Below are 144,179 nucleotides of genomic sequence, written 5' to 3'. Positions count from 1 at the left end.
CTTAGTTTTCATTATGAAGAACCTCCTGAGAATTCTCAACAAATAGAAGAGTATATAAGAATAAATATATTGAAGAAATAAGTATATTGAATAAGTAATTGATTGAAATAAGTATATTGAAGAGTATATAAGACAAAAGAGGAATACTGGATTGTCGCCGAGAAGAAAGAACAGACTTCATTACTAATATAACTTTATCTATGGATGTTTGACTTTTATAATCGTAACCCTGTTCTGAGCCTCTTGTCGTTCAACAAGCACAACTTGTGTTGTTTACAGTGACTTGAACATTTTGTCACAATGAAAATATTGAGTTAACTCGTAGATATTTTCGTACGATGATTTTTATGGCTTTCGACTAGGTTTATCGAGACAGAAGCGCATCGATCTTTGGTCACTTCGGTTTTGGCTACTGTGAATCGCTATGAACGAGATTTATTCATCCTTGGCCATTAGTATGAGCTTGATGAAAACTCAAAAAGATATTCGCGTAAATTGGTGCAGAAAAATGGTCAAGCAATACATTCGCATATGGAATTCTATATAACATCAACATAGATAACAAATCTTGAATCGCTGCATATGAGCCTCAAGCAAAATAACAATCCACGATTTGCATTTTCCAAGACGAGCTAAATCTGACAAAAGTCATTCAAGCACGAAGCACTTCAAAGCAAATTATTGCCTGTAATTTAGGAATAACTGGACATGTAGTAACAGTGCTGATAGAAAGGTAAATTTTGAATAGTATATAACCATTTGTTTATCAGAACAGAATATTTCATCATGATATTGCAAAGCTCTTAAACATTAGCTAAAACAACCACGTGCTTGGCTGGCCAAAACGTCCAACTGAGGGGTCATCCTTACAGCATACAGAATTTAGATTCAGTTAACCAACATTTTCGGGTGCTTGAAACCGTTGATGCATTTAAAAACCATGTTTTGAAGATACCTCAAAAACAGAGAAAAAGTGTTACAAAAATTGACCAAAGAGCATGCAAATTGCATTTATTAACTGTCTTTTCATTATTATGTTTAAAATATAAATAGCAACCCTCGTATCCAAGTTATTATATCACATAAAGGTACAAAAAATAACCATAACGTTCAAATAGAGACGGATCTATGTAGCAGATTCCTTGGAAATTTAACTTTTTTGAACTTCTCATATTCCATACATGAGAGCATATATGGGCATTTCAATTTAAATTAATTCGTTAGTACTGAAAAACAGAAACAACATAAAGCAACACGAAAAAAAAACAACAAACGATTATTTTATTCATTATTCATTCTCTCAAAGTAACCACGAAAAAAAAACTCCCCATTCTGATAATAATAGCTTTCATTCATAAACTTTGTTTCGGTGAAAACGGAATCTCCGTTTTTATGGCATGACAGTCCATAAAAAGAAAACGATACAATCTCGGCCCGTACCATCATCATCGTCGTCCTCGCCGCCGTCGTCGTCGAAAAGTTCTCGTCGTTCCATCGATTACAAATCTATTAAAGGCAGTCACGGTCCGCAGACCGATTGACTGATGGACAAACGTGTCGAGCCGAAGGGGAGGTCATAAACAGCTCGTAATGGGCGGTGATTTGACCTGCCCGATACGGACGGACCCTCGAGATTCCGAGGAATCGAATGAGAAAGATCGGCGGACGGGGATAAACGGGTGCTTTACGACGAGAAATATTATCCAGTTAAGAGGATCAGGTGGATATAACGAATGACATTTAATGGTCTATTATTTTTTTATCGGGTTAAAAAGTCGTCGTCCTCAGTTATAATACAAAATCCAATTTATATATTATTCTTCTTATCTCTCTCTCTCTCTTTCTCTCTCTCTCTATCTCTCTCAGCGTCCACAATTTATGGAAAAAAACTGGAGAAAGTATCGAAAAAAACTGAACAATTTATATTTTTCTCTACTAATAATAACGGATAAAGCCTGAATAGTTATGCTACAAAACAAAAGTAGATACATAAATAACACATAACAGGTCAATTGAAAAGTCTCCGGCCTACAACAGTAAAACATTTTTTTGGCAAAATTAGTTTTTTTTATTCAACATAATTCTCTTCAATGGTGATACACTGATTATAGTGACCATCCAACTTTTCGATATCATTTTTGTAGTATAATTTGTCCTTTGCTTCAAAATAGGGCTCAGTTTCGGCGACCACCTATTTATTCGACGAAAATTTCTTCCCGGAGAGCATTCTTTTGAGATCTGAGAACAGGAAACATCGTTTTCACTGACTTGTGATACATTATCTTGCATGATGCATTATCTTGGTGAAACAGCACTTTCTTTTTCTTCAAATGCGGCCATTTTTCAGCGATTTCGTTCTTCAAATGGTCCAATAACGCTATGTAATAGTCGCTGTTGATGGTTCTTCCTTTTTTAAGGTCTTCAATAAAAATTATTCCATTCGCATCTCAAAATACAGACGCCATAACCTTGCCAGCCGACTGTTGCGTTTTCCCACGCTTTGGAGCGGGTTCATCGTGTGCGGATTCACCCGAGTCGAGGATCACTGTCGATTACACTTTGGAGTGAAATGTTGGAGCCATGTTTCATCCACTGTCACAAATCGACGTAAAAACTCGGGTTTATTACGCTTAATCATCTTCAAACACTGCTTCGAATGATCAACTCGCCATTGTTTTTGGTCAAAAGTGAGTTCGCGCGGCACCCACTTTGCACAGGGCTTTCTAATACCCAAATATTCGAAAATGATATGATGTGCACGTTCAGTTCATATCTTTAGAGTGTCTATTAGAGTATAGAGTTAGAGTATATACAAACTTGTGGTTGGCGGTATACAAACTGTTGAACACCACAGACATGCGATGAAAAATGGGGATGATGGAAATTTAAATTGACAAAAAATATATATCAGCTAATCTAGATCCTATCTATATCTATCCACAATATTAAATGATAATAAAAAAGCAATGATTTTTTTAAACAATTGTGCGTTTAGGCCAAAAAATTAACAATTATTAAAAAACCGAATAACAAGAAATCAGCAACTAATATAAATAACATTAGATACAGACCACAAAATGCAAGAAAGAATAACATCTTTTTTTATGGTAATTATTTTCTAACCACAACACAAAACATTATCATTATAGATAAAGAGGGCAGAGAACATGTGTTGTGGCTAATATCTATAGTTATATGATAAACATTTCCACTTCACATATCAAGTAATTATATTATATTCCAAGAACGTTCAGTTATTATATTTACCATAAGAATAGAACTATCAGTTGGTTATGTTAACACAAATAAACAAGAAGGCCTATGTATCGCTGTAGATATTGTTTGAACCACAATTTCAGTCACTTTAATTATATTTTTCGGAATTATGTTAAATTAGTTTTAATGTTGATTAATTCAAAAACAGCGCATTGATGTATTTAATATTTATTTGGCTATAAAGGAGGTCTTTTACAAATCAGAAACTAGTGACTTAGTATTCAAGTATTCAAAACTTCGATTAAATGACCAATATAGTCCCAATTTCGTTTTTGATTTTCAGAAACTTATATTAAAATAAACGAGGGTCACCATTTATATTTCGGAAATTGGCAACACTGTTGTCTTGTGTTTGACATTTTTGACGATATACGTATTCAGAACATTTTGTCGCACGGACGCTATTTGTTTATTTTATATTTAGTTGAAAGTTTTGTCTCGGCAAAAAATTGAACTGAATCGTGAACATTTTCGTGCGATGATTTTTACGTGGATTATCACAACAAGAGTGCATCAATTAACCTGATTTGACTGTTGGCGATGAAGCTCCATCAAAAACCATCGGGTATCGCTGGTTTAGTGAATTCAATAGTGGTCGTAGTTCGCTGCCCAACGTGTTTCGTGAAGGTCATCCAAAATCGGCTGTTGTGCCAGAAAACATAGATGCTGTGTGTGAAATGATTAAGCAAGATCGTCATGTCACCTATTGTGAGATTGAGGCATCCCTACGCATTAGTTCCACCGGCATATATGCGATTTTACATGAACACTTTACATGAAAATTATGTTCGCGTTGGATCCCACACAATTTGACAATCGCTCCAAAAACGCTTGTGTTCATTAGTGCAAAGAAATGCTTAATTCAGTCGCGGTACTTCGAAAGACGTCTATAAAATCGTGACAGGTGACGAATCATGGATATATTCATATGAGCCCGAAAGTAAGCAGCAGTATGGGTGTTCAGAGATGAAGTAAAACCAACAAAAGTGGTTCGCGCATGAAACACTTTAAAGGAAAGGTATCCTGTTTCTTCGGGAAAACTGGTCATATTGCAACAGTGCCTCTAGAGGATCGTAGAACAGTAAATTCTGATTGGTACACAACCATTTGTTTGCCAGAAGTCTTCGGTGAAATAAGGAAAGCAAACAAGAGACTATTTGAGCACTCAAAACATCGAATTGATGGGTCATCCGCAGTACAGCCCTGATTTGGCCCCCAATGACTTCTTTTTGTTCCCATCCGTGGAGAATAAACTGCGTGGTCAACGATTTTCATCACCCGAAAAAGCTATTGAAGCGTTCAAAAATCATGTTTTGAAGATACCTCATTCGGAATGAAGTAAATGCTTTGAAAATTGGTTTAAGCGTATGCAAAAATGTATCGATCGTTGTGGCGAGTACTTTGAAAAACAATAAAAATATATTCGCAGCTTAACTATTTGTATTTTATTTCCTATTACCGAAATATAAATAGTGACCCTCGTAAAAGGCAACCCTTATTCAAAATTAATAATTTACAATAACTAACATATTAAGTTTACTTAACCCTTTATATATTCATTATATTTATATTTATGTTATTAGTTATGTTTTCTTCATTTTTTTTATGTATTTTTATACTGTAATATCAAAACGGCATTTTTAATGTCATTTTCTTATCTATTTCATCCACTAATTTAATATTGTAATATTACTTTATTTAATTGTATTTGAGAATCCGATATTCACCTTTAAGATGATTTCATTTATTTTGTTTGGGCTAATATTTTACTTAAATCACAAATCAACATTGATATAGATATAAATTTATTTTTTCTTTAGTTTAAAAACATATTTATTGACCAATACATCAAATAACTATGGATCGCAACACGAATGTGAAATAATATCTTAAATTTTATTTTTGTATTCAGTTTATAACCACAACAACGCAATAAAAACGCAATTAAAGATCAATGGACTTTTAAAATGCAACATAATCCAAATAAAATGGACTCACGCTTTCTGTAACAATTTCATTTTTACACCTCACCACAAAAATACCGTAAAAAATAACGAAATCGTGATACAGCAATAATATTAGTAGTGTTATTGATCAGATCCAGAAATACACATCCATTAAAAATATCGATACATTTTTGCTATTATATCATTTATATTTTGTTTATACTTCCTAGTTTTTAAATTAAATACTACTAAAAATAACACGTTAAAAAATAAATTAACTGTTAAACAGAAAATTAAGTGGGCCACATTATGTTAAATCAACATATAGTCTAAAAGTAACAAATATAAGGTAGTCTGAAACAATATAAGTTTACACAAGAATGTTTTTACTAGAACTTTATCTGAACTAGAGAAATATCGATTTCAATAATTAAACTACTATTTCCACAATTACGAAACACTTTCAAATGAAATTATCACAACATGCCAGATGATTTATTTTGGACAAATTTTATTCTTGAACTTATTACCAAAATATGAGATAAAATCAGTACCAGTATTCAGAAAAATCATCTCCATCGTCAATTATTTGAGACTAAATAAGATAATTTCTTCAAATTTTGTCTTAGCTGATCAATGATGATGATATAAAGATATTCATGTATAAAAAAGTTGATTCTTATTAAGATATATCATAATAATATTTGCAATAAAAAATGAAAGGAACAGAGACATTTTAATATGAGTAAATAAGTAAAAACCACCAGCGGATTTTATTAATATAAATCTATAATAAATATAAATATTGCAGGAATAAGATCTTATTTGCTCTTTTGCCTTGCTATTTAGTTTATAGCTTATCTGCTAGATGAAGTCACCTGTGCTTTTTCTGGCTTTTTAAAAAGTATCTAGAGATAGCTGGCTTCCATTGTTCTAGCATCTTCATATGCTTTTACCCATGCTTTTAAAAGAGTTTTGTTAAATCTACTAACCTGAGTTTTCAAATAAAGAGATAACTCATCTGAAAAATATTATCTCTTTTATTTGCTCTTCAATTCGGTTGAACCACTTTACAATTATCACTCAAGAAACAAAAATTCAACTAATACATTTTGTTGGAACTGTCCGATGCCGCAGAAATACATAATTCATGCTACTTTTTTTTGTTTAAGGTATTTGATCAGACAATTTGGGTCTTCAAAGACCACTTTCAATCTTTCTTGAATTTTGGGAAACCTATTCGACGACGTCCATTAATTTGTTGATCTCATAGTTCGTTTATACAGTTATTGGGTAGTGATACCTTTAATAGTTAAATTTGGCTGCTAGAGCAGTATATGTGATAAGCAATGTTATGATGAATAAAAAGATCGCTAGATCAACATTTCCATAATCAACAAACAATTCTGAATTATATTTAAATGAAGAGATCATAAATTCAGAGGTTCCATTATGAAAAACACTTACTTCAAGATTACTCATAGCAAATATTAATAGAATCCATATTAGAAAAACAAGCATTCTAAAGTTGCAGGAAGGAATAAATTTAAAGTATATCTAAAGTATAGTAGGTCTCTATACCAGTTACGAAACTGTTCTGACCTGTGAATGACCCATGAATAAGATGGACAAAGATCCTCTTAGAGAAGATGTATAGTAAAAATTGTACTGATTTAAGTGTTCCCCATGTGCTTCATTTTCAATACAAGTCAACACTCAATATAAATATCTGCTTCCCAACCATTGGCCCTCGAATACCTTTCATTGATTTTTAACTCTGTTGGCAACAAGCCGTAAGCGTTTTGGCTTAGGACAACATTAGTATCTTATTTTTTAGATCATTCTCTGCAATCTTGATCCATGTATTTTTTGAAGGTGCTCTTTAGGTCTTGAATTCCAAAAGGTTGATATCGACACAGAAGTATGTGAGAAATTTGTCTTGTGTGGGGAGCTTACACGTCTAAACCATTACCAGTAGTGGTTGTCGTATCTTAATGTGATAACTTTTTTCATAATACATCCAAATAATATAACAGGTCTTAACAGGTCAATTGAAAAGTCCCCGTCCTACCATAGTAAAACACATTTTTTGCCAAATTAGTTTTTTTATTCAACATAATTCCCTTCAAGGGTGATACACTGATTATAGCGACCCACCAACTTTTCGATACCATTTTTGTAGTATGATTTGTCTTTGTTTCAAAATAGGGCTCATCTTGTCTTCCCAGCGAGCATTATTTTGAGATCTGAGAACAGGAAATAGTCCCTGGCGGCCAGATCTGGAGAATAGGGTGGATGAGGAAGCAATTCGAAGCCCTATTCATGGATTTTTGTCATTGTTTTCACTGACTTGTGACACGGTGCATTGTCTTGGTGAAGCAGCACATTCTTTTTCTTCAAATGCGGCCGTTTTTCGGCGATTTCGTCCTTCAAATGGCCCAATAACGATATGTAATAGTCGCTGTTGATGGTTCTTAACATTTCAAGGTAGTTATTCCATGCGCATCTAAAAATACAGACGCCATAATCTTGCCAGCCGACTTTTGCTTTTTCCCACGCTTTGGAGCGGGTTCATCGTGTGCAGTCCACTCGATTGACTGTCGATTAGACTTCGGAGTGAAATCATGGAGCCATGTTTCATCCATTGTCATATATAGACGCAAAAACTCAGGTTTATTACGATTGATCATCTTCAAACATTGCTCCGAATCATCAACCCGTCGTTGTTTCATCAACCCCCCAAAAGTGAGCTCGCGCAGCACCCACTTTGCACAGAGCTCTCTCATACCCAAATATTCGTGACTGATATGATGTACATATTCAGTTGATATATTTAGAGTGTCTGCTATTTCATTCAATTTCATTTTACGGTCATTAAAAATCATTTTGTGGATTTTTTTAATGTTTTCGTCGGTAACAACCTCTTTTGGCCGTCCACTGCGTTCACCGTCTTCGGTGCTCATTACACAACGTCTAAACTTAGCATACCAATCCTTGATGTTTGATTTTCCTAGGGCAGTGACCGGAAACTCGACACAAGCCAAGTTTTTACTTCAACTGTATGTTTTCCCTTCAAAAAGCAAAATTTTATTTTATTTTTTATCACGCGAAATTCCTTTTTATCCATTTTTTTCACAATAACAAAAATTCAATTGACCTGTTGCAGTTATCAAACTGTGCAAGAGTCTCGATCTGCAGCTCTGCAGCCTTACGGATTGGCAAAATAAGGGTTCGAAAGGGAATCTCCTCTTGCAATACACAGTGTCTTCGATTTTGTTACAATTATGTGACCTTATCTAATTTCCAATGGCCATCTTTAATCTATTTATTGTAGCTGTTGGTCAAAAATACTATACGTTCCATATAATTGTGACATCTACACCACATATAGTTATTCTATCGAGATTCTTTTTTTGCATATTGTTTTATTTACTAATATTTCAGTTAGTATTTAATTTAGAGCATTTGACATAACGCATTTTTGTAGTTCAATTATAAATACCGTAAGTATCTGTCGTTTAAATTTGATTCTAAACATACTTTGATTTCTTTCGAATAACAATATCTCACGAATATTATTTTTATATTAATAAATAATTGAAAATTCTTAATTTGACAACCGTTTCTTGTTAAAATTTGATCAGTATTTAATAGTGCTATAATTAGCTTAAGCAACAAACAAATTTACGCGAAAATACATCGACCACGTGTAACACGACACAAATAAAATGGATGCTTCCATTCGTTCTCACCTGCCCGTCTTCGAAAGCAACAAACTTTCGAGACGACGACACACCGCAAGCAGCGAGGCGAAGTAATTTGTTGGTTTCCTTGGTTACGCACCCCCGATTCTCACCCCTTGCGACTTGTTTCTATCGAGCACTTTCGTCCCCTCGGGTTCGATTTTATTTACTGTGTGCGTCTGGAGGATAGGGCTTTTGTCTCGCCAACTGAAAGTTAGAAAGTTGGACGATCGTAATGATTCAACTGTCTTTTTATCTGTGCAAGCAACTCACTGCAACGTAAAACATCAACACATCTTTACGTTATTTAGAATAAATCATATAATCTTTAGGTTAAATGAAATCAAAAAGTTTTATTTAATCGTACAGAAAAAATAGAATAGTGGTATAGAAATAGATAGGTGTACAAATAATCAACCACTCTATTATTTGTTACATTTACCAACATTTCTAAGGCCAACTATTCCAATCAAACGATATAGAATCTACAACAGATATAAATCCTGTTCATTAACCCGATTTAGCTCTAAATCTGATTTTTCCAATAGAAGTTGCCACAGAAATTGACAACAACCTCAATCCTAAAAAGGATCCTGGAATTGATGTTATCTCACTCGGTTATTGAAAGAGGTGTCACGAAAAGCAATAATTATATTGACATACATATTCAATGCCTGTCTGAAACTGAAGTTCTGGAATATCTTAAGCAGTTGTTGAAAAGGCATTCGAAGAAAAGAAATACTGCGTTGCAATATTCATGAACGTCTCACAAACTTTTGACCAGGTATGGCAGTTGGGATTGATCTACTAGATGAGCAAATTGCTACCGCAGAATTACTGTCAAGTACTGAAATCACATATTTTGTATAGAAAATTTAGAGTCTCGCATAAAGAGGAGTTCTCAATACTTAAACCTATTACGGCTGAAGCTCCACAGGGTAGTGTCTTGCTCATATTTAAACAAAAAAAAAGAAACAGTACTTGGAACATTTGCCGACAACACAGTTATCATGGCAGAATATGTATCTCTGGCTAAGACTGATTAGAATAATGTGGGATATAATTTCAGTCTCTTATTCAACTTCTAATTTCTATAAAAGCTAACATGAAAGCCGATAGGAATAATAACGTTATATTCTATCACGACAACGCAAGACCACATACGTTTTAGTAACTGAAATTGAGAGAGATTATCTGAACATGTTTAATGCATCCGCCGTATAACACGAACCTTGCACCGTCCAACTTTCATTTCTTCAAATCTTTGCAAACCCGTCTTCTTAATGTTTTAAAGCTGACTTCAAAAGAGACCTGTAACAAACTTAGAAATCTCATAAGTCCTATAGTGACGGAATTAGGGCTTTACCAGAAAAATGCTAAAAGTTAATTGATCGAAACGGCCTACAACAGGTCACTTGAAAAGTCTCCGGTCTGACACGTAGATGGCGCTACTAGAATTAAATACACATGTCTTTTAGTTAGCCCAAATCCTCAAGAGATGCGTGTATAAATTTAACAGCTGTCGGATCATTAGTTTGTGAATTATAGTACTTTGAGTGAAGCAACTTTTGTTATTGTGAATAAAATGGCTAAAAGGAATTTCGTGTGTTCATAAAATATTGCTTTTTGAAGGAAAAATAGTATTTTTTTGCAAGGATTGGTATGCAAAGTTTAGATGTGGTGAAATGAGCACCGAAGACGGTGAACGCAGTGGACGCCCAAAAGAGGTTGTTACCGAAGAAAAGATTTAAATATTCCACAAAATGATTTTGAATGACCGTAAATTGAAATTGAATGAAATAGCCAACATTCTAAAGATATCAACTGAACATACTCTAGAGATATCAATTGAATGTGTACATCATATCATTCACGAATATTTGGGTATGAGAAAGCTCTGTGCAATGCAAAAACCACGACGAGTTGATGATTCGGAGCAGTGTTTGAAGATGATCAAGCGTAATAAACCCGAGTTTTTGCGTCGATATGTGACAATGGATGAAACATGGCTCCATCATTTTCTGAAGTTCAATCGAGTCATCCGAGTGGATTACTAACGATGAACCCGCTCCAAAGCGTGGAAAAGCCCAATAGCCGGCTGAGAAGGTTATAACTTCTGTATTTAGCGATGCGCATTGAATAATTTTCATTGACTACCTTGAAAAAGGAATAACCATTAACAGTGACTATTACATAGCGTTATTGGGCCGTTTGAAGGACGAAATCGCCGAAAAATGGCCGTATTTGACGAAAAAGAAAGTGCCGCTTCACCAAGACAATGGACCGTGTCATAAGTCAGTGAAAACGATGGCAAAAATCTATGAATTGGGCTTCGAATTGCTTCCTCATCCACCGTATTCTCCAGATCTGCCCCCAGCGACTATTTCTTGTTCTCAGATCTCAAAAGAATGCTCGCTCGCCGAAACTGAGGCCTATTTTAATATAAAATTAATATTTTAATATAATATTTAAAAAAATGCCAAAAAAATGTGTTTTACTATGGTAGGCCGAGAACTTTTCAATTGATCTTTTATTTTGCTTTATATCATTGATTAACGTTTGAAATTTATGTAAATATATTTGCTTTAACATTTATATCTAATGAAAGGTAAAATAATACTTTCTAACGATATTGTTATCCCTATTCAATTAACATTTAACTTTTCCACGAACTGAGAAACTTCTTCTTTAACACAATAAAAAAACGGACATATTAGAAACGAAAACGAAGAGGAAAACGATGATCTAAGCCGTTTGACCAAGTAAGTCGTCACCTTAATTACCAACCGAGGCCCAAGTGGCCATCAGGCCATATGGGAACCGCAACAAATGGGCTGAGCGTGCCGTAATATCCATATTTAATTGACGAACACTGTGCAAATGACGGCCAGGTATTTTTATTGATCGCAGACACGCCACGTCCTGCCCTGCAAATAGGCCTCAAGCACAGACCCCGGACTGTGTGGGCTCCTTTTTCCGTCGTGAAAATCCATTTTTAATCACCTCCATGGCTTTCGCGGCCGATTAAAGATCAATCTAACTTGGATTTTTCACTATTGCGTATTGCGCTGTGAAAATTGTTTATATTGAAGAAAGGAAAAATATAATTTATTTAAATTGTTCAATAAATGCGTAGAATCATTTCAAAACCCAAAATTATATATATATATATTCATATAAAAATTCATAAAAAGAGCCTACATTACTCTAGAAAAAAAAATCATCAAGACCACACAATTATTTACAAAGCTCATTCGTTAAAATAAAAATTATTTTAAAATCTCCGTCGCCTAAAAAATCATATGAAGAGATAATAGTTGCTGAAGAGGGTTATTTTGACACATTTCTGGAAAACTGCTACAATGATGAGACTCTTAAATTGAAATATCGTTAGATATCGAAGATGAGTTGATGAAAATTGTACTGAAAAATATGTTTTTCCATTTTTAATTTCCACAACTAAATAAATCCATTTTTAAATTCTACGTACTTAAAGACTAATAATAAAATTAACAATGAACAAATATTTAATACAAAACCAAACAGTAAAATATAAATTGAAGTTTCAGTATCGGCAAAATTTTTCATGTAAAGAAGCAGAAATACCAGAGAATAGTAATCCTAACAGACGAGAGTAAAACATAATATTGAGAATTTTTTTTTATTCTTCGTGAGTCCACAATCTGCCCTATTGGCAATAAGTATTTCTTCTGTCTATATTATATATACATGGCATGTAGAAAATCACTTCATTAAGCAATCTTCTGTATAAAAAATTATCTTAATTAATTAGTCTTATTCTAAAGCTTATTCTAAAGTCTACATATGTCCAGTAATCAGATCAGGTGGTGTTAAACGTTTTAGTCTACGCACTTCACTATCACGCCGCATATTTAGCTGATTAGCGAGTACATTGGGATGCACTGACACTCTTTCGAAGTACTTCGCACAAACACGTTGAATTACACTCGTTATAGGTTCTAGAGGAATATCGCGTTGTATCACTTTATTTGAAATATAGTACGGAGCATCAACAATGGCACGCAACACCTTATTTTGGAACCGTTGAATGATGGATATATTAGATTTGCTAGCGGTACCCCATAGTTGAATCCCATATGTCCAAATAGCAATACCTTGTTATCTAATGATAACTTGGATTTGCGCCCAATGAGCCAATACATTTGATATAATTTTAGTCCTAGTTGTTTCCGTTTAGAGAGTATGTGCTTCTTCCAGGTTAGGCGTCGATCTAAATGCATACCAAGATATTTAACATGCTCTGCTTGGGGGAGTTGACGATGATTGATATTCACTGGTGGACATGTTCTTCTACGCAAGGTAAACGTTATATGCGTGGATTTTGATTCATTGGCTTTAATGCGCCATGTCTTCAACCGTAATTGTATTTGCTCCAAGTGGGTTTGTAGGTTTATTGATGCTGTGACTGGATCTTCATGGGATGCTAAGATTGCTGTATCGTCTGCATATGTTACCACAGTAGTTATTTTTGTGGTGGGCAGATATTGATAAACAATTATATCAACAATTATAAACCTAAATAATGGTAACAGTTCTTCATAAGTTTCATAATAATGAATAATATTTATAATAGAGCCATCATGCCAGCAATTATATCCGAAATGGCAGAAAGAGCCAAAGTTTCTAAAGACAAAGTCCTAAACAAAAAGGTATCCGCCGAAATATATTAAGCATATTTATACAACGCTAAAAGCATGACCGGTGTAAAATCTTATAGATTACTTGAGGATTTTAAAAATAATTGAAAATCAGAAAATGGTGTGATTTTGATTGCATCAGCTTGAGGAAAAGATAGCATAATTCAATTAGGTATATGAGTTATGGATAATAAACTTACTAGAAAAGAGACGAAGACCATACGAAGATAAACATTACTTTCAGTAAAACCTCAGTATTAACTGAGGAATAAATGAATTTGGGAGAGTATCACAAATATAAATTATCCTAAATAAATGAAAACAACAACCATATACTATAATCTTGTGAAAGTCAAGGTTAAAAAAGCGATAGGGAAATGGATAGCTAGGATACAAGGTTTCCATGAAACCCATATATACGGACATGGACCCATATGGACTTTCATATAGACTACATTACACCATCACTTATTCCAAAAAGTATATGTTCTTAATTCATCAGTTCCTTAGATAATACACTTAGTCATCCCAGAACGGATGGATACAACTCAAATGATATAAATAAAAAACCCTACTACATGAGGAACAAGATCCGATGCTCACATGTTACAGAAAGGGGAATAGAAAACAATAAGGCCGAAGAAATTTTCCTAGAAGTACTTTCTTTCTTCAAGGAACAATAAACCGCGTTGACAGGATACTCAAGAAACATCAACGTCATCTTTAAACTCCAAAGGATCCCAAGATTTCAAGCGCTCCTTAGCCACATAAGGTATCTACTGAGGATATTACAAACTTACAAAGATCACTGCAAATGTGGAAAAACATGTATAGGAGAAACTAGGAGGATGATACTTATCCGTGTACTTACACGGATCGAAGAACGTCAACGATGTGTGAGATATGGACATACAGCCCAGTCAATCTTGGATGAATGTTGGGTGATTGATGAACTAATTTTAAAAACAATCTCAACAAAAACAAGAGCCACAACAGCAACGCTATCTTTCAAATGATCCAATAGGTTGATCAAAGTTGATCTAAGTTGTTGTTAAGTTTGGTATGTTCAAATAAAAATTGCTATATTAAAATGTTGTCGAACTTTTAGTTTTACTATTGATAATTATAGAGCACTCACGAATTTATTTAATATCCTAGTATTATTTAAAACTAGCGACCCGCCCCGGCTTCGCACGGGTGCAATGCTGATACTAAATTAAATACACTACAGAAAAAATATGAACGTTGTATATAAAAACATAGCGGCCCGCTCCGACTTTGCACGGGCATAAAATATATATACCTATGTCACTCAATGAAAACATGATTAAAATCGATCCAGTATTTTTGGTTCATTCATTACTGCCCTTGGCCTGCGCGCATTAAATTTGGAGTAAAACAATTCCTCTTCCCCTATACTTACTATGAAGATTTCCTGCTATCTTTGGAATATCTAAATTCATACAATTTTTATTACATTACACATTTTTAAACGCAAATTTTAAATTTGTAATATCTCCGAAAATATTTGTTTAATTTACATGCTGTAAGGAACCATATTGATCTATATTAATTGCACACTGTATTTAAGGTACTTAATTCGATAAGGATTAATGCCGTATTGCTTAAAGTAGCTTCGTAAATAAGCCATTTTCTCACGTAAAAAATAAACAATAAAAATGGTTAATGTGGGTTATCCCTAAAAGATAAACATATACCATCGCAGACTTTTTTGTAGACCTTTTTATGGTGTACAATACTGTAGTACATTAATTTGATCTAACTCGTAGGGTTAGGCAGCGTTTTTGCTAATTGCTAAATAAGCCTAAAAAAATAGGTTAATTTACGACATCACGTTAGAAACCTCTAAAATTAGCAATGTTGCCTTAGTATATTATGCATGTATTATACATATAAACCTTCCTCTTGAATCACTCTATCTATTGAAAAAAAACCGCATCAAAATCCGTTGAGTAGTTTTAAAGATTTAAGCGAACATAGGGATATAGGGACAGAAAAGGCGACTTTGTTTTATACTATGTAGTGATGACTTCAAACTGACATCGACAATCTTTTAATTAATTACAAGTAAATACATGTATCACTGATAGTGAGACAAACCTAATTACAATCTTTAAACTTTAATACTTACATTAATATTATATCAAAGATATTAGTTCAACGCTTGTTAGCACAAGTAATTAAATACAATAATATCTAGTGTTTAAATCTGAATATGCTTGAATGCTGACAAAGAAATAATACGCTTATTGGCGTCTAAAGTGCGTCCGCCCAAGTATCTCCATAAAAGATTAACAACAATGGGGTCATTCAAAGGCCGGGGTAGCGAACAAGAGGTGGAGCAGAGTGATAGGTCGAGTACCTGAGTTTCGGTTTAAATTCGGCATAAATTTTTTTTATACTTTGTGCAATTATTTTTTACGGTTAAGTGAATTTTTTGGGTTCATAATATGTTTTATTGTAATATTACTAGCTAACCTCCTCTTAAACATCGACAACTTTTCATCTTTTGCCGTCATAAGTGTATGCAAGCTGAATTTATACATAAAAATAACGACTATTTATTAAATTTAAATTCTAATATTAAATATATCTTCCATAAGTATAGTTGATATAAATAATATGAAATCATATAAATTATATAATATATGAACATTTATAAGTCAACCCAAAACGCAGATAATGTCCGGTTTTGATAGTAAAAAGCAATGTTGTGTAAAGATTTCAAATCAATTCATCGACTAATTTCTTGATGCAAACCCTAGAACACCAATTTTTTGTATATATAACGGTTTTATAAAATAATTATACATTCAATTTAATTAAATATATAATAGTGCATTAAATTAAATGTTTTTTGCTAACTTACACAAAAAGATTTATGGAAAATAATGAAGAAAAATGCATTCACTTTGATTTTTTCAAAGCAATTTTTATAATAATCATTAAATACATGTTTATATATTTTAAACACATATACAGTAAAATATTATTACAATTTTTGTAATATCTCGCTTTTTACCAGCTAGACTGAAGTTACTACTTAGACTAACAGGGACTCCGAATCCAGGTCTTCTGCATTACCTGACCCAGTAAATCTTATCTTCAAATGACACTATAGTCTATATTTATCCCACAGTGACTAGTGACTATTTACAGACCACCAAATAATGTTCACGTGAAAGAGGTTTGGCTCAAATGCAGAGGTGTTTGCTGAAGCTGAATCTTATTTTGAAAGACAAAGAAAAGTAATTCTAAATAAATTGTATACACTCAGAGTTATCCTCTTGCATGACAATTTTCGTAAACACGTTGCCAGATTTGTGATGCACTGTTGCAGTTCGAATGAGAAGTTCTGTCCTATGCAGTGTACTCATTAAAAATGGCGCCTTCTGATTACCATTTCTACAGATCGATGCAACATGAATCGTGTTTAGTTGAAACACGATTTCGATATGGTGAAGAAAATGCGCTGGAAAATGGATTAATGATGGGATCGCTGCCAAACCAACATAATTCTTTCGACACAGTATCGCCATGTTGGCAAAAAGATGGGAAAAATCCGACATCATCGACAGAAAAACATTATTGTTTTATTTTATTATTAACATAACTTAATGTTTTGTTATATATCTTATGTTTAGCAAAATTGGTGGTGTATATAATATAATATCCTAATATTGTTAACTAATTCCGAAAAATCATTTACTTAGAATTGAGATTAATTTAATTTAATATACAATATAATTCCGTTACATAAATAACAGTTTTATTATATAAATAAATACCATAGTTCACCCTTCATAAGTCCGTCTCAAGGAGACTCATTCAACCGAACTAAAATAATTAAAATTCAATTACCCGAAGAAACTATCGGGTATATTGTTGTCTACAATGACACATAAATTAAAAAGTAAAAAGAAAAATAAATAATTTATAAATGTTATAGATTGTAATTGTTATATTTTTAATAGATGTGACGAACTAAAAGTTGTGTAAAAGTTCAAATAATTCAAAATTCTTCATAATTTAAACATAATATCATTATTTTTAATTCCTCTATTATCTAATCTATAGTTATTTCAGACAAAATGGCAGATAAAGATATATCTCGTATACTTTAAGCTCTATATCTGAGAAAGTAAAAGTATTATAAAATTTATTATACTACCAGTAGGTTCAATGTAAAATTCTCCATAATTTCTATAGTTTTCATTAATATGCAAATATTTGGGATTAAAATTACAGAAAAGAAATATAGTAAAATGGTAAAAAACACAAATTTTCACGTCTCCATATAATCTCTATAATTTTCATTAACCTGGAAAATTTTTAGAAAAAAACATTAAATTTTATGCAATACATTTTTTTTTAATACGGAAATGATAGAAACACATTTTCACGACTATATATGCTGGATTAAAATAAAACTCTCAGAATATATGTATTTTGGGACGAGAGAAACGAAAATCCATGTTCCAAGTTACTTTACAATTTATAATTATTAAGATAAGTGACATAAACAAATATCCATTAATTTTTTAATAATACAAGTATTACTGTATATCTTTAAAACTAAACTAAGATTTGTAAGAATTATTATACTACCAATAGATACAGCCTATTTTTTTCATAATTTATATAGTTTTCATTCATATACAAATATATGAGAAAAAATTACAACAAAAGAAAATTAGAATGTATAATGATAAATTAAATTAATATATTGATAATACATTACCTTAAAATGTTAAGGTAAATGTCATAAACAATATACACTTTTCACTGTGTATGTTATATAGCAAAAAGATTATAACATTATAACAGGTAAAATCTTCATAATTGCTATAGATTTCATTAATCTGCAAGTATTTCAGAAAAATCAGGTTCAAATTGACCAGCTAGAATTTTTGCTGTTTTGTTGAACAATTGGAGTAGTGCTAGTTATCTCTAAGAGACTACTTGTCTCACAGTACTTGACCACACCTGTGTTCGCTTTCTTCGGGATAGGACGCTGACCATTTAAACCTGCGGTCGAATTGGAGACCGAGGTATGACACTTTCTGGAGCCTGTGGATAGGAACTATGTGTAAAAAGACGCAAATGTTCATGACTATATGCTGGATAAAGATCAAAAATTTTTTATTTAGTCATATAAAATTGTTTTAAAATTTGTAATTTTTAAGATACTAGCGACCCGCCCCGGCTTCGCACGGGTGCAATGCTGATACTAAATTAAATACACTACAGAAAAAATATGAACGTTATATATAAAAACATAGCGGCCCGTTCCGACTTTGCACGGGCATAAAATATATATGCCTATGTCACTCAATGAAAACATGATTAAAATCGATCCAGTATTTTTGGTTCATTCATTACTGCCCTTGGCCTGCACGCATTAAATTTAGAGTAAAACAATTCCTCTTCCCCTATACTTACTATGAAGATTTCCTGCTATTTTTGGAATATCTAAATTCATACAATTTTTATTACATTACACATTTTTAAACGCAAATTTTAAATTTGTAATATCTCCGAAAATATTTGTTTAATTTACATGCTGTAAGGAACCATATTGATCTATATTAATTGCGCACTGTATTTAAGGTACTTAATTCGAGAAGGATTAATGCCGTATTGCTTAAAATAGCTTCGTAAATAAGCCATTTACTCACGTAAAAAGTAAACAATAAAAATGGTTAATGTGGGTTATCCCTAAAAGATAAACATATACCATCGCAGACTTTTTTGTAGACCTTTTTATGGTGTACAATACTGTAGTACATTAATTTGATCTAACTCGTAGGGTTAGGCAGCGTTTTTGCTAATTGCTAAATAAGCCTAAAAAATAGGTTAATTTACGACATCACGTTAGAAACCTCTAAAATTAGCAATGTTGCCTTAGTATATTATGCATGTATTATACATATAAACCTTCCTCTTGAATTACTCTATCTATTGAAAAAAACCGCATCAAAATCCGTTGCGTAGTTTTAAAGATTTAAGCGCACATAGGGATATAGGGACAGAAAAGGCGACTTTGTTTTATACTATGTAGTGATGTGCCATAAATAGAGAACCGCCAATTTTGTAAATATAAATGTTTCACTGTATATCTTAAGAACCAAAAGTTTTATACAAATGTACCCTCACCTTTATACAATATTACTATTAGGTTCAGCATAATTTTAACTGAGACTTTTTTGGAGAGTTTAAAATATAAAAAAAATTGTTTTTAGTTTATCAATTGATACAGAAAGACGAGTGTATAGTATAACTTCAAATATTGGTAACTACACATTACTTTTTAAAATATGAGAATCTTTATTTGAATAATTAACATAATACCGTGCGAAACAGGCCAAAATAAACGGACTATTGTTCTACGCCAATGACAGAATACGTTTTACGTTTCGAACCTTCTACGAAATTAGCATGAACTTTTAGCTTATAGCCGTGAAACTAACGATTTTGTAACTGCAAATTTATTCGGTTTATTATCGAAAACGACAATATATCGAATTAGTTGAATTGTTTGGTTGTTTGATTCAAGGATATCACGTCGAGGCGCCGTGCAGCTCAGTCGCCGACCAGCATCACCAAACCGTTTGTTCGTTCATAATACCAATCCAAAATACGTTTTAAATGAAAATAGAAGCGGCAAGCCGACTTTCATTTTAAAAATTGTGACTGCATGTTTCACTTGGATTATTTATAAACGTTTATATTTGTTAAAAATATCAGTCGCCACATTATTTTATTCGGGTATACTAAAATAAAATGCCAGTTTCACATTGTTTTAATAATTAGTTAACTATATATTGGTTTAAAAATTGTTTTTCGTCATATTTCAGATCAGACTCAAAATAAAAGAATAGTACTGGTTAGTCGTAATATACTCTCAAATTTACTTAGAATCAACAAGTTGATCTATCAGTCTATTATGAAGTTTATTTGGACTTATGGGGTTGCACGAAACTATAAAATCAATTAGTAAAACGACGCTGTCAGAATAAAGTTCTTCGATGAATGACCTTGAAATCAATGTAAAGATGAAATGAAATTTATGATTCGTTATCTAAAATTTCGCTCTAAAATTTAAAATAAATTTGCTAATTCACAGTATCGTGGAAGCAACATAGCTGCTGGACAACATGCAGGAAATCAGAAGATTCAAGCAAAACGCAAGAACTTGTATAGTGTATAAGTTCTTAGTCGTAACTTTATAAATAATCTAATTTAATTTTAATTAGGGAAACACACTCTGATGTATCTATCTGGTACTCGTGTTGTTTATTTATTGGTGAAGTACAACGGATTCCAAATTACTAAATTCCGTTCTCTGTATCATTTTTTTCTGCTAACACTATCTAGTTTTCATATCCGAAGACAAAAGTTAGTTACGTAATTGAAAAAAAGTGGTCGGAAAACAAAAAAATTTTCAAGGTGCTTCAATTGATATGAAACGAGAGGAAATAAATCAGGTTATAATATGTGTTTTTTGAGTATATATTTAATAAATTAAGTAAATTACGTGGATCCAAAACAGTCCCCGCGATGATATTTAGAGAACTTCACCTTATTTTATGTAACTGTTTTCCATATTTAATATTTTTCTCTATTCTTTAGATGCCAAAGAGGAAACTGGGGAATCCTAAAGCGATAAATAGACCTCTTAAAGCTGTAAAAATAAAATAAATAGATTATAAAAAAGCAGTAAAGTTATATCAGATCCCAAGAGCTAACGAAAAGATAACGTGAAAAATATGTAGAAAGTGTAATTTCTGGAAAAATGGGAAGGTATCCAGTTCTTGTTAGAAAATGATCTGGTAAACTATTACTTACAAATAGATAAACATTACTACGACATCGCCACTTCTAATTTGAAATGAATAACTTTTCAACTGGCAGGAATACTATATCACATCCATTTTGTCTCTGACCAAGAAAATGACGGACAAAATAGATGAAGATATTTACGGTTCGTCGTCTTGATTTACCATTTCGTAAACCAAAATCATTACTATGAGCTCATGTACAAGTGCAGAAAACATTAAGACTTTTTGACATGTTAAAAGCTGAACTGCAAAATATTTACTTCAATTATAATACGTTCAAGACTGAACTACTCGATGGAGCACCATTGGTCGATGCCACCAGTCGAGCCTTAACTTAAATTTCTGAAAGAGTTCGTGTTCATATTAATACCATCTAAAGAATATCCCATTGTGCTGGTATTAGATGGTAATTGCGGTCATACAAGATATTGAGATGAAGCTGACATTGCATGTAATATTAGGATATCTATAATCTGAGTCTCATTCAACTGATCATATGCAGCCTTTGGATGTCTCATTTATATTTTGTTTAAAGAAATACTACTATGAAGTCCCAATATTTATCTACTATTACTATCCCACTTCTCCATCTACTACTACTACTATCCCAATATCTAGAATTGGTTGACACTCCATCCAGGGTGAGCTGTTACCCACTACCAAATTGAAAAAATATTTGGAAAAGCTTAATAGCAGTACATGGATATCGGAAATATTATCTCTTAATGAACACATTTTATCTCTCCACCTGCTCTGCCTTCAACCGATGTAAGCAATAGAATATATTTCGTAAAAGATATTTCATCATCTTCAGATTCTGCAAACAGGGCCAACTAAATCTACTCTATTACCGTGAATCGAAAACTCTTCATTCTAGTACCAACATACGTACAGCCTATTTTAATTATTGAACCATCTACGGTTTCAAATAGACGAGTTAAAGTAGTGATAAACAAGAAATCCAGTAAAAGAACCAGCAGTGAAAAGGGCAAGAGCTTAAAAAACTATAACAGCGGAAAACAACAAAAATCAAAGCAAGCCACAAAATAAACTCTTCTGACGAGGAAATATCTGAAGACGACTTACTTTTGGTCTCTACTGACGAAGAGATATCAAAAATGACGAATGAATGCCCAATTTTTCATAAAAGCTTTTCCCAAAACAATAGGCAGTAAAATGGATAAAAAAATAAGATGCATTAAATATTTCCAATGGATTAACGAATACTGGGTAAAAAATCCAGGACTTAGATTTATCTGTACAACTTGCCTGGAAAATTAGAATTACTTAATCCGTACTACTAAGTGACAAAGGTCTAATAAGATTATTATAACATAATTATTAAATACTAATTTTACATAATTTATATGAATACAGTTTATGTTATATATTTAAATAAAATCTGTTAAAATTATAGTTAGGAATTTGTAAATGTAAATGATTGTTTTTAAAAACAAAGAAGTAATGTACTGAATGTACTGAAGTTTTATGTATCATTTTAATTAATTATATTAATTTAAGTAATATTTTTCTACAATTATTTTTATAAAAAAATTACGATATTTATTTACGTACCTTAATAATGTAATTTTATAAATTAACATTGTACTAAGAATATGTAATATAAGATGCAATAAAAAAAAGATATAGTTATGTTGCCATAGGTGAAGAAATTTCTGTGGTTTTATTTCAATTATTATCATATACATTTTATTGATAATCGAAAAAAGACAATAAGATAATAAAACTTATTTAGGAAAAATGTAACACTATATAAGACGCTGAGACCATTTTTGATTTTCGCGCCCAATTAATGTCAGTCTTTACGCACTGTCGTTGTCGAAAGAGCGGCAGGAGGACATGGGGTGGTGTTTCCAGAGTCGCTAATATGTCTACAATAGTCTGAATTTACAAGTTCAAAATAGCTTCGAGGGTGTGTAACGTAAACGAGACGTTGATTCGTTCTGCTATATTTGCAGTGAATTTATTAAAGTAAGAGAAAGAAAGTACGATTTATATAAAAATTTAAAGACTTGCGAAGACTATCAAGTTCTGGAGAGTGAATTTATTAAAAAAAGACCAATGAAGTTTGCAGTGCCAATAATTTGAAGGGAACCAAGTGACCATCAAGCAGATTATTATGTTGGCATTGTAAATCCACTTAAAAGTAAAAATTCAAAATAAAACATTTTATCTTGATCTATTATCGCCGCCTGCTTCAATACCCCATTCAGAAAAAAATCCTGTATCTGATGCTCCTGTATTGTGAAATCAACTACTCTCCCAAGGTAACCATCCATCACGGAGTTCATTCCGTACATTCCGATTTCATTATTGAATCTGAACCAGACATCTGAATACGACACCTCGCCAACTCTGAAGATCTCAATAACATAAAAATAGACTTATATCTTTCAAAAAATAAAGCACAGTTACCGGCATCGCGGTTAAAACAAAGGAATATACTTGATTCTGATTTTTGACTATCCAGTACACTGGAAGAACTCCTGAGGAACTTTCTGTCGTTTCATTTGAATTATTATCATATATATTTTATTAATAATCGAGAAAAAGACAATAAAATAAGGAAACTTAGTTAAGAAAAATATAACACAATTTAAAAAGCTGAAACATATATCACTAGGAGATTACTTAACTCTGTTAAACTTGATGGTTACATTTCTCGTAAACAGGCACTAATTATGAAACCATCAAAATTGAATTTTCGCTGGTCATGTTTTATATAATTTGAATATTGATTAAATGTTAATGACAAAAAATGGCTTGGAGGATCAAGGAAGTTTGAAGACCATGATTTGTAAGATTTATTGAACGAAAGTCCAGCTTAAATTTTTAGAGAGCTTGGGAGTTTATGAATAAAATGTTTTCGGATATGTACATGATAGCAAAATCTAGAAACGAAGAGAAATGTTTGAAACATGAATTGGCTGTAAGTGCTCTTTTGAACCGCTTCAGCATCGCGGTTTCATTAAGTGCCACGCATAGAAGCATAGAAAAGTATTCTTTGTCGTGTTGTGACTGTGTTACAGTGATCAAGAACATGTATATATATATATATATATATATATATATATATATATATATATATATATATATATATATATATATATATATATATCGACACCTAAGTTGAATATGCAAGGCGATAAAGTCTTGCTGTGCATATTCTGGAACCAGCAAGGTATAGTAACTATATTATGAGTTGCTAAAACCGAATGAAACCGTTAATGTAGATGTTTACCGATGGCAATTGAACAAATCATCCTCTTGCATGACAACTCACAGCTACACGCTGAAGGAGTTGTGAATTATACATTTTTACAGCTCGAATGAGATGTTCTGCTACACCCAGCGTATTCATCAAGCGAAACGTTGACACTTGCGCAATTCAATACAGCGTGGACTAATTGGGACATGATTTAAAAATGCTGGAAAAATTCAAAAATGGATCCATGATCAACCTCGTTTTTTTTTCAACACGGCACTTTTTCAGTCATATTTCCAGAATTTTAATACTACTATAGTACTAATATAGCCAACAACGACAGCCATTTTAATAAAATTATTGTTCATTGATAGTCGTAAGCTGCACTGTAAAATTAGTAGTGAATTATATTAGTGTTCAATAACAAAATCAATGTAAAACCAACCGATCATCCAATAACAGATGCTGTGACAACAATTGAAGACAATGGTTATGCTAGGTCGCGAAAAAGTTAGTCCCGCTAGACTCGCTAGAACGGTGATCTTTCAAATGTTATCTATTGGGTCGCTTATTTTTCTCATCGCAGCGTTATGCCTCAGAAATTGTATAGAAAAACACTAATTTTTATGCCACTAAATTTTATTATAAATAAAAAACAATATGTATTTTTTAAGTGAGATTGAATTTGAGTATATGAATGTTGACGTTTGCCTTGGTTATTAGAACGGCTTTCAAAACTGTATGAATCAATTGTCTCTATCAATAAAAAAAGATAAATGATGAAAAACTACAAAATGTACTCAACTATTATATAAAAGTTGGTACGGTTGAGAAAATTATCAGGCAAGTATTTGAATAACTCCAGTCAACAGCCAGCATTCCAGCTAGTGATATTTCTCTTCTATAATGCGATTACAAATAAGCGAAAACTCACCAAACAACATTTCTTTTTTCTGTATATTTACTGATGATAAGAAATCCTCCCGTAGTTAGTAAATCCATAACGTGGAATTCGTCCTATATATGCGTTTTATCACATATACATATCAAACATTGCTATTTCCGTGGTGACTAGCTGATATCACTCGTCCACGTGTAATTTATGTTACTTGTTTTATAGCATGCAGCTGCAAGTTTTTATATTCTGCGAACTATCACCAGAAACAGTTTAACAAAAAATACAGACTGTATGAACAAAACAAATTATCTGGGAGACAATAAATCTCCTGTGAAGACTCTATTGCAGACATGTTTTCTTCCTCAAATTTTGGCACAATTTAAAAAGTGTAAAGCTTGTATAGGCTTAAAATATAACCAGCATAACATTTCTATGTTGGCATATATCGATGCTCAAAAAATATTAGTTTCAACACTCCCAAAGCTCTAACATTAACGAAAATCACCTTGTTTTAACATGACCTAATGGTCTCTAATACTCAGTGTCATTCCTAAAGAAATGTCCCGGGTCTAACACGGAGATGGCGCTAGTTTTATTATATTCGCCGCTTTTTCAGTTACTAGTTTTTCAGTACTAGACTTCGAAAGACATTTATTAAAATTGCATGGTATTCTACTCATAAACCCGTAAGTTATTGTGCTAAGAGTGATATTCCATTTGTTATTTTCAAAACAATGGATTAAAAAAAATGTCGTGTTTTAATTTTAAAGTGCTTCTCGATGGGATTGCGAGGTAATGGTTTGAAAAGTGTTATAAAGACTACTCTCTATCAAAAACAACAATAAAACGTTGGTTCGCTGACTTTAAACGTGGTCGTAGAAACACCGATGATGCAAAACGTAGTGGACGTCCAAATGAGGTGGTAACACCAGAAAACATCAAAAAAATCCTCAGAATCGTTTTAAATGATCGAAAAAAGTTGCGTGAGTTAGCTAACATCGTAAAGATATCAAAAGAACGTTTTGGTTTTATATTGTATGACTAGTGTGTATATGTATGTGGTACGTTTGATCACTGTTGACCAAAAACAAGAACGTGTTAATGATTCTAAGCAGTGTTTCGCCATGTTTAAACGTAACAAACAGGAATTTGTGCTTCGATATATTACAATGGATGAAACATAGATCCATCACTTCACGCCGAAGTAAAAACGATCATCATTTAAGTGAACAGCAACTGACTGGCTTATTTTGAGGCAGAAAATTGTTCTACAAAAGTGGTATTGAAATGTTAGAACGGCGCTGAAATGATTGTGTGGCTCTTGATGGAGATTACGTTAATGAATAAAGCTAATTTTAAACAAAAAAACACGTTTCCTTTATTACGACTAGGACTTTTTAGCCCATATGTTATATTTATAATGCTGCATTCAATGTTCGAAAGAAGACAATCTGCTATTTTTTTATGAGTTGTAAACAATAAAAACTCAATGTTAATCCCAATGAATCTTCCGAGTGACCGTTTGACATATACTTTATTACTTCTTTTTTTATTTTCTTTACAAAATCGCAGTTCGTATTTTTCCCATAAAATGTTACAAAATTCTAATTTTGAGATTTATTGATTTCTTTATAAAGGCATTTCCACTTTATACATACATTCAGACATAGTTCAGGCATAGCACCTTCTGACTGTTTCGTGTCCCGACTTCTGCAGGACTATCTAAATGGAATTAAACTTCTTTTATGTTGAACTGGAGCAAGTCTTTCATCGATACCATCATCGCCTTCATCACTAACAATGAAGACGTAATGACAAAAACATACTGAGTATAAATAATTTTTTTCACTCAAATTTAGTATTTTATATAACCCTACAACCAAAAACTAATTTTGCCAAAAAAATGTATTTTACTATGGTAGGCCGGGGACTTTTCAATTGACCTATTATTTAGTATAAATACATTAATCTTCACTCCAATTTAGTATTTTATAAAAGCCTACAATAAACAAAAGAACGACCATATGAACTATCTTCCGAGTGATAGTTTGTAAATCACTATATAGATAGTTATAAAATCACAATTCGTATTTTCTCACAAAATGCTACAAAATTATGATTAATTTTCAATGTCCAATTACCAATCATATAAATTATATTTTAAGATTTATTAATCTACTAGCGACCCGCCCCGGCTTCGCACGGGTGCAATGCTGATACTAAATTAAATACACTACAGAAAAAATATGAACGTTGTATATAAAAACATAGCGGCCCGCTCCGACTTTGCACGGGCATAAAATATATATGCCTATGTCACTCAATGAAAACATGATTAAAATCGATCCAGTATTTTTGGTTCATTCATTACTGCCCTTGGCCTGCACGCATTAAATTTGGAGTAAAACAATTCCTCTTCCCCTATACTTACTATGAAGATTTCCTGCTATCTTTGGAATATCTAAATTCATACAATTTTTATTACATTACACATTTTTAAACGCAAATTTTAATTTTATAATATCTCCGAAAATATTTGTTTAATTTACATGCTGTAAGGAACCATATTGATCTATATTAATTGCATACTGTATTTAAGGTACTTAATTCGATAAGGATTAATGCCGTATTGCTTAAAATAGCTTCGTAAATAAGCCATTTTCTCACGTAAAAAGTAAACAATAAAAATGGTTAATGTGGGTTATCCCTAAAAGATAAACATATACCATCGCGAACTTTTTTGTAGACCTTTTTATGGTGTACAATAATTTGATCTAACTCGTAGGGTCAGGCAGCGTTTTTGCTAATTGCTAAATAAGCCTAAAAAATAGGTTAATTTACGACATCACGTTAGAAACCTCTAAAATTAGCAATGTTGCCTTAGTATATTATGCATGTATTATACATATAAACCTTCCTCTTGAATCACTCTATCTATTGAAAAAAACCGCATCAAAATCCATTGCGTAGTTTTAAAGATTTAAGCGCACATAGGGATATAGGGACAGAAAAGGCGACTTTGTTTTATACTATGTAGTGATTTAAAGTAATCCATCAGATATAGTCCAGATATAGCACCTTGTGAATATTACGTTTTTCGATTTCTGAAGAACTATCTGAATGGAATTAAATTTCTTTCAAGTGGACTAGAGAAAATCCTTCATGACTAACAATGGTAATAATAATAATGGAGACAAACGATAGAGCATATTTAGTGTAAATACATTAATTTTCACACCAACTCAATATTTTATAAAAACCTTCAATCAAAAAAAGGACGGCAATGGCAAACATAATTAAGTTAATAAAAAACGAATTAATGTAAGTTACTACTGGTAATGTTCAAACAATTCCAGTAGCAGCTTGAATTTGACAAAAAAATTGTCTACATCAGAAAATATTTGACGTTACGAGAACGACCTTAGACTTTGTTTTCGTGTAAGCGGAATGTTAATCAATGTATTTCGGTATTGGAGAGGCCGACATATTTGCCAAAACATTAAACGGCCCAAATATTTGGTTAGCTGGCCGCCGCGCACTATAAATCCGACCGAGAAAACGCGAAAAAAAAAGAGCAATCGGCAACGGATGACGTTGATCGTCCGTCGACGTTTGTTTTTATGTCGGGACGAGTTTCGCGTCTATATTTTCGTTGTTGAATTCAGTCGGCCGCTCACCAGTTATTTATCGGCGGTTGCCGGGGCCATGAAACTCGTACACAAACAAATATCCGTTTTTTTCATTCGTTTTATTTGTTATTCTCCATGATTCTAACTCATCAGGTCTTGGTTTTCTTCTTGTTCTTCTATTGCTCCCGGTACATTTTATGGTCGGTTTTATATTGGACTTTTTATACTCGACAAAACGAGTCTTCGAACATTTTTTTCTCTATTGAGATATATTTTGCGCTATTTTTAGTTGCACCAACACCAACATTCACCAAAACATCAAAATTACAAAGTATATCAGACAATTCGAGCTTACCAAGCGTCAGAATATTTTGCTTCTTTAGAGGGTGTGAACGAAAAAAAATACAACTAATTGGCCTCTTTCAAACACTATCACAGCATGACATTTGCAAACTTGAGGCCTTTCAAAACCGATTCTTAAGACGTATCATAATCGGACCGTATTAGAAATTGAGAAATTCATTTAGAACGCGACAACCACTACCGTGTTGAATGATCAAATAAAAAGTGAACGAATTCTTCAGATACATCTATGGCGAAATCGGCCTTTTATGCCAGCTTGGTGAGGCCGGCTATTATTGCGACAGTCGCGCGCTCGGATCCTGCTGGGGCATGATCGTAAATGTATGTTTGTGATTGTTCTAGGCAAGAGTGTAAAATCCGACAAGGAAAATGATCCCAGTCACGCCAGTAACCAGGCTGGGTATTTATAATATATGGGGGATTTATAAGTTGGTCACTCGCCAGTCGGTAGGCTTGATGCCCAAGATCGTGGTTCGGAGCCCACGTTAAGCTGTAAGTCCAGTCACTAGAGAATACAAGTGGTTGACGTGACTAAAATCAGAACTTAAACACCAACACCAGTCTACAAAAAAAATATATTGCGTATATGTTTTACTTAATATATACTGATATAATAAGCAAAGCTATATAAAAAGTGCGATTAGACACCGAAAATATTTGCTTTCAGAAAATTTATAAGGATTTGACGGTTTTTGATTTTCGCGCCTAGGTCCTTGCGCGCCGTCGTTGTCGAAAGAGACGTAAGAGGGCATGGGGGCGGTGATTCTAGCGTCGCTAATATGTGTACAATAGTCCTGCTATATTTGCAGCGAATTTATTAAAGCAAGACAAAAAAAAACGATTTAAGTACAAATTTAAAGATTTGCGAAGCCTATTAAGCTTACTTCGATCTCCCGATAAAAGTCAAGACAAAAAATGAGCTCCACCTGTGCCATGTAAATCTTGCAAATATGTAGAGTGAGTTTATTTCCTTTCTTTTTTATTGTATGGAACCATTTATTAAGTTATGTGTTATGTTTAGTTGTAGGCTGGTGCAGAGGTGAAAAAGAGTTTGCAGTGCCAATTATTTCGAGGGAACCATCGCACAGATTATTATTTTTGCATTATAAATCTACTTAAATGTAAACATTATCGATGCCTGCTCCAATACCCCATACAGAAAAAAATCCTGTACCTGATTGGAATTGCTATATTGGAAAATCAACTACTCTCTCAGGGTACACCACGGAGTATCCATCACGGAATTCATTCGGTACATTCCGATTTCGTTATTGAATCTGAACCAAAAATACCACAGCTCGTCAACTCCGAAGGTCTCAAAATCTTAGAGAAATAAGCCATAAATGGAAATATATTTTAATAAATAATGGTTATGTACAAATTTTATATATTTTGATTGAGTTGGATTTTAGCATTTGTTCACACATAAAATCAAATGCAGAACTATTGCCTGTTCTTATTTCTTTTATTTCTAGGCATAAAAGCAAAAACAATTAGGTACACATATCCCATGTGCATAAATGCTATAGACCGGTGTAACTAATAAAGGTGATATAACAAATGGCGATAAAACATACAGCGGAAATTAATCAATAAGAAAGATGTTGTCCATCATGAGAACGCTAAATCACACACATATTCAGTGGTTCCGTAAAAATTAGGAGATTTTTGCTGGAAACTTTTGTAAAAAAATGCTTTTGGAAAGAAATGTATTTAATGTATAGCTCTAAGCCTTGCCCTGTTGAACCGCCGGTGATATTCCAGTCCCTGCAAGACGTTCCAGATTATGTAAAGCTGATTTCAAAAGAGTTTTGTGAATGAGTGAATCATTTGGTATAATTTTTCGTCCAGAAATCCAAGTCTTCAACCATAATTGTATTTGCTCCAGGTGGGTTTGTAGGTTTATTGATGCTGTGACTGGATCTTCATGGGATGCTAAGATTGCTGTATCGTCTGCATATGTTGCCACAGTAGTTATTTTTGTGGTGGGCAGATCAGCCGTATACAGAAGATACAGTACTGGACCCAGTACACTACCTTGCGGAACTCCTGAATATATGGGATTTAATTCGGTATGTTCATCGCCTTGATTTACAATAAAATGTCTGTCAGTGAGATACGATTTTAGTAGCTGATAGTCCGGATGAGGGAGAAGTTTCTTTAGTTTAACCTGCAAGCCCGTATGCCATACTTTGTCAAAAGCCTGAGATATGTCTAGGAAAGCAGCCGAACAATATCTTTAGCATTTAGGTCAGCTTTTATTTTGTTTACAAGTCTATGCACTTGTTCTATAGTCCCATGCTTATTGCGAAAGCCAAACTGATGTTCTGGAATAATTTTTCTTTTTTCTATTATTTAGTTTAGCTTTTTTATGTATAATTTCTCGAAAACTTTCGAGATTATTGATAATAAACTTATAGGTCGGTAGGAGGTCACATCTTCTGGTATTTTTCCTGGTTTAAGTATCATTAATATTTTAGCTACTTTCCAGATACTAGGGAAGTAATTAATTCGTAGCATAGCATTAAATATAAATGTTAATAGTTTTATAGCCTTTCATGTATATATAATATAGAGAGAAGAAATACTTATTGCCAATAGGGCAGATTGCGGACTCACGAAGAGTAATAAAAAAAAAGAAATCCAAGTGATGAAAAGGCCATCGTGTTGAAATTTACCCGACTAAATTCGCTTCAAAACCATGAAAAAAAAATACGCCTTCCTTACGAAATTACGTTTTCCTAAACCCATTATATTGTCAAACTGTTTTAAATATATCGGGTACATTTCAACATATTTATCAGGCATCAACTCTTTCGGTATAATATATGTATGGATATAAATTTGCGTAAATATGTTGAATTAATACATCAACGGTTATTAATTATAATTTGAAATCAGGTCTCCTTATTATTACACATTCAAGCAACTCAAGGTTACGACTCGAACGTATTTAGCATACTGTTTGACACATGATACGCGTAGTAACTTAATATTTATCGTTGAAAAGCGTCAGGCCTCCGCAGAACTGGTACTTATTGGTAATAATAGTACGCCAGCTTCTTACTATAGTATTTTGTAACGCAAGGACGTGTGAGAAATTAATGAGGTTGCAATTTTGTCGTGATCGCTATCACGACTATCAGATAGTTTAAATTGTGTCGCGTGTTTTTTGGTAAGGTCGGAATTCGTATCGCATTAGTAATTTTTATTGTTTTTTTTTTTCATTTTTTGATCAAATCATACGACATATAACCAACATCAAACTAGATTTTGTTTCTTGAAATGACTGTTCAAGTATATGATATAAGAAATAACTTTGAAAAATAATTGGGAATCTAGCTATCAAGTTTTGCACGTATGCATGAAGTCGGGATATATTCCTGCTGTTTGATACCGACAAAGTCAGAAGCAAATGAGCTTCTTTTACCCTAAAAAACATGTTCTCTATATTAGTTTAAATACAAAAGTCCTAAAATATGTGATGTCTTGTCGAACAAATTGTTTTATGAGTTATATTTTACCAAACAATGAAGTAACTGACCCCTACTATTTGGTTGAATCATCTGTATGATAGTTGATCGCGGATTCAAATATTTTAGGCAACACGCATGACAGTATACAACTTGTACAACACCCAAATGTGGTCCCTAAAGCCGAGTGAAGTAAAATAAACTAATCAGATAACTAGCTTAAAAATTGTGCTAAACCACTGGATCCTCTGTAGATAGTACGGGACTATTTTCTTGTCAAGTACAATATTTTATTAGATATATTCCAACCGATTTGATAATTCCTAGTCAAGGTAATAATATGGTCCTCTTCCTCTTGCAAACGTGATGGCATACAAACAAAATTCGACAGAAACAACTGTTTTCGAATCACGCAAGCAATCAGGAGAGATTACGACCGAATTTCTTCTTAAATCCAATCAATAAACCATAATTAGCATAAAGCAAACCTTAATTTACCCAAATATATATATAGTATAAAGGAATATAACAAATCATAAATAACAGGTCAATGGAAAAGTCTCCGGCCTACCATAGTAAAATACATTTTTTTGGCAAAATTATTTTTTTTTTTCAACATAATTCCCTTCAAGGGTGATACACTGATTATAGCGACCATCCAACTTTTCGTCACCATTTTTGTAGTACGATTTGTCCTTTGCTTCAAAATAGAATTCAGTTTCGGCGATCTGAAGAGGTCATTTCTACGAAAATGTATTCCCAGTGAGCATTTTTTGAGATCTGAGGAATAGGAAATAGTCGCTGGTCACCAGATCTAGAGAATACGGTGGATGAGGAAGGAATTCAAAGCCCAAGTCATGGATTTTTGCCATCGATTTCACTGATTTGTGACACGATGAAGTCTTGGTGAAGCACCAGTTTCTTTTTCTTCAAATGCGGCCGTTTTTCGCAATTTCATCCTTCAAACGGCCCAATAACGTTATGTAATAGTCGCTGTTGATGTCTTCCATTTTCAAGTTAGTCGATGAAAATTATTCCATGTCCAAAATACAGATGCCATAACCTTGTCAGCCAACTGTTACGTTTTTCCACGCTTTGGAGCGGGTTCATCGTGTACAGTCCACTCGGATGACTGTCGATTGAACTACGGAGTGAAATTATGGAGCCATGTTTCATACATTATCACATATCGACGCAAAAACTCGGGTTTATTACGCTTGATCATCTTCAAACACTGTTCCGTATCATCAACTAGTCGTTGTTTTTGGTGAAAAGAGACTTCGCGCCGCACCCACTTTGCACAGAGCTTTCTAATATTCAAATAGTCATGAATGATATGATGTACACGTTCAGTTCATATCTTTAGAGTGTCTGCTATTTCATTCAATTTCAATTTACAGTCATTCAAAATCATTTTATGGATTTTTTAAATGTTTTCGTCGGTAACAACCTCTTTTGGGCATTCACTACGTTCGCCGTCCTCGGTGCTCATTTCACCACCTCTAAACTTAGCATACCAATCCTTGATGGTTGATTTGCCTGGGGCCGTGTCCGGAAACTCGGCATCAAGCCAAGTTTTTGCTTCAACTGCATTTTTTCCCTTCAAAAAGCCGTATTTAACCAACACGCGAAATTCCTTTTTATCTAGACTCCCTCCAATATTCCAACCATGAAGGGGACACGGTATGTACTAATAAAGTACAAGAAACGTACAAGAGGAGAATACAAAGAAAGATGCTATAATCATAATACTCAATAATATACTAATACAAAAGAGGTTCGTCCATCGATCGATGGACGAACCTCAAAAGATACTAATACTCAATACTAAACAAACTAATCTATAAAACTAATATACAACTAAAAAATTATATTCATAATCTCAATTAAACTATTAGAATACTAGACTGAAATACACAGACCTGAAAAATCAGTATGTCTTATTATGAAATATCCTGAAAATATATCCCAACTTGAAACCCTGTAGACAAATGGTGTTGTCACTCCACTTACCAGAAAGAAAAGAATAGGCTTACTAACACTGAGGGTTTCACGGCTTCAAGGGACCGTCCTCCGCGAGACCACTCTCCCTTCGGGTGAATGTCACAAATCGACACTGGGCGTGTGTTCCAGACCAAGTCTCCGCAGGAAGTGAAGCCAAACGCTCCACAATGCACCTTTTCGGATCTGATGGTTCGAATTCAGATAAGGTTCTTTACATATTGTCAATTTCGCTATTTACTGGGCATAGTGAAAAACGAGAACTCTACAAAATGCTACCCCTCCCACGCATTCTTCAGATCTTGATCCTTCTGGTTTGTAATTATTCCGACATATGAGTCGTGACCTATCTGAGCAAAGCTTCAATTTTTATGAAGATACCAAAAAATTGGTCATTTCGTGGATAGCCTCAAAGGATACATCGTTCTTGTGAGAATACTTAACTATATTCTTTAAATAAAATAGATTCTACCGATTTTTCGAATATATAAAATATTTAAATATATAATTTAAAAGAAATTTAAGTTGTTTTCACTTCAGGAAAGTAACTCATAATAAAAAGAGATGCCTAATAACAGAGCTTTCACAAAAATGTAGCTACAAAAGTCCAGTATACTAAAGATAACAGTAAATAAAACATATTTCTTTCAAGATGTAATCCGTAAGTTGCTTTTCACAATATAGCTTTAAATTAAAAAAATCCTTTACATCTAATTTATAAGTCCAACAAATGTAAACGAATGTAAATATGATTATTTATATATTGAATTGGACATTTTCTAATTAAAAAATATAAGTAAAAAAGATTCCAACGAAAGAATTGTTAATATTCTTTAAACATAATTTATATTTTTATTAACTAAGAATAATAAAATGCTTAAAATATATGAAAAAATTAATTAATCTCCAAGCAACACCTCAAAACTGAAATGGAAATATATTCCTAACTTTTTTATTAATTTAAGAAGAAGTTGGTAAATTAACGGATGAAACTGTCAAGCAAAGACGTAAATCTACCCTAAAAACTTTCTCGTTTTCTTTGTCCGAAATAAGGGCAAAAGGAAAATGGAGAGTCAATTATTTAAGCCTAAACCCAAGGAAAAAAGTTTTAGCAAAATTACGTCCTGTAGGAAACAATTCTTGCGTGTAGATTTTGTTTGATTACTAAATTCGTGATAATTCAGCTGAAATTTTATCGTGAAAATTTGTTTCATTAGTACAGTGTAAATGATTATTGATAAAAATTAAATCAAAACACGTTACAACTGGATCAATTTTGATATTCTATTGCAATGGTAAAATATATTGCTCGATCTGATGAAACTATTACAGTCAATATTATAACTAACGTTAGGAAGTTGGAGAAATTATGTTGAATATTATTTGTTATATAATGAAGATGTATTTTCAATCTTAAATGTTTTCTCTTCATCAACGACCAAACGTTTTAATGACAAAACTATAATATATAATTAAAAAACATTTTTTATTTATTATTAATAAAAGTTGCAAGTTGTTTTTTAGATAGCGTTATCGTTATCTAGATAGATACATTACGATGTAATAATGGATTATATAAAAAGCTTAGCTTAGATTAAAACATTTATGCTAGAAAAAATCTATCTACCAAAATTTAAAAGGAATAACATAAAGATATTGATTAAAACATTTTAAAAATTCTTGTTTTGCATTGACAAAAACTATGAAACACATTGGAACTGTTTGAAAGAGCTTTTGAGCTGCACAGTCTGAACAAAATGGCCGTTTTACAAGCAGAAAGATGACAAAACGACAAAAGGACAAAGGACAACATGACAATGTTCGCTAGCCTACCTAGAAACGGTCACACCAGAAATATTCGGATTCGGAGTTTCGGATTACCATATGTTTCTTTCATGGTCTGACTGAGCAACACTTGCGAAAAATTGGTTTATCACTAAAAATAAGGAACATTAAAAATAAAAGTTTTATTAGTAAAACATTTATTTATGTTGGACAATCGAAAAAAAACTGTATCAAACTTTATAAACCCTTCCTACTATAGAAAATAGTAACAGTATATGATTCTTTTTTATCTAAAGCAATATAACAGTATATTGGATGTTCTAATAAATTAAAAACAAAGTAGAAACCCTATAAATCATTCCTAGTATAGAAAATAGTAACAGTAAATGATTGTTTTTCTCTAAAACAATGTAACAGTATATTAACTAGATGTTCTAAAAATTTACAAACAAAGCAAACTCTCGCTTAAAATCCTAAGGTATGTTTTTCTTCATTATAAATAGTACCGATATTTAATGATATTAAGATAACTTAGATCGAAAAATGAAATTCAACAGAATATTTTATACGGAAGAATATTATATTTAATTAAAAATAATTATAAAATAATTTTTTGTGATATAATAATATTTGCGAGTTTGAAGAAATCGGCTTTGTTTAAGTAAGTGTCCACTCCAGTTATATTTTTTAAAAAACAGGCCTTGCTTCATCGATTGAGCTAGGTCTAATGTCTGCTGATTAGAAACCAATAAGCCACTTTTAAAGTAACATACTTGAATTTAAATTATGAGAAGAGGAAAAATAAAGAATGTTGTTATCTCATAAGTCGAAATCTTTTTGAAAAACTAAAAATTTATGTTGTTTACACATCAGGAAAGTAAGACATAACAAAAGGAAAAGCCTAATAACAGAGTTTTGACAAAAATGTAGCTACAAAGTGCCGTAGAGGATAGAAAATAAAAAACTGAAATAATATATGGTTCAATTATTGGGAATAGGAAAATATAGCAAATACGACGAAGTAAAGCAAATATTGTTAATTTTTGCTATTATTTTAAAAAGATTTCAATTATAAGCATGTAGATGCAAGAACATGAAAAGAGTTTTAAATTTTTTTCACTTATTTTCGAAAGTTAGTACAAAGTTTAGGCCCGCATATCAATAATAAAAAATGTGATCTTCCAAGTCGCCAATATTATTTATACATACTAAGCGATTTTACATATCCCACCAAAAATAATATAGCCAATTCGCAAACCCAGCATGTGACACTATGTTTTCACCAAAGAGTTTCCTTCAATAGTAGTTTTGATTTTTAGACATTTTGAGTGATTTGAACGTTTTGATTAGACATAGCCGTTGAACCAAAAACGGGCTTCATTGTTAAACCATTTTTTTACAGAAATCGCGAACAAGAGTAATATCATTTCGGGTCCGTTCAGCAAATATATGTGTATATTTCTGATCAAACAATTGTAAATATCGTTAATTTAAGATTTAATTAAGATTTTAAGCTCCTGACAAAGGTATTTCCGCAAGATAGAACTTATGCCTTTTCTATCTAGAGCATCAATAACTACTTCGATACGCACTAAACGACGATTCTTAGAATATATGTTATATTTTAAAAAATACTCTGATAGGTGATTAAACATGTGACATATCGATCATAAAATGCATGATATGTTTCTCGAATAAAGCTAGATTTTGGTAATAAATCTATGCAATTTGCAAGTGCTGTTCAGGCTTCAGCCTATTTGTAATGAAATGCGGAACCAAACTGAAAATAAAACAATATTAAAAAATCACCAAATTTTTAAAAACACTCTTTATGTCTTACATTTGTATGCTAGTTAAAGAAAGCTAGTTCTGAAGTGAAATGAAATCGCTAAAGAGGACAACCAAGTTGTTGTTGGACAACCAACCAAGCCATGACAGATTTCAAATATTTAAATTTGGAAAAGGTTTTAAACAAGTTTATACCCAAGTAAAAGTATATTATTTCAGATTAAAATTTTAAAAATTTGTGTCAGCCATTATATAATCAATAATATTACTACTAAATTACTATAAGTATCTGCTCTTGTATTGGATCTTAAATTCCCGCTATTCACATGATATCTAACGCTTACTGTGGATTTGAAAAGCATTCATTCATTATTTAACAAGATTGATTTCTCTATTCTTTCTAGAAGCACTAAAAGAATCATTGGAGAATAAAAGTTCAAGATTTAAAAGTGATCCATTGTTATCTCCTTGAAAATTGACCTTATAACATAGATAAAATTATAATTATAATACAAATCAATTTTCAAACAATGATGGCTAATTTTAATTTCCAAATTCTTTTGATTCATGAAGAATTTTGAATGTTTCTCGAAATAATTTAACTCGTATCTTTGATATAAAAAGAATGTAATTTTGTGTTTTGTTTGGTTATAAAATTATAACTTTTTTGCAATTTTTTATTGCAATAAGTATAGATAATTTTGTCATTTTTGTCATTTTGTTATACTTCGATATTCATTTTATCCTTATACATATGTTTACCATAATTTAAAATATTTTTCTATTTTGAGTTTAATTTTAAATAAAAAGTATTCATCAATTGCTTTTATCGCTCAACTGCTAACAACATGTCATTCATTTTTTTTAGTGCTCGATTTTGTCAGTTCATCTCAAATATGTTTTACCTAAGAATTTTGAACAAAGAATTTGTCTTTAAAATTAAAGTGCCGGGTCGCCTAAAATAATGAACACTGAAACTTATTGGAAACCCATTTTATTAAAAAAAAAAACATGATAAGCTCCCTGAACGTCACTAGCTCCCGTGACTCTTGAAACGCATCATCTCACAAAGTTATCAATTGAATTTCCATCTAAAAATCAAACAAATACCACCAAACAAACGCAATATATGTGTAATATGATTCTAGTGAACTTCTTTACGTTTCCAAAATTCGAAGAACAACAACAAGACATTCGTTTACAGTTCACGTGAGATATAGAAAAGAATTGGCGCCGATATGAAAATGAGCACATACGATGTCTTATTTATGTAGATATTACGGCGTCCTTGTAATTTTTAGTAGATTTGCTCTGTAAAACCGTAGATAATTAATAAGAGATGGAGTAACTCAAACTAAATAATAAACATAATAAAGCATGTTTATATATCATTATTAACATTTAGTGCACAGAGTAACTTCGGCTATTGAAAAAGCGTTTGAGGAAAATAAATATTGCCCTGCAATATTCCTGGATGTCTCACAATCTTTTGATCGGGTTTGGCATTTGGTAGTAATCTGTAAGATGAGCAAATTGTTACCGCGTTCCTATTGTCTATAGTGGCAAACAACATATCTCTGCCTAGGGTAATAGAAAAAGTACAAGTGGCAGTCAACAAAATATACAAAGGGACGAAAGATTGGAAAATTCAAGTTAATGGCTCCAAATCTGTCCACATTAACTTTGCATTGCGGCGAAATAATAAAAACTTAATTATATCACTCAATGGATGCCCGATTCCTCAAGCAGAATCAGCTAAATACCTTAGAATCCATCTTGACGGTAGATTAAATTGGAACATCACGATAGACAAAAAGCAAAACACATTAGAACCAAAATAAAACAACTATACTGGTTAGTCGGAAGATACTCTCGGCTTGATCTAAAATCAAAGAGGTTGATCTATAAGACAATTATAAAGCCAATTTGGACCTATGTGGTCCAAATATGGGGTTGCACTAAAAATTCAAATCAACTAGTCATACAACGCTGTCAAAACAAGGTTCTTCGATTGATTACCAATGCCTATCCCTACGTAACCAACGAAGAACTGCATGATGATCTTGGAAATCAAATAGATTTGTGAAGTTATCCAAGATTTCGCCTTGAAACGCAAAAGAATATTACTAAATCATACTAACGTGGAAGCTATACAACTGCTAGGCAACGCGTAGGATGTCAGGAGATTGAAGCGAACCAAACCATACGAACTTATCTAAAGTGTATACCTTATATCGGTTTCGATACTGCAAGAACGCTTCGTCCCAGCACTTTTAATCGTTACACTTTTATTAACATTTAATATGTTAACTTTAAGAGATATTTGGCTTTTGTGTCATTTCTTCCTAATAATAGAACTTGTTGATATATGTGAAATGTTTTTTTTTATATAGTTTAAAGAGTATTTTTCATTTTTATCTATAAAAAATTTAAATATCACAAGTTTTTTATCATTAAGAGACTATAGTATCCTAGATTATGATGATAAAGGATAACAAGTCAATGTAAAAACCATTTATTATAAAATATTACTTATAACTAATTAACAGTTTCATAGACAGAAGGTATTTGATTCTTAGACTATAGTAAGACTACTTTTTTTACATATTACACGTCTGTTCACAATGGTCGACAAAAACCACTTATAACAAATATTTCCTTGTTCCGATAAGAACACAAAATAAATTTTCCCTTTAAATGAATAATTCCAAAATAGGTATTTTTTACTACGAAGTGTAAAAACAATGAATCTCTTCAAATAATATAACAAAAAGGGCGTTCATTTGTTGATTTTATGGTTGTTCGATGGAGTAAGTCGTCCGCCGGCGCTCGTCAATTGAAACGTTCCGCAACCACGAAATAAAAGCGGCTGTCAAGCCGTTTATGATTTATAGCCGAGGTAAGTCCCCAGCATCCTGCTCAAAGAAATAATTGCATGGGGGACCCTCCATCATTTCGGCCGAAACCGGTTCCTCTCGCTACCATTGCGCGTCGCTCTTATTCTGCCATTGATACATTTTATGTTGATTTTATTGCTGCCCGTAAATCCGCACTGAATTTGTTGTTAAACAGATAGACAAGTTGGGTAATAAATGTTGATCGTTCATGGATTTTTAATTGAAGTTTTACGGATTTATTGATTTGGTTTTTATTACATTTTTTTTCATTTATTGATAGAACTTATTTTGGCAATATTTACTATACAGCAACCAGAATTATACTTTTCTCTATACAATAAATGGATTGAAAAATCCACATATTATATAGAGTGTGAAAAGCCTAACATATAGATGACGCTAGTTTCATTGCATTCACCGCTTTTCCAGTTAGTACTAACCTTCAAAGAGAGCTGTTAAAATTCCATGATATTCTACTCTAAATTTGTGAGTAATTGTGCTAATAGTGACACTACTTTTGTTATTTTCAAAACAATGGACCAAAAATAATTTCGTGTTTTAATTGTACACTATTTCTTGATGAGAAAAAATATCGTTCAAGCAAAGCAATGGCTTGGAAAGTGTTCTAAAGATTCCGCTCTATCAGAAAGAACAATGAAACGTTGGTGTGCTCACTTCAAACGTGGTATTAGAAACACCGATGAACGCAATAGGTGTCCAAATGAGATAGTAACACCAGAAAAGATCAAAAAAATCCACAAAATCGTTTTGAATGATCGAAATATACAGTTGGGTAAGTTAGCTAACATTGTAAAAATATCAAAAAAACGTGTTGGTTTTATATTGCCTGACCATTTGCTTATGAGGATCTCTTGATCAAAAACAAAAACGTGTTAATGATTCTGAGCAGCCTTTGGCTATGTTTAAACGTAACAGGAATTCTTGCGTGGATATGTAACAATGGATGAGACATGGAACCATCACTTCATTCCGAAATCAAAATGATGGTGAACTGGTGAACCTCGTACAAACTGCCAGAAAGCACAACAAGGAAAGGTTATGGCCTCGGTATTTTGGAATGTACGTGGTTTAATATTCGTCGACTATCTTGAGAAAGGAAATTGAACTTCGAATTACTCTCACATCCAACGTATTCGCCAGATTTGGCCTCCAGCTTTACTGGATTACTGGTTGTTCGCAGACCTCAAAAAATGCTCAGCGGTAAGAAATTTTGTCTGAGGCCTATTTTAATGCAAAAGATAAATCGGTCTTCAAAAGTAGTATTGAAATGTTAGAGCGACGTTGGAATGATTGTGTGGCTCTTGATGGAGATTAAGTTGATGAATAATACCAATTTGACTTTTCAGCCCATGTGTTAAATAGAACTAAGCAAATAGTTAATAAACATGCACATACTAATGTTCGTTTCCTATATTTTTAAGATTCATGGAGTTTTTCAGTTCTCTCATCCAATTATATATTTTTTCCTGCGTACTTTAAACTTTTTCGTGAATTGGCTATTCTTGCTCTTGTTTCTTACATTCTCCGCTTGTCACCGGCTTCCTCCAACAACCTTATCTGCTTGCTAAGTTCATCCGAAAACAAATTCTTCAAGATTTTATATATAAGTGCATTATTTTCTGTTTTGAACAAAAGTTTAGGGTCTACAGAATATCCTTTATTCTTATCTACGCAATACAGATCTAATGGTCTAGTCTTGTACCTTCTGTATATTATCTAATTGTAATTTCCCCATATTAATCAACACTGTGGCAAAATACTCAAAATGAGGTTAGCACCTCATTGGTTTAAAAACCAAACATCGTGAGTATAATATTATATACTACTCAAGCCGCAAAAAAGCTGTTTTTTTTCAACTTTCATAAAAATGTATGAGTGGTGAGCCTTAAATTACAATTTATCTTTTATTAAATCTAATACTATATGGCCCGGTGAACTTCGTATCACCTACAACTATTTTGTTTACCAAGTTTTCTGTTACTATAACAAGAATCCCTTCATCGGTTGTCAGTGGATTAAACCTACTCACATTCTGACCGGCAGTTGCTTTATCATGTCTGATGACGATATAATGGCTGTTAGATGGCACACAATCCAATGCTATTTTGAATATTTTAACTAAATCTTTATTCAGATTAAGAAATATTTGTAGTTGATGGACAATAGTTAGCTTCACTGTTAAATTGTGAGATAGTGAGATTCACTGATAGCACCTATCAGTGTACACATCCTGATCGTCCATAGAATAAATTTTTAAGAATTGATGATCTACATTTGTAATGATAACGGCTCTCCAAGTAAATGAACAACCTGTCTTTGTATCTGCAATTGTTTAAGACTTTGTTAACTTGTTCGTTCCAGGACCACAAAAGCACTGCGTCTGTGGAATCGCTCAATTTCATTGTGTCATGCTCGCTGTTGATGTAGATGAACTAGTTTATCGCACCGCAATTTTTATATCACATTTTACATATATTCTCTTAATAATCACGTTATCATATTTATGTATATAATAAAATACCAACTTTTGTATGAAATATAAATCGAGGTATTAAAGTATTAAGCGGTCACTGGTAGTTGTAACCAGTATACAATATTTTTAGTGATAACATACATTTCCGAACGCATCCATATATATTTGATAACCAACAAAAATGTCGATCGTTTGTAATAATGAAACTATAGACAGTTTCTATAGGAAATGTTGTTTTTACTATTTTCTTCACCGTTGTTTTTTTTTTATTTTTTACTTATTTTATTAATTCGTCAAATGAACGTTGGACCCACAAAACCATACACTTCACAAATCACTTAAACTGAAACGAATGGGATTCAGCGAAACTAAAGAATAATTTCTTTAGCGACTAAAATCAATTGCAAGCTCAAGATAATTTTCTTTCTTATAACTTACCCCAAAGAGAAATAGATCTTTATGAAAACGGTGATCCCGCAAGAACCTAACAAGTACAACTGAATTTATTATTTTCCTTCTTTCTTCATCAAATATGTAATTATTTCCTCTCGTATTGAGCTGCGCGTTAAAAGTTTAAAGACATTGTTGTTTTTGCGCTCTTATTGCCTCATTCATGCAAATAATGAATGAATTTCATACCAGAACAGATAAAGAATTGCACTGAGACATTTATTTATGAAAACAGAACTAATAAATCTCTATTCATGGGCATGAGAATAACAAACACGTAATCTTTTACTTCTATTTTATTTAAGACTACTATTGCTCAATGTACGAACATAGATTGTACGAACTTGTTGATGATTGTTTGAATATTGATCTCAAGGTTTTGAGGCATTAATAGTAATATGTTAAATATTTTTAACCTTTTATATTTTATTTATTTTTATTTACTCCTCTAAAATCTTGTACCTAACCACTAAAGTTATTATGTATATTAATTTTCGATACTTAATGTGTAAAAGAATATCGTTTATGTAAAACGAAATATAAAGAAATAATTATTAAAAATAATATTGAAAGCTATTAAACATACAAATTCTGAGTCTAACAAAATTCTCATCTTTAGATACAATCCATGGACTGAACCACCATAAAATGCTCATAACAAACAAGCTAAACGGGGTAAGTGCTACTATTCAAAACAAAAAAATGCCGATTTTCCTTCAATGATGGTTAATCCAATAGTCCTATAATTACAGTAAAGGTTTTATAAAATCAAATGGTACAAATTGCAACGTTATTAAGGACGATTGGTTCATATAAGTTCAATATTCAAATTATATTGAAGAAAACTATTTTAGTCGTCTCACATTTATTTACTTAGTAGTTATTTTTATTTGCTACTTTCAAAAATGCATGGCAGATAACGAGCAAGCGTGAACACCTTCAATCAAATGTATTCCAATATGCATTCGAGACTAATACGAAAATGGACACTATGTGTATTGTATGAGATGGTAAATATAGTTATAATAAACTTTTACATTATTTACTCTTACAATATTCGAAAAAAAAACGGTATTTCTAAACACTGACATATAATTGATTTCAGTTGATCTCTTGCTAAATTATGGATATTACATAAACATAACAGTACAGTACTAAACCAGAAATTATAAATAAAATTTTAAAATTAACAGCTTTAATTGACATAAGTACTATTAGACAATATTCAAAAAATTCATTTATTATACATTACCAACCATATGCAATCTAAATGTATACATTTTAACCAAAGATAACGAAATGTTTATTAATTTATAATAAAATATTTTAATAAAGTAGATAAAATTTCAATTTTAGAACAAATATTTATACAATTCTCATTGTATACGGATTCGTCTAATAAAATAACCGCAGACTGATTTGCTTCTGTCCAGTATATTCTAAATTATCTAAAATACTAAGAAATGAATCATTACACAAAATTTATAATTTAAGAGAAAATAAGTGAGTCAGAAATAACGAAACGTTTTGGTAACAAATAAATAATGTTAAAACACAATACATTTTTTAAAAGTGACTAAGGTAGTATAAATATATTTAAGTTTATTCTTTTTCTTTATATCAATATAACAGAGTCGCTTATCTAATATTGTGGTTTCTCCAACAATCAAATCTTTTGTCTTCAGCATCCTGGGAGCTTCTATTTAGCTTGTGAACAGCGAAATCTCTATGGCAAAAATCCTCATATAATTTTAAAAAATTCTGAAATATTTGGGTTTTCTATCATAGGTATGGTTTGTTCTGTCGTTATTTTTTTTGTATATTTTTTATTTTAGTCCATTTATTTACGTACAACTTTGTTTATTAAGGGTTATCTTAAAACATTTATTTAAAAATAACAAATGAAAACAGTACTTCCTACTAGATTATTATTTGTACTAAACCGATTATTTATATTTAATCAAGTTAGTTATAGTTAATTATTAGTTAAAATTTAATTGAAACTTCTCATATTTGACGGGACATAAAAATAATCCTCGTTCAGATTTGTGCAGACAAGACACTTCATTCCATCATTTTCAAAAAGTGCATACCACTATAACGCTAATGTGAATCGGTAGAAAAACATTTCGTTATTTCTGACTCACTCAATTTCTGTTAAATTGCTGATAAATAGTGATTCATCTCTCAGTAATAATCAGAATATACGGGACCGAGCCATAAAGCAAATACAATTATTTGAAGTCATTCGACTGTTGTCAATAAAATAAATAAAAATATCCAGCTGTACCTGGCATGTGTTGCATTATTACGTAAAACAAAAAGTGTTTGGTTCTATAACCTGTTTATTGAAATTAGTTAGGCTACAGGTTATTGTTGCATTATGCATAACTAAATATAATTGTTACAAATACAACAATAACAACAAATACAGAGAAGCGGAAAGAGAAGGCATTACGATAACTATGTCCAACAGATGTTCAGAAGGATTAGACAAAAAGCCCTTCTATGAACAGTTTCAACTCATAGAACGTCAACAATCTGCCCGTGGCCAATAAGTATTATTATATGATTTCAGTTATATAATATAACTATCCTGACATGTAGTGAACCATCAGTAAGTGATATATTGTACAACATATAGTCTAAATCTTATTATTGATACTATTCTAACTTATATTAAATTCTATCGTAACTTATTCTAACAACTATTCTAGCTTATTCTAGAGATTATTAAATCTCACTCTATGTGTCTATTAATCAGTTCGTATGGCAGTTTGCGTTTGAACCTACGCACTTCACTGTCACCGGGCACATTTAACTCTTTGGCGACTGCATTGAGATGCACTAATAGTCTTTCAGAGTAGTTCGCACTAACACTCCGAATCACACTCGTTATTGGTTCTTTGGGGATATCACGCTGAATCAGTTTGTTGGACACGTAATATGGGGCATCGACGATGGCTCGCAACACTTTATTCTGGAACCTCTGGAGGATATCAATGTTAGATTTGCTAGTAGTACCCCACAGTTCAATACCATAGATCCAGTTTTGTAAAAATGAAATAATGTTAAGATTTCAACTCAATATCTAATGTAAACAATTAATAAATCAATGACATTAAAAGAAAGGAAATAATTTAGTCAAAATGACCAATATCAAATTATTTACAAGAAAAAGTTTAAAAACACGGTTAACATGGAGACAATGACACCAGTGGCTTAATAGAGAAGGAGAGAGAGACCGGAAGACGTCGTCTCTCCACTTCTTTTCAACATAATAGTATGTGTATATTTTGTTCTTGCATTTATGCTGTTTCTGGTTAAAGTTCACTCTAGGTAAGTTTTCCCTTAACGAACAACATAAAAATTGGATACCAAAAATTTCCAGCTGTATGAAAACCAGTTAACGTCGAAGAAATGATGAGTTGTCTCCAATACCTCCAAAAAGTTACAAAATGATGGGAAATTAAAATTATTTTCATCTACAAACTCAACAAATCAATAAGACGGTATGATGCGAAATGGAGAGAAAGAATTCTTGTTGACTTATAGATCGATTAACTGCTAAACTTCAATCGATAATATGAAAAGAAATAAATAACAAAATAGCTATAATTTACTGAAAACAGTAGTAACACACGTGATTAATATCCTTCTCATTTTATTCTATTTAAAAAGAGATAGAATGCTGTTAGAGTTGTTCATTTGTCAACGTCTGCAAAATTCTTCAAAATATTATAATTACAGGTTATAAACTGGCAAAGGTTGTTTTAGCCCTTTGTTTTAATAAATTGCAAATCGCCGTGGTTTTTATTGAAAATATTCTTTTACGCGTTGAAGCTGCACTGAATATTCGTACGGGCACAGTCACTAATATATCTCAAAAAATAAAAAACAATATAACAAAAGATACCGTGTTTATGCGAAACAGATCACAAATCAAGATCAGCTTGATGTTAGCTGTATCAAAGATCAAATATACGAAATGTACAAAAACAATAAGTAGTTTTTTTAATCGAAACATAATTTAATACAATTATTTCAGAGAAAATTGTTAGTCTGTAGTTATTTTGTATATGTTAGTGTTGGAAAGTATCCATAAAAAACCAAAACATATACAGCTATTTGAGAGATGTAGAACATCCCTTCATACACTGTTGGGTAATTTAGGATTTAAGTGGTGTAAAGATAATCCACGAGAAGTTCTAACGGAACTTCCAGAGATTGCTTTTAAAAGAATATAATTTTTAAAAACATGCAACAAAATTAAGGAAGAATTATTATATCAATTTATATATTTAAATGAGACATAAATATTTCAGAATGGTACATTGGGTAACTCATGGCAAGATGATAATAAATATAGTGTAAAGACAACAAAAGTTGATGGAAAAAGGTAAACGTTGGAATAACTGTCGATTAGGTTTTGTTAATCATAACATTATTAATAATTCATTGCAGATATATAGTTCTTCACGCTGTGAACAGGAATGGTTTTATTCCTGGTGCAGAATTAGTGTTTTCCTCTAAGTTCAAGGATGACTACCATGGAGAAATGGATCATAAATTGTTTTTGAAGTAATTTCAAAATCAGCTTTTAAAAAACTTGAAGGAACCTTTAATTGTAGGAAATTATATTACAGAGTGAGAAAGCTTTATGAGCATGTATGTTATTGTTCAGAATATACATGAACGTTTTGTTAAAATGTATGAGGAGATAAATAAGACTAACTGTTTTGCAGATATGGAGTATGCATTAAGGAGAATGCAGTAAATGATTAAATGTAATTTTATCAAGAAAGTTATAGACAGGTAGTAACAGGAGAAATTAAAGAGAAATATAGTAATACCATAATGACTTTATAGCGAAACATTGCATCGAAAGAAACAAGAACTAAGCGTAAAACATAAATATGCTCTCTAATGGAAGTAAAATAACATACATTACTCAGATATAAAATTGTTAGTTAGGTGGATTAGGCCTTCGGGGGTACCACTACATAAAAAAAACGCCTAGAACTCCACCTATACTAATGCGGAAAAAAATTTCAATGTATATATAATAAAACAACTCTAACCTATAAATTATTATGGTTGTATAATTAATTGTAATTTTAGGTTCTTCGATAATAATAGCATTAGATGTACTATAATATTAAAATAAATTATAATACATAACATTTTTATTTCATTATTTAATTTAGGTTAGAATTTTGTCAGAGCCAAAATGTACTAAAACTCAGAGTTGCTGCGCCAACATTGCGAAGTTTTGACAGGTCACGTGTGTTACTACTGTCTTGAATAGACAATTAAATGTGTGACATATATTATAAGTGATTAAAACTTGTAAATAAAACTAGCATTCTATTTAAAGAAATATGTATTTTTTCTTGCTATGTTCAAAGACATTGAATCGAATGTTATTTATTCATTTTTATAGGGAAAAAGACATATTTTGAGACTAGTATTTGACGCAGTCAGTTACGTATAATTTGAATAAGATGAAATGAAACAGTAATGCCTGGTAAACATTAACCTACACAATATTTCACTATAACTCATGTATTCTAATCTTGAAATTACAATAAAATAAATAAGTACATTGAGAATATATAAAGAAAATCAGTAGCTAACAGCACTAAAACCTTTCCAAAAAAATTCAATAATTATTTTCATGTAAGCTGAACTTAATCAAAGATAAATACCGGTAATAAACCGATAAAAATTTTATTAACTATACACTACTGTAATAGTAAAATTATTACATTATATGATAGCATATAAGTACAAACAGAGATAAAGAATATAATAAAATAAAAAATATGAATCAGAAATTGTACTTTTGCAAATGATTTTTAAATATTTAGAAAATGATAGCAATTTTTTAGACAGAAAGAATACTACTGTTAGAACCAGAGCAAGTTTTCGGTATTTGGTACAGTCTAATATAGAATTCATATGGTTATATTTTATATTTGAGGGTGTATTTATAGAGAAATATAATCATTTAAACGATTTAAAATTGACGCTAATATATGTCGGAATGCATGATGGTGTTTGGGTCGCAAACTCATACAGCAGTTTGTTGGCATGATATGTTGAACAGCGGAGCTTTATGTCTTTGTTCTTGAGTAGTTTTAGAGATTTTTAAAGATCGTACTTCAATTATTGACTGAAATTTCTTTGTTATTTTAGACACCAAACTTTTTTTGAGACTTCAAACAACTTTATTTTTGGCAAGAAGGACTAGCATGACTGGCTGTGTGTTATTAAAAAAAATCATGTTTGCCAACGACGCATTGATACCGCAAGTGTGAGAACGGCTTTACTGCAAGACCTGCAAGTTCTTCTTGATGGCACCGTGTAATATTAGAAATATCAGATGGCTCTTAACATTTTCATGTAAGCAGATATATCAGTAAATTAGTGTTAGGGCCGTACTTTTTGAAGGCTCGGTAATATTAGTAACTTCCTATATTTCCACTTAGTAAGGCATTGACAACAAAGAGCTTTGTTAAACTCGTTATGGTTTGATCAATTTTGTGCGAAATATCACGCGACACAACTAAAAATACATATTATACACCAATTTCCTCCCAGAAAGTGATTTCTTCTTATGTCTGCATTATATGACCTTTCACCAACACTAAAGTTCTGAGCATGTGAATTTTTGTGATCGTTTACAATATAAAATGTACGAAGGCAACTCGGCACCTCACAGTACAAAAGCTTATGAAGACTATGAATTATATCAAGCGATATGACGTCAGTTTCAATTATTGATAAAAAATATTTCTTGTTGAAACAACTTGACACTAGGTCTATAACTTATAAATATAATATTTTTCTAGATATGTTGGTGAATATACTTAGGAAATGATACATTTTGATTGATGATCTGATGATTTTGGGTCCACATACAGTGAACAATTATATCCTCTGATACTCCATGGAGTCAATGATGAAATAGTTGCGTAATAAAATGTCTCTAATAATAGTCTCTAAAAAACAAACGACGTCTGTCACTGTGAGCATTTATTAAATCTTTTACCGATAACAATTATTAATAAAAATTAAGGACCACCATTTTATCAGTTCCACTCGGTAATGGTAAAATGGAGGGTACCACAATACAGCGGCTATAAAACCCATATAACCCCAACCGAAACACCATCACCTATAATAACCGTTTTACAGTCGTCGTAAAAATCAGGATCCAACTGCCTTCATTCATCAACGCCTCCCCTCTCCGGCGTGTCGCCCCCTCGCTCCCAGACCGATCGCCGACGGACAAATTCAAAAAATAAAATCCCAAAAAGCCAAATACGCTGGCACAAAGCCCACACAACAAAATGGTATGCGATATCTCTGCACGCCGAAGCCAGCGTCGGCCTCGTTCGGGTGTTCTCGCGTGACGTCGATACCGAACCGACGAATCCATTGGTCAGGGGCGGGGTTACCGTCAGGCGGGTCGAAGCCGTCGGTTGTTTCTCGACTACATCTAGTATAGTACGAATGTTTTAAAGGTGAACACGTTGCCGATCGTTTCGCGATTCACACCGTTTCTTTTGCAAATTACTTAATTTTCTTTACGGTGTCGCACAGGTGGTCATCTGCTGGACCTACCGTGCAATTTTCGTGAAAATCCGACGCCGATAACCTGGTGAAATCGCGAGGTGAATCTCCGAATATTTTAACATTATAACGCTGTGTGTATGTAGGCGAGCGGTGTTGCCGGTTCGCGTTACGTGGAACGTTGCCGATGAAATTTTTTAATTTTACATGCGGCAAGTGAGCTGCCGAGACAGTCGAATGCGCAACTTGGAGGTAATGTGATTTTTTGTGTCAATGCACTGTTTTTACCTTGTTAAAGCGTGGCATGGAATAGTTTTAACTGCTATCACTAACTGTAGTTAGACTTTCGCCTAACGTCATTATCATAATTAATTATTATTTACCATTTAAATGTCAATTTCGTAGATGTAGTGCATGATATCCTTCCTTCCAGTGCCTACCTGCATGAATTGTTTTTAAATTGTTCGTTGTACGTATATTTTTAAAGACGAACCTAACCTAACTGCCCCACAAACAAAACCATAGCATCCAGCTGTTCCGTAAGACCTTTTTTTTAACAAGGATTTCGGAAAAATGGTCACCTTGAATGCATACCCATTATTCGCTATTGACACTTCCAAGTGAAATGTGTTTCGGATTTCGGCGGAGGGTCGAAAGAGAAACTTAGCGGGACTTTTTAGGATACGTCGTAATTGGCCGTTGAGAAACAATCGAATTTTTCGGTCGTCGTTGTTTATTGCTTACAATATAACCGATCCCGTACTGTTTGGATTGAAAAATGCCGAGTTATTTGACGTTGATCATGGGTCACTACGATTAAGTAATCGAACCATCGTTTTTGATTGTTATTAAGTAATTTAGTTAAATTGGGCGGATAATATCAATTTACCATTACTTAACCAATACCGACCAAACCAAACAAACTTAAGAAAACACCGAATGTTGAGTGAGACATTAACCAAATGATTGTCGTATCGGTCGGTGGTGGTGTACCACAAATAAATCTCGTTCTAATCTCGACGGAGAATCGGTTCGAAGCGAAGCTGATGGGGATTCGAGCGGCATCGAAGGAATCAGACCACCCGTCATCACTACCAGACGCTGGAACCGCGATATATCATGCCAGCTCGCCCGATACGTATCATCAGCTTCGCCGGTTTCGGTCCCTATAAACAATTGCCAGCGTCGCCGCCGTCACACGAAATAACAACCGACGATCGCAATAAATACGTCCTCTACGTACTTCTTCCGTCTCCGTTACGCCGCGTATCCCGGCAATACCTCCGTCTCTCTTCAAGTGCTAGTCACGGGCATCGCCGCAGCGTTCTTCTTTTTGGTCTTTTATTTATTTTTTTCTTTTCGTTGTTCGGCAGACGTAATCACTATCTCATTCGCCGTCTCGCTCTCGCAAATTACTGGTCTCGTTCTCGGGGGCTCGTTCTTCGTGTCGCGGCGTTGCCGGATCGCCGACGACGATGGCGCGCTCTCTGTCGCGCGCACCGCGTGCTCCCATCGCTCCGTCCCTCTCGTCGTTTTCATTAAATTTCGGGCCTTCGAGCCGGAATGTTTCCGTTCGAGAGGGCTTCGGGGATCTCTCCACGAGATTATGTCGGTAACGGGCTGTACGACCCTTTTCTGGAACGGCGGTATGCGTTTGTTGCTCGCCCGAGGGGTGCAAAACGTAAAAAATAATACCGTCGAGGGAGCCGGGAGGGTCGAATTCGTCATAATGCACTTTAGTCCGGGTATTCGGTTTTTTTTTGTTATCGTCATTGATAAAACGATATTAATTTTTATTTGTTTTTTTACGTAGCATGGACCAGTTATGTATACTCCGTTTTAATTCTAATGAATATCAATAATCAATTATTTATGTTTAACATTTTAAAAATTGCCAATTGTTAAATTAATAACAAATAACCAAATAATAATCACATTTATGGCACATTAATAATTATATTTTAAAATCAGTAATATCCATTTTTACATATCAGCAATATCAGTTTTCATTTAAAAATTAATTACTGTTAATACTGTTTATTAATTACTTAATTAAACAAAAGTGAATAATAGCTGATTATCTACTTGTAATTAACTTTTTCAAATATAATAATATTGATTAGTAATTATTCATTTTTAATTTGTTTATTAATTTCCAGACATTGATTATTAATTAATTCTTCATTTTGTATAAAAACTTTTTTATGAGAGACTAATTATTAACTACTTAATTCCTAAGACACCTGACTAATTCTAATTTGTTTCTTATTAATTATTTTGGTGGAAACACAAGTCTATTTAAAAAAAATGGTAATTAATTATTGCTGCCAACGTCTATAGAATATATTAACGCATTGGTTACCTCTAAACATTATTAATTTATAATCCAATCACTTATTTTTAAAAGCATTGATTATTGACAACAGTGATTATTGACTTACTCTTATTTTTTATATTTCGTTAACATAAAAAATATAGATAATTAATATCGTTTCTACTACATCAATAATTAATTTACCAGTGTTATGATGTTTTTATAAAAATTTGTTAATTTTATATATTAATGAGCATCTTTTCATTCTAAAAATATCAGACTTAGTAATTATTTTACCTAACCAAATAATAAGCACATTAGTAATTACAGTATCTATTTTCATTAATAATTAATTAATATGCTGTTGACCAATTATTTAATTAAATAAATGATTGATAACTGATTATCTACTTATAATTAACATTTTGAAATGCTACAATATTAATCAGCAATTTTTAATTTATTTTTTTTACGATATACATTGTTAATTAATTCTTAATTTTGTATAAAAACACTTATATGACATAAATTAACCAATTTATTGGAACTTAGATATTAATGAGGGACTAGTTATTTACAACTTAATTCCAAAAACATCTAAGTAATTCTAATTCGTTTCGTATTAATTAATTTGGTGGATATTCTTACTTATTCAAAAAAATTGTTATTAATCCTTTCTGTCAAAGCCTATAGAATATACCAAAGCATTGGCTACCTTTATATATTATTGATTATAATTACTTATTTTACAGACCCTTACTTTAATTTTTTTGTACTCGCTTCTGCGGTACATATACTAAAATTGGTACGATACAGAGAAGATTAAAATGGTCCACTACGCAAGAATAACAACAAAATCGTGAGGCGTGTCACATTTTTTAACATACTCTTCTGGTATAAAGATCTTAATGTACGCACAGCAGAACTCTATAGAATACTAGACCAACTATAATGAGACCTGCTACTAAAAATAAATTGTGGGAAATGAAAAGTGTATACTATCAACATCAAAAAATAATGGATATAGAATAACTAAATTATCTACACTCTCCCGGCTGAAGATAGTCCAAGTCTAAAAAGTCCAAGAGTCTGACAAGTTTTTAATTAATAATAATTAATAACTTTACTTTTATTTTTTATATATTGATTTTGAATATGTCATAATTATAAGATAAAACTGAGCTTATTTATTACAAATTATAATTTTTAAATAATAATTAAAATGCAATATAACAAATTATGAGTGGTGCCAGTTTATTTTATTATTATTGTTATAACACTATACATCTCTTATATTCATAATTCATATGAATAATTTTGTACTGAACTTAAAAACAGAAAAACCATATCTGGACAAAAATTAATTGGAACTAACAGTTATTTCCTATTTTTGTGCCATGCGGTACATAGGCGCCCGTACTATAAAATCGTTCCTCTCTAATTAGTAAGAAGCGAAGTCGGCAAGTGTTTTCGATAAATAATGTTTGATGTTTGTTTTTGCTGGGTCCTGACTGTTATTAATTTTGTTTGGTTTAGTAATACAATGATAGACTGTTTATTTAAGTCTTTAGCGTACGGTTGTGGCCGTGTCCTTGAATTATTCTCAAAAAATCGACTCGCATCTATGATCTGTCAACTCAAGGAAACAAAACATAAAGAAAAATCTGCAGATTTGACGATATATTGACAAGCAAAAATGTATTTTTTGATGATTTTTCTCAATTTTGTTTATAATCAACGATATATTAAATGATAAAATATTTGTATATGGTCTAAGGTAAGTTATGCACTTATGTCCGGTTATTATCAAGGTAATATGCATACCAAGAAGCATATTTTCGTGGGGTTCCCATCGTTGACGCGGTCCTAATTAAAATTTGAGGCACTCCCGCCGATTACCATACAAATTTTTCACATTTCCTCTTCAGAACGAACAAAAAGCCATCATCGAACAACCGTAGGTAACAAAGCGATAATCGTTCGCCATAATCATCATCATCTAGACCCTTTTTCTCGTCCTCAGTCGGATGGCCGGACGGCAAGTGAATACTCAAACACAAAAACCGGACGTTCGCTTGTCAACAAAACCGTAAGACGTGGCTTCTTTTGGCGTTAACGCATTATCCCAGTAGGAAACGGGTTATTCCAGATATTTGTGTGATTTTGGGACTGTCAAGATTTCGCTTTTTGGCTGGATTTTGTTTTACCAAGCAGGTACAGTTTTCAAAATTGATTGTTGCTGAAACAATTCGTACTTTCTTAGCAACCAAAGTATATAAACGTACAAACTTTAAAGGAAACCAAAACTCTCATGAATGTTTTATGAAGTAGTATTAATTTTATTATTAAACCAATTTAGAGAAACTTAAAATGTTAAAAAATGTTCAAAATGTTCTTCTAAGTTAATTATTACCAAGTATTACTATGTTAAAACTACGCTAGTTTCTTATGAATTACAGAATAGAATAGTCATCTTCTCAATTGTCATATCCCATTTATTTTCTTTATATTTTAATATTAACTGAGTCATGTGTACATATTAATATTAGAAGCAACATTTAAGCTAAATTTCCAATAAATAATAATCCATGAGACTTTTACAACACCTTATACAGAATATTGGCTAATATTGATATAAATATTTTCAGATACTAGCTTTTATTCAGCGCATTTCAATATTGTTTCAGTTTTATGTAGGCTTCCAGATTATATAATTTACATAACGAATGAAACTTTGATAAATGTTAATTAATAATTAAGCTAAGACATTTGGATTTGGAAAAGACTAAAGTCACAAATAACAAGATAATTGAAGCATGTAAGAAATATTAGCAAGAGTAAAAGAGAGAAAGAAGGACTAAAAGAAATGAATAGATACGAAAATTGCTCATCAGACTCAACCACAAAATAATGAAATAATACACAAAACCATTTTAAGTCAATTTAAAGTAGCATTCAAATGTGTTTTGTACCATTTTTCTGTTTTAAAATCACCAACCTTTCTACAAGTTTCAGACAAAATATCGAATAATAAATCTAATAGCGCCATCTCTTATCCAATACAAAATCTATTGAAACAAAAAACAAATTTAATCCCCATAGAAAACAATAAAAAAGGCACTACGTCCAATACAAATAACAATCATAAATCGGCTGTTCCCTTTCTTTTTATTGTTTCCAATATTCGGAGATGCATAATCGTCGAGAGCAACGTCTTCATCATCGTCGCTCCTCCCAGTTTATCTCCGCCTATGCTTCGTAATTAAAAATTCAGTCCTATTTATATGCAGAAGGAACACAAGAAAGATCGAAACCGTGAGTCGCGAAGCTTGGTCCCTTGTCCAGGGCCTGTTTGATGTCGTTTTTTGTTAGGTTTCTGCTTGATCGCTTAAGCTTAAGCTGGTATCTTTCGCTCGTGTTTTTTATTGCAGTCGTCGTGTACCACCGAAGGCACTTGAGTGTTAAATTAGGCAGGATATCCCTGTTCACGTTTTTTTTGTCTAATTCGGTAAAAAACCATTCATTGGAACTTTTTCTTTGTTGTGATTTGATTTTTTTTGTTATTGGCGATTTTTTACTTGTAATTTTATTAGATAGATATAATGATTATTTTGTTTTTTGATAAATATCGCTCTAAGCAATGTTAATCTTCAATTTGTTATAGATCTTACTTTACTTTCTTCATTCCCTCTTAAACATACAAGAACACACCAGAGTCTAACAACAAAAAAACTTAAAACAGACGTAAGACCTCTTGATAAAAGATGATTGAACAATAATTTCAATTCACTGTTCAATGTTTTGACAAACTCTCCTTTATCTTATCGTAAATCATATAGTTATAATTATTATTTGTCAAGAAATTAGTACAAAATGAGGAATCAGCCTTAAGAATTTCACTAATGATGTATTATGTGGTTTACTTGCTCCAGGATATACAGATCAAACTATAGAGAAATTTAATTCAACAAAATGAAGCTACATCTCATACTGCCACCTAAACAGTCAATTTGAACAATTTAGTAAAACATTTATGGAGGTCTTCGTGTAATTTATTGAATGAAACTATGTTTCCCTTAACACTTTATTAATAACACTAATTATTATACATTTAATTAATTAATGAAAATGTATGAATGGATGATTGTTGATTGAATATAAGATGCTTGAACGTCGAAAGATAAATGCCTCTGCTGTCTATTTTTCTGCGTGCCTTTGATCGTTTGTTGTCAATCTTATTCTGTGGCCAGTTCGCGATAAGAAGAAGAGGCCTGACGTCACCACACATTCTAAAATAAAATATTCGATATTATTGAGCAAAAAATCTATTCCCTAAATATCACTTCAATTAAAAGACAACAATAACAGTCTCTATCAAAATCATCCTAGCTCCCATAAATGTTCAATCCCCAATTCTGTCAATTTTTTTCATAAAATTGATTCATATTTATTACAATAAAATTATCTTATTTGACATTAAACATCCACATTAACAGTATATCTCCATCTTAAGGTGTAAACACTAAAGAAAATCAGGGACCCCTTTAGAACAAATCTGGGTGAAAAAATTCGGATTTAAAAAACCTATTTTCGGATCAAGAGTCACTTGATAGATTTATGTCACGATTTTAGTTGGTGTCCCCTTAAAACCAAACGACGTTCAGCTATTTTCGCAGCTGTCTCTTCTCCCATATTTAAAATTTATTGAGCGCACAGAGACGGCCGATAGGGAAATAACCCTGCACTGTAATTTGTTTTTTTCGGGCAGTTCATATTTATAGGTTTCGTGTCTTTGAACATACAGGACATTAGTATTTTGGTTTTTTTTTTCTAATAATAATTATTAAAACCATTAATATATCTTCTTAATGTTAGATATATGAAAAATAGCCCACATTTTTGATTTTATATCATACTAGCGACCCGCCCCGGCTTCGCACGGGTGCAATGCTGATACTAAATTAAATACACTACAGAAAAAATATGAACGTTGTATATAAAAACATAGCGGCCCGCTCCGACTTTGCACGGGCATAAAATATATATGCCTATGTCACTCAATGAAAACATGATTAAAATCGATCCAGTATTTTTGGTTCATTCATTACTGCCCTTGGCCTGCACGAATTAAATTTGGAGTAAAACAATTCCTCTTCCCCTATACTTACTATGAAGATTTCCTGCTATCTTTGGAATATCTAAATTCATACAATTTTTATTACATTACACATTTTTAAACGCACATTTTAAATTTGTAATATCTCCGAAAATATTTGTTTAATTTACATGCTGTAAGGAACCATATTGATCTATATTAATTGCTCACTGTATTTAAGGTACAGTTAATTCGATAAGGATTAATGCCGTATTGCTTAAAATAGCTTCGTAAATAAGCCATTTTCTCACGTAAAAAGTAAACAATAAAAATGGTTAATGTGGGTTATCCCTAAAAGATAAACATATACCATCGCGGACTTTTTTGTAAACCTTTTTATGGTGTACAATACTGTAGTACATTAATTTGATCTAACTCGTAGGGTTAGGCAGCGTTTTTGCTAATTGCTAAATAAGCCTAAAAAAATAGGTTAATTTACGACATCACGTTAGAAACCTCTAAAATTAGCAATATTGCCTTAGTATATTATGCATGTATTATACATACAAACCTTCCTCTTGAATCACTCTATCTATTGAAAAAAACCGCATCAAAATCCGTTGCGTAGTTTTAAAGATTTAAGCGCACATAGGGATATAGGGACAGAAAAGGCGACTTTGTTTTATACTATGTAGTGATATAAACCATCTTAAATTTCTTCAAAATGATTTTATTTATTTTTGGGTAGTCAACCTTTTAGTTCTTTTGAATAATAATACCTTCTACTTCTCATTGCTTGCAACAACATTGTTTTGTTTTCTTCAATTAATTGATATGACGTATAGCGGCGTAGAGCAATTTATTATTTTGAAATTTTTTTTTCTTGATGTCAGAATTTAATATAATTGCAAAAGATTCAATTCAAAACATACAATTACAAGACAATTGCTGAAGAAGTTAACGAAACTGTAAGGTTTTCAGGACGAATTATATTAAAACTACAACATATAACTCATCTTCCGTATAATATATGGTGTTTAATGGTTTTCTTCTAAAGAGATTAAATGATCTCTTATAGATCGTAGTTGATATTTAAAACAAACTCTATTGTATACCCAATAGGTGGCTAATCTTCAAAGCTTTCGATACCACTTTTAAGGGTTCATCAGCATTAAGTTGCTGTCCATTTCAATGTCTACTTCTTTTTCTTTGAACAAACATGTGGTTTATGGAGGAATTTAAGGAAGTTAAGGAGTTAAAATATAATATAACGTAAACAACAGAGCAATAGATTCACAACAATTTAATGGTTCCTCAGTCATAATTGTGAAGGAAATGTGTAAAAAATTACAGTGTGCAGTATTGATCAGGAGAAAACTGAATTTTTTATAGAATTAAAAGTTTTGAACTAAAAAGAAGGAAAAATATACTTGATTGTCCTATTCAATAAATATCAACTGAAATTATCTTAAAACCATTCATTAAAATAATCCTGCATATGATGGGTTACTGAACAATAAATCTTATTAGATATCGCCGTAACTACGAAAAAAGAACGATCCTCATTCATGTGACTTAATTAGTCAATATTTTCAAATTTAAATTCAGCATAATCATTATCAAGCCACTATTAAAACCATTGTATCTACTAAATGAATAGTCAGAATAATACGAAATGCTTGCTATTCAAAAACTGCAGATAAGCTTTTCCGCAAAATTATATCCTATCTGGTAATAACTTCAAGTCAATGATGCATGGGTTTAGGCTTCTATTTTTACGTAAGTACTCCAAATATGTGTCAGTTATGATATAGAATCCGGAATGAGTTATAAAAGTAAACCAACAAAAAATATTTGTAAATGAGGTTTGCGCGATGGAATCGTATTTCATATCACCTGGTGGCATCTGGTATCGCTTCATCGTCTCTTTTAGATTCGGATAAAATTCCCCTCATCACTTAAGTTTTTTAGGAAAGAAATCAAAATGGTCATTGAACAAGGATCATCAGAGAACCAAAAGATCTGAGCTTGTCTATCATGTCTAACTCCGAATCATCAACTCGTCGTTGTTTTTGGTCAAAAGTGAGCTCGCGCGGCACCCGCTTTGCGCAGAGCTTTCTTATACCCAAATATTCGTGAATGATACGATGTACACGTTCAGTTGATATCTTTAGAGTGTCTGCTATTTCATTCAATTTCAATTTACGGTCATCCAAAATCATTTTGTGGATTTTAACGTTTTCATCGGTAACAATCTCTTTTGCGCGTGCCGTTCACCGTCTTCAGTGCTCATTTCACCACGTCTAAATTTGGCATACCAATCCTTGATAGTTGACTTTCCTGGGGCAGTGTCCAGAAACTCAGCATCAAACCAAGTTTTTGCTTCAACTGTATTTTTCCCTTCAAAATCAATAATTTATCAACACGCGAAATTCCTTTTTATCCATTTCTTTCACAATAACAAAAGTTGCTTCACTCAAAATGCTATAATTCACAAACTGTCAAATTTATACACGCATCTTTTGAGGGTTAAGGTTAACTGAAAAACATATGGAGGTAATTCTAGTAGCGCCATCTATGTGTCAGGCCGGGGACTTTTCAATTGACCTGTTTGCTAATAATACAAGTTAAAAGTAAAAGACACACAGGAACACTTTCTTTAAATGATACTCAGATCTCTTTTTTTCTTGCTTCCTTCGAATTCTCAAATATTGAATTTTCAGATATTTTGAAACCTTTTTACTGTTTTCGTATTCAACGCACCAAATAACACACGAATTATTGAAAAGATATCCCCACCTAGATTGTTGAGTTAGTTTCACCCAAACAAGCTTTGATAACTTATTCCCTTCAAAATCCTAATTTAAATTTAAGTAAAATATAACTAAAATCACCCCATATTAATTTTGAATATTTACTATGTGACGCCCCTGCTTACCCCGAGCCCCGTTTTGAATAGGGTAATGAAATATGCAGCAGTTAGTCGAATATACATCAATTACATTGATAATTTATAACCAGTGATTTTATATATGAAGTAAATGGAAAGTAGGCTATATTTCGTTGCACGATATTTTCATTCGGTGACAGAACTGTGCCGACCAACGATTTGTCTCGACTTTTACTTGGGTTCGGTTTGAGTTCAGATACCATTTTGGTCGAACCAGACGATTTCATGCTCGCAATATCGCTTTATTGATAGCCTTTTATACGTGTCATTTTTTTTTCACTTAACATATTCCAGTCATGTGCAATTTGTATCAGATAATTGCAGTAGAAGCCATAAGTTGGTTGTTTAAGTTATTACTTCAAGGAAATAATAAATTGTTTCAAGTCTCCGACTCTCTATTTTTGCTATCAGATAATTTTTGGATATAACAGTTTGCTGAATTTGATTTGTTGTGTATATATTATTCAGACTTATCCTTGAACATTCTGAAAATCAAAATAATTTAAAGCACATTATTTATATATAGAAGTATCTTTTCTTATAATTATCTATTGCATATTGAAGTAATATTTCCAATGATATAAATTTGACCCACATATTACAACTAGTTATTAACTACAAGTATCTAATAATTTTCCTTCATGTTGTTCTTAAAGTCTATATTTAAGATTTCAGAGCTAAACTCCAAAACCTAAAAGCAAACCTCTAAGACCTAAAAAGCAATTATCTAACATCTATCACTACTAGTTTACATTATTTTACATTATCCTTCTTTTATTTATCATTTTTAACACTTCATTATCTATTCATGCAATTTATTCCAAGTATAATTTATAGTAAAAGTTAATACACTTATTATTTGTAATTCAAACTCTTTTTAACATTAATGTATAAGTTTTTTCTACTTATAACCCATATTTTGTCTATTTCCAAAACGTCCGGATGTCGTAGAGGGCTGCAAATACACATCGTTCCTCTTCAGGCTTCGTTCTAAAAATATTCTAATGTGTTTTGACGAAATGCGACCCATCTAATCATCGGTTTCCTCAAAAACGAACCATCTGTTTCTTTGAAGTAACTTATCGTCACCATCATTATTAAACCATTTTCTTGTATAATTATCCTTATTAACAGTGTAGGGGAATTTTAAAAGGTACGAAAATAATATACAAGTTATTTTATTCCTAACATTTTTGTAGTCAGATTATAAATATATCTATTGGTGCAATCACCAAAAACCAAAAGGACATTAAGAAATCTAACATCACCATAAAATGCTTTTTAATTCCCAGTCCAATTTATTGTTTGTTTTTCGCGATTCATTTCAATTTGCGTTAAATTCGTTGTAATCATCTGTTTTCATAATGCAGAAAATATCTCGTTTTAAAAGTTCTCACTCTTAATCCCAACTGTATGGATTGTTAGGAATATTTGTAGATAATAAAAATATATCCAAAGCAATGGGTTTCATATAAAAATACTCTGAAATGATCCAATATTGTAGAACTAACACTAACAGAAACACTATTCAAATTTTCTATGAGTAGGTTTTATGAATCATTATCAAATCATTTTAGAAGTATCAATATTTAAAGGGACCTCTGAGGATTATATTTTGAACTATCAAAATAACTTCTATAGCTAACATCGTCGATATTTGGTGTGGTATCTATGAAGAAGAACTGAAATTACTAGACAAAGAGGAAAACAATTTTAGATAACTTATGGTGAAGGTACCATGGTAAATAATTACGCTATTTGTAGCATATATATACACTTCTTCCCGATATAGAATTTAACAATGCAAATCTGATACTTCTCCATGTGAGCAATGTTCTTAATAATGAACTGGAGGTTTTCGAGGCATTGTATTTAATAAGTTTCATTCAAGAGAAATAGAAAATATCAAATGTTTAACGTGGTTATCTCACGAGGAACAATGTAATGTTAATATATAAGTGTTTGATCAATATACTATCAGCTTTGTTGCTACGATCACTTTCATTTTGATCGAAATAAAGTCGGAACTCGTCCAAACAAATCTCAGATCTATTACGGTTATTATGATTAATTATAGCGATAGGAAATATTAAGTGGTCTGACCAGGTAGAACGTCGATCGGATATCAATTGACTGTACTCGAACGCGATGCTTTTTGACGATAAGCTTCCGAATATATTTCACAATTAAAAAACATTATTCGCATAATACTCGCAAAAGAAAAACAACTGCTCACGTAAATGAGATGGGAATTAAAACATAATCCAATGAAGTGGATTTGAATCCAATTTATCCGCTCACCCCTCCGATTTGATGCAATTATCTCGCCTCAGTTTGTCGAGCGTCACATCGGTCGGACCCCACACCACTATGTCTCTACCACCCAGCCGATGCCGTTGGAAAAGGGGGTGAACGTGAAGCGGTTTCTTGACGAGTCACAGTCGAGTATCGAGTAAAGGGCTCCTCCCACCTCTTGTTATATTCTGTCGTCCTGTTTACGAGCCCTACGTCACCACGTGGCAAGGGTAGAGGCCGGTAGAGGGTCTAATTCGATTTGGATGAATAATAATGTAAAAGTTAATAATAAATTACTTTCTTTATTTTGTAACAATTATTATTAATTTAAACCATTTTTTTTAAATATAAAAACTAAACAGCATATGTATATGTATAACATATTGTAAATATTGTCTGAAAAATTAACTTTATTATATTTGTTAGATAATAATAATAAAATATTAATATATATATAATATATATAGTAAATATCAATAAACAAAAGCAAAGAATACAAAGGAAATACAAATGAAAGTTATAGATATATTTTTCTGAAAACATAATATTTCGTAACAATAAAAGTAGTACATTAACAATGATTCCAAGTATGTTACAAACAAATCATTGCACAATAAAACACTATTTTGTTTCACTTGATAGAGCAAATTATAGTAGCTTTTGGTCGATAAAAATTAATATAAAACAAAAATACACTTATTAGCTCTAGTATAATCTAGGTACCATTAGATATAATAATTTTGATTTAACATATTGTACATATAAATAAATAAAATGTAACAAATTAAAGGTATTTTCGTATTCATATACAATTAAATTATAAATATTTTCGATATGGAGAGAAAAATATCTGTCATCAAGCCTGAAAGTATCATGTGTCAGCTTCATGGAAATGTTATTATATTTTGTTAGTTCGTTATATTGTTATAGAATTGTTGCAATATATTGCGACAAAATTAAAACTAATTAACGTACAAGATAGCTTTGATGTCATATTTTATATTTTATCTACTCTCGCCAAGATAATAGCAGCATCAAATTTATTAGAGCTCGTTTTTTCTTCTTCAGTAAAGAAATTCGTCAAAAAGAAACTGTCTGATATAAACAGGAGTTATCTTCATGATGATTATTGTTATAAATAGATATATATTTAGTGAAAAAACTATTTTTAAACATTTTCATTGTTACACTATTTTAGTAAATCATAAGAAATGGGTTATAAAATATATATGATTCGATTAGACAGACAGCTATGTAAATGAGTAAACTTGAATTTTAATTTTGATTATTAAGTTTAAATAAAATGAATTAAAATAATTTGGTTTCAGCTCCCAACGTTTCATTGGAAATGTTATTTCTTGATTTTTTAAATATTATATTGTTTGAGATGAGTCGTCTATTTACATTAGTTGTACATATTACACTAGTGTTGTACATATTACGCTAGTGTTGTACATAAGATTTAAAATATTCTTATTAAACAGATAATAAATATATGGCATAATCATCTGTTTTGTATCTTTTGCAGTATTTTGCAAATACTCTCATAAGAAAATATCATCGATCTTAAAAAATATACTGTATATTTTCTTCATAAATTATTTGGAAATAAATTTAAGAATATTTCTGTTTCGGAGCGTTTATCAATTGGCGATATTTGATATCACTGAAGCTGATAATACTAGCAGTACCATATAATCGGAAAAAACAAATTGATTCGTATAGGAGTACTACCCGGAATGAAGGCAACAATAAAACATGGCCCCAGGATGTTAAAATATACATTAAACGCTCAATTTGATGAATCAAACTGTGGAAGAAAGTTTTCAATAGATCACGAAATGTTAAACGTATCGTATTGATTAATTCAACAAATATAAAAATACGACTATTAAGTGAAATCCCACTTATATAGTTAATAATTTATAAATATATAACAATCTCCAATATTCCAAATCATCCAATATCATCCAAATTTCCTTATCTAAATTTAAACGATGATAACTGTTAACTAATATGTTTACAATTGATTAAAAATATTGTCTCATGGATATTCATTATTCAATTAATACCAATATTGGAATACCCTGTTTTGTAAATTTATATAACGTAATTAACGTAATTATTGTTGCAAAAATATTATAATAAATCGACAAATGCATATGTAGTTAAGTGAAAACAACAAATATTTTAATTATAAACAATCATTAAATTATTTGTGGTTATATCATGGTAAAACATGTAATGAAATGTTCACCATCTTTTATGTTTGTTGGGAAGAATTTGTATATTTCACGGAATATATAAGGAAAAGCAATGAATATCAAACAGATATATTCTATTCTTATGCAGTCATGGGGAACCTATTTTTCACTCACTTTTTATGAGAGGTTTTGCTCATCAATATACAAAAAGAAATATTCGTTTTTAATAAATTTATATTAATAAACACACAAAGGATTCACTATACATAAACCGGTACTATATATAGATGAAATAATGGTGAAACATTCGTTTATTGTATCTTTGAACTTCGAACTACGTAAGATATAGATTGACTTCTTTCTTCATCGAAATTAATACCTTCATATTACATTTTCTTTGAAGGTATATTTGTTATGATCAATTGCTTCTCCATAGTAACATTTGCTGTTACTCTACAGTTTTTATTACTCTTTTATATGTAATTCTTTTATAGTATAAATGTAATAATACTAAGAAAATATTGTAACTAATATTAGTTTTCCAAAAATAATATGAAACAAAAACTTTATCTCAGTTTTGTTTTATTATTTTTCAAATCACTGACGAGTTTTATCACAAATCGGTAAGGGTTACTATCGAAAAGATTACTAAATGGTTATACAACGATCGATACACTTCCCCTCCCCACTCATTCCAATCAGAAGGGAATTTCGAACACCCCGAACCCCCTATAACGCTCGACGAATTCGGGGGTTGAGCCTCGACGCTCCACCTACCTCTTGCGCCCCTCTAGTCTCCTGTTCGAAGACCCTTCGCCACCACGTGGCAAGGACAAGTCGCAAGGTCGATGTAAGGACACGCGGCACCGGAGACACGCACGTACGTATCGTAGAGGTCGCCGCGTCGTCACCCGACCACCCATTCTTGTACGGCACAATATGTCGTCCGTCTTCGTCATCGCCGTTGGTCGGACAGTGATGGGACGACATTTTGTCCGCTCGAAGCCGGGGGCGGGGGTTAAGAAGGGTCGGCGGCGAAATTGACGAGGGTTGAGGCCGAAGGGGATCGTGAATTCGAATTGGGGTGAGTTACGTCTGGGGGATGCTATTAACGGAATAAGTTTTTTCGGTCCCTCTCGACTCCCTAACGAATTTGTTTATAAATAAATGAATAATTTCTTCAGTTAACTATTCAGAACACAGAATAGTTAACTGAAGAAGTTCTTTAATTCTTTAATTAATAATATTGGTATATATTTCGATATATTTCACAACATTATTATAATATATTATTATATTATGCAATAACATATTACCAATCATAACAGTTTTATGCAATTTTTATCCAATTGGGTAAATAATCAAATTATCAACATATATATGTCTGTTTTCAAAATTTGATTTCAATGGTTTTATTGTTATTTTGGTTAAAATTTGTTTTAACAAAAAATGTTATTTAATTATTGTTAAAACAGAATTATAATGTTAATTATTAATTTTTTACAATTGATATGGGTAATATATATGAAATATTATATATAAAAATAAATTATAAAAGTAAAATATATAAAATGCATGTTAAAAAGTTTGCCAGATTGGTGGATATAACAAAGTTACCTAAATTGTTGTTAAAATTACATATATATGTAAATCATCAGTTACTCATAACTGCATAATAAAAAATTTTCTCCATAACTTAGTTCTATTTAACTAATAATAGTTGATACTATTTTTGCATAATTTATTCACATTATATGATTAATAATATATGTGGAGTTTAGTGACTTCGACAACGTTATACAACTATAATGTTACAATTAGATCATTTTATCTCTAATTTATTAAAAATAGTCAATAAATAACAACTTTTAATATTAAAAATGTCTTAAAATTGCTGTTAAATTTTGCTTTTAATGTTTGTAAAGTGTGTGTTGGTTAGTTGAATCATTGCTTTTCAATTGTCCAAAGGCCCTATCCTCTCTGTTTTACTTATCTTTTTAACTATTCTGTTCACCTGATAAAAGTATATTTTAGATATAAAAGATCTAGAGAAAGAAAGTTGGTTAACATTTCAGAATTTACCCAGAACATTTTCAGTGTTTTGATTTTTAATTTATAATATATAATTGCATGATTATAACTAATAACACAGACCTATAATGGAATCATTTTTTTCAGTAGTTTTAACAGATTGTCGTGTTGTTTGGCATGCTGATTTTTAAAATAATAATAAAAGTCGTAATGAATATCGTATTCACATTAATATTCCACATATTAAAAGAAAAATTAAAATACTATGATTTATATTAAAGAAATATTTACGTGTTGTTACTAGTTGCTCATTGAATTCATTTGAATGAAACTTATAAAAACAGCCATTTTCCTTAGTCAACCAAAGGAACTTTCTTTAGAATTTCAAAATTTGTTATAATTGGTATAAAAGTAAGAAAACCTATTATACTCTGCGAGAAAAACTTGCATTAGACTTTAGTAGGCTTCTACCTTCAATGTACAAACATTTATTTTTACATACAACAATTTGCAAAAGCTTTGCCTAATGATTGTTTAAAATACTTTGTAGAAAAGTTTCAAATTGCCAAAAGGTAAACTGGAAGGAGAGGAAAAGAGGCCCGATATCATTTAAAGAAGTTATTATTACTAAGTTTTTAATATAATGGATCTTATTAATTGAATTTCGGACATAATAGCATAATTCTGTCCATCTTCTGGCGTATAGAGTTTTTTGTTGGTTTTCATGATAAATAATGTGCTCTTCTGCGAACATTGATAAAATAAAACGAAAACCATCAATCATATGAAACAGTCCCCCGCGTCAGGCCGTCCACAAATCGGCGATCTAATTTGAGCTCAAGCCGTTCTTGTTCCTCTTCACTTCACATCTTCTTCTTCTTCACCGTCGTCTTCTCGGCCGTGCAGGGGTCAGTAGGAAGTGGGCGTAAAGCTGGGAGGGGCCGTTGTGCCGACCTGGCCAGGCATGACATACTGCACGCGACTCTTATAACCGCCAACGGTTGACGATGGTAATTATGTGTATAACAGTTTATATATATACATATATATATATATATATATATATATATATATATATATATATATATATGTATATATATATATATATATATATATATATATATGTATATATATATATATATATATATATATATATATATTTAAAGAAATATTTTATATATTTGGATCTTCTTATTTGTCCCTATTGAGCTCTCTCATTTTGCTGTTCTTCTTAATACCTTTATCATGACTATTAAGTACTTCTCTTTCAGTATGTAGTTTAGTTAGCCCACAATACATCTTTACTCCGACTCACCTTAAGGGTTTATTTAAGTTTTAGAACTTCTAATATATAAATCATAACCTATTTATCTATTTTTTTTTTAAATTCCCTTAAATAAAATCGTCTGATCTAAAATAACGTAAGATTAAACGCCTCTTAACATTCTTCTATTTAAGTTTTGCGTCAGCTGTTTGTCATTTTCTATTCATGTCTTTTTCGGAGCTGCGCGTCTTCCATCTAAAATAGGTTTCTCTTCAGAAATCTATGAGTGATTAATTCACCTTTCATTCGATAGAATTGGCTAAATCATTAGTCAAAACTAATATCAAATATTGTTGAGATAACAAGATCGAAGATCGAGAACTTCAGTTCATTCAGCTTCGCAAAATTAGTGTTACTGTTTAGCACAATCCCGAAATATAAAAGACATCCCTTTCGTGTCTGGTTATTGGTGAAATCTACGGCCAAGACTTCTTGATTGTTTTTAGAATCATATGATAAAAACTTAAGTAGTACCAGTGATAGCCAGTGGTACTACTTAAGTTTTTATGGTAGAAATATCTCACAGTTACAAAAAGAAAACTAAGAACTTATTTATTAAATAACTAGCGACCCGCCCCGGCTTCGCACGGGTGCAATGCTGATACTAAATTAAATACACTACAGAAAAAATATGAACGTTGTATATATAAACATAGCGGCCCGCTCCGACTTTGCACGGGCATAAAATATATATGCCTATGTCACTCAATGAAAACATGATTAAAATCGATCCAGTATTTTTGGTTCATTCATTACTGCCCTTGGCCTGCACGCATTAAATTTGGAGTAAAACAATTCCTCTTCCCCTATACTTACTATGAAGATTTCCTGCTATCTTTGGAATATCTAAATTCATACAATTTTTATTACATTACACATTTTTAAACGCAAATTTTAAATTTGTAATATCTCCGAAAATATTTGTTTAATTTACATGCTGTAAGGAACCATATTGATCTATATTAATTGCTCACTGTATTTAAGGTACTTAATTCGATAAGGATTAATGCTGTATTGCTTAAAATAGCTTCGTAAATAAGCCATTTTCTCACGTAAAAAGTAAACAATAAAAATGGTTAATGTGGGTTATCCCTAAAAGATAAACATATACCATCGCGGACTTTTTTCTAGACCTTTTTATGGTGTACATAATACAATACTGTAGTAAATTAATTTGATCTAACTCGTAGGGTTAGGCAGCGTTTTTGCTAATTGCTAAATAAGCCTAAAAAATAGGTTAATTTACGACATCACGTTAGAAACCTCTAAAATTAGCAATGTTGCCTTAGTATATTATGCATGTATTATACATATAAACCTTCCTCTTGAATCACTCTATCTATTGAAAAAAACCGCATCAAAATCCGTTGCGTAGTTTTAAAGATTTAAGCGCACATAGGGATATAGGGACAGAAAAGGCGACTTTGTTTTATACTATGTAGTGATATATAGTGACACCAATAGTAACAATTTTAGTTATAGTCAATATTAGTTTGATTTTCTTAATTTTAATGCAATAATTGATATTTTTCTTTAATAAGACTTCTTTTTTTTCAGTTTAAACTTGTTACAATGGAGAACCAAAAAAAGTTAGTTAGAGATCTGAATGTTGTGCTGACCTGTCGTTTGTGTGAAGGGTACTTCATTGATGCAACTGCGCTCGTCGATTGTTTGCATACATGTAAGTTGACCACAAGAAAGACAAAGAACAACACTTAATATATATTGTTGATATTTATAGTTTGTCGAGGTTGTATACTTCGATATTTCGAGAGCAACAAGACACAATGTCCAGTTTGTCCGACGGTGTACAAGAAAAAGTCTCCTTGTTTTCGGTAAGTATTCTGTTGGTTGATCAAGAAATATTCTCTAGCTGGTCATATGGTTTTAAGGTCCGACACTCAAATGCAAGCTCTGGTCTATAAAATAGTGCCCTCCTTGTGCGCTAAAGAGAATCAAAGACGGGAGGAATTCTACCGTAGTACGGGAGTACGAGCTGGCAGTTCTTGCAGCGATGACAGCGTCATCGACAGGGAGCGAGATATGCTCAATGAGACAGATGAAATGGTATGATTTGTGTATTTTTTCGCATACGGTCTTATCAGAAAAACATATTTTGTCCCTTAGATCTCGCAATACGTCGGAGATAGGAATCAGTATTTCAGCGCCGAGGATTTGATATCGCTCTCGATTGAGTACTATCAAAGTCATCTGGACAATTCCGATGTAGAATCCAAAACCAAGCCGGTATTCGGTGAATTAATGGTACAAAAAACGGACGTTAAAAGTGATGATAACGTGTCTACCTCAGTGAGAAACGAAGACAATGGCTGTACGACAAAGAACGCTGGTTTGGATGACAACGAGCAGTCTAACGTGAACAGCAATGGCCAAATCACAAACGACGTGATCGGCGATAAACGGTACCTGCAATGTCCTGCCGGAGTGAACATGAAGCATTTACAAAAGTTCATGAGAAAGAAGCACGGACTTACTGATGATCACAGGGTAGGCGAGACTCTTAAAAGACACGTTTAACAATATTCTACATTTGTATGTTTTGCTTATAGGTCGACATTATCTACAAAGGAGAGGTTCTTCAAAACGATTTAAGTCTAATGGATGTAGCTTACATCTTCAAATGGGAGAAGGTAAGAAATTTTGTTAAAACTTACTAATATTATTTTAATTACGAGGGTTGCCTTTTTTATTTCGGGATTTTAATGATATTTTTGCATTTGTTTAAACCAGTTTTCGAAAAACTTTTGTTTACGAAATTCTTTCTTAAAAATAAGATTAAAATGGACAAATTACCGATTATTCAACTATATGCTTTCTTGTCAAAAGTTCATCATAATCATTCCATCACCACAGTTGACAATTAGCCGAGCCTTTCTGACCTGAGACCATATTAGACTCCTATTTTTCAGATCGTTCTGTTTCGATGTCTTTTTCACAGCTATTCGTTTCGTAAGGTATATTTCTCTTCAGGAGTCTGCCAGAAATTCGTTCAACTCTCATTCGATAGACATGTACAAACCATTAGTTAAGAGTTGAATAAGTTTAACGATATAATATCAAATATTGTTGAGATAATAAGATCGAAAATAATTTAATGTCATTTTTGGTCAAATTATTTTCTCAAAGCTTCAATTTAAAATCGCAAAATTACAGTTACTCAGAAAAGCACAATTCCGAAATATAAAAGACATTACTTTCGTATGTGTTTATTAGCGTTTATGATAAGTTTATTAATATTTCAACAAATGAATAGAGCTAAAATTGCTTTAGTTCATTTTAGAAAACTAAAGAAACATTTCCAAGTTCAATTATCCATGCTTTTTGTAGCAGTAATTAACTATCATGAATATTTGTCAATTAAAGTTAATAATCTGATCTTGAAGAACACTTCTGGCGTGCAATCTCGACTCCTAACGTATCTAATAAAGCAGTCAGATAATATCGTGGCATTCTTATATACTTAATAAATTCTAATGAGCGCAAGAACTGAATGGAAAAATGATGGGGCAGTTACGTTTAATTATCTTCGTTTACCAGTCAATTTTATGTTCTACATGTCGTTAAGCAATAAACGTCGAAGACGTTTGTAATTTAGTTATGTTCAATGAACGTGGGTGATTTTTATATGGTAGGAATGAAGTGCGTTTCGCTCTCAAACATCGAAAAAAATTATGAAGTTAATTATATTACAGTGCTCCATCATTGTTGTTATTTATAACAATATATTAATTTACTTTTGAAGCTTTTGAGATCGCTATTTTTTAAGAATAACTTAGGGCTAAAGTGAGACTTCACTGCACCATATTGGCATGAACAATGTATTTGATCCATCTAATAATGATTTTTTTATTATTACTCTCAATACTCAATGGACAATAAGTATTTTTTATGATTATATTATATACATGACATGTAGAAAATCACTTCATTAAGTGATTTCCTGTATAAAATATTATCTTAATTATATTGTACATGTTATTTTTCACTACATAGTATAAAACAAAGTCGCCTTTTCTGTCCCTATATCCCTATGTGCGCTTAAATCTTTAAAACTACGCAACAGATTTTGATGCGGTTTTTTTCAATAGATAGAGTGATTCAAGAGGAAGGTTTATATGTATAATACATGCATAATATGCTAAGGCAACATTGCTAATTTTAGAGGTTTCTAACGTGATGTCGTAAATTAACCTATTTTTTTAGGCTTATTTAGCAATTAGCAAAAACGCTGCCTAACCCTACGAGTTAGATCAAATTAATGTACTACAGTATTGTACACCATAAAAAGGTCTACAAAAAAGTCCGCGATGGTATATGTTTATCTTTTAGGGATAACCCACATTAACCATTTTTATTGTTTACTTTTTACGTGAGAAAATGGCTTATTTACGAATCTATTTTAAGCAATACGGCATTAATCCTTATCGAATTAAGTACCTTAAATACAGTGTGAATTAATATAGATCAATATGGTTCCTTACAGCATGTAAATTAAACAAATATTTTCGGAGATATTACAAATTTAAAATTTGCGTTTAAAAATGTGTAATGTAATAAAAATTGTATGAATTTAGATATTCCAAAGATAGCAGGAAATCTTCATAGTAAGTATAGGAGAAGAGGAATTGTTTTACTCCAAATTTAATGCGTGCAGACCAAGAGCAGTAGTGAATGAACCAAAAATACTGGATCGATTTTAATCATGTTTTCATTGAGTGACATAGGCATATATATTTTATGCCCGTGCAAAGTCGGAGCGGGCCGCTATGTTTTTATATGCGACGTTCATATTTTTTCTGTAGTGTATTTAATTTAGTATCAGCATTGCACCCGTGCGAAGCTGGGGCGGGTCGCTAGTAAGTCTATATATGTCCTATAACCATATCAGATAGTATTGAACTTTTTAGTCAACACATTTCACTATTACGTCGCACATTTAGCTGATTAGCTAGCACATTGGGGTGCACTAACATTATTTTAAAGTACTTAATACAAACATTCTACTAAATATTTGCTAGCAATACTCCATAGTTAGATTCCATATGACCACATAGGCTTAAATGTCGATTCTTATAGCAACATCTTGGTAATGATAACAATGATAACTTGGATTTGTGCCCGATAAAGGACATGGTGGGCAAGTTCTTCTGCGCAGAGTGTATGCCACATGGGTAGAATTTGTTTCATTTGATTTAATACGTTTTGTCCCCAACTACAGCTATATTTTATCAAAATGTTTTTTGAGGTTCTTGGAAGCTGTTGTTAGATCGAAATGAAAATAATTTCAATTTTGTATTTCTCGTAAAAATCGCACTTAAAATAAAAACAATTTTTAATGCTCTCTAAAGTCGTTTCAAGGGTTTTAAATTTTACGAAATCATCCTTCCTCTACGGTAACGTATTTTCTGGTAAATACAGGCTTATACGAAGAAAACCGTACGGTTGTCTCTGTTCGTAACAACTAGACTGGAAAACATCGACTATAACAAGCGATACACACGCATTTCCTCTAGATGGATAAAAAAGGAAAACAGTCGCCGTCAATTTCATTGTTTTGCTAGATGGTCTTTTGAGATTTATAACCACATAAATGTTGCTAGTTGTATTTTCTATAATAACTTATATCTACTGCGTACTTGGTAATACTCTGACGTGTTATATTAATTAGTTTTTAAATTTTAAGTTTTGTTTTTAATTTTTTTACTGTTTAGTTTTATACAGGGTTTTTCGAATGAAGCAATTTTCGTAATTTTTCACTTTGATTCACTGATTTTGAAATGTATGATTTACTTGGTTACAGAAATTTCGACAAAAGCTACCTGAAGCTATTTGAAGGTTATAAACGATATACCATTGTTGTTAAGAATGCCCACTGTCATTATTCTAATATGAAGGTGGAAATCATCTTCACATATATGTTGCAACTCATTATATTACGATAATAACTGAGAGGTAAGAAATGATCACTGGTATTTACTGTACCTATGGTTTGGCTCACCATAGATCACTGCCATTTTTGATGAATTCCACTAATAACAGCAGCATTTCTATTCAACCTGTTCCACTTTCAGGCATCTTTAAGAGTTGAAAGTAGTAAATGAGGACATTGGCCATTATCTTTAAGACGAAAAAAATTAGAGAGAGATTAGAGTCATAAAAACTAGAGCTGAAAAAAACTTGTCTTTGTCATGTTGGCTTGTCTGAACCCAAAATGAATAAAAATTGACTGACGAAATGAAAGAACCATTAAAATTTCTTGTAATATCGGGCATAAACAATTGTTTTCCGACTAAAACCAATTATTGTTTTAGCAAAATGTTAGAAATTTAAAACGATTTCGTAATAAACCTGAAAACCAATTAAAATATATCAAATATTCGTTCTCAGTTTGTGATTTTTTCTGTTAGCAAAATTAACGAACAACAACAACCGTCTATTTCACCGTAACACAAAACAATCGTTCAAACTTAAACGCTGTCTAAATTTATCGCGACAAAACCTTATTATTATCGATTTCACGCCGTCGTTTATATTATAATTCGCTCTTTCTCGCCGGCAACAGCAAAAAAAAACGACAATTCCGAAAATCATTCGGCGTTTCTAAACCCGCTTTTCACTTCCTAGTAAAGCGAAACTTTCACGTATCGTCAAACGTAAAAAATACAATGCGAAAATGTTCGCCGAACCAAAAAATTAAATGAAAAAAACCACGGTCGTCTTCTCGTAGACGGGATCGAGAGTAGCAAAGTGTCAAAAGGCATCACGCGCCTTGTAGGGTCGACCGAATCTCGCTCGGAACGCGTCGCCGACGAGGGACGGGGTGGGGGAAAGGGGGCGGAAACGAGATCCCGCGACGGAGATGGAAAATGGGGTAGGTTTCGCGATCGAATGGGTAAATTATCGAACGCGATGATCGCCCGTCTCTGTGAGTGGTCGGGATTATACAAATTGCACGGACGGGTTTCGTTTCCAGCTGTCGAGGGGGCAAGGAAAGTTTGCCTTACGCGGTGTTTTTGTTTTTTACAATTGTTTATTATTATAATATTTATATTTATAGTTAAATATTTTTGTATGTTTGTCACAATATGAGGTCAGTTAACACTATACTTGAGGTTGGCAAAAATAGTTTCGGTTTTAAAATCACATAACTGTAGTAACCAAGTAATATTGCTGTTTTTCTATTAAAAGCACCTCACTACACTACACTAAACAAAATCAAATAGTTAGATTTTTTTAAGCCTGTATCCTGTTCTTATGTTATCCAATTGTTGTATTACTGCGATATTGACATAAGAATAGGATCTATCCACATATCTCCTTGTAATTCTTATGATTTCCTGCGTGACAGTCAATATCTGAATGTCTCAATGTAAGTAATCAGTCAAAATTGATCACAAATCTATTTGGAGCGCTTCATTAAGAAAATGATCTCACCCCTTACTATTTGTCTTACTTTTTGATAACCTCTCTGTATAAGCGATCGAAAATCGGTAAAAGATTTTTTTTTAAGGAAGAGGCAGAAATATCAGACTGTCACACTACAGTGATAGAAAAAATAGCAAGATTTTTCCCAGATAATTTAGAATTTATTTTGTCTCCTTTTCATCGAAAAAAAAAAATTAGTTCGATTTATGGCATGTTTCCCTAAAGCCTTCGATTTAGGTTTGATCTCTTCTATAGACTTGAAACGATATCCTCGAAATAATTTTTAGTTAAGGTCAGAAGTTCAACACGGAAAAATTAGTCGGATAGTCGGAATGATGTGAAAATATCGATGCCATAATATTCAAATAATATTCCTTGTTGACAATTTGGCTTGACGGCAGTCATTCATATTGAATAATACTACGTTTTTAGGTTCTAACATTAGTTTAATCACACAAATATTATTATAGATAATTAAATTTATCCTTAAAATTTAAAAAAGTAAATACACTTTCAATTTATAATAAATTTAAACAGTAACATATCAGCTGTATGTAATCACTGATAACGTTATCGACTAATTATTCTTATATAATCAATCATTATTCATTTGTTTATAGCGCTAGGTATATAACTGATATGTCAAAGTCTCCAAAAAATTGGATTTACGAGAGAGACATACTCTGATTCATTCTCTCTACAACATTTAAATCAGCCACTGTTACTGCATACACACCACTGCATATTTGTTCGATAAAAGGTCAAAATTGAAATTCAAATTATAATCATAATGAAACTAACAAACCGCCGTCCATCGATATCAAACCCAGTAGTATTGTGACACCAAATAATTAGCAATTATTCGCTGTTCGCACTTGACATTTTCCATGTACGACATTTCCAAAGGTTGCAATTTGAATATTAATCCCATTTCTATTCGTATTCGTTAATAAATTATTAATTTCTCGGTATATCGGACTTTTTAGTTTGTTTTAAAATAAATCCTAGATAAGGAATTAAATCAAATTAACTGGAAAAAAAATTAGATAAGGTATTTAAATTTAAATGATTTTTTTAATATACCAATTTCAGTAATAAATCCATCAATTAATGTTTGTAGTATTTAATTAAGCTCTATTAGCAAATTACAGATGTTACGATAAAAACATTGCAAAACATATTTCAAAATAATTCAATTTTTAACAAACAGCCCTGTTTTGAATTGAGAATCACTTTTAAGTTGTTCTTCCTGTTTGGCTGGTTGTAGTCTTCCACACTGAAATCATCATTCTTTAACCTTCTAAACCTATGTTCATCTGTTCTAAAATTAATAGCTTACTAGAAAAACGTTACTCTATGTTACCAAGATTTTCTGCAACACTTTTCCCCAAGTATTCTAGTCTTGCAGTCTTAATATGCAAAGCTAGTCATATTGAAAGTTTTTTTTTCCAGTACAAAGATATTTTCCTTTATTACAATGTTGTGTTTAGTGATTTGAAACTATATTATACAGAATATTAATTTTCTGTCTCTATTGTTTAATTATTACAACTCAAGGGGCCATTTAGAAAAAAATGTATTATTATTTTAAATTTATTATGTTACTACCTCATGTACCACTATTTTAAATAAAATTTCACTACAATAAATGCAAATACATAGATATCAACTCCAATTTATTTATACTCTCATCAACTTAAAGGCCTTTTTCGCGATATCTTGTCGCTAAGTCTCTCTCCTAGCCATTGAGTCAAAGCAAATATTTAATTCGGTGCCAATTTCGGAAGCGCCGCAGCTGCCTCTGTAAAGTTTCCGTCCTAACTTGAAGGTTTACTCAGTAGGTAGAACTTTGACAACATTTAAACCGTACCGTTCCTTTCCCTGTCTTTTTTGTATGCTGGCGTACGGTTTCGATAACAATGGAGCGATTTTGCCGTAATTTCCTCGTAGTTTTCACATCGGCTGATTTATTTTTAGTTCGTACGCGTGGGCACACAATAACATTAATACTTGTGATAAATAAAACAAATATGTGCTTAAAAATACGCGCTCCACTATCAGGCTTTCAAGTAGCTGTAGGAAAGTGTTTTTTAACAATAGATTTGTTGTTCGTTACAACAAATTATTGCTAAACATTACGTCAGTATTGCAATCGTTACCAATTGTTTAGTTTAATAATTAATCATCAATATGATACAAGAAACAAGAAGGTTTTTTATTTTTCCAAATTATGTTACTTCATCAATTATCATTCTTAAAACCTTCTTTGATTCAGTTTTAATATCCTCCATCTGACATTAAATGGTGCTCACGAAACGATTAATGGGATTTATGATATGACCAAAAATCCAGTGAAGCTAAATCAAGCGAATATGTAAGAAGACGTATTCTAGAGCTATCGGCCCATAATTTTGGCATGTTGAGATGAATATATTCACTCAAACGGCTCATAACATTTCAGTAATATTTGTTGTTGACAGTTTAACTTGTTTAAATTCACTTGAAAAATCGTCTAATACAGAAATTCTGAAAACATTGACAACTATTCTCTCGGTGTTTTTTTTCTATGACACTCAAACACTTTTCCTTACAATTTGAAGTACAAGTTACATAATATTTCGATGCTATGTTACCACAAGCTTCTTCAGTAGTTGGTTAAATCCTTAAAAATGAATTCACCAACATTAGTTAGGTATTGTCCTTCTACCCATTTCCACAGGATGGTTTAATAAATACAACTAATAAGTCTACAATAAATTTACGAAAATTAAACTGCCTTATATTATAAAATGTACAAATGTATACTGTACAGGACGAAAAAGTCAAATATGGTTCTGTATAACTAACTGAAATAAAAATATTGTAATCGAATATAAAAAGGGTTGCTTTTTCTTTGGACATTATCTAGGTGGATCCTCGTTCTGTGTTTCTGTAACATTGTTCTCGGACGTGCAGGCCAGCCATTGTGAATAATAAAAGTTCAGAGTACTACACAAAGAAATTCTATTGACGTTAGATACCTTTGTATGCTAATTTCTAGGTATAGAGAGAGCAGACAAACTGAAAATAGTTATTCTATTGTAATGTTTGGTCAACCATAAGAGACATTTCACCAATTATTTTCAACTTTTTTATTATATATAAGTTTACAGAAAAATTACAGTTTTTATCAATGGTTTGGTTTTGGAGAACTTTCTTGTTCTTCTGTTGAGTTAGGGAAATTTTGTTGGTATTGTTCACTTCGCTTTGTATTATGCAAATATGTTTAGTAATTAAGAGATTATTAAAATTAATTAAAAAAGACGTTTGCCAAAATGATTTGATCGCATATAAAAATTTCGTTCAATTTATAAAAAAACATTCAAATGAGACTGAACTAAAAATCATCTAATATCTTCTGAACAAAACATTTAATTTAAATATATGCAAAATTCGCTAGATATGAACTATTTGAATTAACGTGTAGCACAAGCATAGCAGTTCGGGTTGTAAGACCACCAAAGGCGAATTGAAGTTGCTATGAACTAAGTTTATCTACTGAAATTTGGGCGGAAGCTTGCGCTTGAGAGTGTGTGATCACCAAACACAAATATCAGTAGCTCAATTGTTCTACCGTGGACGATTTAGCCGTGGAAATTTGGCGAAAAAAGTGCTATTGAGAAGATTATCAAAGTTAAACTGGTGGACGAATGTACTGGTGATCCTCATAAGTGTTTACAATTTAGAGTTTCAAGGCAATATCGATTTTACAGTGGATTCAACGAGACGCCATTTATTTCTGTTAAAACAAAATAGTTTTGTAGTTAATTAAAAGGTTTTGCTTTAAACCCTACACGTTTCGTAACTTCTATAGGACCATTTAAACACAAAAAACAGTTTCATTGATTCATAATACTTCTAATTAATCAAAAAAATGTTAAAACCGGCTTAATTTATCTGACAGTTGCGATTAAAAAACCAGAACCACTAACGCAGACATAAAACTCGAACAAGTACGCTTACGTGCATAGTTATCGGGATTTCTCGGATGCTTCACGTTTCGAGTCTGTTAAAGGACCTAAACTGCTACCGAGTTAAATAAAACTCGGGTAAATCTCATCCGGTAAAGGCAGCGGAGTGGTCTATTGAAATGCAAACGAGATCGCGTCGACAATTATCGCCTCTACAAATGATCTGTGCGGCAGCAAGGCGCCCGGCTCTCGCGAGGGAGACGGAACTAGGGACGGGAGTTTGGTGGAAGCGAGAGGAAATCGGCGGTCCGAAAGAATTCGGGCGACGGGTCGACGGATTGGAAGAAACATCGCGGCTAGAATGTTGGCGCGTATCGGGTATTATCGCTTTTAGAAACTGGAGAATAATAATAGATGAGATGTATGTTTGTACTGCACACGTTGTTTTTTACCACTCATCGGAAGAAAATCAGTTAAATAAGTCATTTGAAATTGAGTACTTCCTGATATGATCGGGACTTGTTAAAATATTAAAATTGGGTTTACCAATTTCAAATACGTAAATAAATATATTATAAAATAGACTCCACAACAATAAAAACGTTTCCAAAATAATCACAAACATTTTTTTACCAAATATGTATCCAATGATTCAAATCAAATAACCTCTTATTTATAACAGTCGGTTGTTTCTTGAAGGAGTTCTCTTTAGAGACAACATTAACAGGTTAATTGAAAAGTTTCCGGCCTAACACATAGATGGCGCTACTAGAATTAACTCCATATGCTTTTTAGGTAGCCCTAAAAATGCGCGTATAAATTTGACAGCTATCGGATGACAGATTCGTTTGAGAATTATAGCATTCTGAGTGAAGCAACTTGTGTTATTGTTGTTGTGTGCGCTTGTTGATAAATATTGCTTTTTGAAGCGAAAAAATACAGTTGAAGCAAAAACTTGGCTTGATGCCGAGTTTCCGGACACTGCCCTAGGAAAATCAATGATCAAGAATTGGTTTGCTAAGTTTAGACGTGGTGAAATGAGCACCGAAGACGGTTAACGCAGTGGACGCACAAGAGAGGTTGTTACCGACGAAAACATTTAAAAATATTCCACAAAATGATTTTGAATGACCGTAAATTGAAATTGAATGAAATAGCAGACACTCTAAAGATATCAACTGAACGTGTACCTCATTTCATTCACGAATATTTGGGTATGAGAAAGCTCTGTGCAAAGTCGGTGCCGTGCGTACTCACTTTTAACCAAAAACAACAACGAGTTGATGATTCGGAGCAGTGTTTGATGAGATATGTGACAATGGATGAAACATGGCTCCATTATTTCACTCCGAAGTCCAATCGACAGTTATCCGAGTGGACTGCACACGATGAACCCACTCCAAAGCGCGGGAAAACGCAACAGTAAGCTGGCAAGGTTATGGCGTCTATATTTTGGGATGCGCATGGAATAATTTTCATTGACTACCTTGAAAAAGAAAGGACCATTAACAGCGACTATTACATAGCGTTATTGGGTCGTTTGAAGCACGAAATGGGCAAAAAACGGCCGCATTTGAAGAAAAAGAAAGTACTGCTTCCCCAAGATAATGCACCGTGTCACAAGTCAGTGAAAATGATGACAAAAATCCATTCTTCCACCGTATTCTCCATATCTAGATCCCAGCGTCTATTTTCTGTTCTTAGATCTCAAAAGAATGCTCACTGGGAAGAAATGTTCGTTAGATGAAGAGGTGATCGCCGAAACTGAGACCTATTTTGAAGCAAAGGACAAATCGTACTACAAAAATGGTATCGAAAAGTTGGAGCGTCGCTATAATCAGTGTATCACCCTTGAAGGGAATTATGTTGAATAAAAAAAAAATTTGCCAAAACAATGTGCTTTATTATGGTAGGCCGAGTACTTTTCAATTGACCTGTTGATTTGCATGTTGTTTCACAACGTAAATGTCACAGTTAAAGTAAATTGAAATTCATTTACAAACGTACGCTTCTAGGTTGCCAAAAATGTATAGCCATGTGTCTGTACCTGTCGCGTGTGTATGTCTAGGGCTAATATTTTTTATAGTCAATTTTGTCAATCTAAAATTAATATAATTGGCTCTATTAACTGAAGAATGAACACATATAATGAATTACATATACTCTCGTTGATCAGAATCATTCAGGTCCCACAAAGTGGTCAATAGAAATCGTTTTCCCTGTCGAAACTTACAATGTCAATTTCAACATGTCAATACTGGTTTGAGAGGCCTGGAATTACAATTTTAGTGTAGGCAATATAAATTATCTGTGATCGGTTTGAAGAGGCTCTAAATCCTAAACAAGAACGACAAAAAGCGCATGGAAAAAGATAAAAATAAAAATAAAAAGCATTAAGCATAAAAAGAAAAACTATTAGTAAACTCTTAAATTGAAGTTATTGGGGTCTAACAGTAAAAAAAATATTCAAAAACATATCGATAACACCTAATCTAACATTTAACATAACCATAATTTCGAGATAAATTGAAAACACATGTAGATACAATTTACGATACAAGATAAGAAACGATACAAACGAATTGGTCAATGGAAGTCATAATAAACTGGATATGTTGAAATAATTAATTTCCTGACTTCAGAATCTACATTAAAGAATCCCTAATTTTTCAACCCCCAGGAAAACTGCAGATTTCCAACATTTAAAATACAAACAATTAAAGCATGTATTTCTAATATTATAGAAAAATAATTAAAATGTATTTTACACTGCAAAGTTGTTTATTGAAATCGTTATATATTAAGCGCAAAAAGAAACGAAAAATTAAAAATGCCGAATCCGTCTCTGTATAAAACTATCACAACCTGATGCGCTCGCAAGTCTGGGAAAAATGCGGATCGTGAGCATAAAATAATGGCAAAGAAAAGCCAAACTAAGCAAAACTATGCTCCGGCAATAGTGAGGCAACTTTTAGTTCAACAACCTACAACTGACGATCTCTTCTTCTCTGTTTACAATCTGTCGACGGTACGCTCTTGAGGTTGACGCTATTGTAACGCTTTATTCGTTTTTGTGTTCGTGTTCTTGTCGGCTTTTTACGAGCGGAATAAAAAAGCAACAAATTCGGTGAACACTTCCGTAAATAACAAAAAAATAGCGAAGTTTAATTGTGCGTTTTTTTTGTGGGGATATCACGACCAGTTCTTATCAATGCCCCCATATATCGTCTATTGTCTTTATCCTGTTTATGGTTATGAGTGCTTAAGTGAACGCCAATGTCAGAATTGGATTGGTTGTTTTCGTTTCGAATAGTTTGATGGAAAAGTTGATGAACTGATGATATCTTAAACATATCGAAGTAGAATGACATCATTATCACATGAACGGTGATGGAAAGTGAATTACATTCGACAATAATTAACCAGGAACTTCCCAGGAAAGGCGCAATCTTCCCTCACCACATCGCTTTACATATTTTTAGTGGCTTTAGTGGCAAAAAATTGAGATAGTCCGGACCTTGCCCTATGCTACTACCATTTGTTCCGGTTTCTCTAAAACCCTCTTAATCATGATAAACTGGTTTCGAAAGAGGCTTTGAGCATCCATCAAACTATACATATATCACTGATTATTTCTTGAAATGTATGTTTATAAACTAGATTGAGAAAGTGAAAAAAGACAAATATTATCTTTACCTTTATCCATTATTATTATTATTATCCAGATCATTACAATTGCAAAACGCTGTAGAAGCGCCCATCCCATCGGTCTATGCATAGACCAGTTTCACGGTATGTACCGTACGAGTGCGAACTATTCTAAAAATAGTACGAAAAATGTCCGCAAGTCGCGCACTTGTGAGGTCATAACGTCCTATTTCCAGTGGCAGTCGATGAAAAAATAAATCGATGTATATATATTATATATGTTGTTAATCTATACGTTGTAATTCACGTATCTTTCAGCAGAACTCATAAAATACTTATTTAATATGATGTTGCAAACCGTAATGATTTTCAATCCTTATAAAAAAACCAAACGATCCAAAGTTCTTTAGAAGATATAATAACTGAACCTAATAATAAAACATTAAAACTATTACAGAGCATTTTCTTTTCAAACCAAGTAAGCAAAACAAAAGTAGCAGATAACGGAAACTAATCATAATATAAGATGTCTGCTATCAAAAATATTAGTTAAAGATGATGATGGCTTCCTCATATCTAACCATCGAATATATGCGATATATTTTTCATTTGAAGTGTTTTTCAAACGATTCATTAACATTTTTTATCTAATTACTTATAATCAATTATAATTTTACTAAAATAACTGACTTTCTTCTGTTTGTTTCAGAAAAAGCCAATGCGATTTTTCTACCGCATCTTCATCCCAATGAAAGTCAAGCCGATCAAGATCATCAACACCACGCTATCCAGTGGCGACAAGCAATTACAAATCGTCCCAGTCACAACCACGATCACACAGCCTATTACCGAGACTGTATCGATCGAGACCCAATCTCAGGTCAAATTGGAAACTCAACAAGAACAAGCATCACCCGCTTATCCGCATAGGGAGACAGAAAGCGAACAAGAAGATAAGGAACGGCTGTTGGCCAACTTGCAGTTGCAAAGCAAGTCGAAGGCTCTGCAGGACGCGGAGGCCAAGAAAGCGCAGGCCGCCGATAAGGCACTTAGGGAGTGCGTGTTCGAATATGAGGAACCCGACAAAGAAGAAATCAAGAGATTCGCCGAGAAGCGCGACCAAGAATGGGCGCTGCAGAAGAAGATGGAAGAGGAGAGTAGACAAGAGTCGGAGAATTACGCGAAGGATTACTATACAAGCAAGAAGAGGAAAAAAAGCAAGCACTCGAAGAGCGAGTCAAACGGACACAAAGAGAAGAAGAGAAAAGTGCACATGGATAAATTCCATGCGGAAATCACCAACAACGACAAGACCGATCTGAAGTTGAAGGTGAAGATTACGACGAACGGTCACAAGCATAAACATCACAAGATAGAGAGCAGCAACGACAAGTCGCAAGCCAGTAAAGAGAGACTGTTGAAGATGAGACAAGTCAGACACAAAAACGTGTCGGGATCATCTGGAGACGAGAGACCTCAACCCACTGTACCTGCTATTAAAATACCTAAAATATATAGTACAGAAACTAGGGATATCCCCAGTGAGAGTGTGATGTACACGATCAACGAACCAGAGCCGAAGAAGAAAAAGGAGAGTCCCAAGACGAGCAACGCTCCGAAAGGACAGAAGACGGGAGAAAATAACAACAACAGAGAATCTCAAGCCAAGCCTAGAATAGAACCTATGATCATCAAGCCAGTACCTAACACCTCTGACGTGACCAACGCCAGACAAACTCTGACCATATCTCGACCAACGCCCCGACCAGAAACGCTACCTCCCAAAGTGGTTAAGAAGGATTCGATCTCAAAGACCTTTTCGGTACAAACGGATAAAGCTCAAATGCAGAAGACTGTGGTTAAACCAGCACCAACTGAATCCAATAAACACGTAAAAGAACACAAATTTGGACCGAGCAAAATGGAGATTACCAAACCGACGGCCACCACGGCTGTGTCGAGCAATAACGTACTTCCTATCGGAAGCATCAGCACCAATGACAGAAATCTGGACAGACAAATTGCCAGTTTACAAGAACGGTGCACCATAGAAACCAAGTCTCCCGGCACTGTCCGCACTGATAATGGTAAAATCGATAAGAAGCCCTTTAGTAGCGACAAGTCTAAGATGTTGTCCCCTAAATATCCACCAAGTTTCACGGTGAAGAAGCTGGAAGGGGGCATAAAGAGGAAGGCGGAGGAGAACGACGTTTCCGATAAACGTCCCAGCTTGGAAATCACTCTGATAACTCCGACAACGACAGCGTCTCCAACTAAGCCACCAGAGTCGAAGCCGATATCGAAAAGACCAATTCCAGGCACCATACCGCTGGAGAAAATAAAGAATTTAAAATCGGGCGTCAGTATTATTCCGAAAATGCCGGAACGCCATGACAGTATCGGGGTGCTCGATCTGTCCAAGTCTAATAGATCGCCCGATCAATCTCCGCGAGCCTCTCCAAAAACTGAGCCCATGAACGGTCTCAACAGACAGATACCGATTTCCAGGCCTAGTAGCTCGCCAGGACTTGGTACCCCAGAAACGAAAAATATGGCTCTATCGAACTTGCAAATGTTATCTAAGGTGGCTACGGAACAATCAACCATCAACAAGGTGATCTCGACGGTATCCAAGTCTAGATCTCAATTGCCGAATTTGCAAACGATCGGCAAAATGCAACACCCGGCCACCGGCTTGAAAACCCCCGGGCTTCAACGCTTGCCTCCCAAGCTCAATGAAATCCCCAAATTCCGACCAACCAACGCACAAATTCGAAACATGAGGCCCAATCCCAACCAAAGCATCAGAAACATACCCAATCCGAGTTTCCTCATAAACAGACAACAACAAATCAACAGCAGACTGTCGGCTAACGTCACCTCCACCTCCAATCCTACCGAGAAAAAGGAGGAATCCCTAAAATCTTCAACGCCAACTGTACAAAACCCAAATCTCGTTAATCCTGTGCCAAAAGATATTAAATCAGCAATATTAGAACACAAACTACCTGAGAAAAAGGAAATATCAGTCTAAGTTGGCGATTTGTTCCCTGACACCCAGTGAGACTCGTTTTGTTTTTGTTTTTTTCTCCTATTTCACGATGCAAATATATCCAAAAAAAATGTGATACTTTAAAACAAAATTGAATATATATTTTTAGATGTATAGTTGAAAACAGAGCTGTAAATAGTTTTTTAACAGTGTCCGTGACTGATGTACATTAACTATTTAATATTTTACGAATTCATTTGTTTCTCCCGTACGTAATGTTTTTTGTTCATATCATATTATGTAATTGTTCGAGCCTTGATCAAGGCACTAGGGATTTATTTTCTAGAAATCATTTTCAAGTTCCTGTCTAACTTTTAAAAAGACTTATATTTTGCTTTTTTATTCGCGTGTTTCCTTCGTATGTTTATTGTTACTGTTAATTTTAATTTTATATGTAAAGTACTGGTTGTAATTTTGTTAAATTTTATGTTAGTATAACTAAGTTTTCAATCCATACCTCACTTTGTACATATAATAATTAGGGAATGAGTATATTATGTAAATATATATAGATATATCACTGCACATAGATGTGATGGTATACAATAGGTTTTTAGTAATAAAATGTAACTAGTTTTATCTACATATATAAGCATTACTTTGTAATGACAAATTGTAGAGCCGTGCTGTACTTATCAGATGGATAGCAAGAGTACTCTGTTACTCTTGAAAGCTACAATAATATGGAGCAGTGTAATGTGTAGATTATATGTACAATAAATAGGTGGTTTTAATTTATGTTCGTGTTTGATTTACTAGATCCCAATCATCATTCAAATACGTCTTGTTTTTTGCTTATTTTAAAGCTTTTAAACCAAAAACATTTATTAAAACAGGTTTACGGTTTTATTTTATAGTATGTTGGTCTTATGAATTTATTCATAGAAATTTCAACAATAGTCAAAGACATATCTGCCCATTCGACCAATGACTTTTTTGTTCACCACTGTACCAACTCTGAGATTTATGGGGTTAATTACTACTAAACACCAACTGGTTTTCACAAGCATATTAAGAGGGTACTGCAGAGATCGGAATCAACAGTAATCAAAGGAGACAAGATAAAAACGTGTGAGAATAGTCAAAAATCAGTGGAAGTCACAATAAACTTGATATATTGAAACAATTCATATTTTTGTTCTTTGATTTTAACTATTTTTGAATTGTTAACTATTTTTAAAGTACCTAAAAGAAACATACAGTAATTCACCGATTCCATATTCTTGCGCATTCTCAAATATGTTCTTTATTCCTATCTCATGTTATTTTAATGTTTACATTATTCCTGGACAATACGCGTGTAAAGTATGAATTATAGGTAAAATGTTATAATTTAGTAACACTAATTTTGTACATTGTTAAGGAATAAATTTATTTACGTTAAATAATATGAAAACACTTAGCAATATGATGTAATTTCGGTAAATGCGATATACGAAAAGAAGTTAGAACCGTACCCTACTGCTGCATATGAAAAATAAGTTTATATAATTACCAATGCATTGAAACTAATATCAAAGGTATAGTGTTAAAACACATTCATGTTTTCTGTTTTTTTACAACTATAACAACAAAAAATGTAAATGGAATTGGTGAAGATTACTCTTATATACTATTAAAAGGTCTTGCTTATTGAAAACTTTGACGGAAAATATTATGCTTTGTTCTAATCAGATGTCTAGAATGTTTACAAAATATGCCTTGGCAAATTAATTATTTTCCAAACCTATATCTTGTACTTTTGCTCCAATATCTGATTTTTGAACAACAAACAGTGTCAAAACAGCTCATTTACAAACCATTATTTTTCGTACTACACAATTCACGATGAGCTTTTAGCAATCTGGTATATTATTCTGGACTACAATTACTTTCACCATATTTGAAAAAAAAGTCTTTTTAAATTAATTGTAGCTTAAGCCTCGTATGTAAAGATACAACATTATTAAGCTCGATAAAATTAATTACGGTGAAATAATTGATAAAAAACCAACCAACATTCTAAAGGAATCGAGATACCAACAATTTTACGTGCTTCAGGCTTATTTATACTAAACAATTCCCGATACCGCAAAGATACCATCTACAAACAATTAGTTACCATTCAATAGCTCATTAACAACGATACTTAATGACTAAAATCGATGTACCGTTAATGTGTTTTTTTTTTCATCGGGTTAACATTGAATGACGTCAAATCGCCATTCGTCAAATAACTAATCAACTAACTATTCACGTTGGTTCGAATTAGTCGTCGTAATAAAAAGTTGATGTTCTGATAATGCGAAGATATTATTGCTAGTAGTTTTCGTTTAAAATGATGTTTTCGTATTCTTATTTCGTTCGTACGGAATCAAGATTAAAAATACATAACGAAACTCGTTAAGTTTCCGGTCTATTGAATGATTTATTGTTACATAATGGAAATACTTACGCTTCATTTACTATTTTTCGTTCAATTAATATCAAGCAACTAATGAATAGATGCCATGCCAAGATGATCCATAGCACTATACTCCTGTCAACTAAAGGAATTTACAATGTTTCCATGTTTTATATATGAGTGGGATAGCAGAGCAATGATCAACATTGTTTCTAAGAAAAACTTTGACTCCCGACCAGGACATTTTACATAAGACCTTACCACATGCTAAATATATTCCTCTACCATCAATACTCATAAAATGAGCTTAATTAAATAATTTGTAAGACTTTTAGATGTTTTGTTTTGCGTAATGTGATTGTTTTAATTTAAATTTATTAATAATTATTGATTATTATAATAGTTAACATGTGAAAGCTCTAACTATAAATTAATCGTAGTATTCCGAAAAACTTGGGTAATGTAAAGAAAGATCAAGGAAAACGTTCCATCAAGAACATAAAGAAGACGAAGAAACGATGGCATATCAACATAAAGTGATTACTATTTGCCACTTCATAGAAAAAAACAAAATGCATCACAGCGATTAGGTAAATTGGTAAACAACTATCATAGGAACATCAGAGACCGAACGATGTTTCTCGACACTAACTAAAATAATTAAAACCCTCATATATTCAGTTAGCGATAATCGTTCAACAGTTGTATCCATTATATCTATTGAAATAGTCCATTATAATGACAATCACAAGCCTGCAAACAGAAAAGTTAGTTAGTTATAATACCACCAGGAGCCGCCACTGGCTAATCCACTTCTGAAAGAAATATTTTTTATAATAAATAACATTGAGAGGGATTAAAAAAATAATTCTCAAATGAGTGCTGCAGAAATTTCTTCGTAGAACTCAAAACAAGTCACAAGCTGCGACAAATTCGTTAAAAGGGAAGGAAAAGTGTTGAAGGCAAATGACTAAACCTCGTTATTACACTATATTTTCTGATGATGTTTCGTTTATTAACCAGTTCAATTAGTCCGGTAGATTCGAACGGATTTTGCTTCAAGTAAGGCGATAATATTTGAGAGAGAATAGACCTTTAGAATATGTTATTTACAGCCTCATTGTACCAGAACTCATTTATGTTTGGGAAATTACGTGAATCCGTGAATTAGTGCCGCCATGGTATCCTGGAAAAGTTGCTAATTCAGTTTTTGGAAAAGAAACACATTAAACTCCTATTATCCCCATTCCATAAATAATCAAAACTAAGTTTCTTACGAATGTTAACTTACTTTTGCTGAGTGGCGTTAGAAGTCCGCAATTTTTCTGCCAATTCAATGCCAGTTGCAAAACAATTGATCATTATTCACAAAAAAACCTACACAATAATTTACATAAAAATCCTTAATATTAATTCGCAATACTTATTCATTATAATCCATCGTATATATTAATAAAACACGTTCTGACGCAGAAATATATTATGGCTGTGACGAATAAATATATTAATATTAATAAATACATAAAATGACCTCACTAAAAACCCCAATTTATGAACTAATAAAAAAAAATTGGAATAAATACTCAAGTTCAACACAATATAGTGCTTATATTTTAATACAAACACAAAATACATTTGCTTTTATTCAGATGGTTATCTTATACTTTTCATACGAATCTAGAAGTAGATAACACACTGTTTACGTATACATATATGCAAAGATAAAAACCGAAAAAGTGAAGGTCAGCCCGATAAATGGTAAATTTATATTCTCCATATTATAATTCGACTTTACGACGGTTTAAATGTTGAAAATGTTTTTTAAAGCGTTAAAAGATTTTTATTGTTATTATTTTTGATTTGCTTTTGCTTATATTTGCTTATTGATTATTTCAACAACTTGATTTAATCACCTGCGTACACATTATATCTCATGATTCAAAATCTCTTCTAGGTAATAGAAAGAATTAAAGAACATAGAAAGTAACAATAAAATATATAATAATAATAAATATTTATAGACGGAAATATAGATGAGACATAGATACATAAACAATTTGTAAGAAAGTTTGTTACAAACAATAATAAAATGATAGCCATAACTAGTTGTGACGACCTTTTAGGCCACCACGAATTCACCAACAACAAGTACAAAGGTTGGCAACGCCGGTGGATTGGTACCATGCAGTTCTAGGCTATAAAAGACTATCACGACGACGTCTCGCTTTCTTTTCTTTTCTCCATCCCCTTGTAATAGTACCACTTCCACAGCGCTACCGTACTTCCTCTACCTAACCTAATATCCTTTCAATTCTCCCGTCGACCACATGTATCATTTAACATTGAAATAAACAGTATTTCTTCAACCAGTGTTTTCAGTTCTCGTGCAAATTCCTTCCAAAAATAGTAGTGAGTGTTCTGACAAATAATCGCAGCGGCAGCCACACATTTCGACCGACTGACCGACCCGACGAACATTCCTACAATTGGTGACCCCGACGTGATCAAAGTGACCAACAGGTAAATCAACTCAACATAAGCCACTTGACAGGTGCTTGACACGTGCATGGAAGGATAGCACGAGGAACGGAACCCATCAACATCACATGGTCGACGACATCCCACGAGACTAGCCTGATGGACGAAAACCACAGAAGCCCATCATGTATACCATCAACACATGAACACCCTCGCATCACGAAACGGGACACGTAACACACTTATAGGTACCCTCAAACAAAGCTAAACGCCCCAAGACGAACGACGTCCTGCTACAACTCCGATGGCAGCTGATCCCGTAAAACTCCTCGCTCAGATCGGGATCCCCATCTCATCAGCAGTCCCTGGGCATTTGTTTGCGTGATTGCGGGTGCACTCAGGAACCTGCACCACATAGAGGTACGTTCCACGGCTGTTCCACTAGGAGGGGAGTTATGTGGTGACCGCCACGACTCTTTAGGCCACCACGAATTCACCAACAAGAAGTACAAAGGTTGACAACGCCGGTGGATTGGTACCATGCAGTTCTAGGCTATAAAAGACCATCACGACGACGTCTCGCTCTCTTTTCTTTTCTCCATCCCCTTGTAATAGTACCACTTCCACAGCGCTACCGTACTTCCTCTACCTAACCTAATATCCTTTCAATTCTCCCGTCGACCACATGTATCATTTAACATTGAAATAAACAGTATTTTTTCAACCAGGGTTTTCAGTTCTCGTGCAAATTCCTTCCAAAAATAGTAGTGAGTGTTCTGACAAATAATCGCAGCGGCAGCCACACATTTCGACCGACTGACCGACCCGACGAACATTCCTACATAGTAATATATAGTAAGTTATAACCAGTATACATTTTACTGGCTGGCTTTAAAGTCACATGACTCCAGTTATTCAACGAAGCTATACTCGTAGTATAAGGCGTGAAAGATACTATTGCTGTCCACTAGAATATTATTACTCACTGAAAAGATATATTTATTTGAAAACGGAGATGCTAGGACATCGTTTTCATCGTATTTTGCTTGATTAACTTCCTAAAAGAACAAAATGCAATGCAGAGTCTTAGGAAATGATATCTGTGAAAAGAAACCCAGTGACAAAGGTCATTTTTGAATAGAAAAATTTGATGTTAAAGATGAATCCTGCCATGGCCAAGCACAAGTTAAAAAAACAATGAAATCTTGAAACCTAACGAGGTAGACTGACATATTTACGTCTATACACGACTCCATACCAAAAGGAACTAAATATTTTGGTTCCACAAGTATTAACAGTAAATTTAATAGGTTAATTGAAAAGTCCCCGGCCTGACACATTGGTGGCGCTACTAGAATTAAATCCATATATTTTTTAGTTAGCCCTAACCCTCAAAAGATGCGTGTATAAATTTGACAGCTGTCGGATCATTAGTTTGTGAATTATAGCATTTTGAGTGAAGCAACTTTTATTAACGTGAAAAAAATGGATAAAAAGGAATTTCGCCTGTTGATAAAATATTACTTTTGAAGTTAAAAAATACAGCTGAAGCAAAAACTTGGCTTGATGCCGAGTTTCCGGATACTGCCCCAGGAAAATCAACCATCAAATCAAGGATTGGTGTGCTAAGTTTAGACGTAGTGAAATGAGCACCGAAGACAGTGAACGCAGTGGACGCCCAAAAGAGGTTGTTACCGACGAAAACATAAAAAAAATCCACAAAATGATTTTGAATGACCGTAATATTTGGGTGTGAGAAAGCTCTATGTAAAGTGACTGCCGCGCGAGCTCATTTTTGACCAAAAACAACGACCAGTTGATGATTCGGAGCAGTGTGTAAATATGATATGATGAAACATGGCTCTATCATTTCACTCTGAAGTCTAATCGACAGTCATCCGAGTGGTCTGCACACGATGAACCTGCTCCAAAGCGTAATAAAACGCAACAGTCGTCTGGCAAGGTTATGGCATCTGTATTTTGGAATGCGCATGGAATTATTTTCATTGACTACCTTGAAAAAGGAAGGACTATAAACAGACATTATTACATAGGGTTATTGGACTGTTTGAAGAACGAAAGCGCCGAAAAACGGCCGCATTTGAAGAAAAAGAAAGTACTGCTTCACCAAGACAATACACCGTGTCACAAGTCAGTGAAAACGATGGCAAAAATCCATCCATCCACCGTATTCTCCATATGTGGTTCCCAGCGACTATTTTCTGTTCTCAGATCTCAAAAGAATGCTGGCTGATAAAAATCACTTACGATATTAGTGTGAAAGAAAGATCGTAATCGAAACCCGAAGAAACATTACAAACATGCAAACAGAAGTATTTTGTTTCTGCAGTAAATTGTTTGCCACAAGATACCATAAACCTTTAGCTATTATATGCGTAAAAGAATTAAAGCTGAAAAGAAAGCATTTCATTAAAATGAAGGATTTGCTTTTCGATACCCGTTTAAATTGGCTAAAATTATGCTCACCACTACTGCAGTACTTCAAAATACAGTTATTGTGAGAAAACCCTTGGAGTAATGATTATTTCAATACATTTAAATATTCAATCATGCATTACGACGGATAGATTGTGAAGTCAAGCATCAGTTCCTCTGTGGATTAGAATGAAATCATGTTAAGCTGTTCTAATCTAGAACGATTTTGCATCTAGTAAATTAAGAACGATTACAATTAAGCGAAGAGAAAAGGCTTAATGATTCAACAAATATTGAACAGTAACTGAATTTTATATATTTATTAGCCTTTTAGGTTTGAATATATGACTAATAACTTAACGAACATATTAACTAATAATATTAACAAAATAAAAGAGCGTTAAAGCTAAAATTTTAGCAAGGATCCAAAAATATCTTTAAAAATAGTTGTAACGAGAAAGTTTAAAATGACTGCAGCTGAATGAGATTCAAAGATTAGGAACTACCGCAGAGAATAAAGAAAGCCAAATTTAATATTTTCTGATGCAGTCAAAACCAAAAAGCGAATTGGCTAATCACAATACTCTTGAGTTGGCCGAAGAAGTAGACATATATTGAATATGATTTACGCTAATGTCCTAATGTTCCCTATTGAAAATAAGGAAATTTAACAATTAAGTACTTAAAAACAATCTTCAGTTTTTAATATGACTTAATTTTTCTGTTTGGGCAAGTTCAGTCCAGTATAGGCCAGTAAAAATATGATTATATTTATTTAAAATGCGCATTTGTAAAGATTTTCATAAAAACTTTGAAAGACATATTCTTGATCGAATGAACAACAATCGCAACTACGTAACAACTGAACTAGTGAGACATTCTATCTTAAAGTTAGTTAATACCGCTTGCCCTATCTTCTATTTCTGACCTGGCGTACCTACCTATTCAGAAACACTTCTCTACCATCAATTCTTTTCGCACTTTCTGCAACATAGCAAATCATTAGTTTGCTTTTTTCTGTTAGATTTTTTCCTCTAACTCACATATGGTTTATCATATTTATCAGCACCCTTTTACTCGATCTAGATTTTAAAAATTGATCTCATAGTCATAGGCATTTTATAGACAAAACCAATAGTCTAAGAAACTGACTCCTAATTCTCCACAAAATGTAGTCCAAATGGGAAGCACCTCTTTTAACAAGTCAGTTGAAAAGTCCCCGGCCTACCATAGTAAAACACTTTTTTTTGGCAAAATTAGTTTTTTTATTCAACATAATTCCCTTCAAGGGTGATACACTGATTATAGCGACCCTCCAACTTTTCGATACCATTTTTGTAGTACGATTTGTCCTTTGCTTCAAAATTGGCCTCAGTTTCGTCGATCACCTCTTCACTTGACGAAAATATTTTCCCAGCGATCATTCTTTTGAGATCTGCGAACAGAAAATAGTCGCTGGGGGCCAGATTTGGAGAATACGGTGGATGAGGAAGTAATTCAAAGCCCAATTCATGGATTTTTGGCACGGCGCATTGTTTTGGTGAAGCAGCACTTTCTTTTTCTTCTTTTTCTTCAAGTGCGGCCCTTTTCGGCGATTTTGTCCTTCAAACGGTGCAATAACGCTATGTAATAGTCGCTGTTGATGGTCCTTCCTTTTTCAAGGTAGTGAAATGAAATTGAAGTTTCAATCAATGAAAATTATTCCATGCGCATTCCAAAATACATTGCCAACCAATTGTTGCGTTTTTTCCACGCTTTGGAATGGGTTCATCGTGTGCAGTCCACTCGAATGACTGTCGATTGGACTTCGGAGTGAAATGATGGAGCCATGTTTCATCTATTGTCACATATCGACGCAAAAACTCGGGTTTACGCTTGATCATCTTCAACACTGCTCCGAATCATCAACTCGTTGTTTTTGATCAAAAGTAAGCTCGCGCTGCACCCACTTTGCACAGAGCTTTCTCATACCCAAATATTCGGAAATGATATAATGTACACGTTCAGTTGATATCCTTAGAGTGTCTGCTGTTTCATTCAATTTCAATTTACGGTCATTCAAAATAATTTTGTGGATTTTTTAATGTTTTCGTCGGTAACAACCTCTTTTGGGCGTCCACCGCGTGCACCATCATCGATGCTCATTTCACCACGTCTAAACTTAGCATACCAATACAAACATGCGAAATTCCTTTTTATCCATTTTTTTCACAAAACAAAAATTGCTTCACTTGAAATGTTATAATTCACAAACTAATGATACTACGGCTGTTAAATTTATACACGCATCTTTTGGGGGTTAGGGCTAACTAAAAAACATATGGATTTCATTGTAATTTTTCAATTGACCTGTTATACTCAATGATTCCTACAAATAATCAGTACTGAACTTATATCTCCGTCGTGTATATTATTCTGTTTATTTATGTAATTTAACATATTTTTTATAATTGACTTTTACCCTCTGTATTACATTTATTTTATACATACACATTACTTATTGTTTCCATCTTGTTATTATTACAATCAAACATCCTCAAAAAAATAATATGTACTGTTAAGTATTAGGTTAGTTACTATATTAGTACTAAATCAAAAACTAGGCAGTGAAAATACGTTAAAATCATTCATAAACTTATTCATAAACAAAAAATTTGAACGACGTTTTTCACATTTTTTTGCAGAGTTATTTTTGTAAGACGCACTTAGTTATCTTTATCTTACTTTACCACTTAGCTACAACTTTGCTTTCTCTCAGATAGTACGTGTATGAAAGGAGAAATATTTCAGTCTAGAGTAAAATCTAATTCTATATAGCTTCGAATCTTTAGGCTCGAAATATTCCAAACGCGTTGCTATTGGTTAGGCTATTACGATCGATGCTATTAAGTTATTGGTATTCTTAAATAAGATCGCATTACAAAAGAAATAAACCCATTAGGATAAGATACTTAACATACAACATGCACAAGGTACAACTAGTTTTAACAGGTTTAAGATCATAGTACTCTGAAGTTAACAATGTCCGAGGAATAGCTACGATAATTAGTGCAAGAAAATTGAAATCCCCACAAAAACGTATTTGTTGGAAGAAGAAATACATATTCTACAAACGCTATTTTATGGATTGAAAATGATGATGATGAATATATGTATATTGTTCTATAAAAAATGCATAGAGATGCAACCGTACATTCATTATATTGATAAAACACTATGTATAATCTAAAGAAATGTTTTTAGTTTATATTGGTAGCCATTTTATAATTAATTTTGCTCTTATTATTATAACTAGCATTAAATCTGACTCTATCATCAGCATTATTGTAGTACAACATAATCTATTAACAATAATATACTTAAAAATCTAAGCAGGCATCATTCATAAATTTACGTTCTACTAAACCTACTAAAACACCGTACCTATTAAATATGAAATAGTATTTATATTTAAGCAAAAAATTAGACATTTTAAATAAACAGTATTGGAAATTCTGTAAGAAAATTAGTTCATAGATTCTCTAGTTATTATATCATCTGGATATCTTCAAGATCTAGATAACTTTCATCTTTTTTTCATAGCTATTTCATAGTTTAAAAACAATAAGGATACAAATGTGAACGAGGTTTATCACATTTTTTATAGATTTATTTTTGTATAAGACGCACTTAGTTTATTTTCATTATTTTTTATTTCTGAGAATGATTCTCATTTTTATGCTACAACCTTGGCTTCTCTAAGATGGTACCTATGGTAAAGCATCCTTTTGGCCATTGTCTAGTTTGTTTTCAATTTTTTTCGCGGTAATAAGATGTTATCCTCATCTTTATCTTACCTCATAAACTACATAATCTTATTTCATATAACCATATATTGATTATATTGATAAAACACTATGCATTTATCTAAAAAAAGGTTTATTTTAGTTTTTATTGGTAGCCATTTTATAATTAATTTTGCTTCTATTATCAGGACTTGCTTAAAATCTGACCCAATCATCAGCATTTTTGTTGTAAAACATCATCTATTAACAATAATGTACTTAAATATCTAAACAAGCATCAATTAAACATCGATCTATTTATAAAAAAACACATCAAGTGCTTTTTTACTAAAATTCTGACGCAATAACGTATAGCAATAGAGTATACAAAAATACATTTTATTCATAAACCAACGAACGTTCATCGGTACCCTAAGCGTCGTTATTCAACGTAATAATCCAACATTTTCAACAAATATCCCGTTCCCAGTTGGCTATGTAATTCTCGTCAGCAAACCAGCGACAGCATGACTTCGAACCGAAGGGAGCGCGGGGACTAGCGGGACGTCGGGCCGTTTCACACAGGCCAAGTAGATGAAAAATCCATAACGGCAATGCCCGAAATACGACGACTGCGAACGTTGAAAGCTGAAGCTACGCCGATGACGCCATCGTAATATGTAACGGCAGCATCAAATATTTTGGATTTGTTTACCGTGTGGGATAACAATCACACAGACGATTGATGTTCGTTTAATATCGTGGCGATATCGATCGAAATGTTAATCAGAGGAATGTTTTTCTATTACATTAAATAACAATTCTTGCTGGTTCAAAGGGAGTTAATAAAGGTCGACAAAAATATTCACTATATTGTTATTCTCTGCAATCTTTGCAAATATTATATATAATTCTCTACTAATTATTATGTAAATACATATTTTTATTTTAAAACATAAAATCTGAGGAACGTGAATTAATTATAAAGGAATTAGTATATTGAGTTACTATATTATATTATTGCTATATGCTATACCTTTAACTTTTGCACTGTGATAAAATCACAAAGGCAATTGTTCTGAATCTAATATCAAAGCAATATCCATCAACATTTTAATTATCAAAGTGTTTTTTCTATAACAATTTAATATTAATTGTTGTTAGTTCAAAGGGAGTTAATAATGATCAATAAAAACATTTATTATATTGTTATTCTCTGTAAAATTACGTAAATACATATTTTAATTTTAAAACATAAAATCAGAGGGACGTGAATTAATTATGAAGGAATTAGTATACAGGGTTGCTATATTATATTATTGCTATATGCTATACCTTTAAATTTTGCTCTGTGATAAAATTACAAAGGCAATTGTTCTGTATCTAATATCAAAGCAATATCCATCAACATTTTAATTATCAAAGTGTTTTTTCTATAACAATTTAATAATAATTGTTGTTAGTTCAAAGGGAGTTAATAATGATCAATAAAAACATTTATTATATTGTTATTCTCTGCAAAATTAGGTAAATACATATTTTAATTTTGAAACATAAAATCTGAGGGATGTGAATTAATTATGAAGGAATTAGTATACTGGGTTTCTGTATTATATTGTTGATATATGCTATACCTTTAACTTTTGCTCTGTGATAAAATCATAGAGGCAATTATTCTGCGTGTAGTAGGAAAGCGATAACCATCAAAATGTTGACTCAAAGGGTGTTGATAATGATCCATAGATATAGTTAAAATAACAGTGAACACACATTATCATAATTTCGAATGTATTGCCCATCGCAATTTGTAAATTCGTTTTAAATTAAGATAATATTTTCCTTCTTATTTTATTCTAGTTAAAAAAAGATACAATACGTTCTGACACGTTCGAACACGTAACCAAATTAGCCTACCAAATTTGCATGCTTGCTCAAGCCATATTGGTGAAAATAATTACAGGTTATACACCGGCAAACTTTGTTTTGGCACATTACTTGTTTTAAACTGTAAAGTTAAAATACACTATATTTTGTAACATTATTCTTATTTCATTATTTTATTAAACTAAATGTTGTTATCATGCCAAAATAAACTAAAACTCAAAATTGATGCGCCAACATTGCAACGTTTTGGCGTCATAAGTTTAGATGACGTGAATTCACTTTTTACTGAACGGGCTAAATGTTTATAAAGGATTTATAATAATTGATGTAATTTATACCATATTACGTTGGACAATTATTTAACTATTCTGAAATTCATAAAATCTTAAGTATTCCAGATATCTTGGTGTTTTAGGTTAGGTTTATTTAAAAAAATTATATTCTGCTGTTGTGTTTTCAAAGTTGTAGAAAGAGAGAAGCATTAAAAAACTTTGTGGCCTCCATTTCTTATATATTTATTGTTTAGTTTACTAAATAGTGGAGTAGGAAATACAATGTAACACAGAGCATAATTATATGCATAATTATTTAGAGCATAATTATAAAAATTACAAAAGTTATACTGACGGGGCTGCATGCTGCTGATTATGATGTGCATGATTTAGATATCTAGTTCAAATACCGTTTTGTTTTAACGTATGTAAAGAAAGCTTCATTAATTCCCTATATTTATAAATGAAATATTTTGCACATTTTAAATTTCTAAAAATAATTATGTGGAAATGCTTATTTAATGAAGAACAATATTCTAGAACTAAACAAGCTTTCTTTCAGTGATATTATTGTTTTATTTTTAGCGATATCAAGAAACCAACGTTCTGGGTAACAACTGCATTAATTGAATGTAAATGTTATGTGTCATAATGTTATGTGTCAGTAGTTATTGATAAAAACAATTAGTATACACAACATACTTTTTTCTCATTGAGTCAAATGAAAAGTCTCCGGCCTACCATAGTAAAACACACTTTTTGGCAAAATTAGTTTTTTTTATTCAACATAATTCCCTTCAAGGGTGATACACTGATTATAGCGACGCTCCAACTTTTCGATACCATTTTTGTAGTACGATTTGTCCTTTGCTTCAAAATAGACTTCATTTTCGGCGATAATCTCTTCATTCGATGAAAATTTCTTCCCAGCGAGCATTCTTTTGAGATCTGAGAACAGAAAATAGTCGCAGGGGCCAGATCTGGAGAATACGGTGGATAGATGGATTTTTGATTGTTGTTTTCACTGACTTGCGACACGATGCATTGTCTTGGTGAAGCTGCACTTTCTTTTTCTTCAAATGCGGCCGTTTTCGGCGATTTCGTCCTTCAAACGGTCCAATAATGCTATGTAATAATGTCTGTTTATAGTCCTTCCTTTTTCAAGGTAGTCAATGAAAATTATTCGATGCGCATCCCGAAATACAGATGCATTAATTCATCCATTATCACATATCGACGCAAAAACTCGGGTTTATTACGCTTGATCATCTTCAAACACTGCTCCGAATCATCAACTCGTCGTTGTTTTTGGTCATATATATTATTTTTGGTATATATATTGAAATTAGATTGAAAAAAATATTGAATATTTTGGTATATACTTGAAAAAGGAAGGACCATCAACAGCGACTATTACATAGCGTTATTGGACCGTTTGAAGGAGCAAATCGCCGAAAACGGCCGCATTTAAAGAAAAAGGAAAGTGCAGCTTCACCAAGACAATGCACCATGTCACAAGTCAGTGAAAAATCCATCCATCCACCGTATTCTCCAGATCTGGCCCCTGCAACTATTTTCTCTTCTCAGATATATATATATATATATATATATATATATATATATATATATATATATATATATATTATAGGGTTATTTCAAATAAAAGGTATTCAACTCCAGTTCAGCACAATACAGCCATATTTGTGATAAATAGACAAAGAGTGTTTATGGGCCGTGGGATAATTTGTCTATATGTTTACAGTACATAAACTATTTTATGTATTTTATTAGTCAATAAAAAATAATAATCTCAAATAATTACTGTCCACTATGTAGTTATAAATTTTATATAGGGAGTATCTTTACACAACTTCATTTGGTTGAATAATGAACAAAATACAAAGGCACTTAACTGATACCCACATCAGTTCAATATGAATATAAAAATTTATTTCAATGCAATTCAACGCATTTAATATTCGCATTCATTGTATTTTAGACTGATATTGTATGTCTTGTGTCTTTTTTCAATTTACAAAAACATTTGCAGATATTTCAATTACTAGATGCGCTATACAACCTATAGAAAAGTTACATAGTTCATTTAGTTCGTTAGCAAAACAAGAGAGTATTTTTTTACAATATTTCATCCATAAAACATGAATATTTAGCTGTATTTGAAGAACACGATTATTATTGAGAATTACTAATTTAGACGAATCAAAAATAAGAACAAGATAAAAGAAAGTTCTTCTTGTAAACTGTTCCAATAAAAGGGAGTCACCATAACTTTTATTTTGAAATAGAAACTAATTTAAAACTAATTTATTAAGCTTCTGAATTATTTCAATACAAAATAATGAGTTAAGAAAAAATTATTTAGACTTATTCTTATGGTTTTCACAGTGAATTTACTCAGACAGATTACAAACACCATCCAATGATGTATGTACTGTTTTGGCCTTGTTTTTGTTTTGATTATTTTACCACATTTTTGATAAAACCATATTTCTATCACTGTAGCAATTCTATACGAAAAAATTAACCAGATAATCTTCACAAGCCTCTTTTGAATCGAGTTTTACTTTTATTTAGAGCAAGATCAAGACTTTTCAGGCAATCTCTCTCAATTTTTATCGAGCTATATTGTGATGAAAGGCAATTTCTTTTCTATCGATAAATTCAAACTGTCATTGCTTTGTAATTGCTTTAGTAGTTGTTGATATTAGAGAGTCGAATTAGTAGTTTGTAGTTACAGTCCCATTAAACATTTTCCACTTTCCAAATATACAGCTTGTGTACTGTAGCAATTCTATACGAAAAAATTAAACATATAATCTTCACAAGCCTCTTTTCAATCGAGTTTTACTTTTATTTAGAGCAAGATCAAGACTTTTCAGGCAATCTCTCTCAATTTTTATCGAGCTATATTGTGAAGAAATGCAATTTCTTTTCTATCGATAAATTCAAACTGTCATTGCTTTGTAATTGCTTTAGTAGTTGTTGATATTAGAGAGTCGAATTAGTAGTTTGTAGTTACAGTCCCATTAAACATTTTCCACTTTCCAAATATACAGCTTGTGTACTGTAGCAATTCTATACGAAAAAATTAAACATATAATCTTCACAAGCCTCTTTTACTTTTATTTAGAGCAAGATCAAGACTTTTCAGGCAATCTCTCTCAATTTTTATCGAACTATATTGTGAAGAAATGCAATTTCTTTTCTATCGATAAATTCAAACTGTCATTGCTTTGTAATTGCTTTAGTAGTTGTTGATATTAGAGAGTCGAATTAGTAGTTTGTAGTTACAGTCCCATTAAACATTTTCCACTTTCCAAATATACAGCTTGTGTACTGTAGCAATTCTATACGAAAAAATTAAACATATAATCTTCACAAGCCTCTTTTCAATAGAGTTTTACTTTTATTTAGAGCAAGATCAAGACTTTTCAGGCAATCTCTCTCAATTTTTATCGAGCTATATTGTGATGAAATGCAATTTCTTTTCTATCGATAAATTCAAACTGTCATTGCTTTGTAATTGCTTTAGTAGTTGTTGATAGTAGAGAGTCGAATTAGCTTGTGTTAGTACAGTCTTCTGTAAATAGTTTATGATCTATTAATTTCATAATCACTTCATTTTATGTTGACTTCATTTCGTGATTGTTAGTCTTATAACAATATCGTGAAGTTAAATATGTTGGTGTATTTCAATATCTTTAACAATTTCAACAAATGATCGAACAAGACGAGAATCTCTTTTATTATCAACATTTCCAGAATAATAACGACTATGAATAATACGGGACAGTAACTAAAACGACAGCATTCGTAACATGTATTGAAAAGATTATAATAACAGAATCAAATTAACATAAATAGTGGATTATGACAGTTACAAATGTACAGATTATATGATAGAAGACGACAGCCTTGAGAAACACTAAAACATTATTTAATTTGGAAGAAATGAGTATGTTTTCTAGCAAAGCAAGATTTAAACATCCTTTACTGAGAATTAAAAATGTGCAAGGATCCAATCAATAGTCTATTTATCTTTATTTATTTATGGCGAATAAGTTTCAATTTTCAGAACTACGGATTACCTAGTATTTCTTCTATTTTTAATGTTGTTCGTTGAAGAAGCAGTATTAAAATTCTTTATTTGACTATTTTTTAATGTTAATTTGTATAAAATATTATTAATTTTATACCATTGTTGCAAAGATCATGGTTTAACAATCGTTATTGAACTATTTTTTAATTATAATTTGTGTTGTATTAATTACAAATGTTCTCAAATTAAAACGTTTTAAAAGTTCTCCCTCAAATGAAGTTCAAAAAACAAAAAAAAGAAGATTCTGACACAAAAATCCTAGTGTTAATGGGTAATAAACATATTTAACATGTTAGTTAAGAATATTGCCACTACAATGTATAAGTAGGCCATGACACAAAATGAAGCTCGGTTTTGCTACCGCTCGGCACCGAAACCGAGTCGCTTTTCTATTCGGTCGTTTCCCGGTTGTATCGTGTGAAGCGTACTTAACAACAAGACAATTTAAAAACTGTAGCGGCCTCGGGTGAGATCGTGCCCGATCGGACCCTACGCATTGCGGGCGACTCCGGCTATCAGGATCGTCCGTCTCTGAAATAGAACACGGCCTACGGTTCCGACTTGGATCGGGCGAGAGGGCCTGAGTTACGCTTCCGTTCGCTTTTTAGAACATCAATTAGCGATAAGCTTTGTCGGAATATTGTTCGACTAGGAAAGTATCGGGACCGGGACTACGGAGCATCTTGTGCGGAAAAACATTCAGCCCAGCTTCAAGTGGCTATATTTCAAATCAAATCAATTCTATGAAATTAAGATTTATGCTTATTTACATCAGTAAGTTAAATAAACTGAGTAACTCTAATATAAGATTGTAAAAAAGTAATTTTGTAAATAAAATAAAAAAATATATTTCACTGATTAGTGTTTGAAATTTAGTCTTGGCCAGCACATTCTTATCAATTTTGCCAATTTCGCCACTGCGTTTACGCTAATACTATACATTTTGGCATATTTGTCAATTGATGTATTACATATTTGTTTTCCTCTGTAATATAAAGGGATTTATAGGCCCGTTCCTTTTGTAAACATTTTAACGCAATTGAAATACGAAATCAAAATATTTGAAATGTAAGATATATCAGCGTTAAATCAAAAAATACTGATAATCGTGTTAGAATTCATATTGGGCGTTCCTAAGCCAGTAATGAAAATAATAATATTGAATTTATTAAGTATACTAAGAGGGTAATAAAATAATGTTATATAACTAATAAATAATAGCTTTGCCAAAAGGAAACTAACCAATGTCTCACTACTATAACAATGACCTATCAACATTATATCACCATAAACTCAAATATTAGACAAATTTTATCCTATACTGTATAGCAATGTATATACGAAAACCATATTTCTTAAATTAACCACTGTCCTCAAAATAAATTAACAGATTTAAAGAATATTTTGTAAAAAAAAACAACCACATATATGAAAAATTTATTCAGATTATGTAGTTATTTGTGCTCGTAAATCTGATGCAATCTTTATTTATTATTAACTACTTTCTATGTAAATTTATCAACTTGGTTCTCGAAAGACTCCTTTTGACGTTTATTTTGGACTAGCGACCCGCCCCGGCTTCGCACGGGTGCAATGCTGATACTAAATTAAATACACTACAGAAAAAATATGAACGTTGTATATAAAAACATAGCGGCCCGCTCCGACTTTGCACGGGCATAAAATATATATGCCTATGTCACTCAATGAAAACATGATTAAAATCGATCCAGTATTTTTGGTTCATTCATTATTGCCCTTGGCCTGCACGCATTAAATTTCGAGTAAAACAATTCCTCTTCCCCTATACTTACTATGAAGATTTCCTGCTATCTTTGGAATATCTAAATTCATACAATTTTTATTACATTACACATTTTTAAACGCAAATTTTAAATTTGTAATATCTCCGAAAATATTTGTTTAATTTACATACTGTAAGGAACCATATTGATCTATATTAATTGAACACTGTATTTAAGGTACTTAATTCGATAAGGATTAATGCCGTATTGCTTAAAATAGCTTCGTAAATAAGCCATTTTCTCACGTAAAAAGTAAACAATAAAAATGGTTAATGTGGGTTATCCCTAAAAGATAAACATATACCATCGCAGACTTTTTTGAAGACCTTTTTATGGTGTACAATACTGTAGTACATTAATTTGATCTAACTCGTAGGGTTAGGCAGCGTTTTTGCTAATTGCTAAATAAGCCTAAAAAAATAGGTTAATTTACGACATCACGTTAGAAACCTCTAAAATTAGCAATGTTGCCTTAGTATATTATGCATGTATTATACATATAAACCTTCCTCTTGAATCACTCTATCTAGTGAAAAAAACCGCATCAAAATCCATTGCGTAGTTTTAAAGATTTAAGCGCACATAGGGATATAGGGACAGAAAAGGCGACTTTGTTTTATACTATCTAGTGATATCATAATATTTACTTTTCTTTCATCATTTAACGGGTTTAGCCGTAAAATCACTAGTATTCTACCATTCTAACAGTATAAATATAATTCTTGTACAACACAAACTACAATATAACTCTAAATATTTACAACAATCTTTATTTAAACCATTATTCTCAGTGTTCCAAAAATAGATATGACGCTATATCTGAAAATTATACTGTTATATTATTATAACTGTTACACGCCAAACTTAACATCTTTCATAAAATATCAATGATGTTTATATGTAATGCATATTTCCGTGTAGTAGATGTTCCAGAAATAGAACATTGAGCTTTGTTTTAAGATTTAATTGAAATTATTTAAATAACGTATACAAAGGCTCACTTTACTTAACAAAAGTCGGCTTGGTTAGCGCGATGATAACGGCAACAGGATGGCCCTCCTGCTGATGCTATAGTCGCGGGTTCTAATTCTGCTGGAGAATCCGGCAAGGAAAATGATACCAGTCACGCCAGTAACCAGGCTGGGTAAGACCGGATGTCTTCTGGGATGATTTCGAGGTTGGTCACTCGCTAGTCGGTAGGCTTAATGCTGATGAGCGTGGTTTGTCGCCCAGGCTAAACAGTAGGTCCAGTCCAGATAAATTTTGGTTGGTAAAAACGAGATTTTAAAATATTTTAAAAAATTACTTGCAAACAAAATTGCATTTTTTCATTTAATTATTACCTATTACCTAAGAATTAGTAAATGAAATAGATTTGATTACTTTGTACTTAGAATAGATTTTTTTGCTAATAAGTGAGCTGTACATACAAAAACATTATTTAAATTGCAAGGTTCTCTAATAAACAGGACTGAAATATTGTTTAATGAGAAATACGAATATGCAAGGATCCAATCAATAGTCTATTTATCTTTATTTATTTATGGCGAAGGCATTTCAACTTTCGGAACTACGAATTACGGTATTTATTCTGTTTGTTGTTTATCTGTGCTGTTAAAAATATTTTTCTTACAACATACCAACAAAATCATGGACAATGAAATGAAAATTATTAAGGGCGCACATGGTCTGCTCTATTTTCTGTAATATTATAAAGAAACAGCTAAAGAAGATTAAAAGGCTTTATGCAACTGTTTTTTATATAAAAAAAACATTGATTTTATTCAAATGTAGCAAAGATTTTTGGTCAGTATTTCTATAAATAAGCACGTTTTAAAAACCTTTATTAACTATTTTTTAATTTTAATTTGTATAAAAAATTTATGTATTCCAATATAATAAACATTTTTGGATGAGGGTAAAAATGTTAGGTGATTAATTGATACGAAAAATAGAAGTTGTAGAAGTCGATATCATTTTTAATCAATTCTAGCAAAAAAAAACAATTCAATTAATATACCGTAGGTGCTTTACTTTTCATTTAGAACGCTTTGAAGTTCACAACACAGTTTCTTACGTTGATTTTATCTTACATTCGATAAAGAACAATTACGAACAGAACAGCAGAATATCAAATAATTAAGAGGATACGTTCAAGGAAACTAAAACATTAATAAAAAAATCGTTTAACAGCTCTTTTGATGTCATCTAAATTATAAAACATAAAAATTATCTCCGAAATAGACAGTATTAATTACAATACAGTTACAACATGGAAAAGAAAATTAGGTAAGTTGTATTTTTGGAAAAACCACATCCATGGCATCCCTAGTCTTAGTCTTACAATTAATAGGCTTCCGGTTCAAATATTGAGCCATTTTTAACAAAGATATTAGGTAAAACGACTAAAAACTAGTAGAACATATCTTTGGGAATAGTTTTTACTTATTATTTTGTAACAATCCAAAGAAAATTAATTTCGAGAAAAAATAGGCTTTCATTGAATGAAACGTAGACATTTCATTTCCTTGTTAACAATTAAGATAATAAAAACGCGACACGGCATAAATAAAGTCTCCTTAGAATCAACTACCACCTCACCAACTCCATTTCGAAAGCCAACTTGCCATTTCGTCAACAAAAAATCGTCGGAAACAACAGCACTCAGTCAAAACATCTGCCGTCGACCTACCAATCGCCACCGCAAGCGGGCGAGGCTCGGAGCGCGTACAATGGATCTCCCCTTCGTGGCGTCGACCAATCGGCGCTCGGCTGACTATCGGAACATTCTCCCTTTCGACCGATCAACGTGCCGAAGCAGGAGCAACCTCGACCGACATCTCCTTCCCATTCATGTCGGCCTGATCGTCGCGATCGCACCGACTGCGAATGTTATTCAACTGTTGTTTGTTGCTAGGCGATACGTCAGAGACCTCAGCGGTCACGTGAGCGAGTATTGGCCTCGTTCGCTTCGGTTTTCGTAATTAATTGGTAACCCTGAGCGAAGTATTGTGTCTGTACCGAGGCAGTTGCTTTTGTACTTTATTCCGTAGAGGCAGTGGCGTAGATTTGTGTTGTTTTTTTTTTGTCACAACCGATCTTGAACTTTTATGCTACTTGATTATTTTGTTCTGTTCATTTTATTTATATTATTGACAACAAAAACTCATTTAGTAGATGATATTGACGCCATTAACGTTGCAAAATTCAGCAGGAACAAACTTTATTCAAACTATATTGGGTATTATAGGAGAAAAAAAGTCTTTTAATTAAACCCAACATATTTTCAAAAACTGAATTTAAGAATAAATTCAATCATTGCAACATGATATTCAAAAGAACAACTATGGCAAATCAAGAGGCCGTCAATCATCTTAATTTCACAATAATAGAAAATAAAAAACCCAAACCAATGAAATATATCTATTTTTAAGTTTTCATAGTTAATAAACAATCGAAACAACCTGTGTGGTGACGAATCATTGGAAACTGTTAGAAAGAAGTCCTCTAGTAATTTAACTACAGCAAACGCTCGTTAATGTGAACTAATTCGGACCAGATGCAATGTTTTGTTAAAAGAAACATATAAAAAGACGACAATTATTTATTTTATCAATAGCGAAAATTATTTTTTATTTAGAACAATCTGTAATTTTAGTCTGTCTTAAATTGGTGAATGTATGAATTTTATTTCAATGAATATTTGAAAAAAGTACAAATTTGTTTGCATTTCACAATATCTTCTTTATTGTGTTATTATATTATCAAGGGTCTGATGTACCCTATATAACAATTTTAACTTATTAATGAATACTATAGGGCATCAATAGAATATTTTAGATATAAAAAGTAGTCCCAAAAAAGATAAAAGCATCGAAAACACGTCGATCTAAATTGTGAAATGATGCTTAATTGAAACTCCAGTATCAGATTTAATTTATTTGCTTTAATTTCTCGATCTTAAATGAGCTAAGAAAACCTGGTCAAATTATTATTTCGTTTCCAGTGTTAACAACTATTGACTGAAGCCACTGAATCAAATGAATAAGAAAACGGCCAGAATATATAATAATAGGAAAGGTGTTGCCTTCCATCTTGCCTTCCATCACGACAACACTAGATAATACATATCTTTTGCGATTCGGCAAAAATTGAGAAAGCATCGCTAGGAAATTTAGATGCATCCACCGTACAACACCTTGCAGTCTCTACAAAACTCTCTTAATGTTGTATAAAACTGAATTCACAGAGGTTCTGCATTTATGTATTGATGGTTTTACTAAAAAGTAGCTAAAGGTCATCGATTAAAAGGGCACATTGGTTAGTGTTTGAAATTTATAGTCCTCCTAATAGAGCCTATGCACGTCATAGATGACGTCGTATATGACGTCGAATATGACCTCCTACTGCCAAATGCAGCTTGTAAAAAAAGTAAAATTTGTTATAAAAAAGAGGCTAATTTTTTCTTCTGCGAAAATATAAAAAACTTTTTTAAAGCATTTTTACCCATAGTATTGACTGAACATTGATTTTAACATTGTTAGTTGCCCGTTTATCTTGATCTTTATACAATTCCTGTTAGTTGACTTTTTTTTATAGCAAAAATTATCCCTTTCATTGTAGCAACAGCTTCAATTATCAACAGAAATTGGGTTTTAATAACCAATTAAATTAACTACTAAAAAACTTTTATTCCTCCTGTAATTTACATAATACATTTTCCGAGCACAAAGCAGTAAAGTAACAACATAGTAAAACTAGACTTCAATTACCTAGTGATTATAACTCAGCGACATGATTTCAATAGGATGGTGTACACCACATATTGTATGAGAAATATCTCTACGAAAGGTAATTTCGAAAAGGGATGACACTGATTGGACACTACAGAACCTGTCCCTTTTCACCCGATTTTCTTCTTCTGCTATATTTCAAAACCAGTCGTCAAGTATTGTCAGCGATTTCTATAGCTACTTGCAGGAATGAGTCCAAAAATTTAAATTCTCGTTTATATGACTTTTAGCGATGATCAGTAGACATTTTGTACATATATTTCTCAACAAATAAATTATTAATATTTAATTTATTAATTTTTTTTTAATTTGAAGTTTATTACGGATCACCCTGTATAATGAAACCGGTAACTATAAACTATGCTCGATAATTCTTGCCAATATATTTCAGCGAATGAAGTATTTAAAATAAATATTAAATGTCTGTATCCGACATCAAGCAATACAAAAGCCGTGAATCCAATCTATAAAAAAACAATTGAATAACAGAAAACAACAAAAGAACATCGAATCGGATCGTAAAATATTGAGTGTGTGGAGTATTGATCCGTGGCGACGCGGCCCGTTATGCGCAAGTTCGGCGTTCTTGCCATTTTAAACGATCTTCTTTCCAACGATATATCGAATTTTAATAGATCTATTCCATTCGGTTTTATAGCATCCGACAATCGGCGAAATTTTTGTAGCTGCATGTAATGATAACGTTAACTACGCTCGTGGATACCATGACATATATTCGCACGACCTGGCTCCTAATTAGTTATTGAGTTTAAATATATTATTGCTGTTCATTAAATTAAAGCAAATGTTCAGATTAAGTCAAAAATGAGCCAGATTTCGGTATGGCAATAATTAGTTGGGTGTATATGAATATTTTATTATACTATAATCTGGTTATCTGTATAATTTTAAAGATTTTTCGATTAATTCATTGTATTTTGTATTACTGTCCCCTGAGGACGGTTGTTCAATATTATCGATGCTTGCTATTTTTTTATTAATAACTATATTGTCGCAGTTTAGATGATTAACCTCATTGTTAAGACAATATTTGGGAGACACATAGAATTTTACTTAAGCATCCATTTTAAAGACTTAGAGATTTCAGACTGTCCAACAAAAGAGCCTCCAAGTCTCAGGGCCATACACACGGATGGGTAAAATAAGTTTCCGAAGGAGCCTGAGATCGAGCACTTTCATCTCCTGTATCAGTGTTCCCAAGTATTTGAACTCCTGCACTGGCTCTAAGTGGATATCGTCGAGATTTACAAAAGTAGGGGATCCATTAGTTGCTAATACTTTGCCTTCTCTTCATTCATTCTTAAACTATATGGCTCGGTAATGCCAATTATATCACGAAGAATGCTCGAAGCTGAGAGGTTGGGATCTCAAACGAATTTCCAAATCGTTTCGCACTAGTACACAACTTATCAAACCATCCTAAGAAAGCAACCATCTGAAGGAGTTTAGTAATTTTTATCTAAACATGTTCAGTTGTCAAAACTGTCCAAAGATAAGACTAGTTAATGCACATCTTCATTTTCAACATACTTTTTCTTGTTGACGGAAAATAATATCATAAAACGCAAAGCCTTATGCAAAATGATTTTATTTAAATGTAGTAATTTCGTTGGCAAATGATGTATTAATGCTTGTTTGATCTTTTTGTAAAAAAGTAATGCTCAAATTCGCCACCTTTTACTTTTACCACTTTTACACCATTTTATTTTTTAAGTAACAAGTTAACATGTCAAAGTATTTTCTTATAATAATAGACTGTTGTGTATTTTTATTTTAATCAACATTTTATTTATACGCAATTATTTTAACGCAACAAAAATACAGGCTATAGCGTCAAAGAGTCGCCGACTGATATTAGAGGGCGTAACCAATGTTTTATACTTCAGAAAGTTCATATTAATCAGCAATGAAGTCTTAAATTTACAGTAAAAACCCTAAATCAAAACAAGAAGTTAAAGAGTGGCATTTGCTAGTGAAGTAAGAAATTTTATTAATTATTTACAGTAATTTTTTTGATCGAGTAGCTGTAAAATATCATAGAAAAGACGTACTTTACAGAAAAAAGCAAATTTTAATCGAGAACATGCAGATTGTATAGTTTAAAGCCTATTGCGAAGATTAGTGAATTAATGAAAGAAGGGCCACCTCATTACCCATATGTAATTCCGTCAGACTTTTTTCACATCTAACAAAATTCATGAACTGGTATCACTTATTTGTACAGGTAACTTTAGACCCTCCTGCATCTAGTGTCATTTCCTTTTAGTCCAGAACACAAAGGCTGTCTCCCATTAGACGAAAACGAAATCGGGTAGGCGAACATCCCCGACGGCTGGCCGGGATGAGTCACGTTCGCTCTTTAGAGCGGGGGTGGCACCCTCTTCCTCTTCCTACGTTTTAATTTGGCCGGATAGCAGATTATGTCGCAGCCAGCAGGCGCGATTTGCGAAAGAAAACATCCATGTCATCGTGAAACTACTTTTTAATAATATTTAAAATGTTATTATATGTTTGGATTTAGTTAAAAAGAAAATATAAAATTATTGCGGTATTGGGGATTTATTACTATTATTTTCTTAAAGATCTGGAAAAATTAAAAGGAAAATATATTATAAAAGTTAAATTAATTTTAAAAACAATAAATTCGTTATTTAGAATTCGGATAGTTATTTTGAATAAAAGTAAAAACAAACAAGTGTTGATTGAACCAAATATTTCAACATGCAACATTTGCTGTACTATTCTTTATAACATTTCTATTCAACACGTGGAACAATTTTCTAGTTTAACATGAATGTTACAATATAATAACAGATCAATTGAAAAATCCCCGGCCTACCATAGTAAAACACATGTTTTTGGCAAAATTAGTTTTATTATTCAACATAATTTCCTTGAAGGGTGAAACACTGATTATAGCGACCCTCCAACTTTTCGACACCATTTTTTGTAGTACGATTTATCCTTTGTCTCAAAATAGGCCTCAGTTTTGACGATCATCTCTTCATTCGACGAAAATTTCTTTCCAACCTGCATTCTTTTGAGTTCTGAGAACAGGAAATAGTCGCTGAGGGCCAGATCTGGAGAATACGGTGGATGAGGAAGAAATTCGAATCCCAATTTATGGATTTTCGACATCCTTTTCACTGACTTGTAACACGGTGCATTGCCTTGGTGAGGCAGCACTTTCTTTTTCTTCAAATGCGGCCGTTTTTCGGCGATTTCGTCCTCCCAACGGTCCAATAACGCTATGTAATAGTCGCTGTTGATGGTCCTTCCTTTTCCAAGGTAGTCAATGAAAATTATTCCAGGCGCATCCCAAAATAGAGACGCCATAACCTTGCCCGCTGGCCTTTGCATTTTCCCATGCTTTAGAGCGGGTTCATCGTGTACAGTCCACTAGTATGACTGTCGATTGGACTTCGGAATGAAATGATGGAGCCATGTTTCATCCAGTGTCACATATTGACGCAAAAACTCGGGTTTATTGATCATCTCCACTGCTCCGAATCATCAACTCGTCGTTGTCTTTGGTCAAAAGTGAGCTCGCGCGGCACCCGCTTTGCACAGAGATTTCTCATGCCCAAATATTCGTGAATGATATGATGTACACGTTCAGTTGATATCTGCTAGAGTGTCTGCTATTTCATTCAGTTTCAATCTACGATCATTCAAAATCATTTTGTGGATTTTTTAATTTTTTTCGTTTGTATCAACCTGTTTTGGGCGTCCACTGCGTTCACCGTCTTCGGTGCTCATTTCACCACGTCTAAACTTAGCATACCAATCCTTGATGGTTGATTTTCCTAGAGCAGTATCCGGAAACTCGGCACCAAGCCAAGCTTGCTTCAACTGTATTTTTTCCCTTCAAAAAACAATATTTAATCAACACGCGAAATTCCTTTTTATCCATTTTTTTCACAATAACAAAAGTTGTTTCACTCAAAATGCTATAACTTACAAATTAATGATCCGACAGCTGTTAAATTTATACACGCATCTTTTGAGGCTTAGGGCTAACTAAAAAACGTATGGATTTAATTCTAGTAGCGTCATCTATGTGCCAGGCCGGGGACTTTTCAATTGACTTGTTACATACGACAACATTATCTGTTGAGAACATATAATATGAAATTCATGGGTCAGGTCATGGGAGAAGTTGGAGGGCCCAAAATCTGGCGAATACGTTGTAGTGATGATTTATCGACGTATTTGTCGAATTATACTGTTTGACCACATGATGTAACCTATAATGAAAACCAATTTAGAATGACTTAAATCAAATGACCTGCCATATTCGCCATATACTGTCTTATCTGATTATAACTTGGTCCCATCTATATATTATAATCCGGCTAAGTAGCATTTCTACTTTTATAAACATATAAGGTAAACATTACTTGACTCTTGTATAATCTCAACAGGCTCGTTTTTATTTTATCAAACACAAATTTTCGCACTGAAAGGGAAAAAGTTGTGTTTTTCATCACCTTTATAAAATGACATCAAAATATAGAGAGTGTATAAAAAAATAATGGCTGGCCTGAAGATATGCCCTTTATTTTAATCTATTAAAAAACAAGAAAACGTTCAAGTCCAAACTTCCAGTCTCTTTCTTCGTTTCCATCTGGTAGTTCTAAAAATGGTTTAACACGTTTTAACAGCAGTTTTTTAAATAATTTGGATATCGCAGGTAATAGCGAAATAGGTATGTAAAATCCAACTGGTTCCACCAGTTTGTCAGGTTTTTAAGGCATAATTATTCGTGTAACCTAAAACATACGGCTATATGCTTCAGTCTCAAACAGGCATTGAATATGTATGTCACCATGATGATTGCTTTTTATGGCAGCACTTTCAATTACTCATAATTTCATAATAACCTCTTGAGGATTGAGGTTGTTGTCAATTTATGTGGCAACTTTCATTAAATAAATAAAATGTGTATCTATATCGGGTTGATAAACAAGATTTGTGGTGTTGTAGATACTATATATCAATCGGTTGTAATACGTTAGTTAAATGTTGTGTGAATAATTAAGCATTTTCATTGTTTTGCACACACTTCTAGCTTTTCCTAACAATACTGGAGTGTGATCAGATGAATCCTCAAAAAAAAACCTCGACAATGGAACTGGAAATAAATTACTCACTACGAGCTTCGCCATCCTGGCCAACCCATTAATATGCCTCTCCACTGTCAACAATTAAGACGATCGAAAGCGATTTCATTTGAAGGCATTTTTGGCAAATTGTCAGATTTGAACAATTTGAAAGTTGTTATTTTCATAATAACGTTAGGCCACATACCTCTACAGTGAATAAATAAATATTGTGAGAGCTTGACTCGAATGGGCTGATGCGTTTACCGTATAGCCCAGACCTTGTTTTGTGTAAAACTTTCTTAATAGTGTAAAGTTGGGTTAAAAAGAGGCTTATAAAAATAATTTGATTTAGTTTTTTGGAATTGAACTTTTGTCACTAAAAGGTGCATATAATACATAATTGATTAGTGTTAACCCAACAGTGTCATAACTAATATAATTAATTGGCTTTGAAAAACATGACAAATCTCTGACCATAAGTTTTTCCTTAACAATTATTAAGAAAACATAGTATATGGTATATGTGGTATATTAAACTAATGTACATTCACCACCACCATAGCGTTATTGTTCTTTATCATAAAAACACTGAGAAACTCTCATGTGTTAAATTATTGGTTCGCGAAGAAAAGAGCACTACTGACAATTTTGCGCAATTTTCATATAGAAACTAATGTAGTATATAATAAATAATGTTAAATTAGCATTTTAGCAAGTTCTCCAAACATCTTAGTAGCAATATTTAATTTCCCTAGATGTTTAAATTATGTTCATAGCAAACACAATAAAATCGAAGGACTTAGATTGCTTAATCTAAGCCTAGTTATCGCTGAACTGTGTACACGAGATAACGAACACAATTGCCGATAAGGATAAATCTGCTAGACAAATAACGTACAAAACTCGCAAAATAACGAGTTCACCTCTGTGGCGAAATAAAAACTTCATAAAATGGTCATTATGATTTCGTTTTTGTGAAACTCGAAAAGAATAAAAAATACATGAAACCGAAAAGTAGGGCGTTAAAAATTCGTTAAAACAAGCGATAGTCGAGAGAGATAGGAGTAAAAGGATTACCAATGAGCCTCCGATTTAACTAAGAAAAACATTTTCTTCTTCAACGTTTCATTATTTCTGTTCTTAAAGTAAAAAACCAACCAAATTTATTTCACTGGAGGTCCTTTATTTTTTAACGTATTAAAATAAACCAAACCAATAAGTTCTGGGACCAATTCTCGATTGTTCAATATGTAAAAAAGCAAATGGGAGCGTAATTTATTGCATGTAAACTCTTTTACATAAAGTACTTTTTTCTTTTCGTTCTTTCGTTGCTTCAGATTTCTAAAACTGTGTGTCATCAAACCATGTTGCATCGATTTCCTCGTCACGCAAGAGAATGACTTTATATCTGTTGCTCGGCATATTTTTGCTGAAGGTTGTTTTTTTGCACCAATACATGATTCAATTTGTCTAATTGTAGTCGTTACATATCTAGAGTAACAGGTTTCGTTCGGTTTTAGCAGCTCGTAATAGGCTACACCTTACTTCTTCTAAACTAAACTAAGACTGTTGCTTTGTGACTTGTGCTTGTTGCACTCAAATTAATTTTTCATCACCAGTCACAAATTTTACAGTGTTATTGTCACAATATTGTATTAAGTCTTGAGGCCATTTTTTGGCCATTGACATCAAAATCATCACTTTTAAAGCAGTAAAACCAAAATTGACAAATGAGATGGAGCAAATGAATACGATGAATGATGAAGTAATGAGTGCCAGAAATGCAATTTTTACAGTACACGCTGAATAACTCAATGATAGTAAATGGAAACTATTATTTATGTAAAGAAATGTTAAAACCATCGGAAGTTAAAATCGCCAGAATAGACATCTGTCAACAATATAACCATCAAGTGTAATATTATATTTTATATTAGAATCACATGTTTTTTATTCTTCTATTTGAAATTTGAATCGCTTACTTCATTCAAATTTAAAATATTGTCGTTTCCGAGAAATATGAATCATTAAACATGAGAATTGTTTCCAAAAACGCATGGTGTCGTTGTATAAGGATAGACAAGTTGTCGGAAGTGATGTTCTGTACAAAGTGATTTACATTAAACTTTCTTAAACTCCATCTATATTTTTTATAATTTTTTTCATAAAAATTTCATCACATTTGACTTCGAATAAAACAATTATAGAAATTAAATTCGTTTTATAATTCTCCTTCGTTCAAACTATTATTCTACAATACCAAAAGCAATAAAACACTGAGAATTACAGTTACCTTATATATTAAGAACGAAATAATTAGTGTTGGGAACTATCGACTGAAATCGACTATCACCTGTTTAGTAATTGACTACTTTTTAGTATCGACTGTTTCAGTTGCTAGTTTTGGTTCGACTGATTTTACTACTTTTTACCAGTGACTGTTTTCAGTCGCTATTTTCGGTCCGACTGATTTTGTTACTATTTACTATCGATTGTTTAAGTCGTACTTTTAGTTACTATTTTTGGTTCTACTAGTTTCATTCGACTGATTTTTAACGTTCTGACTGCGTCGTCCTAGCCGCGACATTAACAAAAATGTACCCAATTTATGCTGACATAGATTTATTTGAAATATTTATAGTTTTTTATGATTTTTTTGGTAGTTTGCTTGTATATAAAAATATATTGTATATCAATATAGCAGCATTTTGGAATGATATTTTTCAAGATTGTTAATGGAATAGGGTAAAAATATTAAAATTGTGAATGATAATGATAATAAGTAAAATACTTTTGATTGTTTTTATGGCAATTATATATTTCGATTAGTCTCGCGCATTTTGTTAAAAAGTATTTCCGTTCAATAATAAATAAAGCATTTACTTTATTATAAAAGCTCTATTAGTTATTGTGCGATAATTTTAAATTATGTCATGAATTAGTTTTTTTTCTATGATTAGGTATATGTTTCATTTTTATTTAGTATTTATGGTTATTGTACATTCTAGTAATTCTAATTGCATTGTCTATATTTATTATAGTATAAAATATTTGTGGGGTATCATTCTACTTCATGGAGATATTTTAATCCAATCAATTGCATGTTGATAGTATTCAGTAATTATTTTTTTCTTTTCTTTTTTAAAGTTAGTACGTGAAGGAATATGTACATCACGTCTCGCTTATATTGCCATTGGAAAATATAAGCACATTAAAATTAACTGTTCTAAGCAATTATCTCCGTCCTTTTCCCTCTCATAATGTATATAGGAAAGGGTTCGTACATCTTCGTCTGACATCACGAATTAAACAAAAAGTCGAACCGTGAATTTGACTGAAAATAGTAATTACTATTTTCGGTCGCTAGTTTTTTGACTATCGACTGTTTCGACTGTTTTCAGTCGATAGTTCCCAACGCTAGAAATAATAAAGCACGTCGAGTCAGAAAACCGTCCAAACCATTTGGGATTTGACCCCAGGTTTCCTAGCATCTTTATGTTTATGCATTACATTTTATGTAGGATTTCTCAAAGTTTCGTGTAATTTATTCATATGATATAAGGTTGTAAAGTATTATGTTTTTTGGAGATTATCGGCTGTATAAAGTTTTGAAAGTATTTTCAACACTGTACATGTTTATTTGTTACGTGGGATTTATTTATCAATTTTGTATCATTTGTATATATTTTATTTATCTTTATTCAAAACATTTTCCGTAATTGAAAACATTTTTTCGTTTTTCCTGTCATTATTTTGATGTTATATTAATAAAATAACATAACATCAAGTTAGACGAGAAGAGCTATACTGGTTAGTCGAAAATGTCCCTCAATTTGATCTAAAATAAACAAGATTGGTTTGTCAATCTATTGTAAAGCCTATTTGGACTTGGGATGGGGTTACAATATGGGTTTGCACTAACACATTAAACCAACTAGTGATCTAAAGATGCCAATACAAAATTCTTGTATAAATTAAGTTTCTATTAAGGATATCCAAAGTAAGATGTAATTTAAAAAAAAATCGTTAAAATAATATTTGTTTTATATGTATTGGTATCAACTAGGTTATACCCCGTCTATTTCAACGAATGATAATCAAAACACTCCAAATCTAGTAAGAACTGTTGATATATATTAATGTCTGTATCACTACTACATCATCGTGCTATATGGTCTTGCTAGAATATGGCCACATCATCATGGTAAATTACACAATTGAGTAGTACGTTCAAATGATGAAAATTTAAAAAATAAAAAAGAGCTTTTTAAGTGAAACACTATAATAAAATTCATAATTGTCGTATATGGCACTACGCCAACCAACACGAGAATCTCTAAGGGGCTCTATATTCACAAGAAGAAGTTACTGTTTGCTGCTGATTTTGGCCCGTCGATGTCATCGGTCTGCACTTTTTCATCTTGTCAACGACAAACCCTACACAATGATAACCGATTTGTTTTAGCTCAAATTGAACGATATTGAAGGGAACATCTCCGCAAAAGTGTTACTATTTCTATATAGCCTTAAAGTTAACACAAATTAGGTCACAGGCCCGCCTCTTGCAATCTAAACGCCTGCAATATTGATTACGCCGTGTCATAAGAGCTACCTGTACCTTATATACTACAAGTTAGCATAGTTCTATTTCTATTAGCGCCCGTGTGTGATGATTGATCAGCTACGAATAGTCTGCCCAATTTTTGTTATTTTAAAAAAATTGTCTGCAATAATATTAAATTACATTAAATAAAATGTTAGTATAATAAGTTCTATAGAAAATTTACTATTGAATCATACAAACAAAAGTGCATATCTTAAAAAATAAGAAGAGTAATTTTCTAACTTCTTCAAAATGCTGCCCATCAAGCGCGTATCCTATTAATACGAAAAGTTGAAAATCGGACGGAGCAAAATATGTTCCATCCAAATACTTTCAACGTTTCCTCGGCCGGTTTTGCTTTAAGAGACTGTGCGTTATCGGGCTGTAAAATAATTTCACCGTATATTCGGGCCTATTCTAGACGCTTCTCGATCAATGCATGGTTCAAATTAATCAGTAGCAATCACTATTAACTGTTTCGCCAGTTTTCAATAATTCATAATATACCACGCCACTCCGGCCCCAACAAACACAGAGCATTGTCTTGCGACCAAAACGATTGGGCCTTGCAGTCGATCGGTCGGTTTCGCTAGGTGATAACCATGATTTTTTGCGCTTTTGCCAATTATTTTTGAATTTGGGTTGGGTCTTCATTCAGTAACTCTAGCTGTTTCATATCTTCCAACTTTTTCAGTCCACCAGAATGTTGTTTGTCTTGCACGTCGAAATCACGCCTCAAATGTTTGATACGAAACTTGATATTTTCATAACATAACATGTATAGCTTGATATACATAACATTGCACACTTAAGTCTAGGGATATCTATTAGAAAAACCGGCAATGTTTTGCCATTTTTAAGTTTTTTGCTGTCACTTTCGTTGAAATAATTGTCAATAAAAATTGCAGTAATTGGAAGGAATTTTCTGCTGACTCCAATGCTAGTATAACATTTTTTATACGACATTTAGTATTTACGTTATACATGAAAAATATATTCTCGAAATATGAATGGATTTCAGCTTATATCTTCACAAATATAAATTCTAAAACAATTTAAGATGGATTTTCATTTCTTTCTTCTCGCGTTACATATGTTTTAAAAATTTCATCTTTATGCGTGATATAAAAATTGGCGATTTTTTGCCATTTTCAATTTTTTTTGCTTTCATTTCCGTTCAAATAATTGTAAGTTAATGAGAATTGTATATTATGAAAAGCATATTTTCAAAAATGAATGGATTTTGACATAGCAGCGTATTTAAAAAATTATAACTTGTTTTTACGCACGTTGTACACATTTTTCTATATATATATATATATATATATATATATATATATATATATATATATATATATATATATATATAGTAGTAAAATTTGTATTTTCTCTAATAATAGAAATATAAATTTTCAAGATTTTTGCTGTCATTTCCGTTTAAATAAAGGCAAGTTTGGAAAACTACAAGAATTATAAAACAATATAAGTTGAATTGGATGGTATCATAATTTTTGGACCACATATGGTATATATATATATAGAATAATACTCCAGAAATTAAGAGTACAACTAAAGGAATTAATTATCCAAAAGAAGTGAAGGAAATGGTAGCTGAAAAACGTAAATTACGAAGAAAATGGCAACAAAACAGAACACCTGAAAATAAAAATAGTTTAAACAATTTAAGCCAAAGACTGAAAAGAGAAATACTGGAAATAAAAAACAAAACCATAAATGACTATCTCAGAAATTTAACAGATGATAAAGAAACTGATTACTCACTCTGGAAAGCCACAAAATCTAAATCTAAAGCGCTCATGTCTACACGGTCCACCTATAAGAGACCTATGTGGGAATTGGGCATGTGACAATCGCCAAAAAGCAGAAACATTTGCTGAATATCTAGAAAAAACTTTCAAACCAAACGAAACTAATAGTGAACATAATTTGCCGGACACAGAAGCTGAAAATTCGATGATTGAATTAGTCGCGCACAAAGAGTTAACCAAAGTTCTTAAAACTGACATTAACCCCAGGAAATCACCAGGCTACGATTTAATAACAGAGAATTACTGCAAAAACTACCAAAAAAAGGGAATTATAAAACTCACCAACTTGATCAATACAGCATTTAGATTAAAACATGTCCCAGACATCTGGAAGATTTCGGAAATTATAATGATCCCAAAACCTGGGAAGTCACCAAACGAAATAAAATCCTATAGACCTATATCACTGCTGCCAGTAATATCTAAGGCTTTTGAAAAACTCCTGTTGAAAGGAATAAACCGATCATAGAGAGAAAAGACCTAATACCAACACACCAGTTTCGGTTTATTAACAAATACTCAACAATTGACCAGGTCCACAGAATAACAGATGTTATTAAAAAAGCCTAGGAAAGTCAAAAAGTATGCTCAGTTATATTCTTAGATGTAGCACAAGCCTTCGATAAGGTTTGTTATGAAGGCTACCAAAACAACACACCGAACTATTAAAATCATACATTACAACCAGAATGTTTAGAGTCAAACAAGAAGAAGCTTAATCTACAATAAAAGAAGCTAAAGCAGGTGTACTACAAGGAAGTGTACTGGGGCTAATGCTTTATCTACTCTACACTTGCGATATACCACAAATGGAAAATATCACGATGGCTACATTTGCTGATGATACTGCAATTATAGCTGTCGGAGACAATAGTGAAGAAACCTTGCAAAAATTACAACAGGCAAGTGACAATATAAATAATTAAACAAAAGCTTGGAAAATAAGAATTAATGAAAGTAAACCTGTACATGTGGAGTTCACCTATAAACAGACCGTACAAGCACCAATAACATTAAATTACACTATCATTCCATATAGCAACAACGCTAAATATCTCGGACTGAATCTCGATGTAAAACTTCGCTGGAAGGAACATATAAAAAAGAAGAGAAAAGAACTGGAATTGAAACATAGGAAAATGTACTGGCGAATTGGAAGAAAATCACAATTATCCGTACATAATAAATTGCTATTATATAAGCAAATACTGATATGGACATACGGAGTTCAGTTATGGGGATGTTCTGCAAAGAGCAACATTAATAAAATACAAATTTTTCAGAACAAAGTCCTGAGAGGTATTGTGGGTGTACCCAGATACTAAAGGACTGATTACCTACATCGGGACCTTCAGATACCCACAGTCAGTCAAGAAATCAAGAGAATTGCAAGGGGGCACGAGGAAAGACTCCATTCTCATACTAATATTGAAATATTGCAACTTTTGGATACCACCAGAACAGGACACAGACTCAAAAGAAATAAACCATCTGATCTTGTGTAGTGTTGTGTAGTGAGGTGCACATAGTAAAAAATTCAGCAGTGACATGTATAAACATTATTTCACCAGAGACTGAGTTAGGGTCGATGGGTCCTCCTACTTATATACCTAGATTTAAGTTATTATAAAGACAAATTGTAGGTTATACGGAAACGACTAGTAACAATATATTAATTAAATAATAAAAAATTAACTGTACTTTAAGTCCTTCGATAATATATGCATTAGATGTACTGTAATGTTAAAATAATTTCTATTTTATAACATTTTCGTTTCATTATTTTATTTATATTAGAATGTTGTTATATATCGAAGCTAAAATAAACTAGAATGCGTAAAATATCAACATTAAATGCGGAAACATTGCACCGTTTGGACGTCATAAATTGAGATGACGTGAGTTCACTGCTACTTTAGATAGACTATACTGATGTTATAGTCATAGAGGCACAGTTGCACCGCTGTACCCACATTGACATTTTCATTTATCTTTACGATTGTTAATGAGCCTGTCAATCTATGACTATATATGACAATGTCTCACCAGCAGTTAAAAAAAATAGAAGAATAGTTCCAAGAAAAAATGTATGAACAAGCATGGCGCTGCTACGGTTATGCCCATATCTCATAGTCAATCATAGTTGATATATTCATGGAACATTTTGAAACTTTTTTTTCTTCCCCAAAATGAATAACCCTTAATAATAAGTTTCAATGCTCACCTGCTATAAAATGTAGAAGAGAAGAAGAAAATGATAACTAGATTAATAAATAAAAATAAATATTATTGTTTATCGTACTGAAGGCGTACGAATAATTTCTAATAATACCACCAGAGATTTTATTTATAAACAGAAAATTAATCTAATCATAAAGAACCGGTTCTAATCTAGCCCCGCCTAAATTCTGAATAGAAATACCAGGAATATTAAAAATAATTTAAATTAATGTGTAATATTAACATTTAACGACACTGACCTATCGAAATTTACAGGTTTTGATTAATAATAATTTATAATGCTTGTTTCAAACATATATTGTAAATTATTATTAATGCTAGAAGTGCTAGAAATAACCGTTTTTCAAGACGAAAATGTACTACAAAAAAGAATGAGGTAAAATCGAAATATTCTTCCATAACTTTAGAGAAACTTCTTAAAACAATAGATTAATGGTAGTTGATTCAACAATATTAAAAAAAATCTGTACCTTCTGTATACTATATACACAATCCAGTTATAGCTCACTTAAAACACTTCTAAGCATATTAAATTCAGTCTAATTATATCAACACTCAAATATTTTAACATATGCAGGCCATAAAAAGATCCGTATACTTGATGCTAGAAAAAAACAGTTGATTATCATAACATTTTTCTCTCAAAAGTCAATGATTGACATGTACGTCAATGTTGGTGAATTTGGAACTGTACGTCAGTTATAAAAACTTACTCAGAATATAAAATATATGTATAGTTAAATCTCTCTCTGCAAATAATTATTTTACTGTTCAATCAAGCATGTCTATATTTATAAAAATCATGGCATAATGTTGAAAGTATACTTGTTGCGCCATCATACGGACATTATCTGTAATTATTGAAATAAAATACCATGCGCCATCTGTTGGAGTAAGAACCTATACATCTGGAAAGGAGATACTGCTTTACCGACAGAGTAGTAATCTTGCCTAAAAACAGCGTTTAATTTAACCTCAAAAAGAGCTTTCCGGGTATTATACTGTTTGTGTTTATATTTTATTTGTAAAACATTTCTTTTAAATGTAAGTATAACTATATTGTATCAATTAAATATTATTTGATAGTATATTATTAACACTAATTTTTTGTGTGCAAATATTTATAGAACAATGGATGCTGATTTATATGATGAATTCGGTAATTACATTGGTCCTGAATTAGATAGTGATGATGATGAAGAGGAAGAACAGGAAACACATGATGATGATGAACAGCAGGAGTATGATGTGAGTACTGTCTTTGTGACAACAAGAACTTTGCTTTTATAGCTAAAATATATAGGATGAACAAATGGAAGATGAACCACAGCCAATGGCTATAGTTCTTCATGAGGACAAACAATATTATCCTTCAGCTTTACAAGTATATGGCCCAGAGGTAGAAACTATAGTACAAGAGGAAGATGCCCAGGCTTTGGATGTACCACTTGTTGAACCCGTTAAGAAAAAGAAGTTTCAATTGAAAGAACAAGACTTACCAGAGACTGTGTATAGTACAGAGTAATATGATAATGATTCTTAACTCCAATATTAATTTAATATGTTTTTTTAAAGATTTTTAGCTGATATGATGGATAATACATCTCTTATTAGAAATGTTGCATTAATAGGTCATCTACACCATGGGAAAACCACCTTTGTAGACTGTTTAATTCGACAAACTCATCCTGTGTACCAGGATAATGAAGAAAAAAATTTAAGATACACAGATATTTTGTTTACAGAACAGGAAAGAGGTTGTTCGATTAAATCCATTCCAGTCACATTACTTTTACAAGACATAAAGAACAAAAGCTATTTGATGAATATCTTTGATACCCCAGGTTTGTTACTAATTATATCAAGTGCAAATCTTATTAAATATTTTTTTAGGACATGTCAATTTCTCAGATGAAGTAACAGCAGCAATGCGTCTATGCGATGGTGTAGTATTATTTATTGATGCAGCTGAGGGTGTTATGTTAAACACTGAACGTCTTTTAAAGCACGCTGTCCAAGAACAAATGCAAATAACAGTGTGTATTAACAAAATAGACAGGTTGATGCTGGAGTTAAAGCTTCCTCCTCAAGATGCATATTATAAATTGAGGCATATTGTTGAAGAAATAAATGGGCTGTTAACGTAAGTAATTTCAGACTTTTTCAGAGAAGTGATGCTCAAGCTTTTTTTTTTATTATGGTACACTTTTAATTTCCAAATTTTGTCAATAAGTGCTACAACATAGTAGCTGAAAATAACTTCTCTACATATAGAAATGGATTTAATAATTTGTTTTCAGTTTGTACTCAGATGATGCTAATCCACAAATTGTATCTCCAGTTCTTGGCAATGTTTGTTTTGCCAGTTCTCAATATGGTGTGTGCTTCACTCTTAAGTCATTTGCAAACATTTATAACATCTATTATGGAGATGTAAACGTTGACGAATTTTCGAAAAGATTGTGGGGAGATATTTATTTCAATCCCAAGAAGTAAGTCTTTAATTTTTAGTGATGGTTATGTAATATTAATGGCTTCAATTTCTAGTCGTAAATTTACCAAAAAAGCACCTCATAATTCAGCTCAGAGGAGTTTTGTTGAATTTATTTTGGAGCCTCTTTACAAAGTATTTGCTCAAGTTGTTGGTGATGTGGATACAACGTTACCAAAGGTGTTGGACGAGTTGGGAATTAAATTGAACAAGAATGAGATGAAGCTGAACATTCGACCACTTCTTAGACTTGTCTGTAATAAATTCCTGGGTGATTTTAATGGTATGATGGTGAAGGTCTCTGTAATGTTATATGAGTAATGTTGCCTGTTTAGGTTTTGTTAATATGTGTGTGGAACATATCAAATCCCCACTGGAGAATGCAAAGAGGAAAGTTGACCACATTTATACTGGTCCAAATACTACCAAAGTATATGATGATATGGTTAGTTGTGATCAGGAAGGATTACTGATGGTAAGTTTTTTTATATTACAAGGATTAGATATAGGTATTTCTGTACTGGAGAGAAGATCGTTGAATTACAGCGATCTGTGCGCTTTGGTTTCATTGTGTATAAAATAGCATCTTACAGAGTCAATGCTTTTCAGTTTTTTTTGTTTTTATTTTTAAAGGTCCATAGCTCGAAAATGTATCCAACTGAAGACTGTACATTCTTCCAAGTACTGGGTAGAGTAATGAGTGGCACCCTTCATGCCGGAACTGATGTGAGAATTCTTGGTGAAAATTATACCCTACAAGATGAAGAGGATTCGAGAATATTAACTGTTGGTCGTTTGTGGATATATGAATCGAGGTAACTAATCATAAAACCAAAGTTAATTCTTATAGGTTCTGTACTAGCAACAAAAAATTTTAGGTACAAGATTGAGTTAAATAGGGTACCAGCTGGTAACTGGGTACTAATTGAAGGTATAGATCAGTCCATAGTGAAGACAGCGACAATAACAGATCTAACTATACATAATGATTTGTACATATTTAGACCACTGAAATTCAATACACAGAGTATTATAAAAATTGCTGGTATGTAGTACAATATATTATTAAATAAATCAGTTTATAAGTATTATATATATTTAGTGGAACCTGTAAATCCGTCTGAATTACCAAAAATGTTAGATGGTTTGAGGAAGGTTAACAAGTCATATCCACTACTCACTACTAGAGTAGAAGAAAGTGGAGAACATGTTATTTTGGGAACAGGGGAGTTATATTTAGATTGTGTAATGCATGATCTGAGAAAAATGTATTCAGAAATAGATATAAAAGGTAAGTTTTTTATTATATAACAAAAGCTACGTCTTCAGTAAATGCTGAAGCAATCTGGCATCAATACAGTTAATTGTTTAAACTTGTCACCATTTTTGTCTTCAGATTTCTCAATGAATCCTAATGTTAATTAATTAGCATTGAAAAAGCATCATGTGGATACAATCGGCTCGCCAAAGTCGCTAATACGAATTGACAATGACTATGACATACATCTATTTCATTATTTTTTTTAGTGGCTGATCCAGTGGTTGTATTCTGTGAAACCGTGGTGGAAACTTCAAGTTTGAAATGTTTTGCTGAAACACCAAACAAGAAAAACAAATTGACGATGATAGCCGAACCTCTGGAGAAAGGTTTGGCTGAGGATATTGAGAATGAGAACGTTCAAATAGGTTGGAATAAAAAGAAACTGGGCGAATTCTTCCAAACCAAATACGATTGGGATTTGTTGGCTGCAAGAAGTATATGGGCTTTTGGCCCTGACAACACTGGTACAATGAAATCAAATATCTTGTTTTTTTTTTCATATCACTAATCTTGTTTGTCTACTTTCGCAATAGGTCCAAATATCCTGGTAGATGATACTTTACCTTCTGAAGTAGATAAAGGATTATTGAGTTCTGTTAAAGATTCTATAGTTCAAGGCTTCCAGTGGGGAACAAGAGAAGGACCTCTATGTGAAGAACCTATTAGGAATGCCAAGTTTAAAATATTAGATGCTGTTATCGCCCAAGAACCTCTTCATAGAGGTACTTAAGAAATTCACCATTATAAATCAACACTATATTAACCATTATCCACAGGTGGTGGTCAAATTATTCCAACTGCAAGAAGAGTAGTGTATTCAGCATTTTTGATGGCAACTCCTAGATTAATGGAGCCCTATTTATTCGTGGAAGTACAAGCTCCGGCTGATTGTGTATCTGCTGTTTACACGGTTTTAGCAAAGAGACGGTGAGGGCACATTTTACCAGCTTTATTCAGAGCTAATTATCTCTATTGTTTCAGTGGTCATGTTACTCAAGATGCCCCTGTGCCAGGATCGCCGCTGTATACCATCAAAGCATTCATTCCAGCTATTGATAGTTTTGGTTTTGAGACTGATTTAAGAACACACACACAAGGACAAGCTTTTTGTTTATCTGTTTTCCACCACTGGCAGGTAAGAATATAAAACAATAACAATATAATATATATTTAATAGCGATTATTACTGGTACATACAAAATATATATTCCCAATTAACATTACTATAATTCTTATATATTACAGATTTTTTTTAGTAATAACTTTATATTTTCATGATTTTAAAATGTTTGTTGCATGTACTACTTATCAGCTCAAACTAGTTTTTATATGTGTAGATATTATCTTAAAACACTAGAGTAGCGCAAATGCACAAAAAAACACTTTTCGGTCCAAATTCCAGCTATCAACACTCTTTCTATTTCTGAATTCTGGGACTCTACTAACATGCCCTTTTATTTCCCTATTACCTGTCTCCATGGGTCATTCTCTGTCGTTGTACCTCCAAATATTATTCTTAAAACGTTCCTTCTGTATATCTTCAACATCCTTATCATTCTTTGCTGACACCTATACTTCACAACCACATACTACCGTTGATCTTATTAAAGATATCTCTAGAAACTGATCCTAGATCCATATTAAATAATACCATCGATAACAGACCTTGTCTAACTCCAAGATTGTGTAATGGTTGTTTATGTATAACTTCTTATTTTTCAGATTGTCCCTGGTGATCCTTTGGATAAATCCATTGTTATCAGACCACTGGAGCCCCAACCAGCCACACATTTAGCTAGAGAATTCATGATCAAGACTAGAAGAAGGAAAGGTTTGAGCCAGGATGTATCTATCAACAAGTTCTTTGACGACCCTATGTTGTTGGAGTTGGCCAGGCAAGACGTCATGCTTAATTATCCACTGTTGTAAGATAGTTTAGAAGATGTATTTTTTAATCATACAAAGAAAAATTGTAATGGCTCATGAAACTGAATTTTATTTATAATTATGATTCCTACATGCAATTACAGATTTTACGGTCGATCGTTAATTTCTACCTTTTCTTTTCGTTCCTATTCAGAGTAGGTCATTCGATCAGTTTAAGTGGTTTTACTACTTGGTGTAAATTTTGCCTAGTTAAATTAATTTATCTGAAAATACGTCTTAACGTCTTCAGGAATTCAGTAGTATGATCAAAGTGTAGCTTGATGGTATGTGTGGGTTTTATATAAACCCTTAAATTCCACAAAATGATTTTTTTTAACTCAAATACCTTTTTCCCTCATATTTTGTGGATCAATTAAATTTATAACTAATGCTTTTCACTAGACTGGAATATAATAATATAGGGTTATTTTTTGTTATACATTTTACCTTTTGTAAAATTTTGATCATATAACGAAACAACCCACATTAATAGAACATGTATTTATTAAGTTTTTATTGTCAGAACATTTTCAATAAGGACAGTCAATATCAATAAATAACTCATAATTTTTCCTAAGCCTAATTTGGTTACAAAACATTAAAAAACTAAAAGGTAAGTCACAGGCTACAAAACTGAAACCGTTTATCTCAATTCACGGTAATGCTGTATTCATTTTGTAGCGTGTTAATATTTTTGGTATTTCCCGTATAAGTTAACCTACCTAAGATTTATATTGATTTGGAGTGCGTTTTGTTATTGTTCTTAGTTGACTTTTGCATATTTTCAGTTAAGTACGACAAGCCTAATCTGTTTTCAAAACGATTCCACTTGAATGGTCGTGTATTCTTGAAAACAAATTGGGTTTAAAACACAACCATCAAAATTAAATAAAAATCACAATAGGTTCAATTGGATTTATTTCACACCAGAAAGAAACATCATTATAAAATACTAAAAGGTAAGAGTTGTTTTTTTTTCTTTAAATTAAACTATCAAATCACAGGCTACAAGAATATCGCGTCGGGCAGCGTGAAGAAAAAACTTAATCTTCCTCAATATCAAAATGTTTCTTCTGCATAAGTTCGTTTACCATTTTAAATCTAATTTAAAATATCTAAAAAAATACTGGAGGAATTCAAAAGTGTCATCGAAAATTTCAAAATTTGCACTTAAGCGCGTACAAAAACAAAATGAAGGATCATTTACATCGATTACAATCATACACAAGTTATAACTGTACAAATTTTCAATATATTTTGAGGCGACAAAATACGAAATAATATTTATCTGCGTGAAAATATTTCTGACCAGATGATTTTATGGATTGTTTTAACGGCGATCCAAGATGTATTAATTGACCATTGTTTTTAGTTTATATTGAATGTAATGTTGGCTTTGGATTAGGCCTTTTTTGTTATAGATTTTCACGCAGACGGTGATGTTTTTTAATGTCGAAAAATGAATTTTGCTTGTAAACTACTGTTATCTACAAATAAGTTACCGTCGTGGCTGGACCAAAAGCGGCGATCCTCAACAAATTACGTTCGATAAACGGGAAAAAAACCTGAAAAAAGTATGTTATTGTGTTGAATAGAGTTTTTTATGGTCTTGAAACTTAATTTAGAGAAATTAGTACAATGTGTTAGATTTGCAAAAATGTAGTTTATTTTTTAACGGATGTTTCATATAAAGTACCATGAAGCCATACCATAGAGCTTTTGAAAGATTTAAGAACATTTCAGAAATAATAGTAAAGTCATTCGGTTAACCAGTTAAAAGTTGTTGCACTTCGAAAATGATGATCGTTTATTAAACAGCAGTAAAGACGAAAAAAATAAGCTTCTACTGTATAAAAATATTGGCTATAATAATATACTTGAAATAGTAAATGAATTTTAATATTCGCTTCATAGTGTTGAAATTAAAAAATTCATTGAGAATCTTCCTTCCCTAACATATAATAGTTAATATAATTTTATATACAAAGAAACACACCTATTTTAGACTGGAATATAGTTTCCTTTTGGTGTATAAATAATTTGTCCAGTGGCTAAACGTCTTAGTATTTCTTTAGCGAGCAGTCTCTTCTCCTTTTTAATTTTCTTCAAAACGCCTTTATTTTCGTGAGCTCGTCTCGACAGATAAGGCAGTACCTCATTCACTGGGCCGTATGGGATGTACTTGTATGCAGAGTAACCAGACTGGCCTGTTAAGACAATAATTATAGAAAGAACAACATTGAATAGGCAAACATAAACGTACCCAACGGGAAAGTGATGTAATCACACATGGCCAACAACTGACCAAAACATATGACCTTGTCGGATGGTTCGATATTGAATTCTTTCATTTTCTCGATGGCAAATCTAACAGTGTCTTCATTGTGAGATGCAACCATGATAGCAATCTTCTTATCCTCGCCCTTATCTTTAAATGCTTTAATTCTCCTTAAGCATTCGGTAAGGGTTTTGTGATACATTTCGCTAGTGGCTTCGAAGTTGGGATTAGTGGGATCTGGATAACCCATAGCGGCAGCTCTTGCTCTCTCCTATAACATAAAATTACGGAATTTTGTCTAAAATTTTGAACAAATTTATTGTTTTATTATCGCTTATATTAATTATTGCTTATTATTATTCGCTTTCGGAAATCCATAAGTCGTATGTCTAGACTACGATGCCCCTTAACACAATTAAATTAAAAGAAAACTGAACACCAACCTGGTCGAGATAAGCTCCTCTGACGAGCTTAGCTCCAAAATAGAAGTTCTGACGTTTGGCTTGTTCCAGATCCGTCGTTACTTCAGTCAGGGCGTTTCTTAGGTAGCACTGATAGGTATTGAAAACAATAGCCTTGTCCTTATTATATTTACGCATAAATTCCAACGTGATACGAGTTATAGCTGGTTGGAAGTAAGTTTGTTCGGCGTCAACCATTATACGAACATCCATTTCTTGTGCGGCCTGAAAAAAATTATATAAAATTACTATAGCTGCTGTAAATTTAGAAGTTAATAGAGGAAAAATCCTTCATTTGAAAAATGTTTTTTTATATATTTCTTTATAGGTGCACTTTTGTGAATTTTCCTTCAAATTTTTGGATTTCTTATCCAAACTTTTAAGATTTACTTTTAAAAATTATATTATCTGTAGAATAACTTATTATCGAATGGAGAATAAATAATTTTTTGTGATGAAAATCATTCAAAAATATGTTCATAAACACTTTATTCACTCTTCACTTTCACTTTTTATTTTACAATTTATGGCTTTATATTTCCCCTGTATATGTCAAAAATTTTCGAAGCTGCGCTAAAACTTCATAGCATAGTTAGAAGACTCAGACTGACCTTTACAATGGTGTTTATTCTTCTAATCATATTCCTAAACATTTCCTCTTCCTTTGGTGACAGCTGGGTGATCAGTCTGGCCATGCGACCAGTCTTCAAATCAGGCACCCTGAAGGTAGTACTGAGTTCTTGGTTTTCATCAATGATACCCGACCAGGGGAACAGATGGAGGATACTGCGTAAAACAGAGACAGAAGCAATGAGGAATTCGACAATTGCTCTTTGGTGATTATCACCTACAAATACCACCTAGGTAATCGGGGGATATATCGAGGAAGAGGGTAAAGTAAATACATTTCGTTAGGTTTCGTTTAGTTTTAAAAATGGGAAGGGGACGAAAAACGTTAGCGCTTTACTCACCCTTCTTTGTCATATGTAACTTGTTTAAGGAACTTTCGCAGGGATTCCTTGTCTTGGATTTTTTCGAATTTCGCTTCCAATTCTTCGGGTTTGGTGTGATGGGACAGGACGTTACCTTCTCCGCCAACAATTTCTGTCATGTATTGACGGGTTCGCATAATTACTTCGGATAATTGAAGCTAAAATCATCAGATCGCCTCGTCACTAATTAGAGTTAACATTATGTAAAACAAAAACAGCACAAAGTGGTACATGAATACCCAACACATATTTCCATGCACTTACCAATAGCTGAGGTCTACCAAGTGCTGTTAGTTTAATAGCGGTAATGCCAGTACCATACGTAGCTCCTGTAACAGAAGAAATCCGTATTTATCCGGCAACATAGTTGCCTTTCCATCACTGATTATATCAGAACCTTAAAATACTTGTTTTTAACTTTTAGGATGTAACTATATATATCACGTATTACTCATGAAATCCCAAAAATTAAAATACAATATAAATAAGCTAGAACTGTTCACATTAATCTAACTTACGGAACTACAAAAGGGATTTTGTAGAAGGCCTATATTTTAGTAATACTGGTTGTTAAAACATTGCAACAATATTGTAAGAATTATAAAAAGCAAAACAAAATATGGCTTATTTAGTAACGATGAAGTAACGAACGATTCACCATACAGAACATTTAATTGTTAATTAATATTTAAACATGAAAGGTTAATGCTCAAATTGTGCTACTTACATTTAGCTGTTATCAATATAGAAGTAAGATATTTTATTTATTTTTTAACGGAAAGCAAGAACATCGAATTACTACTCCACACAAAATATGAACCAAAAGCTGTCCTAGGAAGAATCATAATATACAAAAAGCTATCATGAAAGCCTTATAAATTATAAATTAAAAGAAATCTAAAAGTGAGGAGTACAGTGTGTGAACAAAATTTAATATTTGCTTTGCAATAAATAAATTACTAAGTACATATACTTACCTTTTACTATTCATTATTGAGTCAATTGGATAGTTATACGATCTGTTTCATTATAAAAATATTAATTTTGATATAACGTATATTACCATATTATTAAACCCAAGCAAATATAAAGGATAATTGTGTTAGTTCTGACAAAACCGAACATAAAAAAACAAATAAATTGTGACATTAAAAAAATGACACATATAACCTAAATTTGTATATCTTAAATTTATGTAAAGTGGTTTCTTTTTGTAATTTTCATTTCATTATAGTAACCTATTACCAGTTTTACTTTGCAATAATATAGCAAGTAAATAGCCAAAAATAACGGGTTGGAGAAAAACTATTTTCGTTTTGAATAAAACTTTGTCAAAGCGAATTTATAGTTTAATAATATCGACATTTTCAACGATTGACCAGGCAAGGTGAGATTGTCTAATTCTGATACTGGCCTTCCTTAAGCATTTATCATCATAAATATATGAGCCTGTATTGCCTTTTCCCTTTTCGCGAATAAAAAAGGATAGTATGACTAAATTGGCATTCTCCATTTTCAAGGCACAATAACTTTTGAATTAGTAAATAAATGACGCTTTTTTAGCTATACTGACTTCATTCAAAAAGTAGTACTGAAGGTATGGGAAAACCATCTATTCGGAAAAACTGAAATTAGTTGTTCTTCAATGCAAAACGCTATAAAGATGAAAGTTCGTTGTTTTCTTATGAGTCTAGTAATATGGCAAAAGGCTGCATATTTTTTCAACTATAAAAAATATTTTATAATAATCTAGCGATTTTATGTTGATCAAAATAGTATTAATAAAATGACTTTTTAAAAAATACCCTCCACTTGACTCAATAATACTGTACCCCCTAAAATTAAATTTCTGGTTTAGTTAAGTTTCAAAAAAACCATCAATTTCTTTTTTGTCCAAACTACTTATCCTAATAGTTACCACTGATAAATCGACTCTCGATGGTCGTGTGCTTATTCAATTTGCCAATTAGAACTCGTTTGACTCAACTGAATTTTGCGACTTAAAGGCTTCCAGATTTTAACGGTATTTTGGTATAAATTTTGTCTATTCGGAACAATTAAGAAGGGAGCTTGGTTTTTTCTACTTTACCTGGTTGACTCTTCTGGTAGTCTAGATAAAAAAATAAGTGAACAATTATAACAACGTCCGACAACTTAAACAAATACAAGACAATGAATATCTATGGAAGTTGTGTGTTTCTCTCTGCAATGTTTGATATGAAAATGCATGTAATTTAGAGGAGCTCACTGATCCCGTTGATTTCATCATAATCAACTCATTAGTACTAACATTATATTCGATCGTATAATTAAATACCTTGTTAGCACCCTGAAGACTTGTATGCTTATTTTTGTAAAACAATGAAAATAATTTACAACAAATCGAACATCAGTGTTAATGCAATAATCATTATGCAAAAGCATTAATTAATCGAATTCCATTCCATCGTGAATTACTCTTGTTTCTGTGTCTTTCAAGTTCTCTTTTAATGACTCTAATATTATGAAATTTCTTTCTTCTATATTTCTGATATAGAGTTGTAAACTACTTTTCTTACATATTTTCCTTTTTTCTGTAGTACTGTGATCTAATTGACATTTCTAGCTCAGATATTATTTTTCTCGATTTTCTGCTTTCAACAGGAGCTCAACAGTTTAATCTCAATATGTTAGAAAAGGTACAAAACATATTCAAAAGGCCTTTATTAATATTATATATATAGATTGTTATTTAAAATTGAAGAAATGCTTTCAAGCAATTAGTACCAGATATGACTTATTTTAAACCAGTGTTTATTGAAATTATATCACTATTCCACACGTTATATTGTTTCAAATAAACAAATCTGAATTCGTGTTGCACATAGAATTTCGACCTTATTGAACGAATTGCAGTTGGCAAAGTACCTACGGATGTATATTTAGAAATGTTGAATAACCAGTTAACCGTAGAAACGAATCTACGGCCAAATATTTACAAGATGTTTTTATTGTATCGATAAATCTTTTTAAAAATACCCTTTTATTTAACAAATACCATAACCGGTTAGTTCGAGTTTTTGCTGTTATCTATCTCACAGGTAAACAGGATTAAACGCTAAAAACAATTAAAATATTAAGGTGCTAAAAACCGATAGTCAACTGGGCTGATTAGCACTTATTATTAGGTTATTATTTTGCTAGTTATAACTGGTTTTAAATATTTGTGGAGTTTTTGTCCGGACGACAATGCTCAATCACTTTTTAATTTTTGTCCCTGACTGAACTGAATTCACATTGAATGTAATAATATTATTCAGAGCAGCAAAACCTCGACAACTATTTCCAAATCTTTTGGTAAACTAACGATCGCCTTCTATTAGCTAGTTAGAGGAACTGTGGGTGGTCCTGTGACGGTACTACGCGAGATAAATCAAATTGGGTGGAAAAAATAAGGCTGAAGTAGTAAAGTTCGTTTTTATATCATAATACGTAAAAAGAAGGAGAAATATTCTAATCAGGATAAACAAGTCCTTCACTGAAGTTAACTTAAAATTTAATTCATTAAGCGGGTTGTTAACTTTGTTAGTTAACAAGTTAATCCCCACCTTTGAGAACGCCGGTTAAGAATAAATGATAATGACAATATAGATATCAGGATTGATACCGATACTCAAGATGATTTACTTAAATATTCTTATTAATTTTGCTAAGCCTTTTGCTAAAACAAAGAGCTTACCAATTTTTATAACCTAATTTAATAAAGAAGATATAGTGAAATAATCAGAATAATATTGTTGTATATTATTCTTCTAAGCCTGCTTGCTCATCAATTAAAACGAACCATCATGCAAAAAAAACATAACCCATTGTTTCAAAATTTACAATTTTTATAAAAATGTCGCTTAAATTATTATCTACGACTCTGACGTTTTTTGAGATAAACATTCCACGTAAAAATCAACTCAGATAACAGAACGCGACATTTACAACTCGAAATTGCTCGGCAACGCAAAATAAAGGCTGGTGACAAATCCAAAGGGGGAGTAACGCCACCACTCCCAACTTCATCCGCTCTCTATTAACGCAATATCACCTGGTGAAAAACGATATTTTTACTTTTATTAACACGTCAGAAGTTACATAAAAAATGCATCCGATAGGGAGTATAATTATACACGAATATGATGCAACACCTTTTGTGTATCTATTTATAATAGTGTCATTGCTACACATAAAAATGGGTACTTTATTTTTAGATCGGACAAAACATGGATGATGCAGGTTGACTGACGACAATATCATCGTTGATATCACAAGCCAACAAAAATGTTTTTGTAAAAACCTTTTAAATCAACTTTCCAGAATCTTATGTATTTGTGGGTGATGAAAACGTATTTCGTATCAATATTATTAAATTACTAAAACGCAAATGTTAGGTGCCTATATTTTTAAATTCTCTTTTCATTTTCTCTGTGGAGTTTCTATACAGCTTTTTTCCGATGTTATGAATTTCGTTGTACTCTGTGAAGTGACCAACAGTAGTAATCACGTCATGTTGATATTCCATAGTTTCTGTTATTGTTACTTGCTCCTCAATCACAAATCAACACCACAAAAAAGTCAAGATGGCTGGAAGTGTGCTTTAAGGCTCATTTGGCAATCTGTCTTATAAGTTCTTTGAATATGTCCAATATTATACATAATCTTTTTGATAAGTTTATATTGTTAGTTGCTTTCACATCTCCAAAAAACTTAGCCACAACACCTATTCTTTTGTACCCACCCTTACGCTTTAAAGTTGATATCCAACATCAGTTTACGAACATCAGGCCCAACTAAAATCCTTTCTTTCAATTTAGCTTCTGATAAATAAGGACATTTGAAATACAAATACTTATAACACTCATTATTCTATAAAATGTATTATTAACTCGCCCCGATACAAAACATGGAAACATTCTTGTTATGTTAAATTTTCTTGAACAAATTGAATTAACATTTTCGTAATGTTCGTTTCTCCATGTGGACTAAATGGGAAACAGGCACTGAAGAATAAATATTTCCATAATGATATATATTCCAATTAGAATTATTCAAACAATGTTCCATCATCGGACTATTGTGTATATTTACACATCTAATAGGATAATCCAATTCCAAACATCTTTCCCACCATAAGCTTCAGTTTAAAGGATTTAAATTTCACTTCAGTTGAAATAAATAAAATAACCAGTATATTATTACAGTTAAAACTGCATATACGTATTTTCTCGAAACCACATTTCATAGCAAAGTAATTCCGGTATTTTCCCAAGAAATATTTCCCAACAGTTGTGAAATATTTTTTTATAAAAATTCGCCTTATTCAATGATTTAATACATACATATCATCATTGATAACGTAATCGTTCATTGATAAACGCATTTTAATCGAATAAAGGAGAAGTTTGAATTGCACTCGCAGCATTTTGGTATTGATTCTCAAGAATAAAGAGGTCATTTAAAGTGTGCATTTTGCATTCGTCAAGATTAACATAAAACGGGTTGAGTAAGCTGAAATTTATATTAATATATAGGTGCACACATAGTGCAGCTTTTATTGAAACAACATTAAACAAATAAAACCTATCAGGATATTTTACGATATAGAATTCTTACCGCGTTGCTTGATATAGATCTGGCATTTCAACTAAATATAACTGAGTACAAAAATAATAATGAGTTATAAAATAGAAAAACATTTCGGTTCTCATATTTTTCAAAATGAGTTTATTAATACAGATTCCAATGGCATGTGACGTTTAGATCTATATTTTTTTCCACTTTTCTGGTAAAGCCATAATTCCACAATAAATGCCTTTCGAAAGTAAAAAATAATCAGAATACATGCAAGTACCTACTATAAAGAATGTGTTGTTCTATGGACTGTTATCTTTCAAACGCGCTTTAATATGGCTTCAGGCGACTTTAAAACTATTGGAAAAAACCGAAAGCTTAAAAAGCTTATCGTATGCATAGGATAGAAATTTGTTTTAAAGAAAACCGCATTAATAAGTTAGTTAATTAGAATTAAGTACCGCAGTATAAAATGTACAACAACATAAGGATTACGGTAGTTTACAAATTGCTAAAATAATATCGATTATAAATATGTACAAGGTCAACCAATAAATAGTGCAACTCCTCTAAGTATTTGCAGTTCAAAATCAAAATTGCAAAAAATATTATCATGCCACATCAAGAGAAAAATAAAAACGAATGACTAAATAATATGACAATTATAAATTGCATACAATAGTCAAACGGATGAAAATAATTACGTAAAGTGCTAATAGGGAAAAAATCGCTCTTTCAAAGTAAATATTATAAGTATTACATTCCATGTTGGCTTATAAATAGTTAGAACGAGCGTTAGATGGTTTCTTTTTTAAATTGAACTAAAAATAACTGGCGAAATAATTATTTAGATTTGTTATTGCGGCCATCGGCTGCGTTCTGTCTATTTAGTTCTGATTATGAGGAGTTTTAACATCCATACTATGGACCACAATTCATTTCAATGATTAATCAATGACGAAGACACATATATCAACGCGGTTACAATTAGTTGCAATTTCTTGAATTGAAATATTGATTAAAACAATAAAACACTTGTAACATATTCTTTCTGAAACGGCATTTTCCGTACAAAAAAATTTCGTTGATGCTGCATAAAGATCTATATTTGTAAAAAAAGTTATATTTAAATATGCACGCATAAATATATTTTAATGTTTTTTCCAAAACTCTCGTTAGTACTTATACAATTTTCGCTATTGTTACATGTAAGTATGAATATTTTTGAAAATGTATAACAGTGGAATGGTTTGCAACCAATTTAAATGTATAGAATTGATAAAGTACAATATTGTCTACTGTAACAAAAGGCTCTAAAGCATCGTAAAAGGGGGTCATTCCCTGGAATATACATAATGAAAGTAATAAAACTTAAATGAAATTATAATAATAATGTAGGATTGACAGATTATAGAAAAATCAAAAGCATTATTATTTAACACAGTAAAAAAATGAAGAGTATTAACTAGTCTGTTCATAACGATTTGGAAGTCCTTTAAATGTGTCTTGATCATCCTTACACGCTATTTTACATACACATCTAAATAATATGCTGACACGTCAATAATATGCTTATCAGCGGCTACTGGAATGCAATAAATTAGAAATACAAGTATCAGAACATTCATTCATTTAAAATGACTATATGGAATGTAATGTGGATGCGAGAAATTGCACTCTTATTTTTTTAAGATAAAGTTTGTAAACGAAACTTTCATTTAGACAACACAAAATTTTTTGGAATATTTTTAAGGAATACATTCCCAAATGGTGCACTTCAATAATTAATACATTTTTCTGATCCACTAAATATACATTTTCTTTTTAAACACCCTGTATCCTTAATATGATTCTGACTATATATAATTGAAATGTAAATGACTAGACGGAATTATAGTATGCCTATAAAAATATAACTGGCCATTTTGATATTGCTATTGGGAGATTGTCATATGTAGAACTCTTGTGGAAAATAGATACGAAACAGAAATATAGACTTTCTCTATGTTTGCACTGAGTGCAATATGCAATAACTTCCGAGAATGTTATAACTCATTGTTCAAGAATTACATATGGTGGTAATTTCAACATTGTACAACCTATTTATTAATAATTGTTATAGTTTTAGCTTGTTATGAAAAAATCAACACATGTTAAAACTCCCCTGTTATGCCAAGCCACTCAACGGTTTGTATCTTGTTTTTATACCTGCGATCGCCTCCAGACACTTAATGAATATTTCCATGTTCCTCTCGCAAGTCGCTTCATTGAGGTAGAAATAAGTCCTGGCTGATTGTACTTTGTAACGTCTGTCGGCGAATGTTTTCTCCACGTGATACTGTTTCAACGAACCATCTTCCATTTGATCACCAGCTGCTGGAACTGAGGCCCTGTAAACATCATACGATCATTAATAATCAATAGATCTTATAATGAGGAAGTAAACACTACTGCAATGAAGTGTTTATTCATATTTTTGTCTATAGATCATATGATTTAATTATTTAAAAATATTTTTTTTTGTTATCTATCAAGATTGTTTAATCGAGTCCGTTATACGTCTTCAAATTCAATGCGCTTCAATAGTTAATAAAGCAATAGCAATTTAAATAAAATTTAGACAAAATAAGGTAATAGCAATTTAAACTGCTTAATTATTAAGAAAACCCTTATTCGAAACGAAATTACTTATGTAAGATCATTTCTGACCTTGAGACAATGCTCCAAATTATCGAGACAAAAGTGAGTAACCCGATATGACTAATCCAATTTTTATCTCAAGGTCGCCCGTTTAATAAACCGGCTAGTTGAAATGGTTTTAATTATTTTCAAAACGTATAAAAATATACTAAATTCGGTTCAGCAATATTCTTACAATGCCATTATACCAATTAATAGGTAGCCGAGAAAATAATTGTATTTATATAAATATTTGTATGCAAATAAGTAACATTTTCTAAAATACTTTGGTCTTGCTGAAA

General features: G+C 32.2%; 3 protein-coding genes and 1 non-coding gene across 5 annotated transcripts in view; 3 read left to right on the top strand and 1 right to left on the bottom strand.

Moving 5' to 3' along the window:
- The first annotated feature begins 52,016 nt into the window (after nucleotides 1–52,016).
- LOC143193172 (uncharacterized) lies at nucleotides 52,017–89,135 on the top strand. Its single transcript, XM_076399189.1, has 7 exons — nucleotides 52,017–52,340; nucleotides 71,859–71,982; nucleotides 72,043–72,136; nucleotides 72,194–72,368; nucleotides 72,429–72,809; nucleotides 72,872–72,952; nucleotides 86,055–89,135. The coding sequence occupies exons 1-7, from the start codon at nucleotides 52,296–52,298 to the stop codon at nucleotides 88,377–88,379; spliced, it is 3,225 nt and encodes a 1,074-aa protein (XP_076255304.1). The 5' UTR covers nucleotides 52,017–52,295; the 3' UTR covers nucleotides 88,380–89,135.
- On the top strand, nucleotides 55,175–55,281 carry LOC143194528 (U6 spliceosomal RNA). The gene has a single exon (XR_013005364.1). It is a non-coding gene; the product is annotated as a U6 spliceosomal RNA (small nuclear RNA).
- Nucleotides 89,136–127,066: 37,931 nt separating the features above from the next.
- On the top strand, nucleotides 127,067–131,931 carry LOC143193166 (116 kDa U5 small nuclear ribonucleoprotein component). The gene is made up of 16 exons (XM_076399182.1): nucleotides 127,067–127,175; nucleotides 127,259–127,379; nucleotides 127,435–127,652; nucleotides 127,707–127,975; nucleotides 128,025–128,274; nucleotides 128,432–128,623; nucleotides 128,679–128,905; nucleotides 128,958–129,097; nucleotides 129,256–129,437; nucleotides 129,501–129,667; nucleotides 129,725–129,913; nucleotides 130,150–130,407; nucleotides 130,477–130,665; nucleotides 130,720–130,870; nucleotides 130,925–131,078; nucleotides 131,666–131,931. The coding sequence occupies exons 2-16, from the start codon at nucleotides 127,263–127,265 to the stop codon at nucleotides 131,870–131,872; spliced, it is 2,910 nt and encodes a 969-aa protein (XP_076255297.1). The 5' UTR covers nucleotides 127,067–127,175; nucleotides 127,259–127,262; the 3' UTR covers nucleotides 131,873–131,931.
- An 839-nt stretch (nucleotides 131,932–132,770) lies between these two features.
- The window catches only part of slgA (proline dehydrogenase slgA), a 23,861-nt gene continuing 12,452 nt past the window's right edge, over nucleotides 132,771–144,179 (bottom strand). The window contains exons 3-11 of one of the 2 annotated variants that reach the window (XM_076399183.1): nucleotides 143,407–143,588; nucleotides 137,690–137,710; nucleotides 135,865–135,929; nucleotides 135,580–135,758; nucleotides 135,220–135,394; nucleotides 134,591–134,833; nucleotides 134,133–134,418; nucleotides 133,866–134,076; nucleotides 132,771–133,434 (exon numbers count right to left, since the gene is read on the bottom strand). In XM_076399183.1, coding sequence (XP_076255298.1) covers nucleotides 133,871–134,076; nucleotides 134,133–134,418; nucleotides 134,591–134,833; nucleotides 135,220–135,394; nucleotides 135,580–135,758; nucleotides 135,865–135,929; nucleotides 137,690–137,710; nucleotides 143,407–143,588 — 1,357 coding nt within the window. In that variant the 3' untranslated portion in view covers nucleotides 132,771–133,434; nucleotides 133,866–133,870. The remainder of the gene's footprint in view (nucleotides 133,435–133,865; nucleotides 134,077–134,132; nucleotides 134,419–134,590; nucleotides 134,834–135,219; nucleotides 135,395–135,579; nucleotides 135,759–135,864; nucleotides 135,930–137,689; nucleotides 137,711–143,406; nucleotides 143,589–144,179) is intronic. The other variant, XM_076399184.1, reaches the window with a different exon arrangement.

Source organism: Rhynchophorus ferrugineus, unplaced genomic scaffold, assembly GCF_030347505.1.
Source record: "Rhynchophorus ferrugineus isolate W39M unplaced genomic scaffold, kcgeb_rfMv2 rfM3, whole genome shotgun sequence".
Lineage (NCBI taxonomy): Eukaryota > Metazoa > Arthropoda > Insecta > Coleoptera > Curculionidae > Rhynchophorus > Rhynchophorus ferrugineus.
This window is presented reverse-complemented; position numbering and strand designations above follow the sequence as displayed.

Excerpts from the sequence above, each read along its gene's own strand:
- LOC143193166 (XM_076399182.1), top strand. The coding sequence starts at position 127,263 with ATGGATGCTGATTTATATGATGAATTCGGTAATTACATTGGTCCTGAA. Across the intron at positions 127,653-127,706 it reads GAGACTGTGTATAGTACAGA|ATTTTTAGCTGATATGATGG; the intron begins GTAATATGATAA and ends GTTTTTTTAAAG. Across the intron at positions 128,624-128,678 it reads ATTTATTTCAATCCCAAGAA|TCGTAAATTTACCAAAAAAG; the intron begins GTAAGTCTTTAA and ends TTCAATTTCTAG.
- LOC143193172 (XM_076399189.1), top strand. The coding sequence starts at position 52,296 with ATGCGGCAAGTGAGCTGCCGAGACAGTCGAATGCGCAACTTGGAG. Across the intron at positions 71,983-72,042 it reads CGTCGATTGTTTGCATACAT|TTTGTCGAGGTTGTATACTT; the intron begins GTAAGTTGACCA and ends TGATATTTATAG. Across the intron at positions 72,369-72,428 it reads TCAATGAGACAGATGAAATG|ATCTCGCAATACGTCGGAGA; the intron begins GTATGATTTGTG and ends TTTGTCCCTTAG.